Source organism: Equus caballus, chromosome 4, assembly GCF_041296265.1.
Source record: "Equus caballus isolate H_3958 breed thoroughbred chromosome 4, TB-T2T, whole genome shotgun sequence".
NCBI lineage: Eukaryota > Metazoa > Chordata > Mammalia > Perissodactyla > Equidae > Equus > Equus caballus.
The window spans coordinates 96,094,158-96,238,336 of NC_091687.1; the positions used below are offsets into that span (position 1 = coordinate 96,094,158).

A 144,179-nucleotide genomic window follows, 5' to 3' on the forward strand; every position below is an offset into this window, starting at 1 on the left:
AAGTAAAAGGAGGAAAAAAATTCCATGCCAAAAAAAAGTTCCAAAAGAGACCTGGAATAGCTAGACTAATATCAGACAACATGGACTTTAAGATAATAATTGTTATAAGAAACAAAGAAAGACATTATGCATTGACAAAAGTGTCACTATATCAAGATATACCAACTATAAGCAGATATGCACCTAGCAAAAGAGCCACAAAGTATATGAAGCAAAAACTGCCATAGTTGAAAGAAGAAATAGATAGTTTTACAGCAAGAGTTGGAGACGTCAATATCCCACTCCCAATCATGGATAAGACAACTAGACAGAAAATCAGTAAAAAAAAAAAAATAGAGGAATTGAATGATGCTATGAAGCAACTAGATCTAAAAGACATCTTTAGAATACTCCAGCCAAAACAGCAGAATACATATTTTTCTCAAGGGCACATGCAATATTCTCTAGGATAGACAATATGTCAGGCAACAAATCAAGTAGTAATAAATTCAAAATGACTGAAGCCATAAAAACCAACCCTATTTATATATATTAACAGTGTATAATTGGAAACAGGAATTTAAAAATGCCATTTACAATAGCTCTAAAAAAAATTTCTGCTTATACTTAGGTATAAATCCAACAAAACACATATAGAATGTGTATGCCGAAAATGTCAAAATGCTGAAGACCTAAATAAATGGACAGCAATACTCTACTCATGGATTCAAAGACTCAACATAGTAAAGATAACAAATTGATACATAGATTTAACTCAATTCCAATAAAAATTCCAGCAGGACTTTTGGAAACACAGACAAGCTGATTCTAAAATTTATATAGAAAGTAAAGGAACTAAAATAGCTAAAACACTTTTGGAAAAAAAGAATAAAATTGGAAGAATTATACTATTTGATTTTAAGACTTATAAAGCTACAACCAAGATTAGTTTGGGGCCGGCCCCGTGGCTGAGTGGTTAAGTTCATGCTCTGCTTCGGCAGCCCAGGGTTTCGCCGGTTCAAATCCTGGGCACGGACATGGCACCACTTATCAAGCCACACTGAGGTGGTATCCCACATGCCACAACTGGAAGGACCCGCAACTAAAAATACACAACTATGTACTGGGGGGTGATGCGGGGTCGGTGAGCCGAGGAGTCAAAAGAAAGATTTCTTGGACTCTCAAGATCTGGCAGTAGTGCTCTTTTATTTAGAGAACAGTGTGGAATAGCATGGGGACAGGACCCATGGGCAGTCAGGCTGCTGAGTGGGGACAGCGCCCACGGGCAGGAGGAGCTGCTGCTGCTGCCCCGAGTTGAGGGTTAGGGCTAAATTTATAAGGCATGGGTATGTGAGCCATCTCTTTACAAGACAAAGGAAAGAACATGAAAAAAGTTAAAATGATATCAGTGCAGGTGGGGTCTGGTCATTGGGTGATCCCATGACTTTTAGACAAGAATCAAATCGGATTAAGTAAAGGTCAGAAGCCACCACCCTAAATCAGTTACATGAGATTGCCAGACAGCAACCAACCCAAGTTCTTGCCTTCCCCATTAAGGGTTTCTAGGGACAAGGTCATCTCTCGTCTTCTTCCTGGTACAGAGAGGGAGGCACCTTTTACAGATAGAGATTTACCTTACAAATGTAAATGTGTCCCAACAAGGGCAAGTTCCATTCCCCAGAGCCTCCCTCCCTGTCCCAGTTTATGAAAAGCAATCAGCCCCAAACAATCCCGATGCCAAAGAGACAAATCCTGGGGTGGCCAATTTCAGGTCCCTACAAGGTCATCCCCTCTTCCTTCACAAATGCAAGTATCTCTCAAAGAGCAAGCAAATTCCAGTCCTTAGGGCCTGCTTCTCATCTGCAGTTTTAAAAGTAACCAGCCTAAAATCCTCATCATAAACCCCCCCTGAACCCATTTGGCCCCGAAATCTTTTGGAGATATGGATGATGGTCAGTCTTCTGTAACTACTTCTGGCTGTACAAGGTCTTAGAGCTGTCCCTAAATGGGGCCATGGGTACAGGTAGGAGGTTCAGCAGACCGGAAGCCTGCGCCCGTGGAGTCCAAGGCTGACAAGGTATACAGAGCCTCTGGAGACGAGAGAATCATTTGACGAGAGGTGGTCCAGGAGGTGAAACTTTGTTGATATGCGGAAGACAAGCAATGAAATAGACAACAAATTATTATTTTTCTCTGCTCTTTTATCTTTGGGACAATTCACCTGGCACTTATGACTGCCAGGCATAATAGGGAAGGTATACAAGAGATGCAATGCAGGGGGACGCCCCCATCACCCCTTGCTATAGGAATCCCACAGGCAGAACAAGTAGGACGCTGCCCCATGTTCAGGAGATTTTCAAGGTAATGGACCCTTTTCTTTCCTCTCTCTTAAAGTTACAGTGACCATTTTTGGCTCCTTTTGAGCTTTGCAATTGAGAAACAAAGAAATCTTTAAAGTATCAAAGGCTCCACCTCTGGGAGCCCCCCTCTCTGGTTTCCGGGCCTGATCACCCTGGCAACCAAGTGGGGAGCCCTCTCTTGGCGATTGACTCGTTAAGTATTTTAGGTGCCTACTGAGTTGGTTATGAGGATAGGAGACCTGTGATTTATTCTGTGAACTGTCCTGATGGTGTTGTGTGCCCCGGCACGGGAACTGCTGTGTGACCTCTATCTCGATAATCCTTGGGGAAGAGGCCATGAGGGTGAGGCCTGATCTCTTTTCCTTTCTGTTTGTCACCTCCTCTCATCACCAAGTCGAGGTTAAGTTCAGGCTGGACCTGAGGAGAACCTGGACCTTCTGTAAAATCGAAAAATTGAAAACTTTTTGCCAGGGACTTAATTCTCAACCCTGGCACAGGGAGCCCCAGCTCCCAGCCGGCTCCAGGCCTTTGCCTCCTGCTTCCCTGCCTGGCTCACCTGTGCTGGCTCAGGGACTAAGTGCCCTGGGCTAAGTGGGATTTGACTAGATCTTATAACTACGTTGATGCCTGCACTCAGGCGCCTTTGCACCCTTTCTCTGGCCTTGTCAGTCAGACACCAGCTTTACCCGCCATGAGGAATGCCTCAACCCGGAGACTCACCCCCTGGGTGTATTTTAACTAGTTGGAAACTCTTTCAGTTGGATGGGTTATGCCCCAAAAACTCCAGCTTGGAGAAAACTTGAGGAGTTTCTCTGTGCCTTTGTGATGTACTTGGACAGGTAGGTCAATCTAGAATGTCATTAAGTTAAACCCAGTAACTTCCAACCGTCCTTGGAAAATCCTTGCAAGACTGGAAATACAGCTCTAGAGGCAGTTCAGATTCCACCCAGTTCCTTTATCTCAAAAAGGATTATCATCTCCCCTCTCCAGGAACTATCTAGCCCATCACTAATTCCTAAGACTGAAGAAAAAAAAAAAAAAGAAGGGAAAGGTCATAAGCGTTCCCTTGCCGAGAAAAAAAATCTAGCATCTTGAGTGTCTTCTCCACAAATATTAGTAAAAAGGTTCAGAAGAAAATTCGGATTCACAACTAAGGAGCTTTATATTATTGTACCTGATTGATGGCAGTGATTTTTAAAACAATAGGTGTGAAGGCTCTGTGTCTGTGTGTCTATATGTGTGTGATATTTTTACCCCCGGGTGATATGGCCAAAACTAAGAGCTCTGTTTAATTGGCTTAAAGTAAGAGTTTACATAACTTCTAAATGCAATAGAAATTAACCCAATGTCTTTTAAGTTAAGATGACATGGATTAATCTTTGGTTAATGAAAGTTTAAGTTTGTTGGTTTAATTAAAATGTTTGGATATGTCCTCCAGAGTTAGCACTGCATATGCAAATATGCAGCCTGGGTTTACTAGTCAAATAAGTTCATGTTGTCTGTTAGAAATTTGTCAGCATAATAATTTAAATGATAGCTGTTTGTCTAATGTCTCAAAGTTTTTGTGGGTAATCTAAACATCATTATTGGGAACAAATGGTTTAGATATAAATGAAATAAGAGTTTATAGATAACATTTTTTAGCAATAATTATAGTTTATGATATGAGTATGACAAATAAAAATGGCAAGCAATAGGATATATTGGAGTATATGAGGAAGACATTTGGTATAAACCTAATTCGGCCTGACTTTGTTTTTTCCAAAAGGGCCTGACTGTGGCTGTTGAGCACGCATTGCATATCTGCTTAGACATTTCCTATGGCCAGAACAAAGGCCCTTGAGATAAAGGTGCAACTTCCCCCCACATTGGCCTTTCCTTAGGGATAAGCATCTTTCCTTAGGCTAGGAACTGATTGCTGCACTCACCTTTGACCACCCAGCTCACCTGTGATCACTCAGCTGGAGACAACAGACCTGCCACCCTGCTGTGTTCACTGAGACAGAAGACCTACCTGCTGTTTCCATCAATCGCTGTGCCGACAGAGCAGTCTCGCAACTATTGTAAAAGGGACATTTCAATCCTATGTGAAACATACTCTCTGGGGGTATATAACCACTCTGCACACCCCACTTCTTTGGTGCCCTTTCTTCCTTCGGGAAGAAAGGCCCCGGGTTATAATCCTCAGATTTAAGCTCAGAATAAACTCACCCAAATTTTCTTTTATAGATTGGTTATGGATTATTTTCATCTACATGTATTTAAAATAACTTCCAAAATCTTTTTGGTAACTTGAAACTTTGAAGTTTTGCTAGGTTAATTTACATGATAAAATTCGTTGAGTAACTAGACCATTTCCAAATAAGATATTAGACATTAATTGATGCGGGGTCGGTGAGCCGAGGAGTCGAAAGAAAGATTTCTTGGACTCTCAAGATCTGGCAGTAGTGCTCTTTTATTTAGAGAATAGTGTGGAATAGCATGGGGACAGGACCCATGGGCAGTCAGAGCTGCTGCGTGGGGACAGGGCCCATGGGCAGGAGGAGGTGCTGCTGCTGCTGCTTCTGCTGCAGACATGAGTGGAGAGTAAGGCTAAATTTAAGGCATAGGTATGTGAGCCATCTCTTTACAAGACAAAGGAAAGAACACGAAAAAAAGTTAAAATGGTATCAGTGAAGTTGGGGTCTGGCTATTGGGTGATCCCATGACTTTTAGACAAGAATCAAATCGGATTAAGTAAAGGTCAGAAGCCACCACCCTAAATCAGTTACATGAGGTTGCCAGACAGTAACCAACTTAAGTTCTTGCCTTTGGCATTGATTAAGAGTTTCCAGAGATAAGGCCATCCCCACTTCCTCCTGGTGCAGAGGGGGAGGCATGGAGATTTCCTTCACAAATGCAAATGTCTCTCCAAGGGCAAGCAAACTCTGCTCCTTGGAGCCTGCTTCTCATCTGCAGTTTTAAAAGTAACCAGCCTAAAGTAATCCTCATCATAAACCCCTCATGAACCCATTTGGCCCCGAAATCTTTTGGAGATATGGATGATGGTCAGTCTTCTGTAACTACTTCCGGCTGTACAAGGTTGTAGAGCTGTCCCTAAATGGGGCCATGGGTACAGGTAGGAGGTTCAGCAGACCGGAAGCCTGCGCCCGTGGAGTCCAAGGCTGACAAGGTATACAGAGCCTCTGGAGACGAGAGAATCATTTGACGAGAGGTGGTCCAGGAGGTGAAACAGGTAAGATTGCCAGAATCTCTGTAAACAAGGTACCAGGCCCATGTTTTCAAGTGGCTGTATTTCCAGAATGTCCAATCTTATTCCTCCAAGGCAGTATTGTCATATCTGAGCCTGTATGTTTCCCAAATAGGACATTCCAGTCAAAGCCTTGGTAACATAACCAATGTGTTCTGTTATAAGGAGAACGAGATTCTTATTGAACTTATGCAAATAACTAGATTGCCATGAAATAATCATACTCGCTCACAAAGAGTTTCCAAATTCTGGAGGGATCAGGTAGGGAGAAAAAGATAAATGTTTCAGTTTTGCTCATAAAGGTATACTTTCACTAAATTGCTATAAGTCATAGTTACCATAAGAGAAAAGATTTCCTTAAATCTGAGAAAACAAAACACATCAAAAACAATATTTCAAAGTCATAAAACATTATAATCATCCTCATCAGTTCACACAGTCCTGTATAATCAATTCTTGAGCTTAATCTTCTGTTAGCAGATCGATGAGCTCAGTTTGTTAGAATTCCGTAATTTCTTACCCAGTTCAGTTTTACAATCTGAAAGTTTATCAGAAAGCTGTAGTTTAGAACCTTTGTGTCAGAATCCTTTCCAGGAATTTCTCTAAAGATGAAACATATTTGCAAAAGCAAAAAGCATCACAGTAAAACAGCAACTATCTGTAAATGGACAAAAGACTCAAAAGGGCAATTGACAAAGAAACTTGGCGACTTCTGTGACATATAACACTTTAAGATAATAACTGGAATTATGACTGATAACAGAACAGATTAGAATTTTAGGAATGCTATATAATATTAAGACACATATATTAATAACATTCACCCACATAATACCAACTAAGAAAGTTTATCATCGCTTATTTGACAATGCTTCCCATGTAGTTTAATAGACCAAATAAGCCTAATTAGTTTAGCATTTTTCAAAAGAAACCCTTCTATTCAGGACTCGAATAATTTTGACGAGAAGCTTGTCAAGAATATCAAAAGACTTTAAAACACTTGTTCAAACAACGCTCACTGTGAAACAATGCTCAGGTATCCATTCAAAGTGACAACAGAAACAATCAAAAATCTTAAGAGTGACCTCAGTCATTATTTTAACAAAACAGATTTGTCTTTTAGGCAGACTTACTCAAAGGAACACCTTTTATAACCTCTTTATCAAGAGCAGACCAAAAGTTCAGGAAAATCATCTTGAGAGAAAAACCAAATTTTAATTTCTGCACCAGCTTATTATTAAAACTCATTTACTTAGTTGGATTTACTTTAATCTACTTGACCAGGTATAAAACTCCTTTCAGAATTTCTCCTTCACAAACCTTCTACAACTTTCTTTTTGCCTTCAGAATTTGTCCCAAATGATGCGGGGTCGGTGAGCCGAGGAGTCGAAAGAAAGATTTCTTAGACTCTCAAGATCTGGCAGTAGTGCTCTTTTATTTAGAGAGTAGAATAGCATGGGAACAGGACCCATGGGCAGTCAGAGCTTCTGCTGCCGCCGCTTCTGCTGCCCCCGCTGGCATGGGGACAGGACCCATGGGCAGGCAGAGCTGGTGCGTGGGGACAGGACCCACAAGCAGTCAGAGCTCCTGCTGCTGCCCCGAGTTGAGGGTTAGGGCTAATTTTATAAGGCATAGGTATATGATTCATCTCTTTACAAGACAAAGGAAAGAACATGAAAAAAAGTTAAAATGGTATCAGTGCGGGTGGGGTCTGGTCATTGGGTGATCCCATGACTTTTAGACAAGAATCAAATCGGATTAAGTAAAGGTTAGAAAGGTTAGACACCACCACCCTAAACCAGTTACATGAGATTGCCAGACAGCAACCAACTTAAGTTCTTGCCTCTGGCATTGACCAAGAGCCTCTAGAGATAAGACCATCCCCCCCTCTTCCTGGCACAGAGAGGGAGGCATCTTCACAGATAGAGGTTTCCCTTAGAAATGTAAATGTTTCCCGACAAAGGGGCAAACAAATTCCACTCCTTGGAGCCTGAATCTCATCTGTAGTTTTAAAACTAACCAGCCTCAAAATCCTCATCATAAGCCATTTTAAAATTAAGCAGCCTAAAAATCCTCATCACCAAAGTCTTTCTTTTTTCCTTTCTAGTACATTAGGACAAATTTATCTTTCTTAACCCAACAAAAATACTTCCAAGCTTTATACCTCTTTACTGAAAACATACATTTTAACTTTCCTTGAATACAGAGCTGTTTTCCTTATTAATTTCCAGTAGCTTTAATTATATAGGTTAATAAGAACTTTTAACCCTTAACAGGCCATAGTAAACACTAAAAGGTAAGCAATTACGACTTGTCTTTTATATCAGCATTCTAAACACTTCATACGTTCTAGAAACATGCCACTTCACAATAAAACACAAAGCATGTTTTTAATAGACCCAAACGCTTTTAGCCTCTTTACAATAAGAAGCCAAAATAACTTAGATGTGTTTAGCAATAATGTTTCAGTGTTCTATCCAATTCAAAAATTACCCAGATACTCAGATTTTTATCATTTAACTTAACTTGGCAAAACTCAAGATTGTTATCAAAAAGAATTTCAAAGCTTTTTGTCCCCCCCCAGTATACAGACCATAAAACAGTTATTGTACCCACTTTTATCTATTTAAACCGTTTGTTTCCAACAATGATGTTCAGATTACCTATGAAAACGTCACGAGACATTAGACAAAACTGGTCATCATTTAAAGCTACTATTTTGCTGACGAATTTAACAGACAAGTGAACTTATTTGACTAGTAAACCCAGGCTACATACCCGCATCATATGCAAATACCGACAACTCTGACAAGACTATTTTCAATCAAGCCAACAAATTTAAACAAGCTTTCATTTACCAAAGGTTAATTCACATCACGTTAACTTGAAAGACATTGGATTAACTTCTACTACATTTAGAATTTATGTAAGCGCTTACTTTAAGCCAATTAAACAGATCTCTTGATTTCGGCCATACCGGCTGGAGGTAAAAATATCACACATATAATGTACACATAGACACACGTACACAGAAACTGCACAGCTATTGTTTTAAAAATTACTGCTGTGAATCAGGTACAGTAATACAAAAGCTCACCAGTTATGAATCCAAACTTTGTTTTGAGCCTTTTTACTAATACTTATGGAGAAGACACTCAAGATGCTAGATTTTTTTTGCAAGGGCAGCTTATGGCTGTTTTTTCCTTTCCCCCTTTTTTTTTTTTTTTCAGTCTTAGGAATCAGTGATGGGCTAGACAGTAGTTCCTGGAGAGGGGAGATGATAATCCTTTATGAGATAAAGGCACTGGGTGGAATCTGAACTGCCTCTAGAGCTGTATTTCCAGTCTTGCAAGGATTTTCTAAGGACAGTTGCTCTTGATTTCCCAGAAACTGGATTGTAACTTGAATGACATTCTAGGTTGATCTACCTGTCCAATTACATCATAAAGGCACAGAGAAACCCCTCAAGTTTTCTCCCAGAGGGAGTTAGAACGCATCCGCTGGGTGGGCTCTGGGGTGCTTAGGGGCGTTCCCCATGGTGGTAAAGCCAGGGTCCAACTGACAGCACCTGGAGAAAGGGTGCAGAGGCCGATTGCGGGTGTTGACATAGTTATAAGATTGAGTCAAGTCCCGCTCAGCCTGGGCACTTTGTCTCCAAGCCAGCACAGTTGAGGCAGGGAAGCAAGAGGCAAAGGCCTGGAACTGGCTGGAGGCTGGGGCTCCCAGTGCCAGGGTTGAGAGTTAAGTCCCTGGCAAAAGCGTTTCAAGTTTTCAATTTTACAGATGGTCCAGGTTCTGCTCAGATCCAGCCTGAACTTAACCTTGACTTGGTGACAGCAGAGAAGGTGATGAAAAAGACAAAGAAAGGAAAAGAAGAGCTCAGACCTCGCCCTCATGGCCTCTTCCAGAGGGTTATCAAGATAAGAGTCACACAACAGTTCCCGTGCTGGGACACACTACCCTAGCGCGACAGTTCACAGAATGAATCACAGGTCTCCTACCCTCGTAACTGACTCAGTAGGTGACTAAAATACTCAATGAGTCAACCATCAAGAGAGGGCACCCACTTAGGGTTGCTGGGGTGATCAGGCCCAGAAACCCAAAGTTGGGGCTCCCAGGGGTGGAGCCTTTTTAAAGATTTCTTTGTTTCCCAGTTGCAAAGCTCAAAAGGAGGCAAAAATGGCCACTGTAACTCCAAGAGAGACAAAAGAAATGGGTCCATTACCTTGAAAATCCCCCCTGAACCTAGGGCAGCATCCTGCCATTGTTCCTCCTGTGGGGTTCCTATAGCAAGGGGTGATGGTGGTGTCCCCAGGCATTGCATCCCTTGTATACCTTCCCTGTTATGCCTGGCGGTAACAGGTGCCTGGTGAATGGTCCCTGAGAGAAAAGGAGAACTTTAAGAGAGATGAGAGAAAAGGAGCCATTACCTTGAAAATTCCCCCATCGGGGTTCCTGTAGCAAGGGATGATGGGGGCATCCCTTGAACATCTTCCCTCTTCTGCCTGGCAGTAATATCATTTCCAAATAAGATATTAGACATTAATTATTAAATGTAAGTTTATCTACTTTTGGCTTCTTATTGCAAAGAGGCTAAAAGCGTTTGGGTCTATTAGAAAGTGTGCCTTGTGTTTTATTGTAAAGTGGCATGTTTCTGGAAATTATGAAAAGTTTTTAGAATGCTGATATAAAAAGACAATTCGTAATGCTTACCTTTTTAGTGTTTGCTAGGGTCTGTTAAAGGTTAAAAAGTCTAATTAACCTATATAATTAAAGCCACTGGAAATTAATAAGGAAAACAGCTCTGTATACAAGGAAGTTAAAAAGTATGTTTTCAGTAAAGAGGGTACAAAGGATGGGAATATTTTGTTTGTTGAGTTAAGAAAGATAAATTTGTCCTAATATACTAGAAAGTAAGAAAGAAAGCATGGGACAAATTCTGAATGTAACAAGAAAGTTGTAGAAGGTTTGTGTAAGAGAAATTTTGAAAAGAGTTTTGTAACTGATCAAGTTGGTTAAGATTAAAATGAATCTAATTAAGTAAATGGCGTTTAATATGAAAAAGTAAACTGGTACAAAAGTTAGAATTTGGTTTTCTCTCAAAGGATGATTATCTTGAACTTTTGGCCTGCTCTAAGTCTACCCAAAAGACAGAAAATCTGTCTTGTTAAAATGATTTCACATCTTCAGAAAGAAGTCTCTTAAAATTTTGACTGTTTTAGCCATTTACCCTTGACTAATTCTGTTGTCATTTTATATACCTGAGCATTGTTTCACAGTGAGGGTTGTTTCCTATTTGAACAAGTATTTTTAAAAAAACTTTTGGCACTTTTGACAAGCTTCTCCCTCAAAAATATTCAAGTCCTAAATAAAGGCTTTCTTTTGATCTGGATGAAAGAAGAGGATTTCTCTGGGGATTTTCAGAGGGCCCCTGGGACTTCACAGAGAAATTTGCTCTCTTCCTATAAGGTGGAAGATTCTAAACTAATTAGGCTTATTTGGTCTGTTAAATTACATTGGAAGCATTGTCAGATAAGTGATGATAATCTTTCTTAGGTGGTATTATGTGGGTAAATGTTATTGATATGTGTTTTGAAAATTATATAACATTCCTAAAATTCTGATGTGTCCTGGCTATCAGCCATAATTCGAAATATTATTATAAGGTGTTGTGTATCACAGAAATAACCAAGTTTCTCTGTCAATTGTCGTTTTTAAGTCTTTTGTTGTTTACAGTCAGTTGTTTTACTCTGATGCTTTTTGCTTTTGTAAATATGTCTCATCTTCAGAGGGATTCATGGAAAGGACTCTGACACTTACTCTGGAACACAGTTTTCTGATAAAGTTTCAGATCATAGAACTGAACTTGGTAAGAAATTACAGGAATCTAACGGAGAAACTGAGGACCTCATAAAACTGCTAACAGAAGATTAAGATCAAGAACTGATTATACAGGACAGAAAGAACTGAGGATGATTATAATTTTTGTGACTTTTATTTGAAATGTTGTTGATTTTTTGATGTTTTGCTTTGTTTTTTCAGATTCAAGAAAATCTTCTCTTTTTTCTTGTGCTATGACTTATAGCAATTTGGTGAAGTTATACCTTTGTGAGCAAAACTGAAACATTTGTCTTTTTCTCCCTACCTGATCCCTCCAGAATTTGGAAACTCTTTGTGAGTATGGTTATTTCGTGGCAATATAGTTATTTGCATAAGTTCAATAAGAATCTGTTCTCCTTATAACAGGACACATTGGTTATCTTGCCAAAGCTTTGACTGGAATGTCATATTTGAAACATACAGGCTCGGATATGACAATGCTGCCTTTGAGGAATAAGGTTGACTTTGTGGAAATAAGCCACTTGGAAATACGGGCCTGGTACCTTGTTTACAGAGATTCTGGCAATCTTACCTGGTAAGTAAGGAAGCTTGCTTATCTGGCAGGTGCAAGGAACCTCGAAATATTTTGGGGAATCTCAAGAGAAGAGAGAAATCCGCCCAAATCTAAGGTACTGCAGGCAAGGCCTGATGGCACAAACCCTTGGCTTAGCTTTCCTGACCTCGAGAGGTCTTTAAAGTGCAATCTGAGATTTCTCATAAAAAATTCCAGCAAAGCAGATTTAAGAGCCTATATGATCAATAGCTATTCTTGCTGCACTTATGTAAATAATTGGGCCAAGTTTCTTGAAACTAAACTTATTTTGCAAACCAATTAGTCTTAATTTGGCTATCTTTGGTAAAAATGAGGGTGATTTTAGAGAGAAGAATTGTATTTCAGTGAAAAACTATAATATACATTTGCGGATCTTAGATCCTAGTTTTGTTAATTGTCTTTGAGGTTTTTTTTCCTACCTGTGAATTGGACTGGATCCTGAATTCTTCTGCTGAAATATCTGGTTACAAATCTCCAAACTAATGTTTTCAATGTTTTTTTTTACCTCATTTTCATTTGGAATCATTGAGAATTGAACCTGTTCTTTATCCTGAAGCCTTGCAAACTAAAGCTGAACGACTTGATAGAAACTTGAGAGATTCCTGTCTGTTGCTTTGTAAGATGTAAGCCACTCAGAAAGATACCTGAATGCCTGATGACATCATCAGAGACGTTTCAAGCTGCTAAAGATGCTTCACTCTGACATCTAGAAGTCTTCTTGACTGGCTGCCTCCTGGACTCAGGAACTAGTTTATAATTTGCTCCAAACATTAACCTTGTTTTTCTTTTTATTTCCATAGAAATACTTATTAAATACCTGATTGCTTGCTTCCAAAATATAGGCCTAACTTTGGGAGCCCACCTGCGTTGCCGCCTTCTAAAATGACTTTGGACTGATCTATTACCAGGACTAAGAAATGTGTTCAGTGAGATGAAACAATCTACCACTCAGCTTCTGGACTGTGAAACTTTTAGTTTCAAAGGTGGGACTGTAGGGGACCTGGAAATGGCCACCCCAAGATATGTCTCTTTGGCATCAGGATTATTTGAGGCTCATTGCTTTTGATAAACTGGGACAGGGAAGGAGGCTCTGAGGAATGGAACTTGCCCTTTGTTAGGACACATTTACATTTGTAAGGTAAACCTCTATCTGTAAAAGGTGCCTCCCTCTCTGTACCAGGAAGAAGAAAGGAGATGACCTTCTCTCTAGAAACTCTTAATCAATACCAAAGGCAAGGACTTAAATCTGCATTTTATTGTGCTTGTCTGGTAACCTCCTGTAACTGACTTCCCTCCCCCTCCCAACGCTGGCATTTCCTTAAGGATTAAGCATCTTTCCTTAGGCTAGGAACTGATTGCTGTGCTCACCTGTGACCACCCAGCTCAAGACAATAGACTTGCCTCCTGCTTTGCCCACTGAGATAGCAGACCCACTACCTGCTGTGTCCATCAAGCGCTGTGCCTACAGGGCAATCTTGTGACTATTGTGGGAGGGACATTTCAATCATATGTGAAATATCCTGTTTGGGGGTATATAACCACTCTGTGCACCCCACTTCTTTGGTGCCCTTTCTTCCTTCGGGAAGAAAGTCCCCGGGCCATGGTTCCTCATAAAGCTTTGTTTAATTTTCTCTTGCTATTCTGTCTCATGTGAATTTAATTTGTTCTCCGGCCAGATGAACCCACATTTGGGAAGAGGAAATGTCTTCCTCCCCTACACAACCATTCTGAAAAGCAGTTTGGCAGCTTCCTACAAAGTTAAACACAGCTACCACAGGACCTGGCAATCCCCCTCCTGGGTAGTTAGCCGAGAGAAAAGGAAACTAAAAAAAACTGTACACAAATGTTTACAGCAGTTCTATTCACATTCACCAAAAACTGGAAACAAACCAAATGTCCTTCAAATAGAGAAACAAACTGTGGTACCTATATATACTGGAATACTACTCAGCAATAAAAACGAATAAGCTATTGATACAAGCAACAACCTGGATGAATCTCAAAGGCATTATTCGGAGTGAAAGAAGCCAATCTCAAAAAGTTACATACTGTATGATTCAACTCATACGATATTCTCAAAAGATAAAACTATAGCAATGGAGAACAGGTAGTGATTTCCAGTGGCTGGGAGTGGGGGAGAGTGTGATTATAAAGAAATAGCATGAAGGAGTTCTCTGGGTTATAGAAAGTCTCAGTATCCCAGTTGTGATCTGTACATGTGCTAAAATTCATAGAGCTAAATACAAAAAAAATCAATAATAATAAAAATAAAGAAATATATTAGCCAACATCTCAGCACACAAAGATGCACAGTAAGTGTGTGCTGGATTGATTTACAAATGACGTTGAAGATCACTATTGCCCATGTTCCACACTGCCCCAACTTAGTTGAAATTATTGTGTCCACTGGCTGATCGTGCATATGTAAGCAAGAACGAGTGTTCTGGAGAGAGGGCAAGTTAATTATAGACAAACTTGAGGATGCTTTCATCATAGTTGACACAGTCACCTTTGATGTCACCAGGTCCAAAGTTCTCATTTTATACACAGTACAATCCTTTACAGGAAGACTTCAATAAACATTTATTAATTATTTCCCTAACTGCTACTTCTTTCCTTTTTCTTAACAATCTCCGGAATCTTCCCAGGTGAGATTAACCCCAACTCCAAACTTAGAAATAGCTTCTAATTATCTTAAAGCAATCAGTCTTTTATTTCCTTTGACCACCATAATTGATTTAGTGATGGATCCGTGAACCAAGAAAGGCAATTGAGGCCAAAAAGACTGCACTTCTGAATTACTGTGCGAGCTTTGGAGTCAACAGATCTCTTTTTGGTTGTGTTTGAACCTGGAACCATGTCACTCCAAGGACGGGTTACCATCTTTCAATGAGAAGGGGAGAGTCTGCTAAGAGAGCGAGGAGGTGGAAAGCTGAGAGATGAACTGGAGCGTGAGAAACTGGTTCCTGGGCATATCATTTGGTTCTCCAGTCCAGTGTCTCCCAAACTTAATCAGGCGATAAAAATCCCAGGACTCTTCCCAATCGTGCTGCATCAGAGTCTGCAGGGAAGCCTCTCGTCTTACGTTAAGCTAGCCCTAATGTTGATGTTTTCAGGAATACGAACCAGTAAGTTTCCTTTATAGTTTAAGAGAATTTGAGATAGTCCTGTTACTTGCCAACAAAAGCATCCTAACCCATAGAAGCCAGCTAGATTTCTCTCCTTTGTTTTTTCAGTCTTCTCTTTGCGGAGAAGAGAGCATAGGCTCTCAGTGAGCTATGTAATTTACGTGCCCCAGTGAAGTTCAAAAGACAATCTCAGATGGGATTTCCAGAACAACCTGGAAAAACATACAGATTGAGAAACACATCTGTTAACCTCTTTTCCCTCCCACCGCTCCTCCCTCCGGCCCTCCTCTCTTTGATTAAATAGGCCCTGGGACTCCTGTTCAGAAAGACTTCCTGTGGTGCTCAGAATTACTTCTAGAAATCTGAAACCCCAGACTCTCTCCAAGATGTACCTCAGCGCTGAAAATCACCGCATACCTCTAAGTGATGGAAACAGCATTCCTATCATCGGACTTGGTACCTACTCAGAACCTAAATCAGTAAGCTTATCTCTTTTTCTTCTGTTTTAGTTTGTTTTTAAGAAACTTTCATAAAGCATAATCTGTAATTTATTTTGAATGGATGTCACCAATTTACCCCTTTTGTAACAATGAGAGCAACCTCCAAGGACTACTGTTTGGCTAAATGGGTTTTGGACTAAAGGTTAAACTAAATCAGTTTATGATAAAAAATTATCTTAGATTAGAGAATGGGACCTTTCTGCCTCATTTATTGAAATTCAGCTGAGTGCTGATTATTAGATTGAACTGAGACACACAATATTTCTGAGTTATGACTTGTGATTTTTTTTTGTTTATATTTAAGATTTTTTTTTTTTTGAGGAAAATTAGCCTTGAGCTAACTGCTGCCAATCCTCCACTTTTTGCTGAGGAAAACTGGCCCTGAGCTAACATCGTGCCTGTCTTCCTCTACTTTATATGGGGAACAACTTACCACAGTATAGTGTGCCATCGGTGCCATGTCCGCACCCGGGATCTGAACTGGCGAACCCTGGGCCACCGAAGTAGAACGTGCACACTTAACCAGGCCAGCCCCTATATTTAAGAATTTTTAGTTCAGTCCAACAAACATTTAGTGAAAACCCACCATGTATGAAGCATTAAGCTATAGAAACTTCAAATATGAAGAAAACAGTATCTCTGCTGCCTAGGAATTAAAAATCTTATAGAAGAGGCAGACTCTCTAAAACTAATTGTAGAACAACGAAGAGAAGAGTAAATGCTCTTCTAGAATTGTACACCGTATCTCTCTGAAAACACAGGAAGGGAATAGTTAAATTCGACCATGAAGATTGAAGTGGGTTTTCGTTAAAATATAGTAAAGTTTCTACTTATAAGAAAAATGTCTTTCTGCTTTCCTCATTGCAATTCAACATTTAATGCTGATTACCAGAATAAACAGTGGTATGTGGAGAATGCTACGGAAATTTGAGTGCTCATGCATAAATGAACTCTGTAACGCTAAGTATGAGTTGGTCAGGCAAAGAAGCAGAGCTGAGGCAGGACATTTGAGGCAGAGGGGAAGTATACAGGTGCAAGGATGTATGGCATGTCCAGGAAAGGCCAATCCCACAGTGGCTGGGACATGGAATTAGCGATGGAGGCAATAGCAGCTGGATCTGGAAACTCAAGCTGAGAGTGGATTATAAAGGACCTTGAATACCATGCCAAGGAGTTGGAACTCCATTCTATAGAACAGGAGAAATTATCTGAAGTTCAGTGTTTTTGAAAGATAACTCTGGGGCAGCATGGAGAACGGAAGACAGAGGAAGAAAAATAAACGGCAGACACCAAGAGTAGTTAACACTTGCATCACGATCCCGCATTCCACTTCAACTGCCAAGTTCCCCTGTTTTTGCTAATGCAAAGGGAAATCACTGTTGGAACAACGACAAGAGTCGGTCATTGGCCCCTTCCTCTTCTTACTTTGCCCATTGTCTCTGTGTGACCTCATTCGGAATCTTGGCTTCAACTACATATATGCAGGGACTCCTGAATTGTATTTCCTATTCTGTTTGTTATATCTGCCGTACACCTGTGGACTGGCTACATAAGAACCACCAGATTTTTTAAAAGTACAGCTTTTTAGGCCTCACCTTTGGTCAACTGAATCTGAATCTCTAGGGACAGAGCCTAAGAACCTGCATTTAACAAGCTCTTTGGCTAATTCTGTCGTACAATCCAGTATGTACTCCATCTTCCACAGGCACCTCTAACTCAACATGACAAAACTACCCTCACCATCTCCCCTCCCCCCCAAAATACTTCTCCTCCTAGCAAATCACACTACCACTCCCAGCCACCCAAGCCAGAAATCTGAGTATATTCCTTCATTCTGCCCTCTTCTTATTTCTTCCCTTCTCCACATTACATCCAATTGATTGTTAAATCTCTGTTGAATTTATCTCAGAAACATTTCCCCAGTTCATACTCTCCTCTTCATCTCCACTGTCACTGCCTGAGTTTAGGCTCTTAATTTATCTTTGAGCTATTCTTCCAGTTTTGTCCCCTTCCAAATAATCATCCAAACTGGGGCTATCAGGATCTTCCTCAGACCCAAATCTGATCGTGTCACTCCTCTGTTTAATTACTTCAGTGGCTCCCTATCACTTATAAGGTAGAATCTACACATCTTACCTTGCGCACTGGTCCTTTATGGTTCAGTGGAGACCTGTCTGTCCAACAGCATCTGCCACCACTCTTCCACCTCTCCCTATGTGTAAAGTACAACTACCTAAGTTCCGTAAACAACTCTCCCACCTCCATGCCTTTGAATGCACTGCCTTCGACCTGGACCACCCTTTCTGCTGCTTTCTTCACTTGGATAACTTCTACTAAACCTTCACGACTCAACTCAAGGACACCTCTCTTTAGAAACCCATTCCCAGCCACCACAACTTGCCACTCCAGCATATTCACATAGCCCCTTGTGCTCAACTCTATTGTAGCACTTATCGCACTATACTGTAATCACTGTTTCTCTGCAATCTTCCCCACGAGACTGTGAAATCCATTATTCAGCTCTGTATTCCCCATATAGTGTCTAGGTGTAATGGGTGTTCAGCTAATGCTTGCCAAATTAATGAATGAATTTGTGAAAGGGAATATACATGTATGTGAGCATCAGAGGGAATGGAGATGTAAATGGATACAACAGTAATAGATAAAATTTTTCTGAATACTTAACCATCTGCCAGGAACTCTTTTAAGTACTTCACACTGCATGCATTTTCTAATTTAATGCTCACAAAATTATGAAAGAGATACCATTTAACCCCATTTTACAGATAAGAAAACAGGCATAAAGAAGTAAAATAAATTGCCCCAAACTTGTAATGCTAAGGAACAGAGCTGGGATTTGAACCAGAGTAGTTTTGGCCCAAATCCTATGCTCTAATCCCTATACTATACTGCCTGTTATGAATATATCTTATGAAACTGCATATTTCTAACTACAACTTTCTATGTGTGTTTCTGTATATGAAAGTATCTAGGAGATATATATATATATATTCCCTTAATATATATATATCTCCTGAAACTCAGTGGGGCTCAAAGTGCTATGTCTACCAATAAGTATTATTGAATACCTATGTGTCTAGTAATATTAAATGCTATGGGTTGGAGACATTCCAAAGCAGTCATGTGACATTTCCCAAAAGGAATTGTAACTCACTTCAGAAGATAAGACATACACCAATTAGAGAATATGACATACGAGGAATACTATTGGAAATGAAGATCATGCATGCACCAACCACATTGTGATAAGAAATATTACCAGTGTTAAAGTACTATATAGAGTCAATAGTATGTCTCACAAAATCAGAAACTCTTATGTGAAGAAAAATACACAGCATGCAAGTGGAAGATTTGGGGTATCTGGAGGAGTTGGGGTTAAGTGGGAAGATGGGGAGTGGAGAGAATGGAGTGTCTTGGATAGAGCAGACTCATGGCTTTCTGTTGCAAACCACACAACTGACAACTCCTTTATCACCTGCCCAGGGCTGAGGAGGCAAAGGCTAGAACTGTCAGTGCTCAGCCAGTCACCGTGAAATAAAATCACCAAGTTAGATTTAACTTCAGAGTCAGTCAGAACTAGAGGTGCAGTCTGATGCCAAAACTTAGTCTTCTCCACTTGACACGCCTGAGATTCTTTTCAAAACCTTTCATTCCACAACAAGAGAGAGAAGGCAGGTGCTGGGCTGAGATTACTCTTTAACTGCAATTCGTTCATTTTTCAGGGATATGGTCAAGTCAGCCAATATTTGCCCTGGGATCCTGTTCAGTTTTGTTTTGCTATAGAAGTTAGAGAGCTTCCAGGCACCAGGGGAAGACTCAGGCTGTCTTCAGGAGGGGATGGAGCGGGAGCAGAGATGGAAGCTAAAATAAGGAAGACTAGTACTGTCTCCTCCAACTTCTGCCCTGTGGACATTCCACCAGAACATGAGGAGACAGGAACTGTGGGAAAGCAGCTTGGAAGAACGTTACCATGGAGCTGCGTGAGGCTGACCAGCCCAGGATCTCCTAACTTACAAAAAAAATTTTTTTCTTAATATGCTCACTTTCTTGTAAAGGGGTTTCATGCCTGCAGATTCAGGGAATTTCAGATGGAACCAACATTTAGTAGCACCAAGCACTCTGTGCATTACTTCACTTGATGATCACTAATGAAAACTAAAATGTACCAGTTCTCCATGTGATGTTTCCCTCTGACAGTGTCCCAGAATGCTTTCACACAGGGATGAAATGGTCTGTAACAGCCTCCCAACAGACCTCCCTTCTTTCTGCCACCCTCCCTATAGCTCCAGCTAGGTAAGTCTGATAGTTCCTTGAAATTTGTTCCCTTTTTCTGCTTTGATAGAAATTAATTCAGTTTCTCTGAGTATCAGTCCATAGAGTTAAAAGCCAATATTTATCAAAAACTTTAGGTCAAACTCAAGAATACTGCTGAATGAGCAGATGACACAAATCTGAAACCAATGGTCAGTATTTTGGGTAATTGGCAATAATTCAATTCAATGAATATTTATTGAGAGCCTACCATATGCGAGACATTTTTCTAGGTAACGCAGGTATGGAAACAATGTGCTAGAAACAGGGATTTAAAATCTGTAAGTGGAATGACTGAAAGCAGAAAAAATAAATACGCATATAACTTAAAATATAAGCAAAAGCTGAAGTGCTTTAAGAGAGACAATCCTTGTTCAAAATGAAAGTATCAATGAACAACTCTAGTTGTGAGGTAGGTCAAGAAAGATTAATCTCTGGGGAAAGAGTGGCCTAGGAAGGTAGATTGGGGTTGTAAATGAGCCTGTATTCCTTCCTGGGTGGCCTTGGTTGAGATTTCTCTCGCTGCAGGCAGTTTTCACAATCTGGAGAGTGAGTCAAAGGCTTTGCACTTTGGGCAAAGGAGAGGCGATGTCCAAACCCTGATGAGTAGCAAGGAGGATCCTGAAACATCAAGTCCATTCTGCACCTGAGCTGGAGGAGGTGGAGGGTGCCAGGCTCAGGACCCCTTCTCAGGAGTATGCCATCCTTTAAATAGCCCTTCCTTTCTCCCCAGTGCCCATCTAATTCCCCTCCTCTTTTCAACCCAGGGAACCTCGTTCACCTGGAGAGGGCAAAGCCTTGCTTTTACACCAAGGATTTTTAGATCTTTTTTTTTTTAAAGGTATGCTTTTTTTGGTGAGGAAGATTGGCCCTGAGTTAACATCTGTTGCCAATCTCCCTCTTTTGCTTTTTTCCCTCCACAAAGCCCCCTAGTACATAGTTGTATATTCTAGTTGTATGTCCTTCTAGTTCCTCTACGTGGGGTGCCGCCTCAGCATGGCCTGTTGAGTGGTGCTAGGTGCCCCACCAGGATCCGAACCAGCGAACGTGAGCCACCAAAGCAGAGCATGTGAACTTTACCACTGGGCCATAGATCTGTTTTTAAGCTGAGGATGGGGCGTTGAAGAAAAATAATTATTCAAAGACACTTGTTAAAGCACAGTAAGGAAGACTGTGTGCGAGGGAGGAGCTGTTGTGATGGGTATAGGGACCACTGTGATGGAATTCTGCTAGGGGAAAGATTGGGCTCAACTCTGAACAGCAAGGGCAAGAAGGAATTTACAGCCATGGAGCAGGGTAGGGGTCAGTGGATGGAGAATTACTAGGAGGAAACATCAGGGGTAAGAGGGGATTCTGGCTAAACCGACCTCACAGGATTCTTGCTGAAGACAATCTATATGATCAGACATCACCTGGGGGATGGCAGATGATGAGGAACCTGGAACCTGATTAGATATCAACAGTGGTCAGATATGGAGGGTGAGGGGTTATTGCTGAACTGACTTAGCAGGATTCTTGCCGAAATTGGACAATGCAGAGACCAACATGGAAGCCCATGCTGAAAAGCGTTCAAGGGAGCCTGCTTAGAGTTTGGTCAATGAAAGAATCTTTGTCAGGGATGAGGGTGCTTTCACGGTCTCTTCCTAAAGGGACTAGGGACTCTGCAGGAAGCATGGATAAGTGGTCCTGAGTAGCAAAGACTATTTCTCAGTTTTGTTCTGCTTTCCCATTTTGACAACAGACAAGAGTGCAAGAAATGTTTTATTTTCTTCTCTGCTACGATCAAGAAGAAAACTCATGCAACTAACGCTCAGGAGGCTATCGTCAATACACAGTAAGCAGAGGACTAGACACCCTACCCACCATTCTAAAAGAGGGTGGTGACTTCTCCACTATGCCAATTGTCTTGCATCAACTAGGGTCCAGTGTGGCCGGGTCTTCAACCATTTTTCAGAAAATTTTGTAAAGTAATTATTAATTTTTAAATAATAGCAACTCATTTAGATTTTTGTATGACGTTATATGGGCTAACATTTTGAGGGCCAAAGAACAAAGAACAATTCAATTGGTCATTTTTACTTTTAGTAGAGTGCATATTTTGAGTTCTTTCCAGTACCTGTGACCCCTTCACACTTGCATTCCTGCTGCACGGATCTCGGCTTTGAGAAATCAATCTGCATTTTGTTATGCCGTTCCTCTCTAGAAGCAATGAAGGCTGCACATCCAGCAGCAAAAGTGGTTTGGTGGTGAGGGCAGAGGGTAAAAAAAACACACCAGGGAGAAAAACATAGGTTCATCCTTCAAAAATGTTAACCTGCCAAAGTTAAAATGAATTCAAATGAGAAGAGATGGAACGCATGGACTTCAAGTGAGAAGGCTTCTGAAATCAATCAGGCAAAAAAATAATGAGGACTTGAACTTGGTTGGGGGCTTTGAGGAAAATAATTTGGTTGGAGCCTAGGAAGGAAGTAACTTGGCTGACGGTTACAAATCATTAGCATGAAGTCTACAAAGCTTGGCAACCGAGTGGATCAGGCAAAGAAGAACAAATGGTAGCTGAAGGCCGAAAAGGATGTTTCAGGCCCAGCTTACTACATTCCTTGGATCTAAGGTTTCGAAATTTAGTTGAGTCGCTTACCCCTTATTTTTCATCCTCCTCCTTTTCTTTTTCTAACATCCAAAATCTTGAAGTACGATGTCCTTAGAGAGGGACACATACTTTTAAAGCCAGCATTTGTGTAACCACTGCCCAGCTCCAAAATCAGAACATACCACACTCAGAAACCCACCCTCAAGAGGTAATTGCTCTCCCAAGTTTTATGGTGATTATTTTCTTGCCTTTTTCTAAGGGTTGCACAACTTTAACATGCCTTTCTAACAATATAATTTAATTTTGACAGTTTTTGGACTTTCTATCAATGGAAACATACTGAACCCACTATTTTTTTGTCTTGCTTCTTTTTCTAAATACTATGTTGTAAGATTCACCTATGGGGCTGGCCCAGTGGTACAGCAGTTAAATGCACACGTTCCGCTTCAGTGGCCTGGGGTTCGCCAGTTCGGATCCCGGGTGCGGACATGGCACCGCTTGGCAAGCCATGCTGTGGTAGGCGTCCCACATATAAAAAAGTAGAGAAAGATGGGCATGGATGTTAGCTCAGGGCCAGTCTTCCTCAGCAAAAAGAGGAGGATTGGCAGCAGATGTTAGCTCGGGGCTAATCTTCCTCAAAAAAAATAAAAAATAAGATTCACCTATGTTAGTAACATGTCAACCATTTTTATTGCTGTATAATATTTAATTATGAGGATTTACCATTACTCATTTTACTGGTGGGCGTTTGTATCGCTTCCAGTTTGGAGCCTTACAGACAATATTGCTACAAAGAGTCTCGCATATGTCTCCTTGCACACGTGCATGAGTTTCTCTAGGTATCTACCTAGGAATGGAACTGCTATGCCATTGAGTATGAGTATCTTCAATTTTGGTAGATGATGTCAATCTACATAATTTCCAGAGTAGTCATATACTTTACACTCCCTCCAACAAGGTATGAGAGTACCCCTTGCTCCACATTCTCACCAACACTTGGTGCCTTTTTAATTTATGCAACTCTGGTAAGTGTGAAGTCATCTCTCATTGTGGTTTTAATTTGCATTTCCTTTACTCTGAAAGAAATTGGTCAATTTTTCATATTTTTATTAGCCCTTGGATATCTTTTGTAAAGTGGCTGTGCCATCTATGCATTTTTATTTATTGGATTTCCTTTTTTTGTTGATATGGTGAATTTGTTAAATATTTGGATATGAGCCTTTTGTCAGTTAAATCTATGTGAAAATATCTCTTCTCATTTGTCATTTTACTCTTGTCCTGGTGTCTTTTGATAAATAGAGTTTCTCAATTTTAATGTAGTCACATTTATCACTCTTTTAATTTGTCATTAGTACTTTCTGTGGCTTGTTTAAGAAATCCGTCTTTACCCAAGTGTCTTAGTTTGGATACACTGAAGAACAACCTCTGACAAGGAGATTTGCATGCTAGAGGCTTACCTGTAAGGGAGCGAGAAAAGCAGGTCTGTGCAGAGGGGAGAGTTGAACTGTGATGGACTTGCTCGGCAATCCCACAAGCAGCTCTGAAGGGGAAGGGGTGCTACAGAGTTTTGTTGAAATATCTTGCAAGGAAATATACTTTTATATCAGCCGTAGACGGACTCAGATGTGAGCAGTCAGCAGCCAATACTCCTGGCAGCTGAGGAAATGAGTCCCTCTGTCCTGTGGGGTACACCATGACATCCGCTACAGTCTGCCCCTAGTGCCAACTGCACCTACTGGCTTTGTATGCTAAGTTCACCCTTGAGAACAGCTCTTCCAGAATTCTGTTTGGTCTCTTTCCTAGAAAAAATTAAAAGAAGAGGTTAGCAGGATGAATATAGCTCCTGTCACTAAAGCTGTCTTTACGTTGCAACTTATATTTACGATCTGTCTCCAAGACTACCCATTCTAGATTGCCCACACCCTTAGCCAACATCTCTGCTGGTCTATCAGATGGCTTACTTGATATTCTGACCCAGATGCTCATCCTTGAGTTGTCTGAGTCCTTGGTCAACTTACCCTCTCAGCTCATGGCTGCTGCACTTGGCCACTAACTATCAAAACTGGGACGGGGTGTATCACTGGATCAACTAGGTGCCAAACATTTCCTTCCCTGTCCCCTTGCGTAACAATGGAGGAGCCCTACCTGCTCCCATGATAAGGGTCACTTACTCCTGCCAGTATGGCAACTGCTTTCCTTGACTGATAAACTCTTGAAACAAGGAGGCTGGTTTCCCCTGGCAACCTTTAGATAATAGAGTCTAAAGTTCAGGAATGAGAAGCACATATTTTCTAAGTAGGTAAAGGGAGTGATGCTAAGCTGAATCACTCCTACTAGGTTTTCAGACTCATATGTTCTACTTATTGGGGACACAAAACCACATGATGGATGTTGACCTAGGGTGTATGTTACATCCTGGAGGGTGGCGCCTCATCCTTTTAGGACGCTCCCCTTTCTTAAGTAGAGGAAGGATGCTATTGGCCATTTCAGGAAACAGAATTTTTATTTCACTGAAATTCTCCTTAATTACAGAGTCAAATTCTTGCATTTTAGATTCTCCTATCCTATCACTTATTTGAATCTCCAAATACGGTATTTTATCTGATTTTTCTGATTTTTTTTTCTCTAAAATAAATTTTCCTAAAGAATCTGTCAGAATTTCTATGGAATTCTCTTATGCTACATTTAAGAATTACAAAGAAGTATTTTTCTCATGTCCACCTTTCCAACTAGTTCCTCCACAGTGAATAGAATTAAGTCCAAAATAGCAATGCCCCTTGTTGCTGCTTCCGCCTTCGAAAGGAGACTATTTTTAGCAAGTAAAGAATGTAGGAAATATTCAGCTTTCATAAAAGACTCTTCAATAACTGAATAATTGAAGGCTTTCACTACTATAACCTGCTTCTATGCCATAATCTTTATTAAATGAAGCATCACACATACGTTACTTCAGATGGTCAGTACGTCACTCCTACCTTAGCCCCCGTCTTTCTCACTTTCTCTCTTAAGTGCTAGCCCCTGAGCCTCTTTTCTTGGGTTAATCTTGGAAAATACAAGCATATACTTTAATATGCATTGTTTGAGGCTCTACCCCTTGTATTAAATCTACTTTAGCTCTGTACTTAAAATATCACTTCCGGCCCACAAAATCTCAGTGATGTTTCTGACGTTCTATTTACTATCTCATACTGAGCTTTATTCTTTTCATTAATATTGTGTATACACCTGAGGGAAAAAAGAAGTATTTTTATTTTTTCCCTGTAAATTTCTGGATTCTGCCTCGACTCCTCTTCCCACTGTGCTTTGTCACACTTGCTGTCATCCGTAACACCTCATTTTACAGTTTTGGGGTTTTTTGCCTCAATTACTCTTCGGGCCCTATTAATCTGGTTGTCCATTAATTAACCAAAGAAGTATTTCTCACATTCCTGGAATGTGTGTCTCTTTTCCAAGCTATTTGATATTTGTGACTATGAATCCTTTTTTCTAATACCATCTGTGTAGCCAATTTGTTCATTTATCATATCCTCTTAGCTTGTCAATAGGGATGACTTTCAACTGAAATAGGGAAAGAAAATGCAATTTATGCTCCCAAGGCTTTCTATTTCCAGCCCAGGACTGTAAAGTCACTAGAAATATAAGAGATTTCTTGTCTCACTCATTCTACAACAAATCAATAGCTGTGGGTCAGAGTTCACAGGTCTGGTATGATCTGTCAGGCATTCAGTTAGAACACTGAAAATACAGAAACGAGCGCAAGTAGGTCTTAACATCTGTGAACGAGATCAGAATGTGCTCCATCTGAATATGCGGTCAATAAAAATCTACAAATCATATTAAACCTCTTCTCTGCACACAACTGAAAAGATGATTTGAAAAGTTTGTTTGATGAAATTAGGTGTTTGTCTTGTTGGAAACCTCCATCAAGGCTTCCGTTTCTCATTAAGAAAAAAAATTAACTAAAATGAGACATACTCTTGTATATTTAAAATGTCATCATAACTAAAGAACAGTAATTTATGTGCAATCTGAAAAACAGATAACTCATACCTCAAGCATTAGGAATTCGTCAAGTGTTTTGGTTGGTTCTGTCAATGTTTGGGGGAGAGGATATTCTCATTCTTATGTTCCATGCAGGTTAATAAAATGAACAAAGGTTTTACTACCAAATTCGATTAAAATATATCATGAAAAATCTAACATGCCCCCCCAATAATCTTTTTTTCCCAGCTTGATTGAGATATAATTGACATACAACAAACTGTGTATATTTAAAGTATACAATTTGATGAGTTTGACACTTGCATATACCCATGATATAATCACCACAATTAAGATGGCGAACATGTCTCTCACTGCCAAAACTTTCCTTGTACTCCTTTGTAATCCCTTCCTGCCACCCCTGCCCACATACCCCCACCCCCACCCCAGGCCAGCACTGAGCTGTGTCTGTCACTATAGATTAGTTTTCCTCTTCTAGCATTTTATATAAATGGGATCATAAACTATTTATTCTTTTTTGTCTGGCTTCTTTCCCTCAGCATAATTATTTTGATATTTATCCGTGTTGCTGTATGTATCAATAGTTCATTTCTTTTTGTATTCTGGTATTCCATTCTGTGCATATATCTCAATTTGCTTACCCAAATCTTTGGTTTATAATTGAGCCTTCTTCAGTGAAATTGTGCCCTCCTTAACATGGCTACCATGAAATGTCCTGTCGCTGGTAAAATTGATCAAGTTACATTTCTGAAGCCACAAAGCTGAGGGCAGACCTAGGATGGATAGAGTTTCCCCCTGAGGGTGGAAAGCTCTGTAGGAGGTCGGTTTCTCCAGTCCCTGGACACTGTCTTCCAGTCACAACACCATGGAATTGGGAATCTGTCATTTTAGCTGTGAAACAAGGTAAAAAGTGCAAAGCGACCTGATTAAGAATGATTAAACCAAAGGAAAGACCCACTTCTCTTCTCCTCCACACCAATCCCCTTGTCATTTCAGACCCTTAAGGGGAGCTGTGCGGCATCGGTGAAGGTTGCCATTGACCTGGGGTACCGGCACTTTGACGGGGCCTACATCTACCTGAATGAGCACGAAGTTGGGGAGGCCATCAGGGAGAAGATAGCAGAAGGAAAGGTGCGGAGGGAGGACATCTTCTACTGTGGAAAGGTGAGATCGTCCCTTCACCCTCCATCTCCTTAATTAATGGTGGATCTGATGTCACTTTTCTCTGCTAAAGAATGTTGGACTCACCAAGAGGAGCTGAGCTCTCAACTGCCAAATTCCTGAGTCTTGCCAAGAATTTCCCCCTTGAAGATTAGGGGAAAATTCCTTCTTCATACATGGGCATTGATTTAAGACAATATGGGAAGAGCCAAATCTATAAAGCAGAAAAATTGGGGAGTGGAGGGACGTGGGAGGTGGTTCATATGACATAAGCATTTGCCAAAGCTTTCTTTTAAAGGGAAAATTTCTTTTTCTTTTGTGTATGCCTACTTGTCCATAGATCATTAATTTTTTTATTGAGATGTAATTCACACATGCTCTAGTTTGAAAATCCAAGCCACAATTTTTCATTACCTAATACTTTAGAGATCAAGCAATTTCTTTTTCTTTTTGTTAAGCTAAGTTTCTGTTATCTTTTTCCAGCTTTATTGAGACATAATTGACATATAACATTGTATAAGTTTAAAGTGTACAACACACTGATTTGATACACTTATATGTTGCAAAATGATTAGCACCATCATGTTAGCTAACACCTCCACCACATCTCATAATTACCATTTCTTTTTTGTGGCGAGAACATATCAGATTGACTCTCTTGGCAACTTTCGAGTATACAATACAGTATTGTTAACTACAGTCACCATGCTGTACATTAGATCCCCAGAACTTATTCATCTTATAACTGGAAGTTTGTACCCTTTGACCAACATCTCCCCATTTTCGTTTATAGATAGCTGTCTAATTATTGATTTTTGTTGGGGATAAGGAGGCTGGGGTCTCCTCCGCTGCCATTTTGATGACATCATTGGTTCAGCCAGAGATCAAGTAATTTCTTAGTGGGAATTGGCAGAATTTCCCTGGGATCTGAGTAGGACCAAATGAGAACAAAGGAGCAGTGAAAGGGAATCTAAACCTTTGGAATAATTGAAAATTTCTCCAGCTTCTGCACCGCCCATCACAATGTGACGGATCCAGAGCAGTCACACACACAACCCTATTTCTTGCTCAAGAGAAGCAGACCTTTTGTCAGAATGACATGAAAAGCACCATGCCAGGTCAGAACAGCTAGTCTGGTGCATGTTCCCTAATTACACAATGAGGACAAGTGAAAGTGCTAAAGGTCAGTCAGGAGATGAGCACCAGGTGGGGGAAGACTCTCTCTGAATTAGGTACTCTGGGTTTCAGGTGGATCTTTAGGTCTCTGGTACTATATTCGGATAAAGCTATACTCTGGATGTCAAGAGTTATATCAGCTCATCCTATGCCCAGATGACAGTGCAACATAAACATATTTTTGTGAAATGAAATGAGTGAATAAAATGTGCATGAATGCTTTGTAAAGAATAAAGGGCTGCATTACAGTAAACAGAATAATGTGAATGTTAGTTAACAATCCCCCTGTTATTCTTGCAGCTGTGGGCTACAAAACATGAGCCAGAGATGGTGCGTCCAACCCTGGAGAAGACACTCAAGGTCCTCCAGCTAGATTATGTGGATCTTTACATCATTGAAATACCCATGGCTTTTAAGGTGAGCTCAGATGCCTAAAGATTAGGCCTCTGCCCTTTGGAAACCATGAGCCAGCAGCTATATGCATGAAGTTAGTTCATTACTTAGCACCATAGAAGGTGTGGTGTTTTGTTACTATAGATCAGATAGCACTGACCTAGCCCAACAGATGCCCAGAAAGATTATGTACAACAGACTGAGGTCTGGATCCCAAGTTTCTTGATTCATAATCCAATGCACTTTCTATTATATCATGTCTTTACAATGATAGTTTAAATTCTCTCCATCAAACCAACATGTAGTCTCCTAACTGTCGTCCACATTTCAGTTGCCTGGCATCCAGACACCTTTCTTCCCACTCACACAATCATGAAAACATCCCTGCACCATATAATGCAAAATAATATATACAACTGAAAACTTACCCTCCACCCCCTCCAAAGGGAAATAATCCAAAGAACAGTGAAGTTTTTGGAGCTAGCTCCAAGATCAGGAGATCTATGTGATGTCCATTCCTCTAGTTCAAATGCACTCCTTCCTTGAACTTTCTAAATCTATGAGCTCAATGTCAATTTGAGCACCAACAACACCCCCAATATACGCTGCTGGAGAGGAGTAACTGCTGTAAAAGTTCACTGAGGGAAGGAGAGTTTGAAAAACGAAATTGGCCGCTTGTTCATGAGGTAAATCAGATCCAACTGGTCAGGAAGAACAAGGACTCTCGGCCATTGCAGTGGCCAGAATTCCTTCACGTGACCAACGCGGCTGCTCCCGCTCTGTTCTCTGGAAGTACTTTCTTTACTGACTCTCCTCTGTGGTCACATCCAAGAAGAACATCAGGGAAGATTCCCCTTTTGCATCTTACTTCAGGTACATAGGGGTTCGGAGGCTTCACAATGGCCTTGATAATCGCAGCCCCCTATTGGTCAGGGTGGGATTTTACGGACAAGACAATATCCCTTAAAAGCTTGATAGGCTTTCAGTAAATTCACATTCAGCCAACTCCATGAATGAGTAATTAAAACTGGAAATATTCTATTTCTTGCATCTAATCCTTGGCCTGTGGTTTCTGTCTCTTAGTAATGAAGCTCCTTGTTCTCCTCATTTGCCCAGTCTTCAGCTTAATGGCCTCCATATGGCTTGAAATATACAAAAACAGGGAGGCACAGATAACTGGGTGTTCCTTGCACCCAGTCTGTATCTCATGAGTGGTGCACTTTTGTCAAATAAGGCATCCACGGCCTGAGGTTTTGCCTTCAGAGAGACACTGAGGACCAGAGTTCTCCCCAGGTCCAATTTTATTTCCTCTGGGATTCTTATCTTCTTGCCTTGGCTGGTACTGACTTTTCTATCTCTGGAAGGCTCAGAGCTAAACTTCTGCCATCTTGGATTGCATCCAGGAGATGAAAGTACCCATTTTAGCAAAATACCATCTTACCTCTCGTCTTATAGGCCCAGTAGCAACAAACGCATTTATGTTTCTTCAGGACCTGACTGAAGACTGTAAAAATGACCAAAAAACTCCAACACCCACTGTTTTTCTACTCAGTCCCCTAAAGCTCCAATCTTGGTAGGCCCATTGTCTGAACCTAAAGACACCACAAGGCAACAATTTTTTTCTTTTTGAGGATGATTAGCCCTGAGCTAACTACTGTCAATCCTCCTCCTTTTGCTGAGGAAGACTGGCCCTGAGCTAAGATCCATGCCCATCTTCCTCTACTTTATACGTGGGACGCCTACCACAGCATGGCTTTTGCCAAGCAGTGCCACGTCCACACCTGGGCTCCAAACTATCGAACCCTGGGCCGCCAAGAAGTGGAAAGTGTGAACTTAACTGCTGTGCCACTGGGCCGGCCCCCGACAAGGCAACAATTTAACCAGATGTCATGCTATTGCATAGCAAGAACTGCCAATTCTCAGCTGGAGATGGGAAAATCCTCACTGTCCACAATCCCATATTGACCTAAAATTCCACATTTTTGGTCTATTACTTACTATATCCTGACATCTTTGTATTAGTCAGGACTCTTGTTATAAATGGCAGAAATTCAACTCAAATTGGCATTAGCAAAAGAAAAAACTAAGAATTCCAAGAGACATCTAATTCAGGCACAGCTGGATCCAGAAGTTCAAACTACTATCTGTACTCTGGCCCTTTCTCTATCTCTGTATTCTGGTTGGCTTCGTTCTCAAAAATCCTTCTCTGTATGATGGCAAAAGGGCCATTGACATGCCAAGCCTACATTGTTGACATAACTTGAAAATTCAGAGAGAGATTGTACATTAAACCTCATGGAGAAATATTGATTAGCCTTGCTTGGGTCATGTACCTATTACCGACTAACCTTTGGTCTAAGGACATGGATGACTGATTGATGTCTATGGCCAAGAGTGCAAGCTGGGTCAGCCCAGCCAAACAACATGGAACGAGCTCCTTCAGAAGAGATGGCACAGAAATGGTAGAAGGCAAAATAGGAGATTTCCACTATACTCATTAGTTAGAGGTAGCTTTGCACAGTGGTAAGGAGCATGGGCTCCAGAGCCAGGCTGCCCAGTTTGAATCCCAGCTCTGTCGCATATGAGCCAGAGGACTTGGTCAAGTTATTACCTGATCTCTTTCCACATCACCTAAACCTGGTTCTGGGGAAAGAGTATGGACTTTGGAGTCACACAGAAGAGGGACTTATTTCCAGCTTTATTACTTACTAATATAGTCACTTTGGTGTCTCCAAACTTCAATTCCATTATCAGTAAAATGGAGACAACAGGGGCTGGCCCCGTGGCTGAGTGGTTAAGTTCGTGAGCTCTGCTTTGGTGGCCCAGGGTTTCACTGGTTCAGATCCTGGGCACGGACATGGCACTGCTTGTTAGGCCACGTTGAGGTCGTTCCACATGCCACAACTAGAAGGACCCACAACTAAAATATACAACTATGTACTTGGGGGATTTGGGGACAAAAAGCAGAAAAAAAAAAAGAAGATTGGCAACAGTTGTTAGCTGAGGTGCCAATCTTTAAAAAAAAAAAAAAATGGAGACAATAATAGCTAACTTGCCAAGTGTTGTGAGGAGTCGTTAAAATTAGCCGTGTGAAATTATTGACACAATGCCTGAAATTTTATAGACAATAAATGAAAGATAATATTGTAAAATGTTCAGGTGGAAAGGAACCTTAGCAATTATATATCCCAACAACTTTTTTCACAGAACAGAAAATTGAGGCCCCAAGTGATGCCAGGTTTAAAGTCCATGAGAACTGGAACCACATCCTGGGTCCCCTGATGCCAACCCCACACTTGTTCACTATTACACTGCCTCTCCTGTCTTATCCTCACAAGCCTAACAATTCCAATACCTGCGGACTACAGTGATTTCTGGATTTCAGGCTCTTGCGAGTTATAATCTCAGCCCTCCTCCTCACTCGGTTAACTTTGACTCTTGTTCAAATGGCACGTTGCTAAACTGAGTCTTAAAGATTTGGAAAGAACCTGTATTTAAAAGTGAGAAAATGAAATTTACCTCTCTATGGCTGACTAAACTCTTTTTGGAGAAGTAAATAGAGAATTTATATTCTTATTTTTAGATGGGATTGAGGCTCAAGGACACAGAGAAATTAAAACTTTTAACAGTGAGAAATGACACAATATAATGATGTTACCGCCCAACTGAGCCTGTAATTCCTGTATTTGAGAAATCAATCTTTGAAGTCAAAATAGCACATGGTTTTGAATTTCATGATTTTTTAAACAAAAAAGACTTTCTTGCTGAAATGTTTTAGCACTGTACTATTTTTTAAATGTCAAGTTAACAAGCAGACACAATTTCGGAACAATAAAATACAAAAATACCTGATAAGACTTTTTAAAAAGATGAATAAAGTTGCTGCTGAACAGGAATGAGAATCAATAGCGTGGATTTTTAGAGGATTGGATTATCCTTCTAATAATGCCTCACAGTAAGGAGCCGGAGTGGAGGAAAAAGACAATGGACTTATCCGGATGAAGGACTTAGAGAAGTAGGCACATGGAATCTTAAGGGGGACATCATAGTAACATCTAACATGGGTTTAGGCTTGATAAGGACTTAATCAAAATCTGGGAAAGTAAAAATTATTTAACAGAATTCACGATGGAGGCATAAAGCCATTTTGGAACAGAAGTGAGATTAAGAAATGCAAAAGGCAAGAAATATGATGGGAGACTAGAGTGGAAATGTGGGTCATAAGCGTGGAGAAGGTCAAAGAGCTTAGAAGTCAGAGACAGAAAGGATAATTAACATGAGTGATTACATGGCATTGGGGAGAAAGGAGCTCTTTTCCTGCTCTCAGTGAGAAAATTGAGACAAAACAGTCTTCACTAAAGAGAACAACGGAGAAAGTGTTATCACCAGGGAAAGAGTCACTCAGGTGAGATGGCAAAGGAAAAATTAGGGGAAAAAAATTCAAGAATATAATGGATTTTGTCCAACTGCTTGATTTTCACCAAAAAAAAAAAAAACAAAGACTTCCATGCTGCCGGCCAAATCCAATAGACACTTTGTCCTCATATTATTTGGTTTCTTTCAACACTGTTGACTACTAACTCCTTCTTTAAATATTTCCATCTCGTGACTTCTGTGAGATCACCCTCTCCTGATTCTTTGGTAGCTTCTTCTCTTCCAACCTCCAAATGTTATGCCCAGTACTCCATCCTCAGTATTCTTGTCTTACTCAGCATACTCTCTTCTATAGGTGATCTTATTCAGCTGCATGGATTGAATACCATTTTATACACTGAGGAGTCCCAAATTTTATCTTCAGCCATGACCTCTCTCTGAGCCTCCCTCTGAGGTTTCTCTGTTCAATTGCCTCCTCAAATATCCATTTGAATAGTCATGTCAAGCTCAAAATATCCAAAACAAAATTCTTGATTCCTAGCCCAGGCTTAGGAAATGATTACCACCATCCACCCAAACAGCCCAGGAATCATCTTTTATTTCTCTCTATCCCATTTCAAAGCCCTTAAGAGATGAGTCCCACTTTTAGATATAGCAAAAAAAAGAGAAATAGAAAGACAGTGTTCCACACCATAATCAGTCTTAGTTGGGAAAGGATCACCCTAAACTAGAGAAGGCAATTTCATACTCAGATGGTGTGTGAGGTAGAAAAAGAGATGCCGAACTTCCGGAGGGCCCAAAGAGGGAAAAAAAGAACCACTGGGTGGTTAGCCAGAACTGAGAAGTAACATGCTGTGCATTTCCCTTATACTTAGGGAGCATTCCATTCATCAACTGTACTTTCTTAGTTGAAGAATTCCCTCTCACCTTTAGTGATGATCTTTTGTTTCTTATGAGAGTAAGAAATTTATATATTTATAAATATATAAATAATTAAACTTGAATTGCTTTTACAGGGCCAAGTATATTGGTATACTGACAACTCAAATTCCATAATTTTAATCCCCAGATATAAATCAAATGAATTACAATTATTCTTTTTTTTTTTTTGCAGCCTGGAGATGAAACCTATCCAAGAGATGAGAATGGCAAGTGGTTATATCACAAATCAAATCTGTGCACCACTTGGGAGGTAAGTTCAAGTGGGCCTCTTCAAGACTACATTTTTATTTCTTTGAACAAGTGCAGAAGTGCTCCATTCTCCTTCTCATCTCACTCTGGAATACCTATAATCCTTATGTTGCATTTCCTAATTGGGTCGGATATTACTCAGAGAACTTTCTTCATTTCTTCTTAGTCTTAATTCTCTCTCCTCCTCCATCTGAAGCATTTCCGTATTTCTGTCCTCAATGTTGCTGATCCATTTCTCTGTGATATCAGCTCTATTGTTGAGGGACTCCATATTCTGCTTTATGTCATCCATTGTGTTTTTCATCTCCAATATTTCTGATTGGTTCTTCTTTATAGTTTCAATCTCTTTTGTGAAGTAGCTCCTGAACTCATGGAATTGTCTATCTGCATTCTCTTTTAACGTGCTGAGTTTTTTAATGATAGCTATTTTGAATTCTCTGTCATTTAGGTTATAGATTTCTGTGTCTTCAGGATTGACTTCTGGGTACTTGTCATTTTCCTTCTGGTCTGGAGATTTAATATATTTTTTCATATTACTACACAGTGGATTTTTGCTTCCACATTGTGGTAGTGTTTGATCACTGCTTCCACCTGTTGCCACTGGGTGGGAGTCAAAAGCTGCATATTCTGAGCCTATTGCAATCCCCAGGACAGCTCCCAGCTGCTGGGCTGGGCACAAGGCCAGGGGGAAGGATGCTTTCTTTCTCCTGCGCCACCTTGGAGGCTTCTCACTCTGCCCCTGCTATCTGCTCTCCTGGGGTGTTGGCTTGATGAAGACACCCCTGTAATATCTATTCACCTCTGTGGGGGGCTTTCCTCTGAGCTGTGAGGGACTTCAGAGATCTATGGTGTTCCTTAAGAGGGCCACTGCTCCCTTCTCCTTTTCCTCTCGGAGGCCGTGTGCAATCCCCAGGTCGTTGCCCTTCAGGGAGGAAGAGAAGCTTTCTCTTACCTTCTTCCATTTCCTCAGGTCAGGGGATGGCACTCCAGGACCTCCACCTTCCCAGGTATGGCTGTGTGGATCTCTCAGACATCTTTTGTGTTGTATGAATGTCCTCTGTTAGAATATAAATGTTCTTTTCATTGTACTTTAGAGGGGTCAGTTTATGGGGAGGGGTCACTCTGCCATGATACTAACATCACTTTCCAAAAGACTACACTTTTAGACTGTGATCTGACTATTCTTGTCTGGTTTATGGGGACATGCAGCCTTTACTCCCAATGGAAAGCAACAGAACAGCCATTTCTAACCATAAGCAAAGATGTCTAAAATCTCTGCTTCTGGGTGCTGAAAAATTCTTGATTTTGCTTTGATGGAAAAGAAGAATGCCAAAGATAAGGAAGAGAGAAGGGTGGAAGAAAAAATGAAGTAAAATAGATGTTCTAATGTAATAGTAAATTTTGAAAAATATATAAATGAGATAAACTCATAAATCCTAAAAGTTTCTCAAATTGAATTTTAAAAAATCAATAATATGACATCTAAAACAAACAAACTTAATTGGGTGGTGAACACAATATAGTCTACACAGAAATCAGAATATGATGATGTACACCTGAAATTTATATCCTGTTATAAACGAATGTTAGTTCCATAAAAATAAATAAATAAATAATAAAAGAAATAAACTTAAAACAAAATGATACATGAAAAACTGAAAATTAATTCTGGTTCCATTTCTGAGCAGGCTGCTGGCACCTTCCCCAAGATCACAGGAGTGGGAAACCAGGAGAAAATAATAAGAAAACTCACAGATTCGTGGGCAGAGGGACAGATGCTTTGAACAGATTTGATTATGAGATAATGTGGCAGCTTTCACCTAGAGAAGAAGGCAGCCCACCAAGCAGTAAGGAGGAGGGACTATTGGAGTTCTTTTTGCTCTTACTCCTCTCCTGCTATAGCCCTAGGACAAATATTGTCTGCTCCACGCTTGCAGAAACTTAGGACTTGTGTTCAGATGTCTTCAGGAGTCAAATCAGAGCAGCACTGAAATCTTGCACTTGTGAGAAGCCGAGAAAAACTTAAGTTACTACCTGACCGCTGGCAGTTGTTTCTCTTGCTCTCTAATTCCAAACTCCAAAAGCTGGGAAATTAGACTCCAAAGAGTATCTCTTTCTAATAGACATCCCCCATAGGTGACAGCTGAAGATCTGAACTGTGGAGTTGTTTTAAGAGGTGAGGAGGCACTGACTGGGTTTTCTGGTGCCTGGGGCTCTCCACCTGGGAGACCATGTACTCACTCCTGACCTCGTTGGAGCTGACTAGGCTTGGAGTCCGGTGTTCCCCTCAGAGGACTGCCTGAAAGCATAGCCAGTATCCCCAGGAGAAAATGAGCTCACAGCCCAAAATGGCAAGGCATTTATTTCACAAGGAAACAACGTCTCAATTACAGATCCCAACATAAACAAAAGAGAGGACCAAGAACTTTTTAATCGGCAAATGAATATAGTCAAGGAGATAAGAAAAGACAGTAGCAATATGAAACAAGAACAAGAAAACCCTTTTTGAAAACAGCAAAAATAATAATTAGAAAACATCAAGAATGCAATAGATATGATAAAAAATAAAATGGATATAGACAAGGAAAAAAATTATCAGATTGAAAGATCAGAATGAGGAAGTCTCCCAATACAAAGAGGGAAAGGACAAGAAAACTTTTAAGTATGAAAGAAAAGCTAAGAGATGTAAAAGATAAAATTAAAATTTCCAGTCTCCACACAATAGGAGCCTCAGAAAGAAGAAAGAAAAATAAAAAGAGGTAATATTTGAAGGAAAAAACCCCAGAGATATTGAAAGGGCATGGATTACCAAAGAGGAAAGAGAAGGAAAACCATACCCACATGCATTTTGGTGAAATTCTAGAATAGCAAACATAAAGAGAAAATATTAAAACTTCCAGAGTATAGCAAACAAGCCAATAACAAAAACAAAATAGAGTAATAAAAAAATAGGCAACCCAAGAGAAAGCAGGAAAAAAAGAAAAGAGGGGAAATGAATAGATGGGGAAAATGGAAAGCAATTAGAAAGATGAGAGATCTAAACTCAGTGGTGTCATAATCACAGTATATGTAAATAGCCTAAATAACCCAATTAAAAGGCATAGGTTGTCAGAATGGATTAAAAGCAAAACCTCACTATATATTATATACAAAAAATCCATTTTAAATTAAAAGACACAAACAAGTTAAAAGTAAAAGGTTGAAATAAAATAAGAAAAGATATACTAGGCTGACATTAATCAAAAGGAAGCTGGAGTAGCTATTTTAATATCAACAAAGATTTCAGAGCAAAGCGTATTACCATGGACAAAGTGTGTTTTACAATAATAAAAGGGATCAATCCTTAATATCTATGCACCTAATAACAGAACTCCAAAACATGAAGCATAAACTAAGAGAAGTGGAAAGAGAAAGAGAATAATCCACAATTATAATCAGAGATTTCAAAACCTCTCTCTCTATAATTGAGATAATAAGTAGAGAGAAAATCTATAGAATATAGGAGATTTAAACATTATCAACCAACTTGACCTTGATATTTATAGAATCCTTTGCCAAAATTTAATAGAATGCTATTTTTCGAGTTCACATGGAACATGTAACAAAATAGTCCATATTCTGAGACATTAACAAATCTGAATACATTTTAAAATATTCTCTCTACTTATTATCTCAATTATAGAGAGAGAGGTTTTGAAATCTCTGATTATAATTGTGGATTATTCTCTTTCTCTTTCCAGTTCTCTTAGTTTATGCTTCATGTTTTGGAGTTCTGTTATTAGGTGCATAGATATTAAGGATTGATCCCTTTTATTATTATAAAACACACTTTGTCCATGGTAATACGCTTTGCTCTGAAATCTTTGTTGATATTAAAATAGCTACTCCAGCTTCCTTTTGATTAATGTCAGCCTAGTATATCTTTTCTTATTTTATTTCAACCTTTTACTTTTAACTTGTTTGTATCTTTTAATTTAAAATGGATTTTTTGTATATAATATATAGTGAGGTTTTGCTTTTAATCCATTCTGACAACCTGTGCCTTTTAATTGGGTTATATATTCTCTATCTGAAGTATGCTGTCTGATAAAACTGGAATTAAATTTGAAGCTAATAACAAAAATATATCTGAAAAATCATCAAATATTTGGAAATTAAGAAGCATACATGTAAACAACCCATAAGACAAAGAAGAAATAACAAAAATTATATCTATATATAATCTATAGCTAGCAACACAATTGGAAGTTAAATTTTTTAAAATATTAAATACTTAGAGATAAAGTTAACAAAATCTGTGCAAGACTTATACGGTAAAAATCACAATACCTTACTGAGAGAAATTTTTTAAAATCTAAATAAAGAGATATACCATGTTCTTTGATAGAAAGACTGAATACAGGTAAGATGTTAATTCTTCCCAAATTGACCTACACATTCAATGCAATCCCAAAAGAAATTGAAAAGCTGATTCTAAAATTTATAAGGAAATACAAATAACATAACAATAAAAGATTCAATTTACCAAGAATATACACCAATCTTAAACACGTATGTACCAAATAAAATATCTTCAAAATCTATAAAGCAAAAATTGATACAAAACAGGAAAACATTGATAAATCTACCATTATAGTGGGAGATTTCTGACATATTACCTTTAAATTATTGAGAAGCCAGGAAAAAGGAAACCTAATTTTACATATAACATATGTAAGTGTATATAGACACACATATGTACGAGAGAGAGACAGAGAGAGAGGAGAGAGATGCTTCTATCCAAAAATAGGAGAATATACATTTTTCACACACACTAAACATTTATAAAAATTGACCAGGTAACATGCCATAAAGAAAACTTCAACAGATTTCAGAAAATAAGATCATTATTAATATGTTGGTATACATTGTGAAAATAGAAGGGGAAGATATGGTATACAATATTTCCCAGACTCATTCCTTTACAAAATTCCTGCCTGTCTCTTCTCCCTTTTTTTTCCTCACACAATTTCTATTAACATACACAGGGACTTTGTTTTCTAAAGAATTCATAGTCATCCTTATAAACCCTTATTCTTACTTGTTTTGAGGCTTCTTTCTTGACCAATTGGCTCTCACTCTCCAGGCTTTGGAAGCTTGCAAAGATGCTGGCTTGGTGAAATCCCTTGGAGTATCCAATTTTAACCGAAGGCAACTGGAGCTCATCCTGAACAAACCAGGACTCAAATATAAGCCAGTCAGCAACCAGGTACCTCTTGACAGGGGGCTGGGAGGTAAGGGCGTGGGAGCAGAGAATCCAATATTTACTTAACAGAAAGAAGCCCAGAGTAGGAGTGAGAAAGTCTCGTAGTCACTCTTCATATATCTCCTCATAAGACCCTGGGCAAGTCTTTTGACTTCCCTCAATTTATGTCTCTTAAGAAAAAAGATTTGGAAGTTCAAATTTATGCAAAGGTAACTCCAAAAATATTTTGAAGAAAAATAATAAGGGGAACAAAACCTGCCAGATACTGACATATAAAATATTAAAAATAATGTAAGCTTAGTGCAAGAACTGACATAAAAATAAATACAAAATAAGAAATATCTTAGGAATGGGTCCAATTATACTAAAAACTTAGCGTAAAACAAAATAACACAAACTAATAGCAAAGGGATGGATTTTTCAGTAAATAGCATGGGGAAAATAGCTGGTGATGTAGAAACAAATACAGATATTTGCCTCATGTCATACTCCAAAGTGTCCCTTTGATCAGGAGCTAAAGAAGAAAGAGGAAATTGTTTGTAAGTACTACAAAATGATTTTAGTTTTCTGGAGCTATGGATAGAAAAGAAAGCCACGGGAAACTTATAAAGAAAATTGATGCATTTCATAGCATAAAAATGCTAAACTCAAAATATTAGCAACAAAGAGCAAACGAAAATAATTATATATTTTTTTAAATATAATAGAAAAAAGGAATCGCATCCTTATGAATTAAAAGCCTAATAAAAATCAATGGAAAAAATCAATGAGAAAAAATACTCAGCAGAAAAATGGGCAAAAGAAATGAACAGAAATTCACAGAAAACAAATTGCAAGACTGGTAAACATATGAAAAATGTTCTACTGCACTAATAATTACAGAAATTTACATTTGTTTTGTATTGTATAAAAAATTAGCAAAGCTTTTGTTTTATTTTTTAATATAACGTTTCATATAAGCAAGTGCTGAAGTGCTGGCAAGTATAAATTGGTTCATCCTGACTAGAAAGCAGTTTGCCAATAAGTAGCAAGAGCCTTAAAAATGTTCAGTTTTCTATTTCTAGGAATTTATCCTCACGAAAAAAATCAGATTGCCCAACATGTGTGTTTGTCATGGCACTGTTTAGAATGGTACACAAAAAAAGGAAACAACATAAATATGAATAATTAGGGGAATGCTTAAATAAATTATAAAACATTCCTATTATGTGAAATCTTAACAAAAGATGTTCTTGAATCGTTTTTGAGGAAGAGAAAAATGGCCATGATGTTAAGGGGAAAGATTAGGATACAAAATGTAATACGTATGAAGATGATTATATTATAAAAAACCATGCATAGAAAAATGATTGGAAAGAAATATATCGAAATACTAACTGTGGTTATCTCTGGCTGTGGATTTTACAAGTGAATTTTGTTTTCTTCTTTATGCCTTTCTGTATTTTCCAAGTCTTCTGTAGTGAGCATATATTACTTTTATAATGGCAACGAAATACTATTATCCATCTTGTCCAATGGAGATAATGATACCCTCTTTACCCTACTTCATAAAACATAAGAAACCACACTAAAAAATGCTCTTGGATTGAGTAAATATTCACATATTGGGATTATGGTTGGGTCGTTTGTTTGACTCATTGTTTTTAGTAACTTCAAAAGAGCCTGGTATGAGTTCATAAGAGAAAGAATGAATTATTACCTACATCATGACAATAGCCCACAGCTAAACTAGAAGTGTTGCTATATTTACAAGTACCACTTCCAAACTGACACCTGAGCTGACGCTATCCCAGACGCTCTCGGGACCCGAGAGCAACAACCTTTGACTTTCTAATGGATCTCAATCCATCCCTTTATTCCCACCCAGTCCCTCATTAGCACACCTCCTTCTTGCACCCTCAAGAACAATATTTTGTTATAAAATGTTGAAATGATAAACAGATTTCTTCTTACAAATATACAGAGAAAGATGGTGACTTTTGACCTCAGAATGAAAAACAGTAAAAATTTGATAGCTGTCTCCTCAAGCCAAGGAGGAAATAACCCTGATTCATTGGCATGAGAATATGGATCAGCTTCACAAATATACCCCATGAGGGAAGCAAGATGTCTTGGAAGATCATAGCCTAAGCCTATTCATATGTTCCGTGGTGTTTGAAAGTGGAGTATGTCAATACTCCAGAGATGGCACAGATCAAAGGGCAGGTCTGCTGGTCACCAGCCATTACCCGGTGCACTGGGTAGGACCACCTCTCCTCCAAAGATACAAAATGAGCAGCTTGCAGCGCACAAGCATGAGCAGCTTTCAATCCAGGTGCAGGATGAGCATATTATGGGCATTATACAGAGTGGACACATTTTATGTGTAAAGGATACGGACCTGCAGACCTTGCATAATTCAAAATTCACATATTTCAAAACTAATTTTCTCATTAGAGTAAATCTAAAGTAAAATTGGCAAATTTTTGTATTTTTCATTGACTTCATGAACAAATTCTCATAGAATATAGCCTCACTCTGCACTTATTCTCAGGGCCTGAGCATTCCAAGCTTCCTTAGTACTACCTATGACGTCCCTCTAAAGAAACGTGTCTCCTGGCTTAGTCTGTCAGAAACCCTTCCTGGTGGGCAACTTGTCATGCAGGGCTTTCCCAGCCTAGTTCAAAGGAGACCACAGATCCACCTCAGGCCGTTTAATTTCACGCAAAGTTCCAACGCCTATTCTACTAATGAAGGAAGGGAGCGGGGAGGACAGGAGAAGGGAGGGAAGGCGAAAGGAAAGTTCTTCCTGACTAAGTCACAGGTGTCCTGGCACATAGGAGTCAATAAATACCTCTTGAGAGACTTAATTAATAAAAGGAAAATGCAACGCAGTTTTTTACAGAAAGACGGAAAAGGATGGGATTAATGAACTAAAGGGCTTTTGCTATTTCCCTTCACGGATTCTATCCAGCTTCTTACCTTCATATTGTGAGACTTTGTTATCTAAAGCTGTAGCTTTACCAAATAGTTCTGTAAAAGCCCCAGACGTGTCAAGACGCTGACAAGTTACATCAATTTTACATAGCAAACACGGAAAAGTAAAGCCTGCATCCCCACGGACCCATTCACAAACGGTTGTAACCAGCCCCTCGCAAAGAAGGGAGCAAGTGTGCCTAGATAATGCTTCTACTTGAAAATGAGGAAGTTCCAGGGCATTGATGATATCAGAAACCATCACCACCGTCCACCTTCGCCTGAGCATCCGGTCCCAGCCTACTCAACGCGGATCAGTCCCTGGCCTGAAACGACCCCATCCGGCTGCAGCCCTTATGAAGCTCAGCCTACACAGCTCTGCAGCGTTGACAGTCAGGTCTCCTATGATTCAGGCTCTGTCCTCTCTGTATGGCTGTTGTTTTCATTCACTCAACAAATAGTCACCGAGCACCTGGCTTCTGCCAAGCACTTCACTAGGTTGTAGGCATACAAAAGTGACCAAAGACGGACAAAGTCTTTGCTCTCGTGGTGCTAGCTATCTAGTGGGAACAGACATTAATCAATCATCAAAGTTATTTATTTAGAAACTGAGAGAAATGCTGTGGAAAGAAGGAATGTGGTTCTCTGAGTTCATATGCACTTGGATCATATTAGTTTACCCCACCTCACCCCACCCCACCCCAGAATTCCCCTCTCTGAGTGACCCTTTAGGGATATGTCCTAGAATTTTTATCTAAGAAACATCTATGCAAAGATTTATGTTACATCAGATTATATTATTTTTATGTTATAGTTTATATTATGTTTGAGTTTATATTACATTAACTCAAAAGTTTTTGTTGAGTACATGGTTCTAGTATGTTGCCAAACGCAATTCTGTAAAGTCCCAAATTTGCTCAGTCACAGATTTTGGATTCGCATGCCTGTTTGTTCTATTTTTAATTGTACTAGCCCTATTATGCATGCCTTTTGCTACAAACCATACAAAATCCTTTTTCAAAGGATATTTTATAAAAATGTTCAATATACATATAAACACAAATACACATATATATACACACATGCGGATATACACATACATACATATAGATATTTAATAGGCCAGAGACAGGTAATGGCACACCACCTGATTAGTGGGTAAAATTAAATGTTGTGTTTGGAACAAGCAGGCAGCCATTAAATTAAGGAATTTTAGTCTCTAAACAGTAGAGTGACGTGATAAAAGATGTCTCGGAAAGAGAAGTCTACTAACAATGAACAAGTTGAAAAGAATAAAAGGATTGGAAGTGGAGAGTGATGCTGGGAATGAGAGAGGGTAAAGGAAAGAAATACAATGAATGCTACGATTCCTAACTTATTTTAGTCTATGTGTCACCTTTAAGAATTGCTCAAGAAATGTTCCAAAGGGGGAAAAAACCACAAGTGTTTCTTAGGGAAAGATTGTTCTTAGGGGCAAGATTATAAGGAAGTGAGGGGAGAGAGAAGAAAGAGGAGAAACTGACATCAGTAAAAAAGAAAAGTATATCAAATTAGGAGAAAATAAGACCCACCGCTAAGAACCACAGTTTACCGTTCCACTTCTCAATAGCATTTCCTTGTGCCTTCTAGAACTTGTCAAATATTCAATATTCCAGATGGTGAAAATAATAAGTACATTCCTAAAATATTTTAATTAAGGCTTGGTTGATTTTAATTAAAAAGAAAAGAAAAGCGTAGGTAAAAACTACCATAATGTTTAAGAAGAAGCTTGGAGAAGAACTTTGTTGACGCAGGTATTTGTAGCGCAGGAATCTTGTCAATGAGATACTGAAAATAAAAGTAGGCTTACATTTAGTGGTATAAAGAACTCTCAGGCAAGAAGATAAAATTTATCTTTAAATTTAGTTTTATACATGCACCACCTCTTGTGAAAATATTCTTAGATGTTTGATAGTTCAGGACAGAGGTTTCTGCAACATGTTCCTTCTACTTACCAAGACCATAATCTGAACTTTTAGACTGTATGTTTGCCATGGAAAATTCTGTTTGCTAGAATTTTATTACAAATAACTGAGTCTGTCCAGTTAAAATTTTTAACTATGATAGCGATACAAAATTGAAGTTGTCCCCCAATTATTTTAGAATTAACTCAGATGGAGACCTCACCAACCTTGTTCTAATTAATCTCACTGGTGTATAAAGAATGTAAACTCTCTCATTAGGAAAAATATTTAAGATTTGCCTTATTATCCGTAATACTTTTACATGGATTTTATTGAAGAACTTTTTTTGTTTGTTTTTTCGGTGAGGAAGATTTGCCCTGAGCTAATATCCATTATCAATCTTTCTCTTTTTTTGCTTGAGGAAGATTTGCCCTGAGCTAACATCTGTGCCAATCTTTCTCTATTTTGTATGTGGGTAGCCACCTCAGCATGGCCACCGACAAGTGATTTAGGTCCACACCCAGGATCGGAACCTGGGAACCTGGGCCGCTGAAGCGGAGAGCACGAACTTAACCACTACACCAAGGGGCAGGCCCTAAGAAAATTTGTTTAATTATGTAAAATTGCATTCATCTACAAATTTAATTTTGTGCTCTGCTCTTCAATGCAACCACATAGGTTGAGTGCCACCCATATTTCACCCAGCCAAAACTCCTGAAATTCTGCCAACAACATGACATTGTCATTATTGCATACAGCCCTTTGGGGACCTCCAGGAATCCAGTCTGGTAAGTAATGTTGTATCTCTCTTCAGGAAGTGTTTCCTTTGGTGCAGAGTATGAGGCTAATGTGAATTACCTGGTTGGAATGGCTCTATTTGGCTATGTGATCTCAAGAATGTATCTTAACCTCTTCGAGTCATTCTCCATGTAAACAAATTAGAGCTAATAAAACCTTCCTCGCTGAGGGTTGTAAGAACTGATTACACTATATGTATGAAATTACCTAACAGTGCCTGAAACATAGAAAATGCTCAATAAATATTAGTTTAGGTATTATTTGACAAAGAGTCTCTGTGGCTGTATTCTGCAATTTTAGAATTTTTTGATCTCTGTATTCAATGGCGACACTTCCACTGTGATGTGTTCCACAGACTCAAGTAGAAATTTTTTTACTCTGATCCCAAGAGTTGTGCCTCTGTTTCTTCCACTTCAGTCTTCCTGCTTTCCCCTATATGCCTACTTCCAAACCAGTTCTCTCTGTAAGACCCATCAAAGAAATGTGGTTTACTTTCCGAAAGAGGCAGCTCTATAAACTTGCCACTCTCTTTTTTTTTTTGTGAGGAAGATTGTTGCTGAGCTAACGTCTTTGCCAATCTTCCTCTATTTTATGTGGGATGCCACCACAGTGTGGCTTGGCGAGCAGTGCTAGGTCCACACCCGGGATCTGAACCTGCGAAACCCGGGTCACTGAAGTGGAGCGCATGAACTTAACCACTACACCACCGGGCTGACCCTAAACTTGCCTCTCTTCATCTTCCCATACTAAAAGCGACTCTTCATCCAGTACTCTGCACTCAGAGAAAGAGGTTAGAGGTGACCTGAAGTGTCCTGGTAGGAGGCCAGGTGAATGGGGAGACAAGGGAGGAGAGTGAGTGATCAACCATTGCTTCTCATTACTTGAGCTGAATACGATGCATGTTTTGATTTTTTTAAAGGGTGAATTTATCTTCCCCACCTTTGTTAAAGGATGCACTTCTCAACTCACTGGGGAAAAAGTATAATAAAACAGCAGCTCAAGTTGCTTTGCGTTTCAACATCCAGCGAGGAGTGGTAGTCATTCCTAAAAGCTTTAACTCTGAAAGGATCAAAGAAAACTTTCAGGTAAGAGAACTGCTTCTGGAAATGTAAAAAATAGAGTATTTTTTATTTAGAGAATTTTCTGTTCAGATTAATAGGAAACTTGTAATGCCTTCATATTTCATCTTATACCAGCGCCCCGACCCACTCTGCCCGTATCTGGATTTAATTTTAGCTGAATTTAAAACAATTCTCAGTACTTTGGGATTGCTTTGCTGCTTGTACATTACCCCGTTGCCTTATTTCTTCTGTTCCCTTACCTGTCCACCACTACCCACTCACTTCACGGCCAGCACAGCAGGAAAAGAAAGAGTAAAATTTGAAATTTGCAATAGTTAACTTTCCACCTTAATGACTCTGGTAAAAGTTGGGGACAAAGTTGGAAATTATTCAAGAGGGTCATTTAGATTACACGAATACTAATTGCCTTTATCCCTTCTATAAGTAATCTATATTCTGCATCGTAACTTACAGGTGAGAAAAGAGGCCACTGGACAAATGAGCGATTAATATACTCTGGTACTCCTAAAGACTAATCTGCTAAATAAATACAGCCATGGTAAAGTACCATGTAAAGTCAATGAATTGCCCATCGGGTAATAAGTTAAATTTCAGAAGTAGGTTGTTTTTTCTCTTACTCCCAATTAAGATAAAAATGAGATAGTATTTAATCCCCTCGGATAGAAAAATGATGAGAATGTTGATGATGCGTGGGAAAATAGGCACTTTCAAATACTGCTGTTAGAAACACTAACTGCCATAAAATTTGGGGAAGGAGAATGCCATTTTTCCAGATCGATCAAAATTCAAATGCACGTATCCATTGAGCCAACAATCTTATCCAGAGGTATTTGCACATACATGTACACGTACATAGATGTTTATGGCATTACTTATCATTTAAAAAAACTGGAAACAATCTACAATAGAATGTTTAAAACAAATTATGATATATTACAATTACAGTGAAATATTATATAGCCATTTAAAAATCATAAAGTGAAAACTTAAGTACTGACATGGGAAGATATCCACACTATTAGACAATTTATCTTCATGGCTTTTTTGCTACCACGTGACAGAACACAACTCAAGTTTAGCCAAGAAAAAGAAACATAGTTTATTGGCTCATATAACTGGAAAGTCCACAGCTAGGTCGTACATGACTGGACACAAGGATTCAAGAGATTTATAAAAGGATTGAATTCTCTTTCTCTCTCTCTTTCACTCTCTCTCTCTCTCCACATGGTGGCACAAACAGTCTGGGCTAATCTATTACTCACATTCAGAAAAGATGACCACAGATAAAAGCGTCTGTTGGGGTCTCTGTCAATCCCCAATTATTCCTTTGTAGATCATTGGCCACCCCCATATTAATCATGGTGTCCATTGAGCAGGTGCCTTGATTGACTCCCTGGGCTGCATCCCTATTCCTGACCTGGAGGAGGTGAGGTCATGGGGCAAACACCCCACGAGGTGGGGGAAGGGAAGTTCATAAAATGAAAAAATGGATTCTGTTATTTCACCCTGACCACCCCACTGACACAGCTCTCGTCAGGGTTACCAGTGACCTCCACATTGCTAGATCCAACAATTAGTTCTCAGTTCCAGTCCTATTACATCTTTCAACAGCGTTTACACTCTCTTCTTGAAACATTTACTAGAAGAGACGCAGGTTTCGTGAGGGGGATATCAGGAGCTCAGTTTTGTGATATGAGATTCTCACTCACTTAGGATCATTTGAGCCATGAAAATAGAAAGAGAACTGAAAATCAATCCACATAAAATAAGGAAAAACCGTATAGAAATAATGGAGGAAGGGCAATTTGGAAGTTTATCTTAAAATTGAAACAAAATTATGAAAGTAATTTTACGTATCTTTATATTCAACAAAATTTAGGTAACAATTGCATATGTGCACTAAATCTTAGAAGAAACAGTGAATCAGAGCTGATTTTTTAAAATATGCTTGACAAAACTATGGTATAACACAACATGACATCTTCTTCTTCCCAGAGGTTTTTGCACTGTGATCATAAAGAGAATAATTTTTGTAAAATTTCAGAGGGCTTCATCTGAAAGAGATTTTTTATTTTTGAGGAAGATTAGCCCTGAGCTAACTACTGCCAGTCCCCCTCTCTTTTGCTGAGGAAGCCTGGCCCTGAGCTAACATCCATGCCCATCTTCCTCTGCTTTTATACATGGGATGCCTACCACAGCACGGCTTGCCAAGCGGTGCCATGTCCACACCCAGGATCCAAACCAGTGAATCTCAGGCCGCCAAAGCGGAACGTGTGAACTTAACCGCTGCGCTACTGGGCTGGCCCCGAAAACTTTTGATTTCTTACGCAATACTTGAATGATAAATGATGAAAGAAAGGGCTCCCTGAAAAGAGCACTTAGAAGTAATCCGTGGGGGATGATTGAGCAGATTGTGTTACATGGATGCAGCGGTTAAATGAATATAATCTGTCTATATATTTTGACAGAAAAGATCAGCAAGACTGCGTGAATGAGAGAATTTTCAGAAAAATAAAGACAGGATACAATTATTGCGTTTTGCTCTCAGTGTGTTCAGTGTTTGGAAGGAATGTCTAGGAAGAGGGATAGTTGGTGGGTAAGAAGAGGAACTTTCGCTTTTTATCCACACGCGTCCATGCACTTCTGTACCGCTTCATCTCTTTACAGAGAACATATATTTATGTATTACTTAGAGAATGAAAATTTGTAAATGGTTAAATATACTAAAATAAAAGTTAAGGGATAGAAAGATAAAACAATAAAGAGAAGATATATTACAGATAGAGAAGCCAAACATTAAGAATATAAATAAGCTAAAATAAAATTTGAAAATGTTAATAAAGGACAATTGTAAAACCAGAGTGTATCTGGGGCCTGCCCAGTGGCGCAGCAGTTAAGTGTGCACTTTCTGCTTTGGTGGCCTGGGGTTTGCTAGTTCGGATCCCAGGTGCAGACATGGTACCGCTTGGCAAGCCATGCTGTAGTAGGCATCCCACATATAAAGTAGAGGAAGATGGGCATGGATATTAGCTCAGGGCCAGTCTTCCTCAGCAAAAAAGAGGAAGATTGGCAGCAGATGTTAGCTCAGGGCTAATCTTCCTCAAAAAAAAATTAAAAAATAAAATAAAACCAGAGTATAAAGTGTACAACCTAAGAAAAATTAAAACAATGAAAATGTAATTAGAGTTAAAAGGTAGAAGAAGAGACATTAAAAATGATGAGAGAGAGGATTAAGATAAAACAAAGCAGGGGCCAGCCCCATGGCCAAGCGGTTAAGTTCATGTACCTCTGCTTCAGCGGCCCAGGGTTTTGCTGGTTTGAATCCTGGGCATGGACATGGCACCACTCATCAGGTCATGTTGAGGGAGCATCCCACATGCCACAACTAGAAGGACCCACAACTAAAAATACACAATTATGTACTGGGCAGCTTTGGGGAGAAAAAGAAAAAATAAAATCTTTAAAAAAAAAAAAGGAGAGACCTTCTTAAAAAAAAAAAGATAAAGCAAATTAAAAGTTTAAAAATTACATAACAAATTTAGAGAGTAGGGAATATTTAAAAGAAAAAGTGTTTGAAGGCCATAGTCCAGAATCTAAGTTCAGCATCTTATCCAGAAACGATAGGAATTCTTTACTCTTGGAATTTCAGATGTCAGAATGTTACTGAAAATTCAGTTTCTGGTCCCGATGCCAATCCAAATAATGAGAACAGAGTCTTGAGTGAAAAAGGAAAGCTTTGCTTTGCCAGACTGAGGGAGCAAAGCAAGGGCTAGTGCCTGAAGAATTGCTAGCTTCCTGTTAAGAAATGGGTAGGGGTTTTTATTTGGGATTTTAGGTAGGGGAGGGGAGCCGTGGCCTTCCTGGTCAGCATTTTCCCATCTGCCTATGTCTGGGGCTGCTTCCAGCGGAGGAGACAAAGGATTTCTCAGATGAGTGTCCTTGGCTGTTTATCTCCATTGTGGAAGGCAGACTGATGTCAGGAAGCTGAGGAGTTGGGCCTGGGAAGCTTCAGTTTCCAGATATTCTCTGGACCTTAGTTTCTCTGTAAAAGAGCTTCAGGATCCTGTGATAGCCACAGCTTTAGCGGGAGCCCAGCTTGAGGCCATCTGGACTTTAACAATTTGTAACTTCTATCTGGTTGTAAAGCTCAAGGAGTCAGAGGTTAAAGAAACAAACATTTACATATGAGTGTGACTAAAGACCCAGGGAACTGGGAATGTGTGCTTTTAGTTTTAACCCCATGCATGCTGGGTTCACTGTCAGGGAACCAATATCAGGGCTGATATTAACCAAGAGCCAGTAACATGAATATATGTTGTTTCAGAGCATTTGGGATTTCTTGCAAGATGTCCCCAGCAGGATTATCTTAAAGACAAAGGGCAGAAGAGCATTCCAACTCCACGTCAGTTCAACTAGTTCAACTGCTCTTAAATATTTACAGAGATGTTCATAAATCTTTGAAGGGCTCCCACTGCTGACCCCACTCCCTCATCCCAAGCTTGACCCATCGTCTACCATTATAAGTATCTGTCTTTTATTTCTATTTCAGATCTTTGACTTTTCTCTTACTGAAAAAGAAATGCAGGACATTGAAGCCTTGAATAAAAATGTCCGCTTCGTGGAAATGCTCATGTGAGTTCTGGGGGATCATTAATCAGGTGCTGACCGGTGGTGTTAGAATGTCAAACAACCAACAGAGATCTTATGAACCACACCTCTGTCCACAGAAAGTACAAGGGTCATGGCCAGCAGGCAGCATGTTCTGAATATCAAACAGGTCTAGTTGAATTACATCCGTGCTAGGAGCTTCCTACAAATTCACGTTTTTATTTAAAAGAAGATTGCTGGCATTTATATAACATCTCATGACTTAGGTTAAGGTATGGCAGGCTAAAGACCTTGAGGAGAATTAAGCCATAGTGTACAAAATGTTAATACAATAGTGGCACAATTATTCAAACAATATATGTATTTCTTCCTAAAAATTAAAGTGATGTGGGGCTGGGCCCCTGGCCGAGTGGTTGAGTTGGCGCGCTCTGCTTCGGCAGCCCGGGATTTTGCCGGTTCAAATCCTGGGTGTGGACCTAGCCCTGCTCATCAGGCCATGCTGAGGCAGCGTCCCATATGCCATGACTAGAAGGACCCATAGGTAAAATATACAACTATGTACTGAGGGGCTTTGGGGAGAAGAAGGAAAAATAAAAAAATAAAAGTGATGTACAAATTAGAGCAAAGTTATCAATAAAAAAACAATTACTAGGAGACAGGCATGAGAGCATGGAAGAAAGAGCACCAGGTTGAGAGCCAAGAACCTAGAGTTTTAGACACATGCTTGCCTATAAGATTTGGCAATAAGAATTTTGCCTATAAGCTGACTTCCCACAAGCAAAATTCCTTACACTCCTTCAAAATATTGCCAAATTCAGCTAATCAATGAAGTAGCCCTTTATTCTCTAAATATTACAGGTCCTTTAAAATAAAAAAAGAATATAGTTCATACGTATACACACACACACACATATATTTGTATAAATACAGACACATCTTTTTCTTCTTAATCATTCTTTATTAGTATTTCCAGTTCTTCACGTCACCTGGATAGTCATCATCTTGTTGCAATCTTCTTTTTCGTGAATGTTTAGAAAATGCTCATTAAGATGGTTTGTATAGTTTAGACACTTATCTTATTGGCCCCACTACTTTTCACGAGTCAGAAAGCGCTTTGACTGTGCTAATACCAAATTTCTGAATCAATTTCTAAATGAATAAAACAGCTTTCTAATGTAAATTTTCCAGCGGAAAGAATTACTCAACATCAAAAGGCACTACCTAGCCTCAAGAATAAGAGTGAACACCAACTCAGCACTAACCTACACTTCTAGGTTAATTAATAGCTCTTGAAGATAAATGATTTCTACTGAATAAATAACATTAAATTAAGAAGAGATAGTAAGATATAGTCAATCCACCAATGTACTGACTTTTTTACAGTTGGTGACATTATTTGGTTTGACACGACATATTTAATACCTAATTATAGCAACACTGGGAAAATAACTCACTGTACCAGGAAATAACTTGAAAAATCAGCAAGAAAAAGAAAGATTAGGCCCCATTCTTCAAAAAAAATGTCTGATTTAGGGATATGGGGCCATGGTTCTTCTCTATTTTTCATCCAATTGATCTTTGACATTTGAGAACCATTTTTTGGTTTTATATTTTGATTTAAAGCTCATAGTACTTGCAGAGAACTGAATCTTAGATACGTTCCATGACAGGCACACACACGTTCATCCTTTTATGGACCGTTTCACCATCGTTGTTTAAGAGAGAGGTTCATCCTTACCACCACCACCATCATCATCATCAAGGAAACTTACTCTGCTGTCATCACCTTTATAGACCTCAAACTTTCAGTTCTCAGGGGGCCTAGGGAGAAGGGCAAGTAAAAACTCTGAGGAGGAGAGGGTGACACTGACTGGCAACAGAGCTTTGAAGAGAAGCGCCTATGTAGTTCACTGAAATGGGAGGCAGCCTGTATCAGGAGAGCAGAATAGAGGAAGGAGCCGGGATGAGGCCTGGAAATATAGGCAGGCATTGCTTACCTCCTGTGTTTTGTTCTGAGCAAAATGTTGAAGTGGAGGCAATCCGCCTCCCCTAACACACGCACTTACACCCAGGGTGCTGCCCAGGGTTTCACTAAAAGGTGCTCACTTGAGGAAAAACAGAGGAGGAGAGTGGGTGAGAAATAGAAGGGAATGCATAAGAGAGGAGGGGGCGGGCAGTGAAACTGTCAAAGGAGTGAACCTTTTCCCTTTGGGAAATTGTTTTGGCAGGTGGCGTGATCACCCCGAATACCCATTTCATGAGGAATACTGACTTCAGGGAGCTTCTGAACTGCTTTTTCCCTCCCATGTGCGCCAGGACCTTTGGCTGGGTGGTTCCACCAGATGTGGAAATGAACGGCATTTTCCTGTCCTCAGATGAAGTGGTGATGGAAACGATTACTTTTGGGTAGTGTAAGTGACTTTGACCTAGCTATGTTGCAGAAAAAAAATGTTTAAATCTGTTGAAATAATTATTAGAAATTATCAGTTAAGATTTTGTTAGATCAATGTCTTCTGGGTTCCCAGACAGAAAAACATCAGGCTTTAGATAAGACTTCAGAGGCAACATATGAAGATAAATAACCTGAATCGGGTACTACCACTGGTAGCCTGAGTTTGTTAGTACTTAACAGGGCAAAAAAGAGGGTGGAGAGCTGCCACATGCCAGTGTGCTGGCAGTGGCCTTGATGGTTTGGACGACTGACTGTAAGACAGACACAGCCAAGATAAGATCCACACGTGCATTATTAACAAGGCAGTGATTTGCTGCACCTTGAGTAGAGAGCAAGAGCTAAGTGTAGAAGGGTCTTACAATAAAGCTAATTAAATACCACAGCAGTCAGCAAAGCCATTGTGACTTAGTTGTTGTCTGTTTCCACCCAATGTACATTTGTTTAGTTTTTACCTAGCTTGAGGAACAGATAATTGCTGGTTTCCTCTTGCATGCTTTAAAGGGCCTGAGCTCCAACCTGACTGGTGAATCATACTCGCACTGACTGTCACTCTTGCCCCCATTCATCACAGGGCCACCGTTATACAAAGTGGCTTGAGACAACCAACATACACAAATAAAGCCTTGTATCGTAAACAGTCCAAAGATGACTGTTTTAAAAGAAGGCATTTAAAAAGGAGGCTTTAGGAAACATATTGAAAAAAGAAGTTTTAGGGGCCAGCCCCGTGGTGCAGGAGTTAAGTGTGCACGTTCCACTTCGACGGCCTGGGGTTTGCCGGTTCAGATCCGGGGTGCGGACATGGCACTGCTTGTCACGCCATGCTGTGGTAGACGTCCCACATATAAAGTAGAGGAAGATGGGCACGGATGTTAGCTCAGGGCCAGCCTTCCTCAGCAAAAAGAGGAGGATTGGCAGCAGATGTTAGCTCAGGGCTGATCTTCCTCAAAATAAAAAAAGAAGTTTTAAAAAATTATTCTTCTGAAGATTTTGAAAATGTTATTAGGATATCTGTGAATTTTGAGAAAGTAGCAAGTTCAAAAGAACACTGGTAATTTTACTGTATGTAAATTTTTTAAGTGAATAAGAAGATTATTAGAATTCCACAATAGATATATAGAAATAGACGTAGAAAATAGGTAGAGATGTACCTATTTTCAGTTTCACTAGAGCAATATATTCTATTCATTCACATGAAGTCTTTCTCACAGAGCAAGAGAGTTCTTCAAAAATTATGTTTGTGCAAGACCGACTGTTTATAGGCAATCTTCAATGACTAGAAAACATACATTTCTGAGAAATGATCACTTCAAAAAAAACTGATCTCTACTCATTGTTTCTGTTGATTCTAATATTAATGCACACAATGCTGTCCTCTGGAAAATGTCTTGTTCACAAGAAATAATAAAATACGATGATTTGTTTCACCTCATGATTCTCCATTTTGTTCCCTGGGGTGGGGGAAGGAGGGAGACTCATCTGAATCCAATTAAAAGACCTTTGATCCTGTTCCTACTGTACGTTAGCACTGGTAAGAGAGGGAAGAAAAGGGGCACCATTATAAAAGAACAGAAACCCGAGTCCTGATCCCTGTTGTCAAACCCCTTCACAATATTTTGAGGGGGCTGGTGTGGAGGAGGGACCACACCTATCAAACTATTTTTAAAAGGCGAGCATTGGAAAAGAGTCCCACCATTTTTCAGAGGAAAAAAATGTATTTCTAAAGATTGGAGGAGTAGAGTCCTCTCTTAGTTACAACAGAGATGGAGGGAAAAGAGTTGGAGACAGGAAAGAGGAAAGTCAGGAAAGAGTGACAGTCTGATATAAGCTTCCAACACCGGCCTTGATGTTGGTTCCCCTACATTAAACCCAGCATAAATGGGGTTAAAACCAAAGCACTCCTCCCCTTTCCCTGCTTACTCCTCAGCTTGCTGGCACCAGCATCCACTATCCACCATGGAGGCAGACAACCACAGACACCCACTTCCAGGTTTCCTTATCTCGCCACCCCCCTTCCTGCAGGCAGCCTCACAAGGCCAAAGGCAGGCTGACGGGAAAGCACCAACCAACATGCCTTCAGTCTCCCCTCCCTACAAGCAGCCACATCCCTTGCAGCCTTTAAAACCTCTTGCCTCCCATCATTTAGGGAGACAGACAAATCTGAGGGCTCACTCTTGTCTCCCGGCTGATATCATCCAAAATAAAAACTCTTTCCTTTCCATAAGCCTGGTGTTCCAGTTTTTATTTGGCCCCTCGTGTGGCAGGTAAAGAATCTATTTTTGTAGCCGGTAACGCTTCTGCATGTCACTTCTCCCTCCACTCTCACCGTTTCAAGCTTCGCATCTATTTTGGGGATGAATTGTGTCCCCTCAAAATTCATGGATTGAAGTTCTAGCCCCAGTACCTCAGAATGTGACCTAACTTGGAAATAGGGTCATTGCACATGTAATTACTTAAGATGAGGTCATATGAGAGAAGAGAGGGCCCTAATCCAATCTGACTAGTGTCCTTATAAAAAGGGGAAATTTGGAGCCAGCCCTGATGGCCTCGTGGTTAAAGTTCGGTGCTCTCACCGCTTCAGCAGCCCTGGTTCGTTTCCTAGTTACAGAACCACACAACCCGCCTGTCAGTTGCCATGCTGTGGCAGCAGCTCACATAGAAGAACTAGAAGGATTTACAACTAGGATATACAACCACGCACCGGGGCTTTGGGGAGAAAAAAAAAGGGGAATTGGCAACAGATATTAGCTTAGGGTGAATCTTTCCCTGTGGGTGTGGAAATCTCTTTACACATATAAAAAAAGGGGGAAGCCATTCAGACACAGGGAAGACACCACATGCAGATAGAGGCAGAGATCAGAGTGATGCATTGGAGTGATGCTTTTCCGAGTAAGGGAACCCCCAAAGATTTCTAGCAAACCACCAGGAGCTAGGGGAGAGGCATGGACTGGATTCTCCTTCACAGCCCTCAGAAAGAATCAGTCCAACACCTTGATATTCATCTTCTGGCCTCCAGAACTGTGAGACAATAAATGTCTGTTGTTTAAGTCACCCAGTTTGTGGCACTTTGTTGCAGCAGCCCTGGCAAACCAATACACCATCCCTCAGTCAGGATTTCCGGCATCTCCAGCTGACGTCAGTAGTAGAAATGACCTTACTTAGTCAATGTTTTGCTGAGCTCAGGTATGGATGACCAATAATTTTGACCCTCTTGGGAACTTTTGCAACCCCAAAGATGTTTGTTAACAAAATCAATCTTCTTTCTAATCAGAAGCCTCTGATCAGCTATGGAGTAAGGTGTATCAATAGTGACATCTCTTGCCTGGAAAAGGAGCGGAGGCCAATAGCATACCATGCTCACTGATTCAGAGAAACACATGGACTGAGCAGCAAGGAGTAACTGCCACAGCCTGCAGAATGTCTCCGGATCTGCCTATCCCTGACTGTTGTCACTGGCGGACTTCCCTTGGGCACTGTCTTCCACAGATAATGACACAGAGGACATTGCAAGAGCCCATGACAGGCGAATAGATGATGATCCCATGTCTGCAGGCTTCAACACTTTGAGATGTGCCCACTTTATGACCATAGTTATGGGAATTAACAAAGGTTGAGCTAAATTATATTCCCCAGGCTTGGTAATATCTGGAACTCCCTTAAAATTATAAGCTTCTGCTGGTGATTTCAATTTCTTTTTTTTTTTTTTTTTTTTGAGGAAGATTAACCCTGAGCTAAGATCTACTGCCAATCCGCCTTTTTTTTTTTTTTTTTTGCCGAGGAAGACTGGCCCTGAGCTAACATCCATGCCCATCTTCCTCTACTTTATTTGTGGGACACCTATGACAGCATGGCTTGCCAAGCAGTGCCATGTCCACACCTGGGATCTGAACCTTCGAATCTTGGGCTGCTGAAGCAGAACATGTGCACTTAACTGTTGCACCACTGGGCTGGCCCCTCAATTTCTCATAGCTGCAGACTAGTAACTAAATCCGGGTATCTTGTGGAGCCCTGGTCCTTGAATGTGAACTCTCCCTAAACCTGAACTGTAGCCTCCATGTTGCTACCTCCAAATACCAAATCTCTGAGTTCTCACTTCTATTGGCTGGGGCAGGAGGTGGGGAGGGATAGATAATCATTTTTAATCATAATCTCCTTCTGGGCAGTGGTATTTCAGCCAGTGTGCGGGCTGAGATGGAGAGTGTGGTGGACAGGAGTAGCAGTGGTCTTGACAAAAGTCCACGGACCATGTAGGACTGCCCCACCCACCTTAAATCTGGCTATTGGTAAATCTTCCTACAGAGGCTATGTGGCATCCTTAGGAGCATTCGGGCCCTGCTAATCCTGTCTTGCAGGTTGTCAGGAAGGGATGAAGTTTCCAGAAGACCCAGAGCTGGGTAGTGCTCACTTTAAGTCCTGCTGAGGGCCACACGGAGGTCAGGCAGGAGAACCTCACCAGAAGCCAGTGGAAATGATTGAACATATTTTTTTAACTGTGTTGCTAGTTGATAATGTACTATTGAGCATTTTTGTATTGATGTTTGTAAACAAGACGATTCTGTAGTTTTCTTTATGTATACTCTTTGACTAGCTTCTATTATCAAATAGTGCTCATTCATTATTGAAAAGAGTGAGATTTTCTTTCATATTCTCTGCTCTAGAACTAATTAAATTAAGTTTAAATTATTCGTTCCTTAAAGTGTTGGGGAAATTTACCTGATAATTTCATCTCTGTCAGTAGCGAGCCTGTACATTTGCTATGTGGTCTAGGATCAATTTTGCAATTTAATCTTCTCAAAGTGTATCAATGTCATATAGTTTAGCAAGTGTAAATAGGTATTTATTCATTTAGTCAGCATATTCTTTTGTGAGCCCCTCTGCTGGGCTCCATCCTAGGTAGTTGGGTTAGATTAGTAAACAAAACCAAAATCCCTGAGCTCTCATTCACGTGGACTCTCTGGATTCCTTCACTTTTCCTAAACCTGTGGGTATTTTCCCCTCTCCATTCTTATTTTGTATGTCTATGATCTGGGTTTTTTTCCTATTAATTAATTAGTAGCTTATCAAGTTATTCTTGCTTTTTCTGGATTTCCCTTAGGGCAAATTTCCCAAAGGAAAAAAAAATTCATTGAGTAGTGCTTCTGTTTTTCTGTTTCCTAATTCATTAACATCTTGTTTTCTTTTACTGAGCTCTTGTCTATTTTTCCTAGCTTGTCCATAGACTTCTAACTTCTTAGGTTGAATGCCTATTTCATTGATTCTTGTTTGTTTTTCTTTTTCTTGTTTAGTGATAAAAACACCGAATATAATGAATTTTTCTCTGAGCACCAATTTAGTTAAGAATTCATGAATCAATTTTGTTATTTTCTAGATATTCTGAATTTTGGTTTTGCTTTCTCCTTTGATTAATAGTTGTTTACAAGAGTTTCTGTCTTATTTTAATTTCTAGTGTTCAAGCTTTTTTTATAGCTTTTATATTCTGCTTTTAATCATGCTGAGTTCAGAGATCATTAATCAATGTTTTTAATATTTCATGGGATTGTGACAACATACATTCTATTTTAAAGTATTGAGTTGGATATAATCGACATACACAAGCAGGGAGCCTGTGTTATACATTTTTACCATCTGGTTCTAGAAAAGCTATTTTGAGTAAGTGGTTCTTTCCTTTAAAACAGAGGTTCTTAACTGGGGGCAATTTTGTTCCACCCTCCTCCAGGGGACATTTGGCAACGTCTGCAGACATTTTTGTTGTCACAACTAGTGGTGGAGTGGAGGGAGGTGATGCTGGCATTTAGTAGTGTCGGGGATCAGAATTGGCCACCCCAAAATGTGTCTCTTTGGCTTGATTATTTTTAAGGAAAGAGACTCTGAAAGAAACTTTGACCTTCCCCCTAACTGCCTAAAAGAGTTTAAGATAGAAGCCTGTCCCCAGGACAGGCCATCACCATAGATAACTCTGGGTATCAGTAGACTGGGAGGGTCCTTGCTAAATCCATTCTTACGAAAGTTCCGTCTACCAAATATTTGCTTTTCCATTTCCATGTGAACTACCTTCTTCCCCTTTGAAGTCCCAAACCACTACCCCCAACATCCTCCTTTGTCTGTAGCTAAAGATGGTATTTAAGGTGGCAAGATTCAGCCATTCTGGCGAGTTACTCAGTTTTCCTGGGTTTCTCCCACATATCCATGTTCTTAAACTTTGTTTGATTTTCTCCTATTAATCTGTCTCATGTCGGTTTAACTCTTAGACCAGCCAGAAGGACCTAGAGGGTAGAGGAATTGTCTTCCTCCCCTACATAGGTAGAGGCCAGGGATGCTGCTAAACATCCTACAGTGCACAGAACAGCCCCCACAACAAAGAATTATCTGGACCAAAATGTCAACAGTGCTGAGGGTGAGAAACCCTGCTAACACGAGAGTCTTTCTTGATAGATGTTAAAATGTGCTTATTCCTAGTGCCGTAATTTCAGCTCACTGCATATAACTGAACACTAATCCATGCAGGCTCATTTTTATAGTGCTTAAAGTAAACTGCCCATCCTTTATAACTCATCTATGTTTTTTCTTATGCATTTTATCTTTTCCCAGATTGTTACACTGATAACAGGTTTCAAGCTTTTAGCATTTGAGTTTAAAGCACACAGGCAAATGAGTCCCAATGAAAATGCGTTAATGCAGGAAACAGAAATTATAAATTATTTCCTCAGTATGAGTCAAAATTGCTCTGATAAGTAACCGGCTGCTATTAAAAGATAGAAGCAATCTGAGAGATTAGATTAAGCTGGTAATCTGCTTTCCTTCCTGCCCCGAATTTCTTGAAATAACTAAGCAGAAAGCCAATTAAATAGTCCAAATCCATAGCACCTCTGGGATAAAGAAAGGGTACCGTGAGCAAACCAAAATCCTGAAGGGTAGAAAGCAGAAGTAATTGGATTGACAAAGAAATAAGAGTAGAAGACCGTAGCCAGAGTACTTTCAGGAAACTACCGCTGCAGAGATAACAGCAATTTTAGACATGTGTCAAACTTAGAGTCAATAAAAAAAGAAAGCAGAAGTTCCATTGAGCTCCCTTCCTCCAGGGCTATTCCCTCCCAGACACACACACCGTTCTGAGGGGCTGCCAACTGCCATGGTTGCTCTTCAGGCTGAAAGCCACTGCTCTCTAATCAAAGCGAATACTGTTCCAGAAGAGGACAGGGAACAGAATATTGAGACCGGAAAGAGAAACAGATCACAGCCTGGGGTAACTTCAAAGAATCACACAAAAGGCAGGATTAAAAAAAGAAAACCACGAAGCCAATGCTGGCATTTACTTCCAGGATAAAGCGATGGAGTGGGGGAGGGGGAAACATAACAATAGAAGGAGGAAACAGGAGGACATAGAAGTATTAAAGGGGTCCCTTTAAAAGGGGACCCGTGTATTACACTGGAGGAGACCAGAATTTGCCACCCCAAAATATGCCCTTTGGCATAAAGATTATTTTGAACTGAAGGCAATTGAGAAGAAACAGATATAAGAAAAGCTCTCTGCCCTCCCCCTATTTGTCTAAAAGCAGGACATAAATTTACAAAGGTGTCCCTCTTCCCCTCTCTACCAGGAAGGACAAAAGTTAATCACCAGAGACAACTTTAGACCCTTATCAGTCTGGAGATGCCACCAGAGGAATCTACATCACAAGCTACTAACTAGCCTTTATCTACCGTTAGTCTCCCATATATTTGCCTTCAAAATTTGCCCTTAGAGACTCAAGCCCTTTTCCTCTGTCTTATCACTTCTTTAAAACTTTGTCGTTCCTTTGCTAAGAGGCAATATAAACCCAAGTTCTAAGCAAACCTTTGAGTTACTCATCTCTGAATACTCCCATACGTTATATGCACAATGCACATGTTAATACACTTGTTCGTTTTTCTCTTGTTGATCTGTCTTTTGTCGGTCCAATTTACAGAGCCCCTGCCAGAGAACCTAAGATGGGTAGAGGAAGAGATGACCACCCCCTCACATGACTGTGTCATGTATAAATTCATATTCTCCTCCTCCCAACAACTCTTGGGAGGAGGCACAGGAGCCCTGAACAATTATCGTGGAGGCCATAAGACCAGTTATCTCCTCTTGCCAATTTCACGTGCCTTCTGGGCAAGGAGCCAAGCTAAGGAATGAGAGCGGCACATGGGTTCTACCAGCTAACTGCAAGAAAGACAGCAGCAGGGTTTTGCCTAAAATGACCTTGGGCAATTGGGAGTGAAGGAGGCAGAATCAGAAAGCTGGAGATTCCGAATGCACTGATGACATCCAAAATTCTAGGAGCATTCTTCCAAAGTGTGTGGCATGAAAAGGACTGCCCTTATGAACAGGTGTCATCAATCACAGCTGAACGGACTATTAGCACTATCAGTTTGCACCTCCATGGTCGTAGACCTCTTTGGAATGCCTCATATATGCTTTGGGATAAGTCCCTGCAGACAGATTTTTACTGTGTAATAGAAAAGAGCAGATCCTTGCTGATATCTAATAACCTTGCTTGTATCCACACAGGCACGTAGGCCAAGTTTGAACAGCAGCTGATCTGAGTCTTGGCAGAACATCCTGGATCTTCTCAAAACATGAGAACATGGGAGGCCGGTGAGGAGATGCTACAAGGCCATTTCTCACTCACTCCCGTATCTGCCAAGGAGGCTGAAAGGAGGCAGTTTCTCATCTCCTCCCAGGTTCTGCTGAGGATCTGAGGCTCTCTGTCTCGCCCCCTCGGGGTCCAGCTGCAGGCTATCACGTGGCTTAGCAGCAGCAGGGCATGCACCCTCAGCAACAGGAGGGACAATTATTCACGTGGCAATCGTCTGAACCCTTGGTTTTGCTGTTGTCCCGAGGGAGGCTGAAAAAAGGAAGTTGTCATTATTATGAGGGACATGGAAACTGAAAAAGATTATGCTGCTATATTCAGAAGGAAATGATAAAATTTCTTAGATTTCAATAATGATTTTCCCCTGAAGTTTCTGCTGGTACATAATAATATGTCTTTGCTTCTTTAACTGATCAATAGTCTTAAGAGACACCAACATCTCTGTTTTCATGTTGCATTGTGCGACTTTATCGCTATTGCCGCTCTGGCTTGCAAAAAAGTTGCTAAAATGTCCCATTTTATAAATATAATTTTTTTGAGCAAACATATATCTTATCTACCTCCAGGAAGAATTAATAAGTCAGATTATAAGATTTATTAAAATTTAATGGAGAAAGTTCTTATTCCAATTATCCAATAGAAACAATATTAATAACTACAAAAAAACTATATGCCAACAGAATGGATAACCTAGAGGAAATGGATAAATTCTTGGACTCCTACAATCTCCCAAAGCTCACTCAAGAAGAGGCAGACAATTTGAACAGAACAATCACAAGGAAAGAGATTGAAACAGCAATCAAAAACATCCCAAAGAATAAAACCCCAGGACCAGATGGCTTTCCTGGGGAATTCTCCGAAACTTTCAGAGAGGATTTAATACCTATCCTTTTCAAGCTATTCCAAAAAATTAGGGAAGATGGAACACTTCCTAACACATTCTATGAGGCCAACATCACGCTGATACCAAAACCTGACAAGGACACCACGAAAAAAGAGAACTACAGGCCAATATCACTGATGAACATAGATGCAAAAATTCTAAACAAAATTTTGGCAACCAGAATTCAGCAATTCATCAAAAGAATCATACATCAGGATCAGGTGGGATTCATACCAGGGACACAGGGATGGTTCAACATCCGCAAATCAATCAACGTGATACACCACATCAACACACTGAGGAATAAAAACCACATGATCATCTCAATAGATGCAGAGAAGGCATTTGACAAGATCCAACAGCCATTTATGATAAAAACTCTGAACAAAATGGGCATAGAAGGAAACTACCTCAACATAATAAAGGCCATATACGACAAACCCATAGCCAACATCATACTCAATGGGCAAAAACTGAACCCCATCCCCCTGAAAACAGGAACGAGACAAGGATGCCCTCTATCACCACTCTTATTTAACATAGTACTGGAGGTCCCGGCCAGAGCAATCAGGCAAGAAAAAGGAATAAAAGGAATCCAAATAGGGAGGGAAGAAGTGAAACTCTCGCTGTTTGCAGACGACATGATCTTATATATAGAAAACCCCAAAGAATCCATTGGAAAACTGTTAGAAGTAATCAACAACTACAGCAAAGTTGCAGGGTATAAAATCAATTTGCATAAATCAGTAGCATTTCTATACTCCAGTAATGAACCAACAGAAAAAGAACTCAAGAATACAATACCATTCACAATCGCAACAAAAAGAATAAAATACCCTGGGGTAAATTTAACTAAGGAAGTGAAGGACCTATATAATGAAAATTACAAGGCCTTTCTGAGAGAAATGGATGACGACATAAGGAGATGGAAAGACATTCCATGTACGTGGATTGGAAGAATAAACATAGTTAAAATGTCCATTCTACCTAAAGCAATCTACAGATTCAACGCCATCCTAATCAGAATCCCAATGACATTCTTTACAGAATTAGAACAAAGAATCCTAAAATTCATATGGGGCAACAAAAGACCCCGAATTGCTAAAGCAATCCTGAGAAAAAAGAACAAAACGGGAGGCATCACAATCCCTGACTTCAAAACATACTACAAAGCTACAGTAATCAAAACAGCATGGTACTGGTACAAAAACAGGTGCACAGATCAATGGAACAGAATTGAAAGCCCAGAAATAAAACCACACATCTATGGACAGCTTATCTTTGACAAAGGAGCTGAGGGCATACAATGGAGAAAAGAAAGTCTTTTCAACAAATGGTGCTGGGAAAACTGGAAAGCCACATGTAAAAGAATGAAAATTGACCATTCTTTTTCACCATTCACCAAAATAAACTCAAAATGGATTAAAGACCTAAAGGTGAGACCTGAAACCATAAGGCTTCTGGAAGAAAACGTAGGCAGTACACTCTTTGACATCAGTATTAAAAGGATCTTTTTGGACACCATGCCTTCTCAGAGAAGGGAAACAATAGAAAGAATAAACAAATGGGACTTCATCAGATTAAAGAGCTTTTTCAAGGCAAATGAAAACAGGATTGAAACAAAAAAAAAACCACTAACTGAGAAAAAATATTTGCAAGTCATATATCTGACAAAGGCTTAATATCCATAATATATAAAGAACTCTCGCAACTCAACAACAAAACATCAAACAACCCAATCAAAAAATGGGCTGGAGACATGAACAGACATTTCTCCAAAGAAGATATACTGATGGTTAATAGGCACATGAAAAGATGCTCATCATCGCTGATCATCAGGGAAATGCAAATCAAAACTACACTAAGATATCACCTTACACCCGTTAATTACAAAAATATCTAAAACTAATAGCAACAAATGTTGGAGAGGTTGCGGAGAAAAAGGAACCCTCATACACTGCTGGTGGGAATGCAAACTGGTGCAGCCACTATGGAAAACAGTATGGAGATTCCTCAAAAAACTAAAAATAGAACTACCATACGATCCAGCCATCCCACTACTGGGTATTTATCCAAAGAGCCTGAAGTCAGCAATCCCAAAAGTCCTGTGCACCCCAATGTTTATTGCAGCACTGTTTACAATAGCCAAGACGTGGAAGCAACCTAAGTGCCCAGCAACAGATGAATGGATAAAGAAGATGTGGTACATATATACAATGGAATACTACTCAGCTGCAAAACAGAACAAAATCATTCCATTTGCAATAACATGGATGGACCTTGAGAGAATTATGTTAAGTGAAATAAGCCAGCGAGAGAAAGATAATCTGTGTATGACTCCACTCTTATGAGGAATTTAAAATTATGGACCAAGAACAGTTTAGTGGATACCAGGGGAAAAGTGGGGTGGAGGGTGGGCACAAAGGGTGAAGTGGTGCACCTACAACATGACTGACAAACATTAATGTACAACTGAAATTTCACAAGATTGTAACCTATCAACAACTAAATAAAAAAAAAGAAACAATATTAATATATCAAATATTAATGTAAATGTGAAGAGGAACACAAAGATTTCTAGAGATTTCTTTTTTATGCTTTAAATGCACTGTTTCTAAGAAAAAAAAATGTTTTGCTAAGGTGGTAACAGGGGCTGGCGTGGTGGCATAGTGGTTAAGCTCGTGTGCTCCACTTCAGTGGCCCAGGGTTTGCGGGTTTAGATCCCGGGTGCAGACCTACACACTGCTCATCAAGCCATGCTGTGTCAGCATCCCACATACAAAAGAGAGGAAGATGGGCACAGATGTTAGCTCAGGGACCATGTTCCTCAAGCAAAAAGGAGAAGATTGGCAAAGGATGTTAACTCAGAGCCAATCATCCTCACACAAAAAATATGTAAATAAAGTTTAAAAAAATAAAATAAAGTGGTAACAGAAAAAAATGTTTAAGAAAACTATGTGATATAGACAAGGAGAACTGATTGGTGGTTGCCAGGGAAAAGGAGGGGTGGGGGGAGGGCACAAAGGGTGAAGTGGTGTTCCCACAACATGACTAACAATAATGCGCAACTGAAATCTCACAAGGTTGTAATCTATCATAACCTTAATAAAAAAAATAAATTAAAAAAACACAAAAAACTATGTGAGTTTAATTGATGGTTAATTGTTTACATGGTTATTTGGAAATATGTCAAGAACAAAAATTGTTTTCAAACAACCCAATTTTTTTTTTTTGAGGGAGATAGCCCTGAGCTAACTACTGCCACTCCTCCTCTTTTTGCTGAGGAAGACTGGCCCTGCACTAACTTCCATGCCCATCTTCCTCTACTTTGTACGTGGGATGCCTACCACAGCATGGCTTTTTGCCAAGCGGTGCCATGTCTGCACCTGGGATCTGAACCCTGGGCCGCCGAAGCGGAATGTGCGAACTTAACCACTGCACCAACTGGGCTGGCCCTCAAACAACCTAAAAATTTTAATATCTGGTACAGAGTTATATAGGGAAGAGTTTTATATAATAATCAGGATGATTCCTTGGATAAATTAGACTGGTTTTATACTTTTGGATTAGAAATAGCTAGCTTTTGCCTGATTTCACCAGTATAAAATTATTTAGCATATTTTCTTGGGTTTATTTTCTAATAAAAAGGCTGATTAGAGTTTTCTAAATTTCCTCTGCTGATTTTGATGGGAAATAAGCGAATTCATATAAGATTATAAAATATTAAAATTATGCGTCAAACTAAATTAAATTATAATAGATAACTCTCCACAAGAAGGATTCTTACAACGCTATAAATCATACAATTTTTCAGCATAAATTGTAATATCCAAATCCTTAGTTTTAAGCCCTTAAACAAATATTAAATTGAGTTAATTATTGAATTATCTTTGGATACCTGGAAAATTTCTAAGTAAGTGTTAAAAGTGAGACAACAGGCCCAAAATGGAGTCACTTATGCTAAACACCATGTCACCAGAGTGGGACTTAATTGCCAGTTTGCTTAGTACAACTTCCTTGTTCCTGCTTCCCTCCGCCGATAAAAGGCTTTCCTCTTGTCCAGCTCCTCAGACCACCTTTCTATCTGCTGGATTGGATGCTGCCCGATTCATGAATAGTTGAATAAAGCAAAAAAGATCTTTAAAATTTACTCAGGTGAATTTTGTTTTTTAACAGAAGATAAAGATAGAAAACATTGGTCACTAAATGTCATTTTAATTTACACTTCTCTCTTATTTTTACAAAAACTATAGGATGGCCATCACTTAGCAGATGATAGGATGAAAATGCCTTTAAAGGATAATGCACATGCGTATTTTTTCAACTTAAAATTTGTTAAGATGATAGATAATTAGTACTCATGGACAAACATAACTAGATAGTTCTTACTTCTCTGCCTTTTAATTTCTCTGTCAGGAGGATGTAAAAATTTGTTGCTACAGTGGAGATCTCAAAAGCCCTCTCTTGAAAGCCAGATCCTGAACAGGCCTTTTCCTTTCTTAAGAGACATTACAGCAACCCCTAAGCTCTGGACCTTTCTAACTATGCTAAACCTCTTTCAATATTCATAAAAGTCAAGGTGATTTTTTTCTCAGGATACAAACTTTAATTTAAAACCTTAAACTTGTCTCATTCTAATTTGTCTGATACTCATCTCTGATGGCAATATGATGCTATTTGGTGTTAAAAAATAATCAAGGTAATTTCTAAATATTTTACTTAAAACATTATGTTACTAACAAATCATTCTATTCAGATAACTCTGACCCAAACATGCCACATTGCCAGAGGTTTAAGAATTAACATCTATGAGGCGGGTCTGGTGACACAGCAGTTAAGTGTGCACGTTCTGCTTTGGCAGCCCAGGGTTCGCCGGTTCGTATCCTGGGTGCGGACGTGGCACCGCTTGGCACGCCATGCTGTGGTAGGCATCCCACGTATAAAGTAGAGGAAGATGGGCATGCATGTTAGCTCAGGGCCAGTCTTCCTCAGAAAAAAGAGGAGGATTGGCAGTAGTTAGCTGAGGGCTAATCTTCCTCAAAAAAAGAATTAACATCTAAACTTAATAGTAGATATTACACCTTTAAAGTTGTTTATGTGTTTGCCAACCTACGAAAGTAAAGGAATTTTCTAACTTGTTTGTGAAGTCCAATAAAATTATTAGAGATAATCCAACATCCGAAGAAGATTTCCTTATTAAGCTTAAAACCAATGAAGAAAATGCATTATCTGACTACTACTACTGGTTTGCATCAAACAGAGACCAAAACTTTATAGTCCACAGAAAGATAGTTATTTAATCTAGTTTCTGGAAGGAAAAAGAACTTATTCCATTATTGATAGAATCTTATCTTTTTCATAATTTTTATAAACCTCCAAAAAACTGAAGCTGTAGGGCAAGGACTGAAACCCCTACTTAAAGAACCACCTGAACATTTACACATGAGTTTCATTTTATTGTTTCAAGCTTTGATATATATTTTAGTAATTATTTATAAATAAATATTATGGTTGAATCGAAGCAGTTTCTTGCCAAAAGAGTAACATGCTGATGCAAAAACATAGATTTTGTTTTCCTGCCTGGAAGTATCTTCAATAATCAATGATAAAAGCTTACTTTACAGGTTTGTGTGTGTGTGGGGGGGTTTTTTTTGGTGAGGAAGATTGGCTCTGAGCTAACATCTGTGCCAATCTTCCTCTATTTTGTACATAGGATGCCTCCACAGTGTGACTTAGCGAACGATGTGTAGGTCCATGCCCAGATGTGAACCCATGACCCCCAGGCCACCGAAGCAGAGCACACAAACAGCCCCTATGCCACCAGGCTGGCCCCTAGAGGTAGAATATTTTTTTTAATGTATGCAAAGTAGACACATCAAACTGAAGAGTCCACATTATCCCCAAAGCTCTAAGAAGAAAAAGGCAAGCTAACGATAGTTAAGATCAATACTGCCCTGCTTCTGGAGAAGTTTGCTCTTGGCCCAGAGTTTTACCTCCAGCCCTCATGATAATGGGATCTCTACCCCAAAATCTCCATAAATTCTCACTATATTAAATTGTTATTAAAATTCCCTTAAGACTTGGCTTGAATTCTCTACTGACAGATTCCACTGTGATACATCCTGATCTCGTCAAGTATTATTTAATTTACAGACTTAGTTATATACACAGCAGATGCCAGCCACATGTCCATAAAGGACACCCAGAACACACCTCTACAGATGAACTGATCTAGAAGCGCTACGACACGGATGAACGCTGAGGACATCATGCTAAGTGAAAGGACCCAGTCATAAAAGGACAAGCACTGTATGGTTCCACTTATCGGAGATTTCTAGAGTAGTCAAATTCACGGAAACAGAAAGTAGACTGGTGGCTGCCAGGGCCTGGGGCAGCCCAGGAGTGGGCAGTTAGCATTTAATGGACGTGGAATTTCAGTTTGGGGAGATGCAGAAGTTCTGGAGCTAACTAGCGGTGATGGTTGCACAACAATGTGCCCAGCCACCTTTGAGGGGCCCCACCGGCATCCCCCTGGCGTTGGGACTTCGGCTGGAGCCTCTTCCTGCAGCCACACAGCAGCTTTTTAACCCCCCAGGAGCCCTGTGCCAAGCCGTGGACCAAATGGAAACAGTAAAGCATTTTGCAGCAAATAAATAAATATGCTACAAATTAAAAAAATAAATAAAACCTGATATCAAAAAGGATCTAAGACACTGGATTTCACTGATTTCTACAACAATTCTACTCTGGCAAGAAGTTTCAAAACTGCAATGTGTGTGATCCGTAACTTATCTGTGATGGGGAACCAAATAACAGTTAAAATATTCCATTAAGAGGAGCACACAAAAAACAGCTTATTCAAACTCCGTGAAGCTACTTTTCTTGCTAGGCCTTAGGTTTCCAATTTTCTCTTAATCTTTATGGCTGTCCTCATCCCTTTGTGCCCTCCTCCACTAGCTGATAGCCAGGGACCAAACTGTTACTATAGAGCCACTCCTTTAACCCAAGCTGACATCCAATTGATAAGACTGAGTCAGAAAGGTCTAACCCGTTATAGCCAAACCTGCTCCATTAGGACCTCATTTGACCAAAAGGGGAAGTTGAGAAGTTCCTATGAGGGAAGTGGTGCAGTCTTGGCCTAATTAAAAGGTGGTGCTGACAGAAGGACCCAAGCAGATGTTACACAGAGACAACTGTTGTATATGCTCCATGACTAGACTCCCAAATTCTTCTGGAGAATCCATAAACTAATAAAGTTCTTGAATACCTGTGTCAGCCTTCTTATTTTTTTTTTTTCTTTTTTTGAGGAAGATTAGCCCTGAGCTAACATCTGCTGCCAATCCTTTTTTTTTTTTTTTTTGCTGAGCAAGACTGGCCCTGAGCTAACATCCGTTCCTAGACTTCCTCTACTTTATATGTGGGACACCTGGCACAGTATGGCTTGACAAGCGGTGCCATGTCCGCACCCAGGATCCGGGCCATCGAACTCTGGGCTGCCAAAGCAGAACATGCGAACTTAACCACTGCACCACGAAACCACCTCCTGTGTCAGCCTTCTTAAGGACGGAATGTCCAGACTGATCCCTATAGTAGCTGTCAGCTAACTATCCAATGGGGAAATGGAAGTGTATTGTAATAAGGCTTTTATATTCAATACGAAGCTGTTTGACAACAGTCTAAGTTAAACATGCGTCAGGAAAACATTAGGGCAACCATTTAAAAAAGAACTGCAGAGCTAAGTCAATAGTAGTGATAAACATAATCATAAAAATATTCAGTAAATACAAAAGAAGGCAGAAAAAGAAGAAAAAGGCATTAAAGAATAGGTGGGACAAATAAAAAGCTTTTAGCAAGATGGTAGACCCAAACTCAGTGAAATTCATAATTATAGCCAAGGTGATTTGAGAATTCAAAATAAGTAAAAGTCAGAGATTGTCAGATTAGATAAAAATGTAAGACCCAACTCTATGCCGTCTATAGGAAACTCACTTTAAATATGAGTTAGAAAACAAAATAATGAGATCACTTTACACCTGTTAAATTAGAAAAATTGGGGGATACTGGCCTTAGAAGTGCTGAGGGAAGTGTGTTCTCTCGGCACGGTCGTTCAGGAGAGCAGTCTGGCACTTGGCCTGATTAAGTCTGCATGCCAAGTCTGAGTATTTATTCCCACCCATGTCCAAAAGAAAATTCCCACCCGTGTCCATTAGGTTGTGTGCACAAGGATATTAGTGGAAGTGTTGTTTATTGTAGTTGGGTGTTCAGAACAATCGGGGTGCGCACGGCAGGGAAGAAGTTAACCCAACTATGGCAAATACATCCCATGGAGTACTACGCAGCCAGGAGAAGTGACAGGCTAAGTGTGGCAACATGGATCTTTAAAACATGGCACTGAGAGAAGAAATAACAAGAATAAGAAACAGGATGAGATCTATAACAACACAATTTACATAATGGGACGCATGCATTCTAAACAACATTGCCCATTTTAGAGCAATACAAACAAAAGAACGTGCATATAAACTGTTAGAATGGCTGCTCATATATGTTGGGGAGTGAGAAGATGAAAAGGGATAAATGACAATGCATCAATGCATAGGGACATGGATAAAAGCAAAAGAGGAACCTCACACAAGCTAACAATATTAATGTGTCATAAAGTGAGGCATAGGATTAACCGGACCCCCACTCATGAAGTCTGACTCAGGAAAACATACACATAATAAAACGTCAGATAGTAGAGCCTGTCAGTATTTTCCTTTAGACGTTCTGACCTTTTTACCATACCCTAAAATTATGTAAATCGCCTCTATTTTTCTAATCGTGTCTAGTTGTTTTGTCTTCTGTAGTTAAATTTAGATCTTTAATTCATCTGAAAATACTTTTGCATTTGCTATCAGCATAGCCATAACTTTATACATTTTTAATGGAAATCCAGTTGTCCCAATGCCATTATTCAAGGGGCCATTGTTTTCTCACTGACTTTAAATGCTCCGTTTATTATACGCTTAATTCCCATATGTCATGAGTCTTTTTTTTTATCGTTTCACTTTTTATTTTTTATTATTTATTTATTTATTGAGGAAGATTAGCCCTGAGCTAACATCTACTGCCAATCCTCCTCTTTTTGCTGAGGAAGACTGGCCCTAAGCTAACATCTGTGCCCATCTTCCTCTACTTTTTGTGTGGGGCGCCTACCACAGCATGGCTTGCCAAGTGGTACCACGTCCACAACCCGGGATCTGAACCAGCGAACCCCGCCCGGGCTGCTGAGAAGCGGAAGGTGCGAACTTAACGGCTGTGCCAGCAGGCCGGCCCCAATGAGTCTGTTTCTGGGGTCTTTTTTATTCCTCTGATCTATTTGTTTATTCCTCTGCCAAAACTACTAATTAGTGTTACCTTATAATATATTTATATGTATTTATTAATATATAACATATATTATATATATTTATAATATATACACTATAATACATTAGTATCTGATAGTTTCTCCTTCACTATTACTCTTTTCAACAATTTCTTGGTAATTACCACGTTTTTTTCCTTCGGATGAAAATAGAAAGTTTTCAGTATCCCCCTATACGCACCATTGCTATTCTCTTTGAAATTACAAAAAATGTATATATTATTTTGAGAAACATTGCCAGCTTTGTCATATTAAATCTTCCCACCCAAAAATGTGGTGTATCTCTGTGTTCAGTTCTTGTTTTATGTCCGTTAGTAAAATCACACAGTTTTCCTCAGCGTTCCATGTTTCCTGTTTGATTTATTCATGGGTAATTTATAGATTTGTTCCTATGGTAAATGTTTTTTTTTAATTTTCATTTCTAACTGGGATGCTATTACAAAGAAAATCTATTGATTTTTTACTGTCTCTAAAGATCATTCTAAATTGTCTTTTATATATAATAGTATATTTTTATTTCAGTATCTTGACTTTCCAACTTTCAGAAGGTAATAGGTAATTGGGAATTGTTGTCCTTTCAGAGTGAGCAGGGGAAAAAGGAATTTAGATTCAAACTATTCTATTTTATTTTACACACACATGCACACACAAACACACTGGTGAGCAGAATGTTTACAATATTGTTTAAAAATTGGAAAATTTTAGGGGCTGGCCCAGTGGAGTAGCAGTTGAGTTTGTGCACTCTGCTTGGGTGGCCTGGCTTCGCAGGTTTGGATCCTGGGCGCTGACCTACACACTGTTCATCAAGCCATGCTGTGGCGGCATCCCACGTATAAACTAGAGGAAGATTAACACAGATGTTACCTCAGGGCAATCCTCCTCACCAAAAAAAAAAAAATTGGAAAAAAAATTTTGTTTTTAAAGATTGACACCTGAGCTAACAACTATTCCCAATCTTTTTTTTTTCCTACTTTTTCTCCCCAAATCCCTCCAGTACATAGTTGTATATTTTTTTATAGTTGTGGGTCCTTCTAGTTGTGGCATGTGGGATGCCGCCTCAGCTTGGGCTAATGAGTGGTGCCACGTCTGTGCCCAGGATCCGAAATGGCAAAATCCTGGGCCGCTGCAGCGGAGTGCATGAACTTGATCACTCGGCCACGGGGCCAGTCCCAAAATCGGAAAATTTTAAAGCATTTAGTTCACCAATATATAAAGTAAAGGTTGTATCCAGAAGTAAATATAAACATAATAAAATGAGGTATTTAGGAAAAGGAAATTATTTTTTGATATATGAAATTAAGTGGCTATATATAAAATTAAGCAGCTTCTATGGGTGAGGGACAGGTCCAGGCACAACAGGAAGCTTGAAGTTTAGTGTAGAAAACCATTAATAATATTAAATTATTTTAAATAAGATAAATGTACATTCAGTTATACCAATAAGCATTTATTGTAACATTGTATCATATAAAATTATATCATAACATTATATCAACTATAAGCAATCCTCCCTTTGCATGTGAGACTTTCTAAAAACACCACACAGGGGCCAGCCCAGTGGCTCAGTGGTTAAGTGTGCAAGTTCCACTTTGGCGGCCCAGGGTTTCCCAGCCCGGATCCCAGGTGCAGACATGGCACTGCTTGGCAAGCCATGCTGTGGTAATCGTCCCACATATAAAGTAGAGGAAGATGGGCTCGGATATTAGCTCAGGGCCAGTCTTCCTCAGCAAGAAGAGGAGGACTGGCAGCAGATGTTATAGCTCAGGGCTAATCTTCCTCAAAATAATAATAATAAATAATTAATTAATTAAAGGTTTAAAAAAAAAAAAAGAATAGTTTGAACAGTTTTTGCTTTTGTCTTTTTCCCACCTGACTTGTGATACAGACAAACATCTTTTCTGCACTTTGGAGAATTGTCATATTCCTTTCTACATTTGGATCAGATAGCACCATTTCATCCTTTGTGCTTTCAATGTCACGAGATGTCTGTGAAAGTCCCTTTAATGGAAAGTTTTTTGCTGACGTCATTTCCTCTGGGACACCTTCCTCCTTTTTCCTCCCAACCACTTTCCTCCTTTATGTCGATAAACTCACCTTCACTCAGCTCCTCTGGCGGCGGACCTAGAGGCTGTCAGATGATGACAGTGGAACATTGCCACCATCACTGATCTTGTTTACAACTCCATTTATGCTTGACTCAAATTTCACTTCCAGCAATATCACTTTTTGTTTTATTGGTTTTTTTCCCTACATTGATCCTTTTTGGCCAATTCCCTATTTTAATTAGCCACTCTTGTAAAATGTTGTGTGGGTCTATCACTGGGAGGCAAGGAAACAATGCAACTACAGGCTTTGCTGTCTGTGTGCGATGGGAAAAACAGATGCACAGGGACCAATCACTGACTGATGTTTGGTGACGATTGATTACTGCTTATGATGGGCATCTGTTTTTCTATGTAGTAATTTGTGGACCAAGGAATTAGCAGCAAAGCTTGTACTCTACACAATTAATCACAGTTAAGATTCTGTGACAACTGAAATGTGGACCACGTTGTTGGGGGACTGAAGCTGCCTAACTAAACTATGGAAACTGAAATTTGTACATTTTAGAACCACGCAAAGCAAAGATTGCCTGTGTATCTATGTCCATTCATGTTTTTCTATCAAAATACCTTTCCAGAGGTGTAAGCCAAGTCAGAAAAGCTCAAATGCATGGAGCTCAGTAGGTCTCTATTGGGAAATCTTATTGCAGCATCTTTGAAGAAATTGACAAGCTGATTCTAAAATTCATATGGAAACACAAGGGGCCAGAATAGCCAAAACAATCTTGAAAAGGAAGAACAAAGTTGGAGAACTCACAATTCCTGATTTCAAAACTTGCTACAAAGCTACAGTAACAAAGAGAGTGTGGTACTGGTACCAAGATGGACATACAGATCAATGGGAGAGAATTGAGAGTCCAGAAAGAAACCCATACATCTATGGCCTATTGATTTTCTACAAGATGTCAAGACAATTCAATGGGGGAAAAAGTCTTTTCAACAAACAGTGTTGAGAGAAGTGAATGTTCACATGCAAAAGAATGAAGTTGGACCCCTACCTCACAACATGTACAAAAATTAACTCAAAATGGATCAAAGGCCTAAATGTAACAGCTAAATCTATTAAACACATAGAAGAAAACACAAGCACAAATCTTTGTTACCTTGTATTATAAAGCTGGGTTGGATTTTGGAGGCTGGCCAGATAAATCCAAAATTCATAGGACAGGCCATTGGGAAAGGTAATGGTCTCTTAGATATGAAACCTAAAGCAAACTAATGAAAGAAAAGATTAATAAGTTGGACATCATCAAAATTAAAAACTTTTTTGCTCCAAAGGACACCATCAAGGAGGTGAAAAGATAATCCACAGAATGAGAGAAAAATTTAGCAAATCATCTATCTGATAAGGGATTTGTATTTAGAATATAGAAGGAACTATTACAACTCAATGATAAAAAGACAAGTAATCCATTTTTTTAAATGAGTAAATGATCTGAATAGGCATTTCTCCAAAGAAGATATATAAATGGCCAATAAGTGCATGAAAAGGTGCTCGACATCATTAGTCATCAGGGAAATGAAAATCGAAACCACCATGAGATACAACTTCATACTCACTTGGATGGCTACAATCCAAAAAATGGAAAATAATAAGTGTTGACAAGGATGTGGAGAAATTAGAACCCTCATACACTACTAGTGAAAAAGAAAATGGTCCAACTATTTTGGAAACAATTCAGCAGTTCCTCAAAATGTTAAACAAAGAATTACCAAATGACCCAGCAATTCTTCTCCTAGGTATATACTCAAGAAAAATGAAAACATATATCCACACAAAAACTCATACATGAGAGTTCATAGCAACCATTAGAATGACAAAAAGTGGGGGGAAAATCTGTATAAGTCAGAATTCCACCAGATAAACAGGACCAGTATGTACATATGTATGCTTCTGAGGAGATTTATTGCAAGGAATTGGCTTGCTTGACTGCAGGGCTGTCTTGGGAAGTACAAGAGCCGTAGGAGAGGCCATAAGAAAGGACAGACTGGAAGCTCTCAGGCAGGAGCTGATGCTCAGTCCATGGGCAGAATCTCTTCTTCCTCAGGGAAACCCCACACAACTGACCATCATGCAACCCAAGTGTCCATCAACAGAAAAATGGATAAACAACATCCATACAATGGAATATTATGCAGCCATAAAAATGAATGAAGTACTGATTCATGCTATAACATAGATGGACCTTGAAAACATTATGCTGAGAAGCCAGTCACAAAAGACTATATATTATATGACTCCATTTATAGAAATGTCCAGAATAGGCAAATTCATAAAGACAGAAAGTAGATTAGTGGTTGCCTGGGATTGGGAGATTCGTGGAAATGGGGAATGGCTGCTAAGGGAGTTTGTTTGGGGAGTAATGAAAATTACTGGTACTTCTACCTGGACCAGAAGGGAGGCCAAATTCCCTGAAATTCCCTCCACTGATTTGTCTACTAAGACTGAGTCAGTCCTATTCAAAAAGGTGTTTGATTTGGGCCCTGGCATTATCAAGTCTAGTGATTTTCAGACTTGTTTTTAACAGCAGAAACCCATTTTGCAAATAAATTGTATTTGGGACCCCAATATATAAGAAATATAAAAGCTGTTTTCGAAAAAGGAAAAAAATAAAATTTTTTAAAAAAGGGGCTCGCCCCGTGGCTGAGTGGTTAAGTTCGTGCGCTCCGCTGCAGGCGGCCCAGTGTTTCGTTGGTTCGAATCCTGGGCGCAGACATGGCACTGCTCATCAAACCACGCTGAGGCAGCGTCCCACATGCCACAACTAGAAGGACCCACGACAAAGAATACACAACTATGTACCGGGGGGCTTTGGGGAGAAAAAGGAAAAAAATAAAATCTTTAAAGCTGTTTTCAATTGACATAATGCAGCTTACAAATTCAAATTTATAATATTTACTTATTATAAAGTCAAATAATTACAACAAAGAGGCTGTTTTGATAAGCCCTCAAATTAAAAAGGATACTAAATGTTATAGCAGACTATAGATACAATTTTTTTTGAGTTCCATAGTATTAAAAATCCTGACACAATACGAGAATTATTGACAGAGTAACAGGGTTTTTTTCCCTATTTTTGACCGTCTTATTTACTTAATACTTTGAGAATTGTTTCCTCAGCACTGGTAAAAAGGACAGCAAAATACATATACAATTGTGAATACTCGAATCATTAATATGAAATCAGTAACCACTTTTTTAATAGCTCTTAAAACAAGAAAAGGGGTGACGTGAAATGTTTATTTCAAATTTGAATCATTAGCAATATCTAAACCTAGCTGGTGTCTCTATTATAAATATAAAAATCAAACATGAAGTCCCCAAAATTTGCTGTAAGGACTAACATTTTTATGTGACATCATCATTGTAATCATTGTATAGTAGGCTGTATATTTACTTATCATTGCATAACAATAACTACCCAATGACTGTGAACATTCTCAAGGAATCCCAAGACAAGTGCCCAGAATCTCTATTTTGCATTGTAAATAAATAGATAAATAAATAAAGTCATACAGCCATGATTTGCCATATAGCACTTTTAGAAGGAGATAAGGGTATTAAAGATTCTGGAAGCCTGAGAATTGGTATAATCTAATGTTCTGCAATCATTGTACCCAACATTTTGAGTTTGTTGCTATTGCAATATCGTATGACCTAGCAGATTTGGGTAGCAAATTTGTCCTGAAAAGAGGACAAAAATTAATCTTTGAGAATGAATATCATGTAGCAGCATTTCCATGAGAGAAAAAGAATTATTTTATAAAGGGAGGAGGGGGTGTGTTTGTTTCCCAAACTGAACCTGTGCCATAAGTGATAAGGCTTTAGCCCCCAAATCTTCCAGCAATGGGTAAAACAGTGCCAACACTGCTTCACATCCAAGGCCAGTGCTGTTTCTCTGAAGAACTATGGCCACAGCTCCATCACCCATCTAGGACACCACAGACCTGCCTTTTCAGGCTGAGAACACCAGGTGGCATATGGTGGCTGAATCAGAGCCTTGGTAACCATGGCAACCAGCTACCATTCCAGCTCTGCAGCTGCCATCTTTTATCCAAAGCAGTGTTTTGTGCACACTGGGGGTTTTGCTTTGAAATGGTTGTACTGTGTCCTTTTCTTTCTTCATAGAGTTAGGGTTTCTACTTCTGGGAAGGGAATTCCAGTACCAGAGGTGGATAAACACCTCGGGTCAGCTGCATTAATTTTCTTTTTTGTGCATTGTTTATTGTGTCTGCATAAAGCAGTCTATGCACTGATATTTGAGAAGGCCACGCCTTCCACAGCAGGCTTTCTCTAGGGAGGCTAGACTTCAATGAAGGGAAATGCATGATGGAGTGAGCAAGTGGACCAAGAAGATTAAGAACAAATGTAAACGCCCAGTGTTTGAATCGGTTGTAGGTACAATGACCCTGAGAGCTGCCTGTCCCTAAGGGATGTCTGCTATAACTATCGCTGATCTGTAGACACAAGATGTCTGCTTGCCAACCCACTGGAAGGATGCATTTGACATAAATAGCATCTTCACACAAAATGTGTTTTGTGTCTGCCATGCAATAATAAACCAAACTTTTATCAATTGGAAACTATGCCTTTTCTTTTCTATCAGTCAAAAGTGATGAGATTTTCTAAGTCAGTTGTCAGGCATTGCCTCTGGTGATTGGCAGTATATCACAAGCCGGGCTGCCAAAAGCCATTCTCTTTGCCATTGGGAAGAGAGCTGAAATGAGTGATGTTATCCAAACGTCTTCTCTAAATTCCACAAAGGTTCTGTACTGAACAGAGACTCACTCACAAGCACATCTACTGTAGCACAGAGTTGTTTATGGCTCCGTTAGATAGAGGCGCCAGATCTTAAATGTGCATCTTTGGATGAAAGGTCCTCCTCATAGAATTAAAATTCTGATAAAATGCATTATTTTATGTCACGTGAAAAATGAAGAGTTTACACTGTATACATAATATAATAATAATCATGAAGGATAGCTAAGAGGAACTTCTACGTAGAAAATGACTGGAAAAAATACAATAAATATTAACAGTTGTAAGACTTTGAATGGACCTTTTTCTTCTTTCCACATTTAGGTGTTTTCTACTTTTTTTTTTTTTTTTGGAGGAAGTCTGGCCCTGAGCGAATATCTGTTGCCAATCTTCCTCTTTTTTTTTTCCCCCAAAGCCCCAGTACACAGCTGTATATCCTAGCAGTAGGTCATTCTAGTTCTTCAATGTGGGACATCATCTCGGCGTGGCCTCATGAGCATTACTAGGTCCACATCCAGGATCCGAACCAGTGAAACCCCAGGCTGCCAAAGCAGAGTGCACCAACCTAACCTGTCGGCCACGGGGCCAGCCTCCTCTACTTTTTAATCAGGAGAATTTATTACTATGTCATAAACTTACCAAAAAAATTAAAATATTGTGTTTTAGAATGCATTTTAATTTCATTAAAGAGATCTCACTGTTTTTCACTTAACATGTTACAAATGTAAAACTTTTAACATTTTATTTGAAAAAAATCATTTGAAATCATGAACTTCCCAAACAAAATAATTTTAATTCATTTTAATTGTTAAATAAGTTTTAATATGTTTGCTCTAATAGAAAACAACCTTTTTCAAAATCTATAAATAAGAAACTAATCAAAACAATTTGTGTCTGGTATTCTCTATGAATTAAAAGTATTATTTAAGGGTATCAGAAGAAGGAAGTTATATCTGATTACATATCAAACTCGATTTCCTGTTATTTTATGAAGACATTTATTGACAAGAAGGATGACATATCTTTATTAAGAAAACTGGCTTGTAACTTGAGAAAATTAGTTGTAGAGTTTTCACACACTTACTCGTTTTATGCTATTGCATATTTTTCTATGTTCTGCTTCAAAAGAAGAAAAAGAAAAAAAGTTTTGGTGAAACTGAACCAAGAAGGTAGGCAGTACTGGATCAAGAGACACAGGTGCACCAGGCAGGCTAATAATTTGTCACCACTTCCTAAATTTTGTCCAACGTTTATTTAAAGGAGGCTGCGTCACTGATGGCGGAAAGGGTAGGGGGGTGGCTGATGAAAGTGAGGAGCTTACTCTCCTCCAGAGCAGCACTATTGTAGGGACTGCAGTGTGTAAACCACGCTCAGCACAGTAGAGTTCTGGGGGGCTATTAACAATTATGCTCTACAAGCGTACTTAATAATATGGAAATATATTCAAATTATGTTATTAAGTGAGGAAAAATTATGATATTGAATAGATGACAGACACACCCTCCTAGTGATTAAGAACCATCATCTCTGTCATCATTTAATTAGTGCAATTGCAAGTAATTACTTTCTGATTTTTTTACACATTGCAAATATTTTCTGCCAGATTGTTGTTTTTTAACATTTTTTCTGACATCTTTTGCCATACCTCAATGTTTTGCTTTTATCTAATGAAGTCTTTCAGTCTTTTCTTTTTCTGATTCCGGGTTTTATGCTATACTTCAGAAAGCTTTCCTGTCCCCAAGATTATTAAAGTATCATCCGTTTCTTCTACAACTTTTTAAAGTGTTTATGTCTACTTCTTTAACATATAATGAACGCATTTCTATATATGCAGAGAGGTAGAGTTAATTTCGCAGTAAGGAAAAAGTACAACCCCAGGTCCTCCAGGACCAGTTCAACTAATGCCATCTTATCAACAGAGTGATTAAGAATTAAGAATTGCCTCTCAGAGGGGCTGGTCCTGTGGCATAGTGGTTAAGCTCATGCACTCTGCTTTGGCAGCCTGGGTCCATGGGTTCGGATCCCAGGCATGGACCCACACCACTCACCAGCCATGCTGTGGTGGCAACCCACATACAAAATAGAGCAAGAGTGGCACAGATGTTAGCTCAGGGTGAATCTTCCTCAGCTAAAAAATAATAATAATAATAATCGCCTTTCAGAACATGTGCAAAGTCGTGTAGCCAGGGCAAGCACAGGAGAAGAAATCTTGACCTGAAATGACCGTGGAACCAAAGATTCTCCTCCTTATGGAACCAAAGGACCAGGACCTGACTGGAACTTAAAAGTTGGACTCTTATCAGAAGCAAGGAGTCCCTCATTCAGGAAGATCTGGTGTTAAAACTCCTTCCCCACCCTGTCATGAATGTTTCAAACCTCATGAATGTTTAGAACCTTGTCATAAATGCCTAGACCCTGACCATGAATACTTGAAGCCCACCAATCAGAACCTGCGCGGCCAGCATTTCCATGTGCCAGCCTGCTCTCCCCAACCTCTTACATTCTGCGCCAGATCCTGAATTGGGGAGATAGATCTGAGGGCAGATCAATCTCATAGAATAAAGCTGATATCTCCCCCAAAGGCTGATGACACAATTAATTGACTTGTTCATGTGCACCAGGTAGGAGACTCCCATTTTTGCACGGTAACAAAAGCTGTTATTGCTATCGAAGGAGTTCAGAACCTACTACCTCAAATGGTGCCACGTTGGCCTGCAGATTATTTTGACCTTAGCTATCAAGATTCAGCAGATTCAGGAAAAGCTCTTAGCTCCCCCTCAACTACCTTAAAAAAGGTATAAATGTCCCCATTTGTGGGAGAAATCTACATTAATAAAGGAAATTTCTATTAGAAAGAGTATCTATACCAGGAACAGAGCTACTAACAGAGATAAGGTTTTTTGACCTGAGATTCTTATCTGCATAAAAGGGCAACTTTTATCTACCAAATGTTTCCTGCTCTCACTGTCCTGTGAGTTGCCTCCCCCACTAAGAAGCCCCAAACCCTGTCCCTTTCCTCAGCTCAGGATGGTGTATAAGTCTCAATCCTCTGGCCACCTTTGAAGTCTCACCTCTTTGTGGGTCTCCTGAGCATAAGTACATCATTAAATTGGTTTTTATCCTCCTGTTAATCTGTTTTATGTCAATTTAATTCTTATACAGCCACAGAAGCTAGAAGAGTAGAGGAAAAATTTTTCCTCATCTACACTATCATTATTATCATAATAATTATTTTATTAGACCATCTCTGGATTGTGTTTTTTCTCTTCTAGTTCTGCCAGACTCCCTGAATCAAATACATATATTTAAATTTTATTTGGCGCCATGAAGAAATAATCTGAGAAAGAAGAAATTATTTTATAGACTTTTTTTTCTTAAGATTTTATTTTTCCTTTTTCTCCCCAAAGCCCCCTGGTACATAGTTGTGTATTTTTAGTTGTGGGTTCTTCTAGTTGTGGCATGTGGGATGCTGCCTCAGCATGGCCTGATGAGCAGTGCCACGTCTGCGCCCAGGATCTGAATACACGAAACCCTGGGCCACCAAAGTGGAGCACAAGAACTTAACCACTCGGCCAGGGGGCCAGCCACAAGAAATTTTTTTTTGAGGAAGATTAGCCTTGAGCTACCTGCTGCCAATCCTCCTCTTTTTGCTGAGGAAGACCACCCCTGAGCTAACATCCATGCCCATCTTCCTCTACATTTTTTATATGTGGGATGCCTACCATGGCATGGCTTGCCAAGCAGTGTCATGTCCACACCCGGGATCCAAACCGGCGAACCCCAGGCTGCCGAGAAGCAGAACGTGCGAACTCAACTGCTGCACCACCAAGCCGGCCCCAAGAAATTATTTTTAGAACAAATGAAAATATTACAGATATTCATGGGTTACTTACATGTATTTGTGGCCAAAGACCGTGAACAATATAGGAAAGGAGCTGCAGGCCTGTTTCAAATATCTAAGCCAATTTGATCATGCACAGTTCTTAGTTGTCCTTTGATAGATATCCAGGGCTTTCAAAAATAAGAGGCAGGGGCAGCTCTGTGGCATAGTGGTTAAGTTTGGAGCACTCCACCTTGGCGGCCCAGGTTCACGGGTTCAGATCCCAGGCATGGATCTACACCTCTTGTCAGCCATCCTGTGGCTGTGACTTGCATACAAAGAGGAGGAAGATTGGCACAGACATTAGCTCAGGGCTAATCTTCCTCAGCAAAAAAGAAAAAAATGGGGCTGGCCCTTTGGCATAGTGGTTAAGTTTGGAGCACTCTACTTCAGTGGCCCAGAGTCGTGGGTTTGGATCCTGAGCACCAACCTACACCACTCATCAGGCCATGGTGTGGCAGCGACCCACATACAAAAATAGAGGAAGAGGGGGCCATACCCATGGCCGAGTGGTTAAGTTCGTGTGCTCTGCTTCTGTGGCCCAGGGTTTCACCAGTTCAAATCCTGGGCCTGGACATGGCACCGCTCATCAGTCATGCTGGGGCAGCATCCCACATGCCACAACTAGAAGGACCCACAACTAAAAATACACAACTATATACCAGGGGGCTTTGGGGAGAAAAAGGAAAAATAAAATCTTAAAAAATAAATAAATAAATAAATAAAAATAGAGGAAGATTGGCACAGATGTTAGCTCAGGGTCAGTCTTCCTTAAGCTAAAAGAGGAAGATTGGCAACAGATGTTAGCTGAGGGCCAGTCTTCCTCACCAAAGAATAGATAAATAAATAGGAGGCAGGTGGCAACTACCGGGACCTCCTTCCGGATGGTATGTCACAATGAAAGCGAGTCTCAGACCTCATCTGCCATATGTACAAATATTTAACAACCAGGCCCCCAAAGAGTCACACAACCTATTTAGTGAGCTTGATGGCGTCTTAGCACTCTAGACTTTTAGGTGCTCCAGCAGCACCCTACAGGCATTAGAAGCAGGGAGAGCAATGTCCAGCTTTGAGACAGAACTCAGCTAACTCTCAAGTCAGAGTTAGGTGACAAAATCCTCCCCTACAGCCCCAGATGTCAGCCAGAGAAGTCCCTAAAAACATTTTGTATGTCTAATGCTTTGGGTTTGTTTGTTTTTGTTTTTTTGTAAGATTTTATTTTTCCTTTTTCTCCCCAAAGCCCCCCGGTACATAGTTGCGTATTTTCAGTTGTGGGTCCTTCTAGTTGTGGCATGTGGGATGCCACCTCAGCATGGCCTGATGAGCAGGGCCATGTCTGTGCCCAGGTTCCGAACCGGTGAAACCCTGGGCCCCCGAAGCGGAGCTCGCGAAATTAACCACTCGACCACGGGCCGGCCCCTAATGCTTTGTTTTAAAGTTGTGCTTGCTTATAGAAACTGAGGCATAACAGTGCCAGATGGCCAAACCACAGAAGGAGGCCAAACCAGAAAGGTCCAAGATGGCAATGGGGTACCATGTGCAAGAGGCACCGTGTGCAAAAGGAAATGTGTGCAAAAGATGCTGTGTGCAAGAAGGGAGGATCTGCGTATGACCCAAATGCCCCCACCCTGAGCAATGACAGGGAGACCCCTCCCCCTTCACATCCCATAAGAACCTTGCTCACCTTCCGTTTGGGGAGAAAGTGTTTTAGAGCACAGGCTCTCCTCGTTCATTAATCAATGGATAGCTTTCTGCTCTACTATTCTGAACCTGGTCTCATTCTATTAGCGCAGGCAACCTGGGGCAAAAGGACCCACTTGCAGATCACGGGTCACTTAGGGCTTAGTAACAGACACAGTTGAGCATCCTGAGCATGGAGAGATAATCCAAAGTATATAAACTGTTAGGCTGGCTAGATGTTTTTACCTCATTTATGCAAAGGCAAGAGTACCCCTGAAACATTTGCAGCCAATCCACATAAACTGAAACACATTTCACCAACGAGAAGTCATTTCTAACCTCATATGCTAACTAACAAAGCCCCTGGGCTTGATCTAAGATAAAGAAGGCTGGAGCCACAACCAGAGCCCCTCTGGAATGTGGCTTCTGAACTGAGAATTTCAAATGTTAACCTACTACCCCTCGAGTGTTTTCTCAATGAGGGATCTTTAAGTGTGAGCCAACCACTCCTAAGAAAAGACTAAAACTAACAGGACACATCACACCACACTATCTACGCTGAGGAATTGAAAAGTAAATGCAAAGATAATCTAATCACCGACACTGACGTTTTTCTTATGGCGGTTTCCTGGGACTATTGCCTTTAGGAAGGAAGGACACCGGGTTGAGATCCGGGGATCACTAGAGGAGCCGCCTGTGTTCTTTTGTCTTTTGGATAACTCCCTCCGCTCAGTACGGTCCGTGATTCTCACGAGGAGGTGGGATATCGGAGAAGGATTCCCCTCCAAGTTTGGCTTCTCAGAATCTCCTAAGGAAAGAACGATCTGTCCGGTCCAGCCTCCCAGGACGGAAAGTTACCCAAACCCAGCTCTCTCAGATCGCGTTCCCATTGGATTCTTCTCCAGGTTCTGGATTTTACCATCCCGTCAACCTTAATCAGGAACAAAGGCCTTTGCAGTACTGCCATCGCCTTGTCCCCAGCGCAGATTTTGAAACTCCTGAGATCCCTTGCCTCCGGGCAGGTCTATCTGTTGCATCTCGCAAAAAAAGAGAGTCGAAAAAGAATGCGTAGCCCTAAGCTTTCTTTTGCATCTGTCTGCTTGCCGGCCTCAGACTCCCTGAAGCATTGCAAGGTAAACCGGACCCTGGTGTAATCTCCCTTTGTTCTCTGGGACTTCACTCCCGAGGAGATTTTCTTCTTAGATTAGACTTGGAGAGGTCTTTTTCCTTAGTTTAGACAGTTCGAACTGATAATTTGTATCTACAAGGGAAACTAAGAAATAGTGACCGGCTGCTGCTCCCACAGAAGACACTCTGGAGATGCTCCTTACGATAATCCTGCCTCCACTTTGAGAGAGACCTCCAAAGTGAATGGAAACCCAAAACCAAAATTTTCCATGCCAAATTTGTTCCAATATTGTGTCTGGATACCACCTCTCTCCATGGTCAAACAGGTTTTAAGTCACCAGCCTTAAAACCAGTGCCCGCTCCCCCAGAAAAAATAAATCCAGGTAATTTCAACAAATATAAACAAGTAAAGACATAGGATGAAAAAACAAATTAACCCAGTATTGCAAACAAAAATAACCCAGTGTTACAAACAACAGAAGAGCAAAACAGCAAAGGCTCATGTGAAAATCTCAGAGAACCCCACCTCCAATACAGATCCTTCAGAAAGCACGAGATTTTTAAATAAAATATATGCAGTTTATTCTCAGTGAGGTAAGAGAAACTATTGCTTTTCGTTAAACCAGAATAGACTTTCATAAGAGAAATAATATAACAAGACACAGCAGCCGACATAAAATGGATAAAAGAAAGAGATGATAGAGATGAAAGGAAAGCAGGCATTACCAAAGAAATCAGAGCAAATGGAGTGGAAGCAAAATCAAAGTTATAACACACAAAAAAATTTCTATCAAAAGAAAACAGATAATGGCTGGTGAGAGCTGACCATGTTGTGGGGGAGGGGTTGCGAACAGAGAGCAAGGCTCAGGCACACCTTGGGAATGGTTTTAAATTCCAGACACAAAGGCAGCAGGGGCTCAGCCTGCAGCTTTCTATTGAAGAATTTATGAAGTTCCTTAGCCCCTTCATCTAGCGCCTAATCACAGAGGCCCCTTTACCTGAAAACTCTCCTGCGTCCCTCACACGCAACCATCAAACCCATTAAAAGGAGGGCTGTAGGCTTCAGGAAACACCAGATAATGACAGAGTTCTGTGGAAATCAGGAAGTAGTAGCTGGGATTCCACCAGGCTGACAGTAATGAGAGAAATGTAAGTTACATTTATATTTAATAAGAAGATTGATGAAATCCAAAATGCTGGACTGGCCATTCTCTTTCTTAGCACAAATGAGACAGAGTCAGCTAAAGAATATTTACCTCCTGGTGATAACCGTTCAAAGTAAATAAATAAAAAGAAACTAGTGACAAAGATTCTCTCCTTGACCAGCTTTTAGCTGGGCTCCTCTAAGCCCTCAGCTCGACTACGCCTGATCTTGGACTTCTGTGTCTGTGTTTGCATTGCCCAATTTTAGCAAGAATTCTGTGAAGTCAGTTTAGCCAGAATCCTCCACCCTAGATATCTGATCACCCTCTATTTCTGATCAAATTCCTCATCCCTCACCATTCCCCCAGGTAATATCTTATCACCCTAACCTGCCTTCAGCAAGAATCCTGTTAGGTCAGTTTAGCGAACCATTACCCTGCCTCTTAGTAATTTTCCATCCACTCAGCCCCTCACCTCCACCCTGCTTCTTGGCTATAAATCCCCATTTTTCCTTGTTGTATTCAGAGCTGAGCTAAATCTCTCTCCCCTGCTGCAAACCCCCAGGGCAGTAGCCCCTATACCTACTGATGCGGATCAAGGCTGCCCCAGGGAGAGAAGCCCAGGGCATCTGGCCTACATGCTGATCTATATGACCAGATTCATATCTAAAGTTACATGATGACACAATAACCAGACCCCACCTGCACTGAAACCATTTAATGACTTGTTACATCATCTTTCCTTTGTCTAGCAAAAATAAGTCACGTACCCATGCCTTATAAATTTAGCCCCAACTCTCAACACACGGCAGCAGCTCTTCACTGCCCGTGGGTCCTGTCCCCATGCTATTCTCTGAATAAAGGAGCACTACTGCCAGACCTTGAGAGTCCAAGAAATCTTTCTTTCAACTCCTTGGCTCACTGAGCCCGCATCACCTACCACCAGATTCCTGAATAAAATCTGCTTCAGGTCTTTAAGAGGCATTAAATTAAACAGACAAAGAAGTTGTTAGACTGAGGTGGCCTTAATGCCTTAGTACCCTACAAAAGTAAACCAAAACCTACGCCTGCAATGCCTCAAGGTTAAGAAATCAAAACCTAAGGACAACCCATCACAGACAGCCACGTAGGCTTTTCCGAATAGGCAAATGCTTAAGCTGTAGCCAATCAGATGATTTCTTTGCTTTGCCTCCGCATCTTCCCTCAAAAGTCTTTCCCGTGGCTCCTGCCAATAGAACGCTCCTAATCACTTAAGTTTTGTTGCTGCACAATTCTAATCAATTCTTCTTCAAATGAACTCTTAAAAATTTAATATGCTTCAATTTATTTTTTAACACAAGTGTCGTGGATAATTTTTTTCTTTGATGCTCGGTAGGGCAAAAAATGTTTCCAATTAAATATGTGAATTGAATATATTTGCCTGGGCTCCTCCAGAAACTTCACTGAAAATTATAGTAAAGTAGCATGAGTTATAAACCTGAAAGAGCAAAGAGACTAGGAGAGTGGGGGGAAAAGATGTCAACCAAAACTTGGGAGCTGGAATGAAGATGAAAGACTGGTAACTGACTTAGAAGACCAGAGAGCACCCAAATCCTAGTGCCTAACAGGAGGGCACGTGTATATGTGGAAGTAGGGTGTAAGCAAGCTGATCCACAAAGATGTTTTGTTTTGCTTAATTTTAAGAGTTTGTTTGAGAAAAAATCAATTTGAATCAGGCAGCGCCAAACCAGAAATAGTTAGGAGTACAGCTCATTCACAATGTAGAAGCCCAAAACGTCTCGGGGATTTGAGGCACCGGGAGCCCCCATAGGGGGAGTGCAAATGGGTCTAAAAACAGGAGAATTAGTTGAAAGTCTGTTTTTAAAGTAGTTGGGAGAAAGCAGGAGAGCCCAAGGGGAAGCAGCAATGATTCTATGTGTAGACTTTGCTCAGTTGTAAGCTGCTGTGTGGCCACGGCCCCAAGCTGCCTAGCAGAGAACCACTGCCTGACAGAGAGCTAACTGGACATGGAAAGAGCCCTAAACTCAGACTTTGAGCTACCTGTGGATGACAGATGCCCTCTAAGCCTGAGCCCTGCAAATGGTGACCTCAAGAGAAAATTAATAGGAAGAGTTCATGACTAGAAAAACACAAGCCTGTCCAATTGCCATTCTGATATGTAAAGAGCTTGCAAGTCATCACTCCCATCCTTAAAATAAGGAAAAAACTGTACATGGGGCCGGCCAGCTGGCGTAGTGGTTGAGTTGGCATGCTCTGCTTCTGCAGCTCAGGGTTTGAGGATCCCTGGCACAGACCTAGCATCACTCATCAAGCCATGCTGTGGCAGCATCCCATATGAAATAGAGGACTTTCTAGGGTGACCACTGAAAAAATTTAAAAGAGGTATAATTGATATGCGAAGAGAGAAGAGAAAATGGAATCATATAAAATGCTAAATTAAAAACAGAAAAAGAGGGGAAGATAAGAAAGAAAAAGTGCAATGAGTAGAAAACAGTCATAAATATGGTAGATATTAATCCAACTATATCAATAATCACTTTAAATATGAATGGTCTAAATATACCAATTAAATGACAGAGGCTGGCAGAGTAGATAAAAAACGAGACTCAACCACATGTTATGCACAAGAAACTCACTTTAAATATAGAAACACAAATAGATTAATATTAAAGGGAAGGAGAGAAATATACCATACTAACACTAATCAAAATAAAACTGGAATACCTATATTAATTTCAGACAAGGCATATTTCAGCATAAGAAAAATTATCAGGGATAAAGAGAAGCATCACCTAACGATAAAGAAGTCAATTCTCCAAGAAGACATAACAATCCTTTACGTGTATGCCTCTAACAGCAGGGCATCAAAATATGTGAGACAAAACCTGATAGAGCTGCAGGAAATAGACAAATCCACTCTTCTTGTTGGAGACTTCAATATCCCTTTATCAGTAATTGACAGAAAATCAGTAAAAATATAGTTGAAGTGAATAACACCATCAATCAACTGGATCTAATTGACATTTATAGACTACTTCATCCAACAACAGTGGATTACACATTCTTCTCCAGCTCACATTCACCAATAATGACTACATGCTGGGCCATAAAACATACATAACAAATTTAAAAGAATAGAAATCATATGAGGGATGCTCTCAGACCACAGTGAAATTAAACTAGAAATCAGTAACAGAAAAGTAGCTGGAAAATCCCAAAATATTTAGATATTAAACAACACACTTCTAAATAACAAATGAGCCAAAGAGCAAGTCTCAAAAGAAATTTTAAAATATTTTGAAATAAGTGAAAGTGAAAATGTATTTGGGGATCTAGATGTCCTACCCACCCCCACAAAGCTAGGACACTATCCTTCCCCCACCCTCATAGGAGACTGGAAATTTACTCCCTAGAGATCTTGCTTTGAACTCTGGACTCAGGACAAGAGGATACCTAAGGATGCTGTCTGAACAGGGGGATTAAGTAATATTCTACACACCATGTATCCAGCTGTCCTTCCCAGCCCCCTTCTCCTACTTGTCTTACAGAATAGTAGTAACCAGGAACACACTCTTGTTGTAGGCAGAATAATGGTCCCCTGAAGATGTCACATCCTACTCCACAGAAACTGTGAATATGTTATGCTACATGGTAAGGGGAAATTAAGATTGTTAACAAACCTGGATTATCTGGGTGGGCTCAGTATAATCAGAAGGGTCCTACTTAGTGGAGGAGGGAGGCAAGAATGTGAGAGATGCAATATGAGGAAGAATCGACCAGCCACTGCTGTCTTTGAAGGTGGAAGGGGGCCATGGCCAAAGGATGTGAAGAAACCTTTAGAAGCTGGAAAAAGCAAGAAAGCAGATTCTCCCCTGAAGCCTCTGGAAAGAAACAAAGCCTTGGTGACACCCTGGGGTTGGCCCAGTGAGACTCATGCCAGACTTCTGACCTCCAGAACTGGGAGATGTAAATGTATGCTGTTTGAAGACAGACATTTGTGGTAATTTGTTACAGGAGCAATGGAAAACTGATACGGCCCCCTTTCCAGAAAGTGTAGACTTCTCCTCTTAAGAAACTGACTGATGACTGGATAAAGAAGATATGGTATGTATATATACAACGGAATACTACTCGGCCATAAAAAAGGATAAAATCGTCCCATTCACAACAACATGGATGGACCTTGAGGGTATTACGTTAAGCCAGACAGAGAAAGACAAACTCTGTATGACTCCACTCATATGTGGAAGATAAACAAACAGATGGACAAAGAGAACAGATTAGTGGTTACCAGGGGAAGGGGGGTGGGGGGGTGCACAAAGGGTGAAGTGGTGCCCCTATAATACGACTGACAAGAAATAATGAACAACCGAAATTTCACAAGATTGTAAACTATCATAACCAAGATAAAAAATATACATATCTATAATTGGTATTCTCAAAGAGATTAGAGAAGATATTGAATCTATGAAATGGGACACTGAGGGAACAAAGCATCAGAACGTCAAATCAGACTCTGTGACATCAGAGATCTTAGCCAGTATCAAAATTTATTAATGATTCAGAGGGTACAGATAATCATGACGTGCAGACAAAACATGGAAAAATCTGAAACAGCCAGTGCAGGCCCTCAGGTCCTTGCTGGCCGCTGTAGAACATGCTGTCACCCGGATTTAACTGGTAAGGTTGTAAGTAGTGTATACAAAGCGACAGTTCCACAAAGAAAGCCATTTCACTCACAGAAATCTCCTTTTTGTACTCTGACAATCTCATAGCAGATACTCACATTTTCAAGCAGGCAACACTCCCATATATCCTTATATTCCAGATTTGCTTATGAAAGCAGCCTAGCCAGATTAGGCACATCTCAATAAAAACCATTCCAGAAACAAGAGCTCTTTCTGCTTGTAGACACCATCCCATTAGTTTGAAGATCTGACTTGGTCATTTCTTTTTTTCCCCTCTCCCTAGCATGCCTAGGGAAGGTAGGATCGGTAACAGATCAGCTGCTAACCCTTTTCTTCTCAGTTGGCATAAAAAGAAACATTCAGAAAGCTCTTGGAAATTAAAAATATGATATTGGGAATGATATTTCAGTAGAAAGATTGAATAGAATGCCAAGGAACTCTCTCCTAAGATAGAGCAAAAGGCAAAGAAATGAAAAACAGAACAAACAAAAAATATTAAATGATCAACCCAGGAAGTAAGCCGAGTAATAAGAATTCCAGAGAAAGGAAACTAAGTTTATTTGGTTTTTCTTTTTGATGAAGATTAACCCTGAGCTAACATCCACCACCAATCCTCCCCCTTTTTTGCTGAGGAAGACTGGCTCTGAGCTAACATCCGTGCCCATCTTCCTCTACTTTATAAGTGGGATGCCTGCCACAGCATGGCTTGACAAGTGGTGCCTATGCACCCAGGATCTGAACCGGCGAGCCCCAGGCTACCAAAGTGGAATGTGCGAACTTAAACGCTGCACCACCAGGTCAGCCCAAAACTAAGTTTTAACACATGAAGAAGCGATACTAGAAATAACAACAAATTTTCTTTGACTAATGAGAGTAAGTTTCTAGCTTGAAAGGAACTTCCTATAAACCTGCACAATGAATTGGGGGGTAAAACAATCACACAAAGTCTCTTTGTCATGACACTTCGGAATACCAGGGATAAAAAGAAGATCCTAAAGCTTCCAGAGAAGGCAAAACATCTCAAATACAAAGGACCAGGAATCAGGATGGCATCAAATTTTAACAGGAACACTGAAAACTAGAAAACAATAAAGCAATGACTTCAGAATTCTTTCTAGAGACAATTTGCAGACTACAGGAAAAAAATCAATCAAGTATAAGGACAGAATAAAAACTTTTTTACACAACAAATCTCAAGAAGCAACTAGAAAAATCTACCCAAGCAAGGGAGATACTAAGGAAAATAAGACATAGGGCATAACAAACAGAGAATCCAGCACAGATGAGAGACAATGAAAATTCTGAAAATGATGATGAGGACACCTCCTAAAACAGCTATGAAACAAGCTAGAAAACAAGTCATGCAGATTGGAGAAAGAGGAAGGAAAATGGTGGATTCAGGAGTGACATCTGCAATGTCTCCAACTGGATGGATGGATGGAGAGAGAGCAAGGGCAAGAGAAAGAAGAGAGTGGTAAACCAATCGATATTTACCAAGTTTTATTTTAAGGGATAAGCTCTACATGTACATGTGAACTTTTGCATATGAATTATGATAGGCAGTACATTCATGATTCAAAAACAGATGAAAAATCTCACTTTCACCCATGTCTTCATCCACTCTGATCCTCCAACACACAGAACTATTTTCATTAGTTTCTTGCATGTCCTTTTAATGTTCCTTAATGTAATTAATAATTTTATATATTCCGCACTTTATATATGTATATCTCTAAGATAAATTCTCATAAGAGTTTCAGTCCAGAAAATAAATGCATTTGTAATTTTGATAGATATTGCCAAATTACCCTACAAAGGGATTCTCACATTTTGCCATCACGCCAACAATGTCTGAAAGTGCCTGTTTTCCCACAGCTTTGCCAACAGAATGCATTGTAACACTTTAAAATGCATTGTAACACTGCTAATTTGAGAATGAAAACACTCAGTTTTAATTTGCATTTTTCTAACCATATGTCAACTTACAAAAACAGACACCAGTTGAAAAGGCAGAGTGTTTATTTGAGATCAAAGAATTGCAATTCAGGGAACGCAGAGTCAGATAGAAACTGAAATAGTGTCCCAATTCGAAGAGAGGGGCTTAGAGTTTTTACAGGAAAAAGGGAGGATGAGGTGAGCTGTTTTAAAGAAGAGTGCAGTGGTGCTGGATGAGGCAAGTCTAAGTTTGTGCTTTGTAGATTGGCTTGAGATATTTGATCATCAGGCAAAAGGCTAGACTTGTACTTCACTGACTGGTTATCGACTGAGTCATCAGCAAATCTCAGTTTTATCAGTCCTTACAAACAGGATATTCTTGCCCTTACTGACTTCTAGGAATGTTGGTGGTTTGGTCCAGTTTGGAAGATAAAGCAAACAACACAGGCAAGGCAATTCCTCTGAAATGGCTGCTCTGATTCTATTTTAATATGGCTCCACTCATGTCATCTTTCATACGATAAATGAGGCTTAAGATCTTCTCATAAATATTTGAGTGATAAAATGGCAGCATTAAGCCCTCATATATCAATAATCACCCTAAAGGTAAATGCACTGAATTCGCCAATAAAAAGACACAGTAGTGAGATGGATTAAAGAATAAGACCCAACAATATGCTGCCTTCAGGAAACACATCTCAGCTCCAATGACAAACACAGGCTCAGAGTGAAGGGGTGGAAGATGATACTCCAAGCAAATGGCAAACAAAAGAAAGCAGGTGTTGCAATACTTATATCAGACAAAGTAGACTTCAAGATAAGACAGGTAAAGAGAGGCAAAAAGGGGCAGTATATAATGATCAAAGGAACATTCCATCAAGAAGATATAACACATAAATATCTGTGCACTCAACACAGGAACACCAAAGTTCATAAATCAACTATTAACAAACCTAAAAGAAGATATTAATAATAACACAGTAATAGTAGGGGACATCAACACTCCACTCACATCAACAGATAGATCATCCAGACAGAAAATCAACAAGGAAACAGTTGAAGTAAATGAAAAGCTAGACCAGTTGGACCTAATAGACCTATATATCACACCCCATCAAAAAACAGCAGAATACACATTCTTCTCAAGCACACATGGAACATTCTCAAGGATAGACCATATGTTGGGAAATAAGGCATGCCTCAATAAATTTAAGAAGATTGAAATAATAACAAGCATCTTTTCTGATCATCTTTATCTAGCTATAAAGCTAGAAGTTAATTACGAGAAAAAAGCTGAGAAAGGGACAAAGATGTGGAGACTAAACAATATGCTGTAGGACAAGCAATGCATTATTGAAGAAATTAAAGCAGAAATCAAAAAATATCTGGAGACAAATGAAAATGAAAACATACCATACCAACTCATATGGTATGCAGCAAAGGCTATATTAAGAGGGGAATTCATCACAACACAGGCTTACCTTAACAAACAAGCAAAGTCCCAAATAAGCAATCTCAAACTACACCTAACTAAATTAGAAAAAGAGGAACAAACAAAGCCCAAAGTTAAGAGAAGGAGAGAAATAATAAAAACCAGAGCCAAAATTAATGCTATTGAAACAAAAAAGGCAGTAGAAAGGATCAATGAAACAAAGAGCTGGTTCTTTGAGAAGATAAATAAAATAGACAGACCTATAGCCAGACTTACAAACAAAACCAGAGAGAAAGCTCAGGTAAATAGAATTAGAAATGAAAGAGGAGGAATAACAACAGATATCACAGAAATACAACAGGTTATAAGAGAATACTATGAAAAACTATATGCCAACAAAATGGACAATCTGAAAGAAATGGATAAATTCTTAGACTCTTACAACCTCCCAAAGCTGAATCAAGAAGAAATAGAGAATCTGAATAGACCAATCACAAGTAAAGAGATTGAAACAGTAATCAAAAGCATCCCAAAGAATAAAAGCTCAGGACCAGACAGCTTTCCTGGGGAATTCTACCAAACTTTCAGAGAGGATTTAATACCTATCCCTCTCAAGCTATTCCAAAAGATTAGAGAAGATGGAGTGCTTCCTAACACATTCTACGGGGTCAACATTACTCTGATACCAAAGCCAGACAAGGACAACACAAAAAAGGAAAACTACAGGCCAATATCGCTGAGGAACATAGATGCAAACATCCCCAACAAAATATTTGCAACCCAAGTACACAATACATCAAAAGATCATACATCATGATCAAGTGGGATTTATACCAAGGACACAGGGATGGTTCAACATCTGCAAATCAATCAATGTGATACACCACATTAACAGAATGAGGAATAAAAGCCACATGATCATCTCAATAGATGCAGATAAAGCAGTTAACAAGATCCAACAGCCATTTATGATAAAACCTCTTAACAAAATCGAGATAGAAGGAAATTACCTCAACATAATAAAGGCCATTTATGGCAAATCCACAGCCAACATCATACTCAATGGGCAAAAACTGAACACCATCCCTCTGAGAACAGGAACAAGACATGGATGCCCTCTATCACCACTCTTATTCACCATAGTACTGGAGGTATTGGCCAGAGCAATTAGGCAAGAGAAGGGAATAAAAGGAATCCAAATAGGAAGTGAAGAAGTGAAACTCTCACTGTTTGCAGATGCCATGATCTTATATATAGAAAACCCTAAAGAATCCATCGGAAAACTATTGGAAATAATTAACTACAGTAAAGTTGTGGAGTACAAAATCAACTTACAAAAATCAGTTGCATTTCTATACTCTAGTAACAAACTTACAGAAAGAGAACTCAAGACAACTCAATTTACAATCATAACAAAAGAATAAAATACTCAGGAATGAATTTAACTAAGGAGGTGAAGGACTTATACAATGAAAACTATAAGACATTATTGAAAGAAACAGATAATGACATAGAGATGGAAACAGATTCCATGCACATGGATTGGAAGAATAAACATAGTTAACATGTCCACACTACCCAAAGCAATCTACAGATTCAGTGCAATCCCAATCAGAACGACATTCTTCACAGAAATAGAACAAAGAATCCTAAAATTCATATGGGGCAACCAAAGACCCTGAATTGCCAAAGCGATACTGAGAAAAAAGAACAAAGTTGGAGGCATCACAATCCCTGACTTCAAAATATACTACAAAGCCATAGTGATTAAGACAGCACAGTACTAGTACAAAAACAGTCACACGGATCAATAGAACAGAACTGAAAACCCAGAAATAAAAAAGTACATCTCTGGACAGCTAATCTTCGACAAAGGTGCCAAGAACAAACAATGGAGAAAAGACAGTCTCTTCAATAAATGGTGTTGGGAAAACTGGACAGCCACAAGCAAAAGAATGAAAGTAGACCATTATCTCACGCCATACACAAAAATAAACTCAAAATGGATCAAAGACTTGAAGACAAGTCCTGAAACCATAAAACTCCTGGAAGATAATATAGGTAGTACACTCTTTGACACTGAACTTAAAAGGATCTTTTCAAATACCATGTCTTCTCAGACAAGGGAAACAAAAGAAAAAATAAACAAGTGGGACTTGATCAGACTAAAGAGCTTCTGCAAGGCAAAAGAAACTAGGTTCAAAACAAAAGACAATCCACTAACTGGGAGAAAATATTTGCAAATCATATATCTGACAAGGGGTTAATCTCCACAATATATAAGGAACTCACACAACTGAACAAAAAAACCCAAAAAGCCTGATCAAAAAATGGGCAGAGGATATGAACAGACATTTTTCCAAAGAAGATACACAGATGGCCAATGAGCACGTGAAAAGATGTTCAACATCACTAATCATCAGGGAAATGCAAATCAAAACTACACTAAGATGCCACCTAACACTTGTTAAAATGGATATAATCACTAAGACTAAAAATAACAAATGTTGGAGAAGGTTTGGAGAAGAGGGAACCATCATACACTCCTGGTGGGAATGCAAACTGGTGCAGCCACTATGGAAAACAGTATGGAGATTCCTCAAAAAACTAAAAATAGAACTACCATACAACCCAGCTATCCAACTACTGGATATCTACCCTAACAACTTGAAATCAACAATCCAAAGTAACATATGCACTCCCCTGTTCATTGAAGCACTGTTCACAATAGCCAAGACATGGAAGCAATCCAAGTGCTCATCGACTGATGATTGGATAAAGAAGATGTGGTGTATATATATATACGATGGAATACTACTCAGCCATAAAAAAAGACAAAATCATCCCATTTGCAACAACATGGATGGACCTAGAGGGAATTATGCTAAGCGAAATAAGTCAGAGTGAGAAAGACAAATGCCAGATGATTTCACTCAAACGTGGAACATAAACAAACACATGGACAAAGATAACAGTTCATTGGTTACCGGGGAAGGGCAGAGAGGGGTAGGCACAGGAGGTGAAGGGGAGCACTTAGGTGGTGACAGACGAGAAATAATGTACAACTGAAATTTCACAATGATGTAAACTATTATGAACTCAAATAAAAAAAAGTGAGGTGAGGCGATGTGTTAACTAACGTTATTGTGGTAATCACTTTGTGATATATACATATACCAATCATCACATTGTACACTTTGAACTTACACAATGTCATATATCAATTACTTTTCAATAAAACTAGAAAGAAAAAAAAGGAAATATATCTGACAAATCCAAATAGAAACAAAGCACGAAGCCTCATCCTTCCACAGTTCTGAACCACTTCATTCAACCTTTTCTATGGACTTATTTTCATCCTACCTCTAGCCGTCCTCATTAGTTTCCTCGAGCTGCTGTAACAAAGGACTACAACCTGGGTAGCTTAAAACAATGGAAACGTATTGTCTCACAGAGAACGAGGAGGCTCGAAGGCCTAAATCAAGGTGTCAGCCAGGTCCTAGGAGAAGCTCTTTCCTCCTCTCTTCCTGCTTTCTGGTAACTGCTACAGTCCTTGGTGCTCCTGGCTGGTCAATGCATCCATCAGTCTCTGCCTTCGTCGTCGCATGGCGTTCTCTGTGTGTGTCTCTCTCGGTGTCCAAATTTCCCCCTTTTATAAGGACACCAGTCATTGGATCAGGACCCACCCAATCCAATATGACCTCGTTTTATCTCGATTACATCTGCAAGACAGTATTTCCAGATAAGGTCACGTTCACGTGTACCAGAGTTAGAACTTGAACATCTCTGTGTGAGGGATGCAATTCAAGCCACAACGCCTTCCCAGCTCATTGTGCTGTTTATTCTACTGTGTTTTTCCTTCTCTTTCCCTCCAGACTTCACCTCAGCCCTGCTTCTCCGAAGCCAAACTAGGTTTCTCTCAGTAATGTAACAGTTCCAGGAAACACCTCTTCTGAATATACCCAACCCAAACCCATCTGTCCCAGGAAAATTGTACACTCCACTGCGTAACTTAGTTCTTCCAAGTGGGAACCCCACAATGCTTGGGAGTTGCCTATTGTATCTGATGTGCAAATGATACAAAGAGCCGAGCATAAAAATAGAGGAAATAATGGTGTAATTGAAAGAATACAGGGTGTGAAATCAGAAGACCTCAATTCCAGTTCCAATATATAGATACTTAAAAAACTAGGACCAACCCAGGTCTTCTGAATTCTAGTATAACATTCTTTTCATCATTTCACAGCTAGAATCTTCCACCTATGACCCAAATCCAATTCCCACACCAACGGCAGTTTATTTCTTTCTTTATTTTTTTTGAGGAAGATTAGCCCTGAGCTAACATCTGTGCCCATCTTTCTCTACTTTATATGTGGGATGCCTACCACGGCATGGCTTGACAAGCGGTGCCATGTCCGCAACCAGGATCCGAACCAGTGAACCCAGGGCCGCCAAAGCAGAATGTGCTCACTTAACCACCGTGCCACCGGACCGGCCCCAAGGGCAGTTTTAGATGGCACCAAATGCAGCACCATCATTGAAATGGAAACTTCTGAGGAGAAAGAAGAGCAGAAGAAGAAGAAGAGGAGGAAGAAGAAAAAAGGAGCAGGAGAAAGAAGAGGAGGAAATTGCAAAATACAACATCCACAAAATCTGTTTTCATGATTTTTAAACAAATACACAGAGAAAAATCCCAAAGGCAAGGTGTCTCTTAGAGCTTCCCCAAAGATGAATGGAAAGAAGACCTTGGCAGTTACCAGCATGTGCCTCGTGCTATTTCGGTTACTGGGTGAGTCATACGTGCTGGGTAGTGAATTTCACAGGCTTTCAAATTTCAATGGGAGTAAATAGTCCAAGGCATTCATTTTTAGCATGGGGCGCTTTCTCCTGATGTTCCTAAAAAGAATCCATTGTGCTACGATGAGGTCATGCTTGATCCACCTCAGGAATGCTTTCAGAGTGACAGAATAGTTATTTCTCAAGGACGTCACCAAAGTTCAAGACGATCTGATCCACATACTTACAACAATCCTTGTGATCCTAAAAGGGCTAAGAGAAGTCCCCTCCTTCCTTTGTGGGCTGTTATTGTCACTCCATCTGCGCTTGGGTAATGTCACCCACCTCTCCATTCTAAACGTAGAATAAAAGAGTAATCAAGGGAGCCTAATGCCATCGAAAGAAAATGCCACCTTTTTTTTTCTTGCTTCAGAATAACTTAATTGTGCTTCCCATGTGTTTTGAACAAAAATTTTAGACTAGAATTTAAGCTATTACTAGTGATAAAATGGCATTTTTTTCTCAACCTATCATAAATACTCAATAAATATAAAAATTTTAACTTCAAAAATTAAATCTAAGATTATTCATGCAGGGGACAGCCCGGTGGTGCAGTGGTTAAGTTCACACATTCTGCTTCTCGGCTGCCTGGGCTTCGCTGGTTTGGATCCTGGGTGCGGACATGGCACCGCTTGGCAAAAGCCATGCTGTGGTAGGCGTCCCACGTATAAAGTAGAGGAAGATGCGCACAGATGTTAGCTCAGGGCCAGTCTTCCTCAGCAAAAAGAGGAGGATTGGCAGCAGATGTTAGCTCAGGGCTAATCTTTCTCAAAAAAAAAAATTATTCATGCAAAGGGATTGTACTTCTGTTTGTTTGTTTGTTTTTGCTGAGAAAGATTCACCCTGAGCTAAGATCTGTTTCTAATCTTCCTCTATTTTGTATGTGAGCCATTGTCAGAGGATGGCCACTGATAGACGAGTTGTTTAGGGCCTTGCCAGGGAACTGAACCTGGGCTCTGAAGCAGAGCATGCGAAACTTAACCACTTGGCCACTGGGGCTGGCCCAGGATTGTACTTTTGGGCAGAACCATTGTATGTGGTGATACCACAAATCTTTGATGCCAAAACTTTTAAAGATTCAGCCTCTAAAAATCTGCAGACCCAGGTCAAAGTCAGCAAATCAGCAAATCAGATGCACTGAACTTGACCTAGTCATGGTTTGGATGTGTAACTAACACACGGAAGTTAATTATTTCTCTGTGGGCTTGTTGCTTTGAAGGGACCTCAGGTAAAATGTTTTGGATGTGACAGAGAGGCAGCCAGGTATTTCTTAGGGATTGTTAACTGAAGAAGATTAACTGAGCATTCTTCCCATTCAAATATCAAATTATAAAAATTGAGGTCTCTCTTGAAACAGCTAACAAGACATCAACTTAAAGAAAATTTGGGTTTAACACCAATTCACATTTTAATTGTTTCTTTATAAGAATTTTGTTGCTGTTGTTGTTGAGGAAGGTTAGCCCTGAGCTAATATCTGTGCCAACATCCTCCTTTGTCCTTAGCTGAAGATGGTGTTTAAGGTGGTGGCTTGAGCCATTTTGGAGAGTTAGTCAATTTTCCTGGGTTTCTCCCATGTATACCATGTTATTAAATTTGTATGATTTTCTCTTGTTATTCTGTCTCATGTCAATTTAATTCTTAAACCAGCCAGAAGAAGCTAGAGGGTAGAGAAATAGTTCTTTCTCCCCTATGACAGCATGGGGAACATAGCCAATCATACTGTAGTAACTCTGTATGCTGACAGATGGTAACAAGACAAATCGTGGTGAACATTTCGTAATGTGTAAAAATATCAAATCACTATGTTGAACACCTGAAACTAACATCATATAGTATGCCCATTATACTTCAATTCAAAAAAATTTAAAAATAAAGGGGAATGGGGAAGGAGGCACTATGCCTGTTTATATACACTAGTTTCTCCATGGACATTAAAGAAATGGGGGGAGGGACAATGAAAGACTAAAAATAATTAGTCTGGAGTAGTCAGGAAGTAGTTGGAAGGTGATGATGGGGGATAAATTTGCTAATTGAGCATATATCCTCTGGGGAAGCACAGTTCTGGAGTAGAGCAAGGTTCCCTTTGTAGAGGCACCTCCTGCCTGCTGCTGGGACACAGCTTCTCTCCAGTAATGTTCCCAGTGGGACAAGTGACTCCCTTATATTGATTGCTCCCATCAATCAGCCTCATTGACAACTTGCATCATTCCCAATACCTGTTAACTAGTTAATCATTCTGCACCCAATTCTAGCAAGTGTGTGTGTACATGTGTGGTTGGGGTGCAGGTGGGGTTCCCACATCACCACTCTCTCCATTCCATGGGCTTTTTCTGGGCTCTGGAGAGCACGTCGGCTGCCACTTCACAAAGAAGAAATCAGGACCACATCCAAGGAACGCACAAGCGGCACCCATGATAAGCATTCTAAAATTCCAGCGAGAAAAATAAATTATTAAAATACATTTAGAAAAGGGTTTAAGGTGATAAAAATTGCTATTAGTTACCTTATTCTCAAACGTAGGATGTTCAGGCTGGAGGAAACTGAGGTGCAGAGAGATGAAGTAGCGTGCCCTGGACCGCACTGGGTGAGCTGCAGGATCCGGAAGCCTGCACGGGTCTCTAACCTCCTTATCTACGAGTCTACTCTCCATCACTCCTCCCTCCCTCCCATCAGCTGGCCTAAATCTTAGCCCTTCTCTAGTCTCTTCATGGTTTTAAAGGAAAATTTAACCTTTCTTCTACTTATTTTATTCAGTGCTAAAAGCCACCAAGCCTAAGCAATCGTGAGAAAGAACAACAAGCAGGAGGGATCACACATCCTGGTTTCAAATATACTACAAAGCTATAGTAATCAAAACTAGTACGGTACTGACCCAAAAACACATACAGATCAATGGAACAGAATAGAGAGCCAGAAGTAAACGCATGCTTATATGGTCAATTAATCTATGAGAAAGGAGGCAAGAATATACAATGGGGAAAAGATGGTCTCTTTAATAAATGGTGTTGGGAAAACCGGACAGTCACACGCAAAAGAATGAAACTGCACCGCTTTCTTATACCATATACAAAAATAAACTCAGAATGGATTAAAGACTTATGTGTAAGACCTGAAACCATACAACTTCTAGAAGAAAATATAGACAGTAAACTCTTTGACATCAATCTTGGCAAAATGTTTTGGATATGTCTCCTCAGACAAGGGAAATGAGCAAAAATAAACAAATGAAACTACATTAAACTAAAAAGCTTTGCACAGAGAAGGAACCCATCAACAAAATGAAAAGGTAACTGAATGGGAGAAGATATTTGCAAATGATATATCCAATATCATTGGGGTTAATATCCAAAACTTATAAAGAATTCATACAACTCAATATCAGAAATATGATCAAACCAATTAAGAAATGGGTAGAAGACCTGAATAAGCATTTTTCCAAAGAAGAGATACAGGTGGCCAACACACATATGAAAAGATGCTTAATATCAGTAATCATCAGGGAAACGCAAATCAAGCCACAGTGAGATATCACCTTACTCCTGTCTAACTGCCATTAAAGAGAAGCTTCTGACTATAGTACTGCGGAGTTCGAAAAAAGAAGCACGACACCTGGTGGGGCTTTTAGACACTGGGGACAACACATTCCACACCTGGGCATTTGCTTGCCCCACTGGTGAAAGTCACACACAGGGCTGGCCCCATGGCGCAGCGGTTAAGTTCGCACGTTCTGCTTCTCGGCGGCCCAGGGTTTGCCGGTTCGGATCCCGGGTGCAGACATGGCACCACTTGGCACACCATGCTGTGGTAGGTGTCTCACATATAAAGTAGAGGAAGATGGGCATGGATGTTAGCTCAGGGCCAGGCTTCCTCAGCAAAAAAGAGGAAGACTGGCAGTAGTTAGCTCAGGGCTAATTTTCCTCAAAAAGAAAGTCACACACAGCTCCACCTTGGAATCAGGCCTGAAGAAAGGTGTGCACTGGAAGAAGTACAACACGAGGTGATGAAGCCCTGCGGGGGGCGCTCCTGGAGCCCCTCGGTCCTTTTGAACTGCAGGTCTCAGCAACAACCACCCATGCTGACCGGAGCCCCTTCCAGAAAAGCCTGCTACTGGCATTCAATGCCAATCCGGTTCTGGACCAGGAAATTACAGCACCACCTTCTTGAAGGACTCTAAGCTAACACAAATAAGAGTGAGAGGGAGACACATAACCTGGTGGCACATCTGTGGGTGTTGGTAGTGTTGCTGAAATGCCCCAGAAACCATTCGTGACCTCGCAGTTCAGAATTTGGAAAATGTGGTAAATCATGCTCCACTGGCCAGGAATCATAAATGGTTTGTTTGTATTAACTTCTTGAGAAAAAGTCTTTTGTTTTTCCAATCTTTAAAGTGGCCATGAGACAGAAAATACCAATATGAGTGACATCCTTTCACGTGTTTACCTAGCCATCCATTTCTGCATACACTGTCTCAGGGATGCTCATATAATTAGTGTATTATTGACCCCATCTGCCAGATGAGGAAACAAAGCCTCAGGGAGATTAAGTGATCCAAATATTGCCACTTGTCCCCTAAGTGGGACACCCAGGAAGAGAATCAAAGTCTTTGACTTACAATCCTCAGTGTCTTTGCTTTCTCCCTTCATTGGACACTTAATCTACTTTTCAACACCATTTTGTTTATATTTTAACATTAATTAGGGCATTCGATCCAGTAGAACCTCCCAGGAGCCCTAGCGCCTCTCTGCACTTCAGCCAACAGCTCAGCTCAAGACAATAGGGTCTCATCTCTGCTCTCATGTACATACCAGACAGTGTACAGACAAACTGAAAAGACCCCAACAACACCAGGATGATCAAAACAATAGTGAGGAGGAGGAAACAGAGCCCCCTGCCTCTTTTTTACATTCGTTAATTCATTCCTTCCTTCATTCATTCCTATTCATTTATGCAAATACTTTCAGGTAGAGGAAGAAATCAAATAAGCATAATATTCGCTGCCTATTCCCAAGGTATTTGCAATCTACCCAGGGAGTTTATTATACACAAAATTTATTAGCAGTATCTTCTATTTTTAGAGTGTGTAACCTGGAGTAACATGGAATTTTATTAGACATATGGATTATAATTTTTTAATTTTTTTTAAAAACAGTTTTTTCAACGTTTTTCATTGAACCATCTTGTGACGCTATATCTTTTTTTTTTTTTAAGGAAGATTAGCCCTGAGCTAACTACTGCCAATCCTCCTCTTTTTGCTAAGGAAGACTGGCCCTGAGCTAACATCCGTGCCCATCTTCTTCCACTTTATATGTGGGACGCCTACCACAGCATGACCTGCCCAGCGGTGCCATGTCTGCACCCAGGATCCAAACCGGCGAACCCCAGGCCACCAAAGCGGAACGTGCACACTTAACTGCTGTGCCACCTGGCCAACCCCTATACTTCCATTTCTGTGTCTCTTCTATTCAGGATGGATGTTTGCATTGTGTCCAGTTGGGGCTATTAGGATAGAATCCAGCCCTTCTCCTCCTGTTACACCTGTCATGTTAGAATGTTCTCTCCTCATAGCCCCCTCATGGCCATGGTGAAATGTCTGCATGTGAATATTTCACATCATTTGTGCCAGTATAGTGTCAACCCCTTAGAAAGAGAGCCCCTGGAATAGTCTGGCCTCCCAGACCAGGCTCTGCCATCCACCTGGCCACGCGAGAACTCTGGCCACACTGGAAGGAAGCGTGGCACTGGTGAAAGACTGTAAACACAGGAGACCTTGGATCCAGAGAGTGGCTGGTGTGTGAGGAAGAGCAAACCCATCTGAGCTGTTTTTGCACAAAGAGATGGAAGCCTTCTGGCAGTTGTCAGGGAAAGCCCTGCCATAAACCTGTCCTAGCCCCTCTGAAGACAGGCTCCAGATCCCCCAGTCACGTTAACCCTTAACCGTGGGCCCCAACACTTCCCAGTAGGTTTTTATGTCGCAATCCTGCATTCTCAGAGACCAGGCCTCAATGTTCCAGCCTAGTTTGTCACCAAACTCAATTTGCCTCACCCAGGAGCTGTCCTCTGGATGATCAGGGTCCTGGGACCACTGGAAAATTCATTTAAAGGGCCAGTGTGCCCTTGAGGAAAACTACATAGACCTGATGACTAGAAACCACATTAGATCTAATAATTGGAAAACAAGTAGCTTGGGAGCAATGATTTAAATTTGCCCTGGCAGAAATATAATATTCAGGTGTAATGAGTATCATTGATTATAAAAGAACATTTCTTTGATCTTTGATAGATTGCTGTTCATAATGCAGGCCTGCAGGAAAATTTAAAGGCTAAAATTGTCTGAATTGATCGTTACAGAATACATTTTTAATATACTTTGCCAACTAATATATTGACTGGTGAGTACCATAAAATTTAAAACAAAATTCCCTCTTGGTACGAGGGCACCAGCTAACGTTGACATTTCATACCGTTGTTCATATCAACTATTTATTGATGGTACTAGAAGGGTATTGTAGAGTTTCCAATGTAGATCTCTAAGTTCTTTCATAATGACATGAACCACCATGTAATAACTAATCTTCATTTACCACTAAAAATTCACAAAGCAGTATTTCATAGAAATAGATTAGAGATTACTAGATGATTATCCACTATATATTTTATAGGAAGTGTTTCTTTTTTTTTTGAGGAAGATTAGCCCTGAGCTAACTACTGCCAATCCTCCTCTTTTTCCCAAGGAAGACTGGCCCTGAGCTAACATCCGTGCCCATCTTCCTCCACTTTATACGAGGGACACCTACCACAGCATGGCTTTTGCCAAGCGGTGCCATGTCCGCACCCGGGATCTGAACCGGCGAACCCTGGGCCGCCAAAGTGGAACGTGCGCACTTAACTGCTGTGCCACCCAGCCAGCCCCAGGAAGTGTTTCTTTATTATGATAATTTGATCAGTATAAAAATAACCACCTTTAAAATTTAGGGTATTTAAAATGCATACTATTTTTAATTTCTTTTTATTTCTTTCTTTTTTTTTTTTTTTTTGAGGAAGATTAGCCCTGAGCTAACATCTGCTGCCAATCCTCCTTTTTGCTGAAGAAGACTGGCCCTGAGCTAACATCTGTACCCATCTTCCTCTACTTTATATGTGGGACACCTACCACAGCATGGCTTGCCAAGCGGTGCCATGTCCGCACCCAGGATCTGAACTGGCGAACCCAGGGCTGCCGAATTGGAATGTTCACACTTAACCGCTGTGCCATCGGCCAGCCCCAATTTCTTTTTATTTTTAAATAATATCAGACTTACAAATAAGTTGCAAAAATGGCATAAAGATTTTCTGTATACACTTCACCCACCTTTCCCGATGCTGTAACCACAGGCCCATTTAGAGCCAGTTGGAACAGACCTTATCTCTTATCAACAAAGTGATTAAAGATTGTCTTTCAAAAAAATTCCAAAGTCATGTAGCCAGAGCATGTGCAGAAGAAGAAATCTTGGCCCAAAATGACTGCAGAACCAAAGATTCTCCTCCCCATGGAACCAAAGGACCAGGACGTGACTGGAATTTCAAAGTCAGACTCGTATCAGAAGCAAGGAGCCCCTCGTTCAGAAAGATCTGGTCTTAAAATGCCTTCCCCACCCTATCACGACTGTTTAGAACCCTATCGTAAAAGTTTAGAACCTCATCATAAAAGTTTAGAACACTGTCATAAATGTTTAGAACCTGACCATAAATGTTTGAAGCCCATCCATTAAAGCCTGTCCCACCAGTGTTTCCGTGTGCCAGCCTGCTCTCCCCAACCTCTTAAATTTTGCCCCACATGCTGAATTGGGGAGACAGATCTGAGGGCACACATGCCCTGTCTCCCTGAAGATGGATCTTGCAGAATAAAGCCGATTGCTCCCCCCAAAAGCTGATGCCATAATTAATTGGTTTTTTTAAGGCACATCAGGCCAGAGATCCCCAATTTTGTGCGGTAACAATATTAACATCTTACGTAACCATCATACAGTGATCAAAAACAGGGAACTAACATTGATACAATACGATTACATTGTAATCTAAAGACCTTGTTCAAATAGCACCAATTGTCCCACTAATGTCTTTTTCTGATCCAGAAAAAAAATTCAATCCAAGGTTCCACGTTGCATTTAGTTATCACGCCTCCTCAGTCTCTTCAAATTGGAACAGTTTTGTTTTGTTTTGTCGGGGGGTTTTTTTCATGATTTTGACAGTTTTGAAGAGCACTGCCCAGTTATTTTGTGGAATGTCGCACAATTTGGGATTGTAGTATAATAAAAAATATGTTTGGTCTTTGTTCCCAGTTCCTGCCACTGAACTCCTAAAACCCTTGCGATTTCCTGAGTGATAGAAGTCTTTGTTATACTAATGAGGTTAGTCCTAACCTAGAAGGCTTCAGGGAGGGAGCTGATTGCCAAAAAACTAACCACATGATTAGAAGGTTAGAACTTTCTATCCCTGTGGAGGGGTGAGGGACGAGAGATTGAGTTCAATCACAAATGGCCAATAATTTAATCAACCAGACATATACAAGGAAGCCTTGGTAAAAACTCTTGAACAACAAGGTTCTGGGAGCTTCTGGGTTGATTAACACATCAATGTGTTGGAGGGTAGCCCACCCAGAGAATGCATGGAAACTCTGCCCCTGCCCCGTGGCACCCCCATACTTACCCTATACATCTCTTCCATTTGGCTGTTCTTGAGTTGTATCCTTTATAATAAAACTATAATTGTAAGCATAGCACTTTCCTGAGTTCTGTGAGCCATTCTAGAGAATTATCAAGCCTAAAGAGGGGGATGGTTATTGGATGCCCCAAATGTGTTTTCGGCTAGGCCGGGGTGTGGTGCCTTTGGGGACACACTCAAGAATTGTAGCTGGTATCTGACGTGGGGGCAGCCTTGTGGGACTGAGCCCCTTAATCTACAGGTTCTGTGTTAACTCCAGTACTTAGTGTCAGAATTGAATTGAATTATAGGACACCCAACTGGTGTCACAAAATTGGTGTTAGGAAATGACACACAGGCTTATCTAATGTCTGCTCGTGATAAATTGAGGTTATGATTTTGGGTAAGAATACCACAGAAGTGATGTTGAGCTGCTCTCAGTTCAGTCTCATTACTGAGATGTTACTTCGCTCGCCTGGTTAAGGTGGTGTCTGGCAGCTTTCTACACTGTAAAGTTACACTTTCCCCAAACCTACTATTTTTAAGTGTTTCAAATTCTAAGATAAAATATTCAGCTGTTCATAGCTTCTTACAAGATGTCAAAAAGAATTTTTTTTTTAATTACCAGTATAAGAAAATGGAAGACCATTAAAGAAAATGACAGAAATGTATGCGCACAGTTGAACGAACTTTTGGAGAATATAGATGAAATGTAGAAGCAAAAAAGGAAAAGCTCTCAGAGTTACTAGTTTCAGCAGAAGTAGCTGAAATGTCACTGATTGGGCAGGATATGAATTTACCTTCTATCTCCATATCAATCAAAGCTGATGAATTTCCATTTCAACTGGAAGAGAAAAAAACCAAAGACTCCATTAAACCCAGTGTACTTTCTGCGAATGCAAGCACACATCCATCTAACCTGAATGTTCAAAGGAAATGCTAGTTAACTATCCAACTCAAGTTACAGATGATAAGTTTTTGAGAATATCACACACAAATTCTTCCAAATGATGACAAATATTACGAGAACTTTCTACTTCACAGGAGTCTGTATTTTGTTGCTATGTCAAAGTCTTTGGGAATGGAAAAAAATCAACTGAAGGTTGACAATAGTACAAAGATTGGCAGCATTTATCACACGCTTTTAATAAACGTGAAGAAAATTAAATGCACATAAACAGTGTAATGCATTTAAAATTAACTTTGATTTAAAAATATAGCTGTAATTTTAATGATACAAAACAGAAACTATATGAAAATAAGATAAAAGATCATGCGCAGGGGCTGGCCTGGTGGCACAGCGGTTAAGTTCGCACGTTCCGCTTCTCGGTGGCCCGGGGTCCACTGGTTTGGATCCTAGGTGCGAACACGGCCCCACTTATCAAGCCATGCTGTGGCAGGCGTCCCACATATCAAGTAGAGGAAGATGGGCACGGATGTGAGCTCAGGGCCAGTCTTCCTTAGCAAAAAGAGGAGGATTGGCAGCAGATGTTAACTCAGGGCTGCTCTTCCTAAAAAAAAACATAGATAAGATAAAATTTTTAAAAATTTTTTAAAGAAAGGTCATGTGCAATCATTAAAACAATATAGATGATTCATTTTTGGTGGGATAATGCTATCATTCAGATCATCCAAGAACTTTATGAGCATAAGAATGGGAATTTTCTGGGGCCAGCCCCGTGGCTAAGTGGTTAAGTTTGCACGCTCCGCTTCGGTGGCCCGGGGTTTCACTGGTTCGGATCCTCGGCATGGACATGGCACCACTTGTCAGGCCAAATTGAGGCGGCATCCCACATGCCACAACTAGAAGGACCCACAACTAAAAAAATATACAACTATGTACTGGGGGGATAGGGGGAGAAAAAAAACAAAAAGAAAAAAAAAGATTGGCAACAGTTGTTAGCTCAGGTGCCAATCTTTAAAAAAAAAGAGGAGGATTGGCAGCAGATGTGAGCTCAGGGCTAATCTTCCTCAAAATAAAATAAAATAAAATAAAACCTATTTTTCTGCATCTGGTGGAAATCACAACAAACGATAACAAGCGCAGAACATTTTCTTAGAACACAAACATCAACAGCAAATCATGTATTATTTGAATAAGGTAAGAAGCGCTAAATAGTACTCAACATTTTATGTACAACTTCTAATACAAGGCATAGAACAGAATATACTTATTACCAGATTTTTGAATTTCAAAAAGGCAAATCTTGTAGGTGAACACTTTGTGGAAGTTTGTTCAGTAAATGACATGACGAGAAAAGACTATACGTATTTGTAATAACGTTAACTCCCCCACAAGAACTACCAGAATAACCTGTTGATCAAGTCAAGAGCGTTAGACAGTCCAGCAGCAAGCGAGAGCACCATCTTAACAGAGTTAGCGTCTCAGCAGGGGAAAGCGTAGGGGTCTGGGCTCAGGTAATTTAAGGCAAGTCCTTCAAGGCAGGGATGGGGATTGGGCAAAATTTGCGACATAATAGTTTAGAATTGGTGGCCGCAGCAAGTTTTGAAGCAGGTCTGCATAAACAAACTCTTGCCCTGATAAGCAAGCTGTTTGTCCAGGTGAGCACACGGCTTTCTTCTGAAGACTAGCTATTCTGCCACAATGAGGCAACTGTTTGCCTTGATAAATTGGTTTGCAAGAACTTCCTGAAGCAAACGATGAAGTTAGTTATTTATTCGTTTGCAATCTTATCTGCCTGGGCTAGAGTTTCCTGGGGAAAAACAGCTAAGCTATGTTGACACAGATAACATCAGTTCTCAGTAGAATGCCTACAAAAACTGAATCCAGACAAAATGATTAGAACGACTGGGGATATGACAATTCCACAAAGACACATAGAAAGCATAAGGGATCACAGTGGCAAATCCCTGAAAAAAGTTATAAAACATTCTGTCTTCCTCGTTTTGTTTAAACTTGATAGAAAAACGTGACAATTTGGTGTCAATGTTGGCGCTTATTGAAAATAATTTTAAGGAAGAGAAATTTGAAGCTGTCTTTGAAAAAATGATGAGAAAGTCAAGCTGAAGCTATCATGACACTAGAAACTCACTTAAAGGAAGAATGCAGTGCTCCTTTAGAAATTATTGTGGGGGCTGGCCCCGTGGCCGAGTGGTTAAGTTCGCGCACTCTGCTGCAGATGGCCCAGTGTTTCGTTGGTTCGAATCCTGGGCGCGGATATGGCACTGGTCATCAAATCATGCTGAGGCAGCATCCCACATGCCACAACTAGAAGGACCCACAACGAAGAATATACAACTATGTACCGGGGGGCTTTGGGGAGAAAAAGGAAAAAAGAAAAAGAAAAAATAATAAATTAAAAATTTAAAAAAGAGAGAAATTATTTTGATGTGAAGTATTACATTTTTCTGCAATACAGGTCAAAGGTATGATTTTGAAAATAATCATTTTTACATTTATTTACTCAGTACCAACTTGGCATAATAGCTTTAGTAAAATTGATGTTAAATGCAAAATGATGCAGGAACAAAAATTCAGTGTACACAATGCACTTAAAAGCTTCAAGGCATCCCTGATGGCCTGGTGGCTAAAGTTCAGCGTGCTCTGCTTCAGCGGCCAGGGTTTGGTTCCCGGGCTGGGAACCACACCACTCGTCCGTCAGTAGTCTTACTGTGGCAGTGGCTCACACAGAGGACCTAGAGTGACTTACAACTGGAATATACAACTTTGTACTGGGGCTTTGCGGAGGAGGAAGATGAAAGGGAGGAAGATTGGCAACAGATGTTAGCTCAGAGCGAATCTTTCCTAGGCAAAAAAAAAGCATCAAAGGAATTAATATACTTGTTGAAGAGAAACCAATGATATTTATGAAAAATATGTTGATACTAAACAAATTTCAGACTCTCTCGACATCAGCAAGAATTCCCTCAATAGAGGCAATAGTGGAGAAGAAGGAAGACGATTCAATTCAACTGAGAATCTCATCTACAATCCAAAACTAAGTTTAAAATTCAGTGTTCTTTTCTCTATACTAGATATGATATCACCTTCAAAGCAAAGTTTTAAAACACTGAAAGAATATAATGACCTTTCCGTGTTATAGATGGCAAATTTAAAGAATTCGAATGAATATGAACTACTGCAACTATGTGAGCATTAGCAGTTGAAATTGCCTGGTGAACAAAGTAAGGAAAATGATGCTGATAGGAATTCAATCCATAAGGACCTAAAATCTTAAGTTGCAGTATTTGAAAATCTACACTTCTAATACTCCAGTTGAAGTATTGCAATACTAAATTTACAACAATAATTTACAAGACACATTTCCAATAACTTTGTGTAGCTCTCAGAATAAATTTAACCTTGCAGAAGCAATTGCCAATGGAGACTTTTATAGCTTCACAAAAACAAAATTTATTAAATGTACACAAGGCCACAACAAAAACTGTGCGTTTCTTTAGAAAACAAGACACTGAAGCAAGTAGGCATTGAAACTGTCATAAAGAATTTTGTGTCTATGAAAGCAAGATGTATAACTATTTTATAACAGATTATTAAATCCTACTGACTTCTTAAGTATTCCAGTGAGTTATTATTATGATTAAAATTTCATATTTCCTTTATTGTGTGTTCAATAATTTAATTGGTAGAATTTATATAAAATAACCTCAGGCTTGCTGTAATTTTTGTTATTAAGACATAAATAGGGGCCGGCCCCGTGGCCGAGTGGTTAAGTTCGAATGCTCTGCTTTAGTGGCCCAGGATTTCACCAGTTTGAATCCTGGACACGGGCACGGCACCACTCATCAAGCCATGCTGAGGCGGCATCCCACATGCCACAACTAAAAGGACCCACAACTAAAAATATACGACTACGTACCAGGGGACTTTGGGAGAAAAAGGAAAAATAAAATATTTTTTTAAAAAGACATAAATAACATGCTATCTTCTAAAAATTGTACTTGAGGACAAGAAAACTAATAGTATTCAAGGAAGGGACACTTTTTTCCTAATTCACACAAAGGTTGCATACGGGTGCCAAAGCATAGCCTCAAAATGTTAAAAACATGATTCTCACACAAATAGATAGTGAGCACTTGTCAGAAATATAGTAAACCTGTTAATAAGGGAGCCAGCAGGATGATAACACCAGTTCAAAGAATTTAAGAAATGGGGATTTTTTACAATAAATGGGGGGAGAAGTCATGCCGAAATAAAATTACTAAGTTAGATAAAGATATACAGTGGTTAAAACCCTACAGGGTAATAAAACTGTAACCTTCAGGTTTATCTTTCGTACCCAACAAAAAGGCAAGTCATTGCACCAGATCAGCTTTCAGAATCATAAAATCTGAGTTCTAATGAATTATACCAACAAGCTTAAGTTCCCGGAGTCATTTGATGCTTAGGTGGGTTTGTTAGAAAATGTTCTTAGCATGACATTAATCACCTTTTGAGTTATTTCCAAGTTTTGGATAATTTTTCTTCACCTGGGCTGGTGGCAGCCCTGCACATCCACTTTGAAGCAGTTCAGCACTTGGTTATATCAAAAACAAAGCAAATTCAAGCCCCTCAGTCACAGAGGAGTAACAAAGACTCCAGTGAAGATTCTGCGGGGAGACGGAAGAGAGGGTTACGCTGCGGGTCTCACAGCAACGCTTCGTTTCTGAAATCCCGCTGGACGCCTGCGCCCCACGCTTCCTAGCCGGCTTTCCCGGCACAGTCCTCCCCGCTGGACCTCCGCTAACGTTTTCCCGTTCTCTTTTTTTTTCTACTGCAAAGAAATAGAGCCTTCTGCACTGTGGCAGACACATACTCTGCAGCCTCCAACCAAAAACGGACATTTCATAGTGACGAGGTTCAAGACACGCCACCCGGAGTATGGCCCCTTGGCGTGTTGAATGTCTTGAGCTGAAGGAGTCTGAGGAAACAGCCAAAGCAGGAAGATCACTCTGACATCCCCGCCTCGCGCTTCTTCCCGGAAACAGGTCGTAAGCCTCCCATGTGACAGGTCCTCTTGGTACTGGAAGACATTCTTATCACCAGAGGCAAGGAATTGCGGGCTGAGAAATCTGCGCAAACAAGCGTTGTTATACTAACCCAATCTTTTTGGGGGGGTGGGGGGCAAGACCCTGAGCCAATATCCATGCCCATTTTCTTCTATTTTATATGTGGGTCGCCCACCACAGCATGGCTTGATCAGCGGTGCCATGTCCGCACCTGGGATCCGAACCGGCAAACCCCGGGCTTCCGAGGCAGAACATGCACATTTAACTGCTGCGCCACCAGGCCGGCCCCCTCCCTCTTCTTCCTGGTTACTTCTTCACTATTGACTACCCCAGCCCAAACTTTGTCTTGTCAATTCTTCACAAATATATTGTTTCTTTGTCTAAAAGATATAAAAGCTTTCTATTCTGGTCACTTCTTTGGGTCTTCATTCTCTGGTGAAGACTCCCACATACATGTAAAAATTCAACAAAACGTGTCTGCTTTTGTCCTGTTCATCTGTCTTGTGTCAGTTTAGTTTTCAGACCCAGCCAGGGACTCTAAGACGGCTGAAGAAAACTTTTTCCTCCTCCACGTTACATTAACATTGAAAGTGAATAATAAATTTTAAATCAATTTTTTTCTTCTTATTGTCACCATTGGTCAAAACTGACCAGGCTCGGGGCCAGCCCCGTGGCTGAGTGGTTGAGTTCACGCGCTCTGCTGAGGTGGCCCAGGATTTCGCCTGTTGGAGTCCTGGGCATGGACATGGCACCGCTCATCGGCCACGCTGAGGCAGCATCCCACATGCCACAACTAGAAGGACCCACAACTAAACATACACAACTATGTACTGGGGAGCTTTGGGAGAAAAAGGAAAAATAAAATCTTTAAAAAAAAAAAAAAAACGGGCTGGCCTGGTGGCACAGCAGTTAAGTTTGCACGTTCCACTTCAGTGGGCTGGGGTTCGCCGGTTCAATCCCAGGTGCGGACGTGGCACCGCTTAATGAGCCATGCTGTGGTAGGCGTCCCACATATAAAGTAGAGGAAGATGGGCACAGATGTGAGCTCAGGGCCAGTCTTCCTCAGCAAAAAAAAAAGAGGAGGATTGGCAGCAGATGTTAGCTCAGGGCTAATCTTCCTCAAAAGAAAAAAAAAATTGATCAGGCTTGCTTCAAAAAAAAACATGAAAAACAAGAAATTTTTTAAAAATTAAAAAAAAAAAACATACACACATAAAGGTGAGAGAAACTGGCTTGTTCCCAGTCATTATTTCCCGAATACTGACTCTGTGTTCCCTGTAGGTAAAAATAAAAAGCAAGGCTCAGACTGAGATCCGGGTCTTCAAATGCCAAGTTCAGAGCTGATTCCTTACTGCTCAGAGCTGATTCCTTACTGCTCAGCTTTGTTCTGCTCGTGTAAATCCACGAATTTGCACGCCATCTCAGGTGCTGCTTAGAATCTGTTGACTATTTCTCTACACCAGGATTTGTCAACCTCAGCACCATTGACATTTGTCTTTTTTGCAGGAGGCTGTCCTGTGCATGGCAGGATGCTTAGCAGCCACCCTGGCTTCTACTCACTAGATGCCAGTGACACCCCCTCCCAGCTTTCCCTACGAGTCATGACCAAATTGGCGCCAGCTGAGAACCACTGTTTCGCTCTCTGCTGCATTCCTGTGGAATCTGAATCTTCTGTCTTCGCTTCAGTCTGCGAGAACACATGGAGCCTCAGATCTGGCATGCCAATCTGGAAAACCTCCCTGCCTGGACACTCTCCTGGGTCCCTCTGGACTTCCTGTGGGCCCCTCGCCTGCAGTAACTGACATCCTCACTCTGAACCTCTATCTGTTCTTGGAGGGTGTCCCAAGTCTACGTTCCATCAGCTTGATCCCGTGTGCTAGCTCAGCCAATCGACTTGATGCAGCAGCTATTCAAGATCAGGGCTTAAAATCGAATTGGCTGCCCAAGAACGGTTTACTGTGCAGGCTTCTGGAAATGTCTCCCACAACTGGATTAACTATTTTGATTAATTTGACCCATCAGTTGGTTGGGAAGGAAAGGAATAGCCATTTAATTTATTTATTCACTTAGTTTTTCAATTTAGTAATTTATTTAGATTCATTTATTTGTTTAACTGATATTGAAATGACTTGTTTTTTTTTACTAAGTTGAACAGTTAAAATGATTAGATTAGTTGTGCATTTAGACTTAAGCTGAATGAGGCTTCTATCTTAGCACAAATTATTTCGTATCCTCTATTCCCCAGAGAATGTGGCTCAGTTAATAAATAATCACAATTGTCAGAGGCTATTTCTAACCATTCTCTTTTCTTTTTGTTGCAGAGAGAGTAAGATAAATTTTTTTCCTTAAATTTCAAAAGCTATGTTAAAAAATAAATGTTTGAGGAGCCCTCATGCTTGTATGACGATGCCTTTCAGGCAAGAGAGGGTGTCACTCCTAGTGTGTACATAGAGCTCAGTACAATAAAAGTGTGTCATTGTACGTCCATGGTGGATTTCCTGTGTGATGGAAGGAAGAACGAGAGGAGGCAGACCAGAGGGTTCACGTCACACTAGATTTCTTAGGAAGCTCGTAAAAAGGATTTACTGTATTTTGATTAATCCATCCTTCATCCACCTTGAGTGTCTCCATGGCAACCAGATATTTGTTTCCCAAAGATGGGCTTTCAGACTGTGGAAGGTTCATTCAGCTCTATACAAAACCCCTTGTATTCCTGAGAACTACATCTTTGAAATTCAGCTTGCATAGACAACCACTCCCAAACCCTTGTCTGTGTTACTGATCCCAATGCCAGTATCATTTTATCAATGACAAGACATGATCAATTTTTTGAAGCATTTTCTCAGAGCCAACAGACACATTTGTTTCACCTCTATTCCTCGAAAATATCAAGTATTTTAAGCTTAGCCTAAAGAAGGCTAAGTCGTCACTATGGGTCTTTAAATTAAAAAAAAAAACATGCATTGTCACATGTTGGTTAGAGTATTTCAGAGCATCCACCAACTGGATGGTCCTGTAAATAAAAATCACCTTCATCAAAAGTTAATGATTCCTTTCTCAAAACACAGTTATAAAGCAGAATCTAATTCGAGGTTTACTAACATGCAAAGAACATACATTTTATAAACGAGGTTGTATGATTTGCCTGAAGTCTCACACTAGATAGAAACCAAGCTGAAATGAGGACATGGAGACCCAAACTCCCAGCACACAGCTCTCCGACCCCACAGCAGGGCTGCCAGCCTTTGCTCACAGGGGAGCCTGAGCAGCGCCCCGATTATGTGCCCTGGGTGTCTTCCACTCCATGGGAACAGGAACCCATCTGTCCCGCCTCCCTCGACAACTCCCTACTTTTCATGGTGGAAAGATGGCATGGATGGTTGGATGGATGGATGAAAAGCTCTAGAGTAAAACTCTGGAAAATATACACCTTTTTTTTATTACATTGCCCCAAAAGGTGTTATCTGGGGGAAATTTCACTTTATATACCTTAAAATCTTTTCCTTTTCACAACCATGATTTACTTTTATAATCCACAAAAGTAATAAAAACATTTCAATTTTGGAAAAAAATCTCAAAAAAATTTGTTCTTTAAGGCTCAATGTATACTCCAAAGTAAATCTATTTCTGATGTAGAAAAACAAAAACCAAAAAATATCCATTTATGCAACTGTGATGGAGGAAGTAGGATTTGCACAATTTTTCTTATTATTTTATTTTTTTAAAATCAGCACGTGATTTGTAATGTCTTTATTAATGATTAAGGTAATGAAATCAGATTCTTTTACCCACATCATGGGATGAATAATTTCAACTTTGTTTTTTATTTTGGCCTAAGAGTAATATTGAATTAGTCTGACACACAGTTTGGGGATCATACCTTGAATTATTGGAATTCATGCAGGAAGCCCAGCCTCACTTAAAATTGCTGCTGTCTGCAGTGTAATAAATGTGATCGATGGCCTTCTGCAGCCACGCAGTTTGGCTGCTCCTCCGTTGCTGAGAGAGGCCTCTTTGTGTGTGTGCATGTGCATATTTCTTGAACATTCTGCAACTGTTTCCAACAGGAGCTGGTTTTAACCCTCCTGTTCACAGTTATTTAAGAATAGCCTGTTATTTTCCAAGCACCACGGATCAATTTAGATTGCCTCTGAGAAAAAGAATCTCCTTAAAGACGGATGACTCGTAAAAGAGTAAAAACATCCACAGAGCGCCCTTATCAGTTCTCTCAAACTCAGTTCTTTGTCATTTCGAGCTAGAAAGAAAAATTGCTTTCTACTGGTAACCAGAACTCTCCACGATCATCAAATTAGAAAAATTAACACGAGAAGACTTAAATTAGTCTCAGTGTGGCTTTTTACGGAATAAATGTTTAAATAAACTTCCACAGTAAAAGCAGATTTTACTTGCTCCTCCCCACAACATCTCTCCAGCATTCTGATCCCCCTTCTCCTTGCTCTTGTCCCTTCCATTGTACTTAGCATTTCAATTAATAATTTTAAGAATAGGAGGCCGGCCCGGTGGTGCAGCAGTTAAGTTGGCATGTTCCGATTCAGCGGCCCGGGGTTCGCTGGTTCGGATCCCGGGTGCCGACATGGGACCACTTGGCAAACGCCATGCTGTGGTAGGCGTCCCACATATAAAGTAGAGGAAGATGGGCATGGATGTTAGCTCAGGGCCAGTCTTCCTCAGCAAAAAGAGGAGGATTGGTAGTAGTTCGCTCAGGGCTAATCTCCCTCAAAAAATAAAAAGTAGTAGTTTTAGGAATAAATGGCTCGACCCACCTCTTTCAATTGGTTACAACAGGCCTGTGTATAGGGATAAAGCAGAGAACTTAAGAAATACCCTGTGCTACCTTGTGAGATATTTAACTCATAAATCAAATCACTTCTCTCGTTCAGTAAATGGATATATATAAATAAATATTTGCAAAGAAAAACTGAACTGCATAGCAGCCTTGTCAGGTTTTTATCTCAAATACAACTGCAAAACCTTAAATCACGGACTATTTGATTTGGAAGAAATCTTAGAGACTATTTCATTTATCGTGACACTAAGGTTGATTGAGATTGCCACCTACCTAACATTGCAGTGCGGGTTCACAATGGACCCAGACCCTCGCTGAAATCTACCCATCCTACTATTCTGCTTCACAGGAGGGGAAAGAAAGACACACACATGACCTTGCTCATTTAACACAACAATCTTATGAGGTGCAAATTATCATCCTGATTGAAGAGAGAAGGAAACCGAGACTCTGAGAAGTTATGTAATTTGTCCAAGGTCACCTAGGCACACAGAGAAGTAGAATTTGAACCTTAGATTGTAACCTGAATGGATTGTATGAGCAGCCTCTTTTCTCACATCCTCTGTTCTTGACATCCAAGTTCAGGCTCCTGATGAAAGGCATTGATGAAAAGAGAATATTTTACTGAAGATTGTGGGAGAATCCATTGAGGAAAATTCACATCACAGATCACATTAGACAAAAACTTAATAAAATTCTTTTTTAGGGGCCGGCCTGGTGGTGCAGCAGTTAAGTTCGCAAGTTCCGCTTCTCAGCCGCCCAGGGTTCACTGGTGAGGATGCCGGGTGCGGACATGGCACCACTTGGCAAAAAGCCATGCTGTGGCAGGCATCCCACACATAAAGAAGAGGAAGATGGGCATGGGTGGTAGCTCAGGGCCAGGCTTCCTCAGCAAAAAGAGGAGGATTGGCAGTAGTTAGCTCAGGACTAATCTTCCTCAACAAAAGAAAATTCTTTTTTAGATATTTCTGTTATTTTCCCCACAGTTTCTTACCCTCAGAGGTACCTACTTTCTCTTCTATGAGGTTATAAGGGAAAGGAATCATAACCGTTTGATCAACAGAGAAGGCAAGGTTTAAGTGAAAAAGTTACTTATCACCAAGCCTGCATATATAGACATGCTGCAAAAATTTTACTTAGAAAAGATGAGAGGAGGAGAAAAACATAGGCAAACTAAAAACAAAAACCCAAGATGCAAAAAAGAGTTAACTTAAAGTTTAAACAGCGTGAGGAGGCTGAAGGCAAAATGGCTGACAGACTTCTCGGAGCTGGATGGAACCTTAAACAACAGTGGGGCTGGAGTGATGGTACCTATTCAGGAAGGAGAGTGCAGCCCATGCCCTGTGCACAGAGAGGGAGACCAGGGCTGTGTGCCTAAAGCTAGGAGTTTTGGAGGGCTGCTGCAACTCTGAAATCAAGATTTAGAAAACATTACCCAACATAGTTACTGTAAGAATATAAAGGAGAATATCCTTGTGACCTGACATGGGGAACAACACCATAAACACAATTCAAAAAGTACAAGCCATAAAGCAAACTATTGATGAACACAATTATATCAAGATCAAGGATTTCTATTCAATGAGAGACACCAGGGGGGAAATTAATAGACAGAGGAGAATGTGTGAATATATTCGTGATGTCTATAGGAAGGAAAGGGTTAAGCAATAAGTCTGCAGTCTTCTCTCCTCTTATTTGGGGAAAAAGGGGTGGAGACAGAAATGAGACAGATGACTAGACCTAGTCTTGTGAAAATGCTGAGGAATACCTCCTAAAGCTAAAGGTATTTGCCAGCAGGGAGTCCTTATCTATGGAATGCTTTTAGTGGGATGGAGCTGGTTGGTTAAGATTCTTGTGGTAAACAAACCAGGAATCTATGGATTTATGGGCATGGCTTAAGGGGAAATATCATGTAATGGATACAACCACCTGAGTATAAATTGGAGATGTTTCATGACCTGGATGGCAAGATATTGATTTATCCCATTGCTACTAAACTTAACTTGACCACGTGGTTAAGATGGTGACTGCTGAGTTTCTCCACTATAAAGTTACTATTTTTCCCTTTGTAATTAATAAATATCTTACAGAGAGGTACTTTGAGACTATGTAAATATCCTGTTTGCCATCAAACTTTCGCCCATTCATTTTAGCCTCTCTTGATGATTCTTCCCTAAAAAATCTATGCCATGGTGGTTGCCAGATGGCGATTTTCTATTGAATCAGTGGTTCCACATGTATTAGTCGGCATTCTAGTGTCAAGAAAACTTTTCCCTTCGCCCCCATTTATTTCTTTGATTATTTATTTATATCAGCAGGGACTCATGGATTCTTTATTCCTTTGGTTATGATATATTATTATTATTATTTATTTTGCCGTGTAACCTATCCCAGATTTGGTCAGTGGGTGTCCCTTACTTTTTGTTTGTTTTTACAGTAGATATTGCTAAGGGAAATTACATAGACGTTGAAAATAAAGAGAAAAATAATGATGTTCCTAGCAATATATTTTCAAATGTTGGAAAGGGGAAAATTCCAGTCTTCCCTTCTTGGTTCTTTGGGCTGGTCAAATAATTAAAATGATACAAGACAGATTAACAAAAGACAATCAAATTTAGTTATGTACATGTAGGAAATCCACATTAAGAGAGATTGCAAAGTCAGTCAGTCAAAATGAGGTATTTATGTCATTCTAGACTAAGGAGAAGGGAGAAAGGGTCTGGGATCTCAAAAGGAAGGAAGGTAATTCAGGAATAATGAAAAGAGTAAATATTTGGTAAACAAATATTTGCTGGACCATCCAAAAACAATGGCGCACAGAGAGAGCTTTGATCAAACAAACCTTGCTAGGTTCCTCCCTGTCTACAACACCTAGTTCGTGTCCTACCATAGTTATCTATAGCCATATCTCCTTCCTGGAAAAGGTCCTCCATCTAAATTCTTTTGGGCAGTTAGGGGGAAGGTCTGAGGTTCTTCCTGAGTCTTTTGGGCCTTGATTGTTATTCAGCTTTAAATAATCTGCATGCCAGGGTGGCATATCTTGGGGCAACTCGTCTGAACCCCTACACAAAATGTGTAAAGCAAAACCTACACAGAGTAACTAGGAAAACTCAGATAATCCAAAGCTACTGGGAGTTTTTAAAAAACCTCCCCCTGAATCCAATAGATGAAGCCGACCAAGGGGACCATCACTAAGGATATGGAAGATGTGAATAATATAGCTAAGAAGATTCCTCTAATACATACAGAATACTGCACCCAAGTGGAAAATGTGCATTCTTTTTTTTTTTTTAAAGATTTTTTTTTTTTCCTTTTTCTCCCCAAAGCCCCCAGGTACATAGTTGTATATTCTTCGTTGTGGGTCCTTCTAGTTGTGGCATGTGGGACGCTGCCTCAGTGTGGTTTGATGAGCAGTGCCATGTCCGCGCCCAGGATTCAAACCAGCGAAACACTGGGCCGCCTGCAGCAGAGCGTGCGAACTTAACCACTTGGCCACGGGGCCAGCCCCATGGAAAATGTGCATTCTTTTTGAGGAACTATGAAACACTTTTTATAACTTTTTACTAGGAAATAATTTTAAATATACAGAAAGTTTAATATTGAAAAAAAGAAATAGTACAAAGAACACCTTTATAGCCTTTACTCAGATTCACCTGTTAACATTCTACCCCATTTGTTTCATCATTTTGTGTGTGTAAATTTTTTCCTGAATCATTTGTAAGTTACATACATTGTGGTTATTTGCTCTTAAATACCTCAGTGTGTATTTCCTAAAAATACGGATATTCTTTTATAGTATCACCATACAGTTATTACCTTTATAAATTTATATTGATATTTTAATCTAATCTACTGTCTACATTCCAATTTTGTCAGTTAACCTAGTAATATCCTTTGTAGCATTTTTTTCCTTCCAGCACAGCATCCAGTATAGGGTTAACTATTGCATTTAGTTGTTGTCATCTTTAACCTATTATGAAATACTTGTAAAAATTGACCAAAATTGACCAGGGTGATAGAATTCAACCATAAATAAAAGAAGATAATTGCGTACATATTTTGAAACTAAAAAAAAGAAAAGAAGCCATGATTTGAAAACAATTCAAAGTGAAAACTAGAAGTATTTTATACTGAAATATAAAAAACAAACAAAAAACCCAGTGCATTTTAAATTTGTGAAATATTCAAAAATTAACGCTCTCAGAAAAATTTATAGCTTTAAATGCACTAACTTGAAGACATGAAGAGTGAAAATAATTAAGATTTTGACTGAAGATAATAAAACAGTAACAATAAGCAAGCAAACAAACCAAAATAAAACTAAAATAAAGTGGGGAGGTAGGAGAATAAAAATAAGAAAATTAATGAAATAGATAATAACAACGGAGAGCTAATCAATATAGCCCAAAGCAGTCATTAAAAAGATGAATATAAAAGATAACACACTGGGGCCAGCCCCGTGGCCGAGTGGTTAAGTTCGCAGGCTCAGCTTTGGTGGCCCAGGGTTTTGCCAGTTGGAATCCTGGCACCGCTCATCCCACATGCCACAACTAGAAGGACCCACAACTAAAAATACACAACTCTGTACCAGGGGGCTTTGGGGAGAAAAAGGAAAAATAAAATTTTTAAAAAATAAAGACACACTAGATAATCTGAGCAAGAATAAAAGGAAGAAAGCATAAACAAATAATTGAATAAAAATTATTAGAGATGTATAAGAAAATAATAAAAAAAATTTTAACCAATAACTTTTAAATCATTGAAGCAAAGGACAGTTTTATGAAAAACAAACCAAAAAATACAAGTTACCAAATTTAACTGAAAAAAAATTAAAAACTAAGTGAACTAATAAACATTAAACAAGTTGAAAAGTTGTCAAAATTTCTCCTCCCTAATCCGAAGTAAAATTTTTCAAGATAAATATATATATTTTATCAAGCTTTTATTTATTTTTATTTATTTATTTTTCAAGGAAGATTAGCCCTGAGCTAACTGCTGCCAATCCTCCTCTTTTTGCTGAGGAAGAATGGCCCTGAGCTAACATCCATGCCCATCTTCCTCTACTTTATATGTGGGGCTCCTACCATAGCATGGCTTGCCAAGCGGTGCCATGTCCACACCTGGGGTCCGAACCGGCGAACCCCAGGCCACCAAAGCAGAACGTGCGCACTTAACCACTGCCCCACTGGGCTGGCCCCTATCAAGCTTAAAGTGCATAATCCCTATTTCATGTAAAATGTTTCAGAGAATAAAAAGAGGGAAAACCACCAAATTTAACCTTCCTTGATGTCAAAGAGAACAAGGACAGTATAATTTCACATATCAACACAGATGCAAAAATCCTAAATTTTAAAAATAACAAATTGAATTCTGTAGTAAAGTCAACCTTCATTATTTGCAGGTTCTGTACTTCAGAATTACTTGTCAAAATGTATTTGTAACCCCAAAATCAATACTCCAAGTGCTTTCATGGTCATTCACAGACTTGCAGGCTTACGAAAAAATTGAATTGCTTGACTCACAGGTTCCCAACTGACGTTGAACAAGGCAACATTCTGCCTTCTTGTTTTAGCTCTTATGCAGCAAACAAGGGTCCTTTTTTGGGTGTACTTAGTGCCATTTATTTGTGCTTTTTTTTTTTGGTGATTTTGCTGTTTAAAATCGCCCCCAAGCCTCATGCTAAAGTGTTGTCTAGTGTTCTAAGCACAAAAGGCTGTGATGTGCCTTACAGAGGAAACATACGTGTTAGATCAGCTTTATTCAGACATGAGTCATAGTGCTATTGGCCATCAGTTTAATGTTGAGTCAACTATATATGTAACCACAGGCCTACTAGGACTCCATGTTATCAGCAGAGTAATTAAGAGTGTTTTCCAGGAACTGAGAGTCCCCCCTCATCCAGTTCAGTCTGGTTGAGACCCACCAACTGGGCCTGCACAAATGCCTGATAAGTGACTTTTTTGACACCAAGGGGCCGAAAACTCCAGCCTCAGATCATACTAACACCACCATTTTGTGAACATGCGTCTTATGCAGAGCCATGAAGCTTGAATATGCTTGTGCAGGTCATCAATTACTGCATTTCTCCTTACCTCCAAACGTCTGTCTCCATACTTCGGACTGCGATGCCCCTCATCCCATAAATTTTGCTCCAAGCCCTGGATCGGGGAGATAGATCTGAGAGCGTATGCATCCTGTCTCCTTGAAGATCAATCTTGCAATAAAGCTGTTTTCTTTTCCCAAAAGCTGATGCATAATAATTGGCTTTTTATGCACATTGGATAAGAGAACCCCATCTTTGTGTGGTAACATATATTTTAAATAAAGTATCTTTAGACAAAAACACACATAAAACAAGGTTATATATTGACCAGCTAACTAAAATGTGCCCAGAGTCTCATGGGAACCTAAATATGTATTTCCTCTAGGAACAGTGATTCAGTATTCACTAATTCAGTGTTTGCAGCAACTGTGTAGATCATAACTATCCTGAATAATGAGAATTAACTGTATGTATTGTATAAATGTGATGTGTGTGTGTATACAAAACAATATATCATAATCTGGTAAAGTTTTTCTCATCAATACATGGATGGAGAGTCAGCATAAAACGATCAAAATAATTTAACGTGTTAGATATTAAAAAAGAAAGTCAACATAATCTTTTCAATAGATTGAGATGAAAGCACTCTGTAAAAAATATTCAGAAAAGTATGAATAAAAGGCAACATCTTTAAATTCATCAATGGCTTGGTAAATTCATATGAAAGAATAAAAGTCTAAAATGAAAGAGGAGCTGTCTAAATTTGCTTGAGAGCCATATAAATGCAGACAGTATGATATAGGGACAGATAAATATATAAAAGACCCCAGAAACGCACCAAATCATATCTAAGGCTTTAATGTTTTAAAGACATTAAGATGACATTAGTAAAAATCACTGGGAAAATCTTGGACAAGCAAATAAATGGTCCTGGGTTAACTGGATTACTGTATGAGAAAAAGAAAAAGTAGATTTTCATTTCACACTACAAAGAGGAGAAAACTCCAAAAGAATTATGGACTTAATTGTAAAAATAATTATTTAAAAATTTCAGAAGAAAATGTGGGAGAATATTTATATAGCTTTGGAATAATAAAGGATTTCTTTTTTCTTTCTTTCTTTCTCTCTCTCTCTATTTTTTTTTTTTTTTTTTTTTTTTTTTTGGTGAGGAAGATTGTTGCTGAGCTAATATCTGTGCCAATATTCCTTTACTTGGTATGTGGGATGCCCCCACAGCACGCCTTGATGAGCAGTGTGTAGGTCCACACCCAGGATCCAAACCCATGAACCCTGGGGTGCTGAAGTGGAGCGCATGAATACAATCACTATGCCACTGGGCTGGCCCTAAGGATTTCTTAATGATGAAATAATTTTTAAAAAACAGAAATCATTTTTAAAAACGTATAAATTTTGGTACATCAAGATTAAAACTTTCAGGGGCTGGCCCAGTGGCACAGCAGTTAAGTTCACACGTTCTGCTTCAGTGGCCCGGGGTTCACTGGTTCAGATCTCGGCTGCAGACGTGGCACTGCTTGGCAAGCCATGCTGTGGCAGGCATCCCACATATAAAGTAGAGGAAGATGGGCACGGATATTAGCTCAGGGCCAGTCTTCCTCAGCAAAAAGAGGAGGATTGGTGGCAGATGTTAGCTCGGGGCTAATCTTCCTCAAAAAAACCAGAGACACATTTTGGGATGACAGATTCCAGTCCCCCACAGATGTAATGAACAATGTGATGACTACAGTTAATGCTGTTGTATGGTACATAGGAAAGCTAAGAGTGTAAATCCTGAGTTCTTATCACAGGAGAAAATTTTTCTCCTTTTTTCTTTTTCTTCTTTTTATTGTGTCTATACAAGAAGATGGATGTTAACTGAACCTATTGTGGATCATTTCACAATATACAGAAATCAAACCATCATGCTGTACGCCTTAAACTTATACTGAGATGTATGCCAATTATTTCTCAATAAAACCGGAGAAAAAACATGGAAAAAATGTATATTTAGTGAGTTCTAATTCAGTAAAAATGCAAGTGTACAGATAAGAGATTGGAAAGAAATGCAATTCAACCAAGGGTTCTTTGTCTTATCTGGGTAATGTGATTCTCAAACAAATTTTTTTCTTTGTAATTTCTGTCCTCCAGTTTTTCTAAAGAGAAGATATTTTAGAATCAGAAAACTTGTTATCTTTACATTAAAAACGGTTTTTCAGGGGCTGGCCCTGTGAGTGGTGAAGCTCCTCACTTCACTTTGGCGGCCCAGGGTTCACAGGTTCGGAACCTAGGCGTGGACCTAGCACTTCTCGTCAAGCCACGCGGTGGTGGCGTCCCACATAGAAGAACTAGAATGACCTACAACTACCACATACAGCTATGTACTAGGGCTTTCGAAAGAAATAAAAAAAAAAAAAAGAGGAAGATTGGCAACAGATGTTAGCTCAGGGCCAACCATCCTCACCAAAAAAAAAAAAAAAGAAAGAAAAAATTGATTTTTCATAAAATAGCTTTCAAGATCAAGATAATTTTAGTAACAAGTTTGTTTTCTATTTTGTTGAGTGACTAATACTGAAACAGCCCTTTGTTTTTGCTGTTACGTGTAAATGATTTAAGAATTTAAACCAACTCCTACATAATACATTATATCAGTCCCCATCCGTGATTTGGAAACATTTAAAACTTTCAAAATAGGAGTTCATTCCACAGAGAATGACAGAACATCAGCCATTGCAAACGTCTGTCTGATCTTGGGACCTTGAACCTGTTTACTGGCTTACGGTCTGGTAGGGAGAGCCAGAGCCCAACAATAACCCTACCATCCACTTGCGGTGAGTAACGACCGTGTGCTGGGGCCTGGGGAGGACCCAGCTCACTCAATTTACCCGCCTTGGTTTGCATGATAAAGGAAGGTCACAGAAAGTCAGTACAATTGAGAGCAGCTCCCCAGGGGGCAGAAAAGATCTTCTAGCAACTGGCAGAAATGTCTCGCATTTTAGGACGGCAGCTATGATGAGAATCCTCTCTCTCTCGAGATTGCTCTTCTCCAAAAGGATGCTACTTACAAAATAAAAGTGAAATTCAAAATCCACATCTCTTTAGGTGGGCTTAGGTTTTTTGTTTTTTCCCCCTATTATTACATGGAGGAAAGGAATGAAAGAAATACATGGAATGCTTTTTTCTTTGCAGATCTTAGGTGCAAAGAGTATATCATAATCTTCAGTTCATAGTTCAGTGTCACCACAGATCTGTGAATGACTGTCTTCTATTTAACCATAAAATAGTTTCTCCTTTAGGCCCAGACTCTAATATCCCTCCTCTTTCCCCTTCTAATGTGTTGGATCAATTTTCTTAAATATAAGTGTTTTCTGAAAGAATAGTGAACCGAGTCCTCCATTTTCTCCTGTGTTATTTTCCTATAAAATTTTCTGAGAATTTTGATAAATTAAGGATCTCCTGCTACTTGGATAAGGTAATCTATCTATCAAAAAGTCTGTCCAGGGGCCGGCCCGGTTGCACAGTGGTTAAGTTTGCATGTTCCACTTCGGCAGCCCGGGGTTCGCCGGTTCGGATCCCGGGTGCGGACATGGCACCGCTTGGCAAGCCATGCTGTAGTAGGTGTCCCACATATAAAGTAGAGGAAGATGGGCATGGATGTTAGCTCAGGGCCAGGCTTCCTCAGCAAAAAGAGGAGGATTGGCAGTAGTTAGCTCAGGGCTAATCTTCCTCAAAAAGAAAGAAAAATGAAAAATGTCTGTCCAAGTAACAGTCAGCATTACTGAGACACCTGGAAGAAAGCAGGGGTGGGAAAGCTCTGCTTCCTCCAAGAAACAGCTGGTGTTTTGTAGAGCCTGCCAGCAGAAGGACAATTAGACAAGAGTAAACACATGCACATCATTCATTCATTCAACAAATATTTATTGAGCGCTTGCTTTGTCTAGCTGAGACGTGGCTTAGCAACCGATTACAAATCATTGCAGTTTAGGCTCCACCAGTTATTAGCTGCGTGAATCTATCCAGATCACCTAAATTCTCTATATCTTAAGTCTCTTCATTTGTAAAGGGACAGAAATAAACCCTACCCTACCTCCTTTGCAAGATTGTTTCAAGGATGAAATAATGGGTATGGAAGGGTAGCAGAGGGTACCATCTCAAAATATGCCTCTTGGGCATATGGTTTATTTTGAGCTGATTATTTTTGAGAAAAAGCAGACACAGGAGAATCTCTAAAAACAGAGTAGAAGTTACCCTTTTGTAAGAGAAATGTATATTTATAAAGGAAATCTCCATTTGTAAGTGTCTCCCTCTTTGTATCAGGAAGAGAAGGGTGAGTCAAACATGAGAACATTGTCCATGGAGGAGGCACCCACTTAAATCCACGTAACCTTACCCTCCTTTGCGGCACTTTCCTGGTAACCTCCCATAACTAGACTGCCCCCCTCCCAACATCTTTCTTTTGTCTTCTGCTGAAGATGGTATTTAAGGTAGTGGTGTGGGCCCTTTGGGGGAGTCTTAGTTTTCCTGGGTGTCTCCCATGTATACGTGAAGTATATATGTTACTAAACTTGTTTCTTTTTCTCTTGTTAATCTGTCCTTTATTATGAGAGCAGGGGGGTTCTCAGTCAAGAACAATGAAGGGTACAGGGGAAGTTATTTTTCCTCCTCTACACAAGTATCACTACTGTTATTTCACTGATCTTGCCAAAAAGGGTAAAGAGTTAGAGCCAAGGCCAGGCTACGCCAGCTGAGAAGAAGGAGCCTTGGAGGAAGCTTAGCCATTGCTATGCTAGCCAGCTGTGGAAACTGATAATAAAACACTTACAAGGAACTGAAGAATCCGAAGGAATGGTCACAGTCTTGGCCTTGACCATTGATAGAAAAACTATGACTAAATGTGAAATGAACCAGAGGGGAATGAACAACAGGCAAACCACAATTTCCTCTTAGCCCCAACTTCAAGATATTCCCTTCCTAGCTTTGGGCAGAGGGCACAGGATACCTAACAAGTAATGTCATCTCTGCCCCCAGATGCAGGGTCAAGAACTCTTGTCACCCTGGTTAGTGTAAGCAAACAGCCACAGGAGTAGGGGGCAATTGTGGAGCGGGGGCGGGGGGGGGGGGCCGGGGGTAGGATACACCCCCGCAGAAAGAACATACCTTAAATGTGTGAGCTGAAAACCAATTAAAGTTTCCCCAAAGGAAGGAGAAAAAACTAATGGGATTTTTAAGCATTTATTCTCTGTTATAACAGATATTGCAAGCACAAATGAAATAGGAAAACATTGCTTGGGGCCAGCCCCTAGACCGAGAGGTTAAGTTCACACGCTCCACTTCAGTGGCCCAGGGTTTCACCAGTTCAGATCCTGAGCGTGGACATGGCACCGTTCCTGGGGCCATGCTGAGGTGGCGTCCCATATAGCACAACCAGAGGCACTCACAGCTAGAATCTACAACTAGGCACTGGGGAGCTTTAGGGAGAAGAGAAGAAAAAAAGAGGAGATTGGCAACAGATGTTAGCTCAGGAGCCAGTCTTTAAAACAAAAACGAAAAATAAAACATTGCGTCACTGATTTATCTCTAAATGGGTAGTAGGAGAAACATTGTCCCCATATTTTTAAAAAATGAAAATAAAAAGTCTCATTGCAACCTTGAAAACACTATGTTGAGTGAAATAAGCCAGACAGCAAAGAACAAATATTGTGTGATTCCACTTATATGAGATAGCTAGAATAGGCAAATTCATAGTGACAGAAAATAGACTAGAGGTTGCCAGGGGCTGGGGCAGGGGGTGGTGGAGTTATTGCTTAATAGGTATGCAGTTTCTGTTTGGGACGATGACAATACTTTGGAAATAGATAGTGGTGATGGTTGCACAACATTATGAATTTAATTAATGTCACTGAATTGTAAACTTAACACGTTTAAAATGCAAATGTTTTGGTATGTATATTTTCCTACAATAAAAACAAAATGCAGGGGTGGCTTATTGCACTGGTATATCTTGAAATGAATAGTAGACAAAAAGCAGATCGTAAGAGTGTTTGGAATCCCAGAATTACAGGTGAGGGCGACATCCTTAAAGAGTGTTGGCGTCAAGCTGACACAGCCTGAAGAACTGCCCTTCTCTGGTTAAAGACATTTCTATCTGAACGACCAGCAGGAGAAGAAAACCTGAGACGGGGAGCCTTGTCTCATGGATCATTTATCTTCCTGGTAACAATAGAATCCGGCATCCAGTAGATACTTGAATGTCTTTTGAATGGGTTATCTAGAATGAAAATTCTCTCACGCATTCTCTCAAAAGCATTTATTGTGTCTGTTCCGTACCAGGCTCTGGGTTAGGCACTGGGACGCCGAGGCAAGCAAGATTTTCTGACGGCCCTCCAAGCTCCCCGTCCCTGGGAGAGAGGTGGGCTGTTAGAGGGCGGACGGAGGCAGCCGCAGAGGTTCAAAAGGCTGGGAGAAGGCTTTGCCGGGTGGAGGAGAACGGGGCATTGGGTGTCTGCAGAAGCTCCAATGCAAAAGAGAGCAGGATGGAGAAGTAACGGTAATGAAAAGAGCTCAACGTAGAAGCCGTGAACTTCATCTGAAGAGCTAAACAAAGGGATTAAAGGACTTGGATTCAAGGAGTAAAGCGAGCAGATTTGTACTCTGAGAGCCCTCTCGGTATGTGCCCAAATATTAGCAGGGTGTACCAAAACATTACCCTTAATATTTCGCTCAGGGGCCAGCCCAGTGGCACTGTGGTAGGCGTCCCACATAGAAAGTAGAGGAAGATGGGCACAGACATTAGCTCATGGCCAGTCTTCCTCAGCAAAAAAAAAAAAAAAAAAAGAGGAGGATTGGCAGCCGATGTTAGCTCAGGGCTAATCTTCCTTGAAAAAAAAAAAAGTAATTTAGAAGGGAGAGATGGTATTGGTGAGTTTTCCAACATGTGAATAGCGTCAGATGGGGATGAGTCCCAGCTTTGTTTCCAGAGCTCCAGGCAGGCATATCCAGCATCATATGGAGCATTTCCGCTTGTATTCTTTGTAAGGGTCAAAACTTTTACTTAAAAAATTTGTCTATTCTGTTTGAAGTTTTTACAGTAAGCACATGAAATTTTTGCACTCAGAAGAATCAGTGAAGCTCTTTTCATTATGAAGAATTGGGAAAAAGAGAAAGGAAAGGAGGAGGTGTAGAAAGGGGAAGAAAGCACGGGAAAGACCACTCCGGCTCAGTGTGACGAGATCCAGGAAGACTTTTAAAACCTGCATTAGGGGCCAGCCCAGTGGTGCAGTGGTTAAGTTCGCACATTCTGCTTTGGCGGCCCTGGGTTCACTGGTTCACATCCCGGATGTGCACATAGCACTGCTTGGCAAGCCATGCTGTGGTGGCATCCCACATATAAAGTAGAGGAAGATGGGCACGGATGTTAGCTCAGGGCCAGTCTTCCTCAGCAAAAAGAGGAGGACTGGCAGCAGTTAGCTCAGGGCTAATCTTCCTTAAAAAAAATAAAAACCTGTATTAGAGCCTGTTATTGTCCTGCTGGAAACCCTCCAATACCTTCCTAACATAATTGTATTGATATTCAAGGCCTCCAATAGCCTCCATGTCCTGGGCTTCTGCCCCTGCCTGCCCCTCGGGGCTCTTTACCACCACTCTCCCCGGGCCTCATGGAGCTCCAATCGCGCTCGAAATCCTTGCTGGCTTCACTTCTTCACCGCGTTCAAGTCTCTGATCAGATGTCACCATGCAGCCTTTTCTAGACACCATGCTGTTACTCTCTGTCCTCCTCAATCTGCTTTATTTCACTTCAGAGCATTTACCACACACTACCTGATGTTATATTAACGATTCGTGCGTTGTCTTTCTCTCCCATCAGAATGCAAACTCCGGGAGGCCTTTGTTTTGTTCACACTCTATCTCCCAGTACCCAGAACAGCGTCTGGCACAGAAAATGTGCCCAGTCAATATTTGTTGAATGAATAAAGGAGACAATAGGCCATGGAAGGCAGGGGTTTTTATCTTTGGTGGCCACGTGTGGCTATGTTGTCATTCTTGGGCTTCCCGGGGAAGTTTCGGTCAGAGGAAGCAAGAAATTGGTGAATTCTGGTTTGAGCACATTGAGTTTGAGGGGCTTTAGGGAAATAAAACAGCTCTGCCAACAAACAATGCTCTATACTGTTAAAGAACAAAATTCTACTGAGTAGATTTTAAAGATCTTATTGGCACTATTCGGTGATTCAGGAATTAGACAAATTCCAATCTAGTAGATAGAAAAGAACTCTGAAGAGATAAACAAGGCAAGAGATTTCTACAGACCAAACTAAGCAGGAACAAAGAAGTTAGACTGGACGTTTGCTGCTTGGTTAAAGCAGAGTTACTTTCCTTAGATGGAGCGAAAGAAAGTCGTGGAGCCGGTCTGGTAACTTGAGCTGAGCGGGCAAGCACTGATTGGTCTTCCTTTTCTTGGAGAGCGTAGTGTAGAAACTTTGTTATGTTTTGGTTTGCTGACATGGGTTTTAGCATGAGCGACTCCATCTTGGGCCGAATCTGGTTGCGTTAACAGTACCCATATAGGAGAGAGAAACAACTGATCACCGAGTAAACACAATCGGATTTACACACACATAAGGTAATGTGAAAGTGTATCTTGTAACCACAGGACCAGGAACAGAATTTGCCACCCCAAAATAAGCTTCTTTGGCATAAGGGCTATTTTGAGCTGATGTTTATTCAAAAAAAAAAAAAAAAAAAAGCAGACAAAGGAAAAGCTCTGAAAACTTCATAGAAGTTACCCATTTGTAAGGGAAATTTATATCTATAAAGGAGTTCTCCATTTGTAAGGGTGCCTTCCTCTCTGTGCCAGGAGGAGGAGCATGACTGTGAATCTCTAGAAACTCCCATCAATGGAGAAGGCAATGACTTACATGTGCATAACAACTTTACTCTTGTTTACTGTGCTTTTCCTGGTGGCCTCCCATAACTGACCTCATCTTAACAGCAGGATGTTGAAAGCTATTTTTCAGGGGCTGGGAGCCAGCCAGGAGCATGCGCAGAAAAGAAAATTTTGATCTGCCCATGGAAATTCAGTCGGCCAGTGCTTCCGCATGCCAGCCTGCCCTCCCTGATCCCTTAAACCTTACCCCATACTCTGGATCAGGGAGCAGAGAGTTGAGAGCCTGTCCTTCTGCCTCCTTACCAATCGATTGCATAACAAACTGCTTCTCTCGAAGTCTGGTGTACTGTACACAGTATCGGCCTCTGTGCTCATCTGGTGACGAGCCCTTACTCGGTAACAGTCTGGTCAGAATTTCACACAATTTTATACAGTAAAGTAGAAGAAAGGACATGAAAATGTCTCTAATTTCCTTAGGAGTTAAGTGGATGGGTCTGTGACTGTCTCCTGTATACCTCCCGAGAGATTTCTGAACTAATTTTGGAGGTAAGTGTTTACAGTTCCAAGGATCAGAAGGCACTGATCTTGCATTGCAAAATCAAAGATAGGGCCTCTTACGGAGCTTATTATGTTTTCAAGGAGACACTCTAAGGATGAGAGAGAGGGGCGGCAGCTGCTTCCCTCCTCGTAGAAAATTGCAGCTTTTTACCCTTACGAAGAATACAAGCGGAAGCGCTCCATATGATGCTGGATATGTGGGCCTGGAGCTCTGGAAATGAAGCTGGGACTCATCTCCATTTGATGCTATTCACATGTTGGAAACTCACCAATACCATCTCTCCTCTCTAAATTACTATTTTTAACATGACTTAAAAGTCACCAAAAAAATTCTTTCATTATCTTCCCTCCTGTTTGAGTTTCAAGATTGCAGTTATGATTGTTTTGGGTTTTTTTTTCAGTGTAACAAAGATTTGCTTTGCTTTTTTTTTAGAGATTGACACCTGGGCTAACATCTGTTGCCAATCTTTTTTTCCCCCTTCTTCTTCTCCCTAAGTCCTCCTAGTTGTGGCATGTGGGATGCCGCCTCAGCATAGCCTGATGAGCAGTGCCATGTCCAGGATCCGAACAGGGGAAACCCTGGGCTGCCAAAGTGGAGCATGCGAACTTAACCACTCAGCCACGGGGCCAGCCCCTTGTTTTCTTTTCTTTTCTTTTTTTTTTGAGGAAGATTAGCTCTGAGCTAACTGCTGCCAATCCTCCTCTTTTTGCTGAGGAAGACTGGCCCTGAGCTAAAATCCACGCCCATCTTCCTCCACTTTATATGCGGGATGCCTATCACAGCGTGGCTTGCCAAGAGGTGCCGTGTCCGCACCTGGGATCTGAACTGGCGAACCCTGGGCTGCTGAAGGGGAAGCATACTTAACCGCTGCGCCACCGGGCCGGCCCCCCTTGTTTTCTTTAAGAGAATCATTCAGCCCCTTGTGGGAGAAGGAAAGAGAAGAGAGGACTCTTCTCCAGGATGGAAAGGAAACCTCTCTCTCCTCTTGGATGGATTACACAAGTTGGTGGAGTCTTCCCTGACCTCCAGGAAAGGGAAATTTATTTCCCATGCTAAAGATTTAGGCTCTTCCTGAGAGCTATTAAGGAAAGAAGTGAAAGGATCTTTTATCCTGAGAACAAAGAAAGAGTGGACAACACCCTACAGGATATAGAGATGATGAGAGAGTTTGAGGGAAGTGGCTGGGTAGAAGGGAGAAAGAACGAATGGGGGCGGCCAGGGGAGGAGGCCTGGAGAAAGAACACCACAAGGACACGTGTTATCCGCTTCACCCAGGACCAGAGTTGAGTCTTCTCTGGGACAGAAACTTCTCGCTTTCAACACCTATACCTCAGGAGCTAGTCCCCAACAGGAACAACTCCACCTCGACACAGAGACTTTGCCCCGCTGCCTTCTGCATCCTTGGGGACTCTCTAGTGTCCACACAAGCCCAGCGAGAATCCTGGCCAGCCGGCAGCCTGTTGTGGGACTTGTACATGGAGGCCTGGGTGGTAGGAATCCAGAGGAACTGAACCGACTCCTCAAGATCTGTGGTAGGCTGAATTATGCCCTCCCCAAAGATGTCCACGTACTAATGCCCTGAACCTATGAACATCACCCTATATCACCAAATGGACTTGGTAGATGTGATTAAGTATCTTGAGGGAGGAAGATTATCCTGAATTATCAATGTGGCCCAGTGTAATCACGATTATCCTTATAGGAGGGAGGCAGGTGGGTCAGAGTCAGAGAGAAAGTGACGTGATGATGGGAGCAGAGACTGGAGTGATGACGAGGGGGCTATAAGCCAAGGAATACAGATAGCCACCAGATGCATTCACTTATATTTCCCTTCAGTGAATGACCTAGAGCGATATATAATAAAAGCTGATCCCTAAATAAATCTAAGAGAGCTCTTTAAATAAATAGAAAATTAAAATTATGTGATTAGGAAAAAGTGTTATAAAAATACTTATACAAATAGTGAGTCCATGTCAAAGGTTTAATCAATTCTTTAATGAGGGAACCAGCCGAGTGACAACGCAGGTTTTTGAGAGGATAAGAGAGAGTGGATTAATGTGTGAAAGAAGGCATGCTAAAAATAAGATTGCTAAATTAGATTCAAAAATTATTACTGAGCTGCAAGGCAAGAAACCCAAACCTTTGGGGTGATCTTTCCTGTAAACAGAAAGAATAACGTCTCACCTTACCAGTTTTCTACAAGTTAACCTGTAACTTGACAGAACTGTAACAAGACTGGCCCTGAGTCAACCTGCATTATATGATCAGAGCCCGAGGACCCTTCAGTGGGCTTGCTGGACACTGAAAATTCAGGCAAGCAGATTTCTGCCTGACTTCCAAGTTTTAGGTAGTTTTCCTGAACATTAGAAATGGACCTCAAGCTTATAAGCCTTATGTTGAAAAATATTTTCTGGAGCTGGCCTGGTGGTGTAACGGTTAAGTTTGCACGTGCCCAGGATTTGTAGACCCGGATCCTGGGCGCCAAGCTGGCACTGCTCATCAAGCCATGCTGTGGCGGCATCCCAGACAAAATAGAGGAAGACTGGCACAGATGTTAGCTCAGTGACAATCTTCCTCAAGCAAAAAGAGAAAGATTGGCAACAGATGTTAACTCAGGGCCAATCTTCCTCAAGAAAAATATGCATATATATATATGTATTTTCTTCAAATAGTTTCCTCTTTGGAAAATTTAGACAGAGGTTTGTGTAGTGGGGTGGTTGGTAAGGAGGAAAATTTTTTTCTGGCTAGAGAATGGTATTTTAAAGATTAGATTTTACTAAGTGAGAAGGAAAACCATCTGAAGATTTTGAGCAGGGTGGTGACAGCATCTGGATGTGTTCGAAAAGGAGCCCACTGGCTTTGTGTGGTGATAAGACTCTAGGAGCGGAGAGGAGAAGAGGCCAGATCCGTCCCAGAAGGCCAGGCAGGAAGATGGAAGTTCTTCCAGAATGGAAGCACAAGAGAGGTGAGAAGCACTGGATCTTTTTTTTTCTTCTCCCCAAGTTTTATTTTATTATTGTTATTTTTAATTGAGGTGGTTGGTTTATAACATTAGACAAGTTTCAGGTATCCATTATTATATTTGGACTTCTATATATAGTGCCTTGTGTTCACCACCAAATGTCGAGTTGCCATCCATTGTGTATGGGAGGAAGAGCTATTCCTCTGCCCTCTCGGTTGTTCTGTCTGGTCTAAGAATTATATTGACATGGGGCAGAATAACAGGAGAAAATTCATCAAATTTAATAACATGGATACAGGGGAGAAACCCAGGAAAACTGAGTAACTCACCAAAATGGCCAAAGCCACCACCTTAAATATCATCTTTAGTTAAAGACAAAGGAGACTGTTGGAGGTGGTGGTTTGGGACTTCAAAGAGGAGGAAGGCAACTCATATGAAGAGGCAAAAGCAAATGTTTGGTAAACAAATGTTTACTGGGCTTTGCTAGGTGCCTTCCTGCCTTTCTGTCTACCATACCTAGAATTATCTATGGGGATAGGTCCTTCCTGGGACAGGCCTTCTATCTTAAATTCTTTTAGGCAGCTAGAGGGAAGGTCAAATTTTCTTCTTGAGTCTTTTGTTCTTAAAAGTAATCATGCCAGAGAGACACATTTTGGGATGGCAAATTCTGCTCCCCCACAGTCACCATGCTCGTGTGCCCCTTTACTCATTTCACCCTCCCTCCACCCCCTTCCTTCTGGTAACCGCAAATCTATTCTCTCTCTGTGTTTGTTGTTGTTGTTTTATCTTCTACCTATGAGTGAAATTATATGGTGTTTGGCTTTCTCCATCTGACTTATTTTGCTCAGCACGGAGAAGGATTGGATCTTGATTTACCTTTGAAGTGGAACCCAATAGATTTGCTGATGTATTTTCTGTAGTTATGCAAATGTAAGGCAAATATCCCTACTTTGTTCTTTGATTGGAGATGTTAAATGTTTAATGATGTAAAAGACTGTTTCCTTGGATTGTGCATGTGCCTGAGGTTTGGGGAAAAGAGGATCAAGATTCCAATGGAAGTGTAACCAACAGGCCAGGACAAGCTGGCGGCTCAGGAATCATTCAACCTACGAGTGACAACCTACAATGGTCTTGGCCAACTGGATTCTTAGCTTACTATCTTGCTGCTAACTCTTGGTCCTTCCTTTCATTGACTGGTTCTCAGTGCTTGTGCTCGTAGCCCCTTCTTGTCCTGACTCTCCACTCTTCCCATCCAGGCAATAATCACATAACAGACAGCTCTCTATAAGGTCCCAATCCAGACAACAGGAGTCCACTCTCTCTTTCAATTTATTGGAGCTGAACTTTGGAGGACTGTAGCCACATCATATCTAGAGCCTAGAAACAGTGGGTTTAAAGTGTTACATACAAGCAATATAAACTGAGCAACTTGGTAGCAAATATTACACAGTATTACCACATCATTTATATGTTAGATAAAGTTACTATAATCCTGGAGGAGATTCCGCACATGTTTAGGAGCCAAATGTCAGTCAAAGTGCCAGCACTTCTATTCATAGAAAATGACCTCAACACTAGATGCCATTCTACCCGTAAATTTTTGGTTACTTCCAGTTATAAGAATATGTCCATTTCCCTAATTATGTTCGCTTTCAAGAATTAAAAAGTCCAGTGCAGTCTAAATTACTTATTCAATTATACATCCTATTCAAAGTCTCCTTCCTTGTCCAAAGTTAGATCTGCCCTGACACCATCCCTCTTTTCAATGATTCTCTCCTCCTGGCATTCACACTCTTACGCAATCCCCTCCCACACAAAGCAGGGCTGGCATATAAGGATACTGCAGAAATGATGGCATGCGACTTTCAAGGCTAGGTTGTAAAAGATATTTTGGCTTCTGACTTGCTCTCTCTTGATTCACTTGCTCTGGGGATGCCAGCAAGCAGGCTTATGGAGAATTAAATGTGCTGCAAGTGAGGCCTCCTGCCAACAGCCAGCATCGACTCACCAGGCACATGAGGGAGCCATCTTGGAAGCAGATTCTGTAGCCCCAGTCAAGCCTTCAGTGACTGCAGCCCTGGTCAACGTCTAGACTATAAAGCCATGAGACCCTAAGCCAGTAGCACCCAGCTACACCACTCCCAAATTGCTGATCCACAGAAACTTGTGAGATAATAAATGTTTAACTTGGGTTTAAGCTGCAAGTTTTAGAGTAACTTGTTAGGTGCCAATAGATTACTAATACATCTGCTTATAACCCTTTTTGCTCTGCCTTTTCCAGGGTCAGCTTAGAGGAGAAAGAATTAGAGAAGAAAGGACTAATAACTTACCTAGTTGGTGCTATTGTAATCTGGTTAGCGGTGCAGAATACCAGCTCTCTTACTAGAATGCAGGCTATGAGTTCTCTAAGGGGCTTCTGCTTGGTCCCTGACATGGGCAGTGTACTATCTGGCTGCGCTCTTGTAATGCCCCTCCCCCTCAGCAATGGCCTGTGGTGCTGGGATTCATACTCTGTTATTGCTGAGCTCCCCTCACCCTGGCAGGCTTCCCTCTGAGACAAGCTACTTATAAGATCATCAGGAGCCCAGTTATCATTCTTTTATGTCTATTTAACCTACAGGAAACACATGTAAACTTGCAGGACAAGGTGGTGGATAGGTAGGCAGCTCCCCATTACCCTCTGTGCTCCATGGGAGAAGGACGCATCAGTTTCTAGGTTCATGGTGCTCCCAGATTCCAAGACACACATATCAAGCTCTCCCAAGAACCTCCTCACCATTCTGTACACCAATGACTTCACCAGGATGAGACCAAGAATTTTTTTTTTACGGCATTGATTTTTTTTTGGCTTTTTTTTAAAAAATTGAGTTCATAACAGTTTATATCATTGTGAAATTTCGGTTGTACATTATTTCTTGTCTATCACCACATAAGTGCTCCCCTACACCCCCTGTGCCCACTCCCCACCCCCCTTCCCCTGGTAACTACTGAACTGTTTTCTTTGTCGATGTGTTTGTTTATATTCCACGTGAGTGAAATCATAAGGTGTTTGTCTTTCTCTGTCTGGCTTATTTCGCTAAGCATAATACCCTCCAGGTCCATCCATGTTGTTGCAAATGGGATGATTTTCTCTTTTTCTATGGCTGAGTAGTAGTTTATTATATATAAACCACATTTTCTTCATCCAATCATCAGTCGATGGGCACTTGGTTGTTTCCATGTCTTGGCTGTTGTGAATAGTGCTGCAGTGAACATAGGGGTGCATATGTTTCTTTGGATTGTTGATTTCAAGTTGTTTGGGTAGATACCCAGTAATGGGATAGCTGGGTCATATGGTAGTTTTTGTTTTTTTAGTTTTTTGAGGAATCTCCATGCTGTTTTCCATAGTGGCTGCACCAGTTTGAGTTCCCACCAGCAGTGTATGAGGGTTCCCTGTTCTCCAGAGCCTCTCCAACATTCATTACTTTTAGTCTTAGTGATTATAGCCATTTTAACAGGCGTAAGGTGGTATGTTAGTGTGGTTGATTTGCATTTCCCTGATAATTAGTAATGTTGAACATCTTTTCATTTGCTTATTGGCCACCTGTATATCTTCTTTGGAAAAATGTCTGTTCATATCCTCTGCCCATTTTTTGATTGGGCTGCTTGGTTTTTTTTTTGTTCAGTTGTGTGAGTTCCTTATATATTATGGAGATTAACCCCTTGTCGGATATATGATTTGCAAATATTTTCTCCCAATTGGTGGGTTGTCTTTTTGTTTTGATGCTAGTTTCTTTTGCCTTGCAGAAGCTCTTTAGTCTGATCAAGTCCCACTTGTTTATTTTTTCTTTTGTTTCCCTTGTCTGAGAAGACATGGCATTTGAAATGATCCTTTTAAGTTCAATGTCAAAGAGTGTACTACCTCTACTATCTTCCAGGAGTTTTATGGTTTCAGGACTTACTTTCAAGTCTTTGGTCCATTTTGAGTTAATTTTTGTGTATGGCATGAGATAATGGTCTACTTTCATTCTTTTGCATGTGGCTGTCCAGTTTTCCCAACGCCATTTATTAAAGAGACTCTCCTTTCTCCATTGTATGTTCTTGGCAACTTTGTTGAAGATTAGCTGTCTGTAGATGTGCAGTTTTATTTCTGGGCTTTCAGTTCTGTTCCATTGATCTGTGTGTCTGTTTCTGTCCCAGTACCATGCTGTTTTGATTACTATAGCTTTGTAGCACATTTTGAAGTCAGGGATTGTGATGCCTCCAGCTTTGTTCTTTTTCCTCAGGATTGCTTTAGCAATTCGGGGTCTTTGGTTGCCCCATATGAATTTTAGGATTCTTTGTTCTATTTCCCTGAAGAATGTCATTGGAACTCTGATTGGGATTGCCTTAAATCTGTAGATCGCTTTGGGTAGTGTGGACGTGTTAACTATGTTTATTCTTCTAATTCCTGTGCGTGGGATCAGGATGAGTCCAAGAATTTCTGCAGTTTATTAGGCACCAGCAGGGTAGGGAAATGTCCTTTTCCCAACTCTTGTAGGCACCTCTAATCTTTCCAAATAATCGTGTTGAAGCCCTCTTCTGTTGGCCTGGAGTCAGATGAGTAATCCTCCCCTCTTCTGGCCTGACGTGGAGAAAAATGTGCTCAAAGGCCATCTGTGTGGGAAGTTTGCAGGACAGAACTTGGAGCTGGGGTCCAGTTTGTCTTCAGAAGGGGGTTTGTACTTCTACAATAATGCTCTCGACTTGCTGCTCTTGACCCCTGGTTGGTATGTGAATTCAAATATAGAGGGAGCTGAGGAAAGTCCTCATTGAACTCGGCATGTTTCAGGCAGTACATGGACATCACTCAGTGTTTTGTGTGAGGACCCAGACTGCATACTGGGTACCTTTTAGAAAAAGTATTAAATCAATTTCAAAATATGTAAAAATATAAAAATAAAAATCCTGCTACCTTTGTATAACTAGATTCTTTTTGGTTTTGCTTTTTGTTTGTTCATTTTCCTTTCCAAGTTTGGAAAGGTAGCTTTGGAGAGGGGAAAATACATATGATTTTAAGTCAGAAAAGTCTGGATTCAATTCTGTTCTCCCACTTGCTTATTAAATTAACCTCTGTCCTCTGAGCCTCTCCTTTGTATTTGGAGATAATAATGTTTATTTTGAAAGCTTTTTATAAGGATAAAAAGTGAGGGAAGGTGCTTAGAATAGTATCTGGGAAAGAGACACTCAACAAAACGCAGTTAGTACCAATTATTGTCATTATGAACATATAGAGAGTTTTTGCATAGTTGAAGTATAACATAGGTTAATTTTGGGTTCTAATTTTTTTGTTTATCTAAACTTGTTTCAAAAATGTTTTCCATGTGTTCCCTGATAATTATAGTTTTTATTTCAGTGACTGTAAAATATTCCAACATATTGATATTTTATAATTTATAAACATTTCTCTATTCTCTAAAATTTAGGATATTTATGGTTTAACACTTTACCATTTTTTTACAGTTTCCAATTATGTTATAAACATCTTCATATATATAGCTCTTTTTTCCTATTTTAAATTACTTTTCTGAAATAACACTCTAGTCGTGGCATTACCAAAGTGGGTCAGAGTGCATGAATATTTTTATGGCTCTATATGTAATCCCTACTTGAATATAGGGCACTGTCAAAATTATTTGTTACTCCCGAGAGCCTTCTCTGTTGGCCAAGCATTCTCTGGCGCAGTTGTACATTTAGCAGGAATAGCTGCCAGGGACAGAAAACACCACCATGTCACAGTGGATTCAGCCTGTGCTTGAGGACATGTTGGCCTTCAAATGTGATTGGAGGCATCCGATGCTGCCGGGGCGGGGAGCAGGTGGTGG

General features: G+C 40.2%; 1 protein-coding gene across 2 annotated transcripts; it reads left to right on the top strand.

The window, feature by feature from the left end:
- Positions 1 to 14,569: 14,569 nt before the first annotated feature.
- AKR1D1 (aldo-keto reductase family 1 member D1) lies at positions 14,570 to 55,376 on the top strand. 2 transcript variants are annotated; one of them, XM_001497074.7, is made up of 10 exons: positions 14,570 to 14,670; positions 15,455 to 15,629; positions 27,571 to 27,738; positions 29,212 to 29,328; positions 34,793 to 34,870; positions 39,995 to 40,117; positions 45,691 to 45,800; positions 46,730 to 46,895; positions 51,442 to 51,524; positions 53,729 to 55,376. In XM_001497074.7, exons 2-10 carry the CDS (start codon positions 15,537 to 15,539, stop codon positions 53,769 to 53,771), a joined length of 981 nt encoding a protein of 326 aa, XP_001497124.1. In that variant the 5' UTR covers positions 14,570 to 14,670; positions 15,455 to 15,536; the 3' UTR covers positions 53,772 to 55,376. The 2 variants fall into 2 exon arrangements, with proteins under 2 accessions (XP_001497124.1, XP_070122017.1); XM_070265916.1 differs by lacking the exon at positions 14,570 to 14,670 and adding an exon at positions 14,673 to 15,150.
- Positions 55,377 to 144,179: the final 88,803 nt, after the last annotated feature.

Coding starts and splice junctions, on each gene's coding strand:
- AKR1D1 (XM_001497074.7), top strand. CDS start 15,537: ATGTACCTCAGCGCTGAAAATCACCGCATACCTCTAAGTGATGGAAAC. Junction 15,630..27,570: donor CCTACTCAGAACCTAAATCA/GTAAGCTTATCT, acceptor TTGTCATTTCAG/ACCCTTAAGGGGAGCTGTGC. Junction 27,739..29,211: donor ACATCTTCTACTGTGGAAAG/GTGAGATCGTCC, acceptor TTATTCTTGCAG/CTGTGGGCTACAAAACATGA.